Raw genomic sequence first — 142,584 nt, 5'->3', positions numbered from 1 at the left:
GATTGACTAGTGGCTGCTACAATGTCAAGAGGTTGAGAGGAGATGTTTGAGCACTATACATAACTAAATTGAAAAGATATAGAAGCTGAAGGGACAATTTCACACATCTGCTCAATTTTGTAACATTTGACAAAGAAGAATGAGAGTTGAAGGGGCAGACTTGAATTTGATGCTTCTTTTTGTTTGGATAGATAAAATGACAATCCCATAGTGCAGCTCCACCGATGCTCACCGGCTGAAGACTGTCATACTAGCTCTTGTTCAGTGGAAAAGCAAAAGGATTGGTCGTTCACAATTAACGATGTAAAAGACACCAGATTATTTCATAAGTCGGAGCTTAACTTGAGTCTTTTCTCTCATCATAGTTAATATCAAGTTATTGTAGTTCCACATTAGAACATGAAATCCCAAAACCACTTCAATAGATCTTATTTTTATGCATGTCCGCCGCTATAGATACACCCTATGAAATAATCAAAACTACAACAATACAGCTAAGGAGAAGTTAAGTGCTCCCATATCTCTCCTAGAACACCTACAAGGAACTAGCTCGTTTTACTTTCCTCCCTCCCTATATTAATAAGTATTGATGCATCTCAATTCCCTAATATCTGAAATAGTGATGTTCAGCGCATTATACACCTTTTTTGTAGTAAAAATAATATTTACATCAACAAATAGATATTACATTTATCCAGGAGAATTGTTTAGATTTTGGATCTTATATGTTGACTAAACATTTCCCCATGTAGAGGATCCCACATTAGAAAAATCAAAGGACCTCACATTGTTTATAAGATAGAAATGTTACTTCTCTTATTATCAATTAATTTTGAGATATGAACCCACGTTGTCATATATGATATCAGAACTCATGGAACTCAAATGAGCATTTGGTCCAAAAAGGGACCAAGAATGGTGAATCTAAAGAGTCATTTTCATGAGATAGTATGTTGAGGATCCAATATTGAAAAAATCAGGGTGAGTTACCCTTCTTATTGTGAATTGGTTTTAAGATAAGTTACTCTTCTCATTGTGAATTGGTTTTAAGATAGAAAATCATATTATCTAAAAACCCAAATCTAGATGATAGTTGGAACCCATCTAATAACCCAATCCACAAATGATAGTTTGTCAACAAAGAGAAAAGGCATGTGGGAAAATGCATAATAAGAAGTAATTACTAATTACAAACCAAAATTAACAGCAGCTTTTTACCCATACAATTCCCTCAGTCTAATAATTGCTGGTTGAAAACATGAACTCAGAGGAACAATTTGGACAACTCTTGAGTGTTGTGCATTGCCATTCTTTGGTTTAGATATTGTGATTCTAAGCATCTCTCCCTCCAGAATTTCACTTACAGTTTCAGCTGCAGTACGCAACAAAATTTCAACTAGCAATCAAAAGGAAACGAAACAGCTTATGTGAAGGAAGATTGAGCTACATTTCATAAAAGGCACTAAAAAATTTCCCCACAAATTCTATTAGTAACATATTCTCCGAGCATCTTCTCTTAGGCAAAAGGACTCTGCCTTTTAGTTTAGGTTGTTTTCTATATGTTGTTTAATGAAAGTTTTTTAAAATGCGTCTCCTTCTAAATCCTTCACGTCCATTGAAGGAGAATCTCATGCAAACCAATTAGAAGTAACTCACAAATACAAAGAGGATTTACCAGCAAAAGGATGTAGCTTAGCAAAGTCAAAAAACTCATCAGCAGAGCAACCAAACAGAACCCTAGCAACCCTATCAAAGCATATTACAGTTTGTACTTTCTTATCCGTTGCAATTGACATCTGCCCAAAAAACAATGGAAATATAGGACCCAAAATCAGAATCTCAATGTAAAGAACACAATGCAATGCACAAGCCCAAACCCATTTTACAGAACAAAAACATTTCCTCCAAAAAAAAAAAAAACATATAATCGAGTCCCCACAATGAATTAACACTCAAAAACAAACAAAACCCGAAAATTTCCCCATGCAAATTCAAGCGGAATTCCAACTACAGAACATCATAAGAGATTTTCACACATACTGAAATCAAATTCCCAAGTAAGAAAAAAACGGAAATACTCACAAGAAGACGGAAGACGCGTTTAGAGGAGGAAGAACCGGGATTAAAGGCGTTGAAGTTGCAGAATTTGCAAAGAGAAGATGGGTTAACAGGAAGTGTTCTCTCACAGATAGAACAAACTCTGTAACAGAAATTGGTGTAATCCATAGCCATCACTGCGCACATGGTTGTTATTGGCTTCCCATTTTCCATTACTCCTCTAAAGGAAACTGCTTTGTTCCTGAAAACTAAAAATACAACACTGTTCTTCACACTGTTTGGGGAAATGGTCGAGAGGACGAAATTTTCGATACTGCTAGGGGTGCTTTTGTTAATTAAACATAGTACAAGGACACGGACGAAAATCTTCCATCATCTTTTAAAGCATCTGAGCCGGCCCAGTTTGGGATGGGCCTGACGTCAAAAAACGGCCCACTTATTCTACCGTGGTTTCTTCCGCCGGGAACGGAGGGGATGGAAAACCCAACGAATACAGGAGAACTGAAATGCACGGAACTGGAATCGAAGAATTAAGAGCCTCCATCAATTTGGTACGTTCCTTCTCTTTGTTCAGATAAAACCTCAATTTTATATGCATTAATCTTTCACATTTTTCGTTCTCCAGAATTTGAGTTAAGTGTTTGATCTTGTCTCTTCCCTCTTGGAAAGAAGGAATTAGTTTAAAGATGATTGCTGGTGCTGGTAATCTGGTTTCTAACGGAATGGAAAAAGGATTTAGACTATATGTGCATTTACTAACTTATTAGAAGTAGTTCATCATTTTGGTTCATGTGTTACCTACTCTTTGTTTCTCTAGCTTCTTAGGTTTTTTTCAATCTCCCCAAATCAAAAGGAAAATTGAATTCCTTCTGATCAAAGGTCCAGTACCCTTTTGACTGCGAAGTTGGGATTTGAGGTTCTTGCTATGGAGGCTGACAGGTAACGTTTAGCTTTCCTGTTTTTTTTTTACTATTTTGTATTAGTGGTCAATCTTTTAAAGTCATTCATGGTATCTGTACATATATTGAAAATAGAACAAGATGTGCATGCCATAATATGTTATTGAATTTGGTATTTTCAGGTTAAATTCCCCCAGTACATTTACCATGACCATGGAAGTATTGGGTCATGAATTGCGATTCTATCAGGTATTGGAAGTTATCATTTGCCAGTCTTGTCCATCGCATCCTTGCTATTTCAAGAGCATATCTATAATAGTTCATTGTTGTTAACTAAGCTTGCAAAGGGCAATTGAGCAAAAAAACTCATTCACAGTCGAATCCTCTACCTTTTGAGATTTGAGAGACATTTTTGTACTCAAATGCTAATTTCTATTCACAGTCATTTCTGTAATAACCTTATTTATGTCTATCTGACCATGGAAGTATGTTACATTGCGATGTTATAGGATCCCAATTCAAAACATTTAGGAACAACAGTGTGGGATGCATCACTGGTATTTGTCAAGTTTCTGGTAATCATTGCTCTACCTTTGCATTCTCATTTGTTATTGAAGTTTCTATTTTTCTTACAGTGTGTGGATTTATATGTATTATCTTTGCTTACAAGGGAAAATTTGTTAGTTTTGTTATTCTCTGTTAACAGCATATGACACCCTAGGCAAATTGAACATATTTTGAAGATGCTTTCTATTTGTGAAAGTGAAAGCATTGCATGTCATTTACCTTGATTATCGGCAGTGTTGTTATGAAACGTGAGTTTCAGTTCTCTTTGATCACAAGAAGCAAATACTAAGAGCTGAAAGCTTTCCTGTATTAGATTTTTATAAAGCCCCTATGGGCATAGAATGTGAAATGTCATTCAATATAACTAAGTTTATCTATAGTTTACTGTAACCCCTTCATGTGCAACCCTTATTAGATTTGATGTATTTTTTTCATGGGTAGCGTGACTTGTACTGTAATTGGAATCTGGAAGATTATCATTCTTTTTTTTTTATAAGAGACAAGTATATTCATATAACAAAACAGAACATCCTAAGGGCGAGGGACAAGAGGGCCCTCCCCGAAAGAAGCTAAGGAGCTAAGACATAATGGCCTTCCAATTGTTGAAAATCATAGAAAGGCTGTAATTACAAAAGTGTTTGGTGTAATTCGTACTCCACCAAGAGGCTGTGTGTTGAAACACAGTCCAAAAAGAATCAAAAGAATTAAATCTATCTTCAAAAATTCTGCTATTCCTTTCTTTCCAAATGCTCCACAAAAGGGAACGCGACGCACATTTCCATAAGATGTTTCCTTTAGGGCTGTAACCTCTAATGTTAAGACCTTCAATCTTTAATAACTATTGATCTCTTTTTTCACTATTTCAGGAGAGAAACTGCCGAAAAGGAAAATTTAGCCCTTCTAAACTTAAAGGAAAGCGTGTCATCGAACTTGGAGCTGGTTGTGGGCTTGCCGGCTTTGGTGTGTCTTTTTTTATTTTTGTTTGTCTTTTTTTAATGTAAAGTTTAATCTGAAACCAGTCCTTTTGGTTGCTAATCCTTGTGCTTTAACGGCTGTACACTCCTGCAGCTGTAGTTTACAATCTTGATTTGAACTGCTCTTTTTAGGCATGGCATTGCTTGGATGTGATGTAGTTGCTACGGACCAAAGGGAGGTTTTGCCTATACTATCGAGAAATATAGAACGTAATACACCAAGCTTAGCCCAGATGAACCCTTCAGGTAGCTTTTCAAAATTATAAATTACAAACTTCCTTCTAACAGTCATTAGCATTTTAATTCTGGCAATTCAATTATTATCTTCAGTTTGTTTTAGGATTTGAATTCCACCACCCCATGTGAAACTTTGTCAAGAGAAAATTTTGGTTTAATTTGATTGTAGAAGAGTGATAGTGTTTGTAATTAGGGAGAGCCTTTGATTTTCTTTAGTGATTCTAATTAGGGGAAGTTGTTCTTTGTAGATTCATTTGGTTCAATTAGGGCAGCAGAGTTAGACTGGGGGAATGAAGATCATATCAAGGCTGTAGGTCCACCATTTGACTTTATTATCGGCACTGATGTGGTAAGTTTATATGATTATTTCTGATTGAGGCCCACGATGATACCCTATTCAGTAGCATTTTTTTCTTATGTGATTTCCTAAGTGGATAATTGACCACAAAAGCTTTAATTTTTGTTTTTCAACATGAAGGTTTATGCAGAACATCTATTGGAACCACTTTTAATGACAATACATGCATTATCAGGTCCCAAAACTACAATTATGGTATGAATTGTATGTTTTTTTTCCATATTTTCACATTGGATACTATGGTTCCCTTATTATTCCTACTTGTTATGTGAAGTTGGGGTACGAGATTCGTTCGACAAATGTTCATGAGCAAATGCTTGAGATGTGGAAAAAGAACTTTGAGGTGAAAACTGTATCCCAATCAAAGGTACACTATACTTCAAACGTTAATCCTTGCTTAGTTTGGGAGTAACTTAAGATCTTAATTCAGATGTTAACTTTGAGCCTCTGAAATGGCTGTAAATTAAGATGTTAATCCTTTCTTTAGTTTGAAGAATGTCGACACAAGAATGCTCAAAAGCAAATGTAATATGTGTTACATTTTTTATTGCGGTATTTGTTGCAGATGGACTCCCAGTACCAGCATCCCAGCATTCAGCTCTACATTATGGGGCTAAAGTCTCGAGCTGGGAACGCAAAGAACACTCCAGGCAATGTAGAACAAGAAATTGACACAGTTTGTTCGAGACAGGAGAATGACGAAAAGGATGTAAGTTTCAATGACGAAAAGGATATAAGTTGTGATGAAACGGGAGTCCAGAAGACAGACGAGCCAGTTACAGAACACAAGGATAAGAAACTGGGGGACTGGGAAGCTAGAAGAATGGGTTCGATGGCTGCTCGGCTTCTGCAAGATGTAAAAATTGTTTGACCCCTCTTGCTTTTCATATCTTTTGCTGTATTTATACGAACAATTAGGTTAAATTCATATTAGTATTATATATTGCGCTTTGATCATGTTCGATTATGAAACAGTTGATGGTTTTCCTTAAATTTTAGGTGGAATGCCACAAATATGTATACATTCTCTGCTCAGTTTCTAATGCTTAATAGCATCAACAAGCCTGCCATAGTTGCAGCTTTTGTGTTGATTTCAATGGAATGAAAACAATGTTCGATACAAATTTGATAAGAAATCGTTACAAGTATTATACAGCAGAAATCTCAGAATTGTTTAGGGTAATCTGTCGACGGATTTCACTGCCGTTGATGCTCGTCTTGTCCAAATGACTATCCAAGTGAGAGAAGTTGTCCAAATGAATCCCCAAATAAGAAACGAGGGGATCAGCCCTTGACTTCTCAATAACAAGTCTCAAAAACTGAGATTCTACAGCTGGAAATCTTAGAATTCTTCGGTATCCCACTGTGGTGCCTGTCACCACTGTACTCCAAACTCCCTCATCATTCAGAATATCAAAATGAAATTCAATAATCCTTTGTCCCATGTGAATTGGTTCTTGAATAAGCAGCACATTGAAAGATATAAAATCTTGAAGGTTTAAATACAATGCCCAGGTGGGTTGGTTCTCAGCAGGAGCCCAGTAAGTGTAAATACCTTCCTTGAGGACATTGGCGGGGGTGAAGCGGACATCTTCGTCATCTCCTCGCGTACTGCTACCATCGACAAGAGCATTTTCAGCCAAATTGTAGGAGAAAATGGAGTCTCGAATCATGGTGAATTCTTGAAGTACTTGTACATCTTCATCTGATATTAAACCAGAGGAATTTGGTGGTACATTTAGCAACAAGAGACAGTTTCTTCCAGCGGATTTGTAATATATATCAAGAAGAGTTCTTGCAGATTTTGGAACTTCTGATGGATGCCAAAACCAACCAGGCCTTATTGAGACATCACACTCAGCTGGAATCCAGTCATGGCCGTATGGGTCACCTTCCCCAGAGTATCTGAATACCATTGACACGGAGAGAGAAAGATCGGAAAAATAGAAACAGCAAGCACAACTGTAGTTAAAAAGATACCATAAAAATTGAGAAGTGAACTCACCGAGAATCAGTGCCACCAATCTTCGCAGAACTGGAGTTAAAAAGAGACCAACAAGTAGGCTTTGCAACACCAGCTTCGTCACCGATCCACCGACAATCGGGACCAGCGTCGGAGAAAATGACAGCCCCTGGTTGAAGCTGATGAATTAAACTAAACCAAGAATCAAAGAAATACTCCATGTCCTTCTCACCCTCCCCTTTTGCACCATCCAACCACACTTCCTTGATCTCTCCATACCTAAGCTCAACTCAACATACATTTTCGGATAAAAATTTACCCATCTACGTCAAATAACCAAAGAAGCAATTCGTTGAACAATTGAAGAGGAAAAACAAAAGGCAAAGAACCAAGAACCACTACCTTGTAAGCAATTCAGTCATTTGCCCAAGATAGAATTCATTATATTCCAGAGTTTTACCATAACATGACTCGTGACGATCCCATGGAGACAGATAGAGGCCCAATCCAAGTCCCGCTTCTTTAGCAGCCTTGGCGAGTTCCCCAACCACATCTCCTTTGCCATTTCTCCAAGGACTCGAGCTCACTGAATAATTTGTATACTCCGACGGCCACAAGCAGAACCCATCGTGATGCTTCGCAGTGAGAATGATACGAGAAAACCCGGCGTCCTTGGCGACTCGGACCCATTGAGCAGCATCGAGATTGATGGGGTTGAAAACAGATGGATGAACGTGGCCAGTTCCCCATTCGGAATCAGTGAAGGTGTTGGGGCCAAAATGAAGGAATAGAGCCATGTTTCCGAGTTGCCATTGGATCTGACTAGCGGAGGGGATGGGAAGAATGGGAAGCGGAGGAGGATTGTTAATCAAAGAAGAAGAAGAAGAAGAAGAAACGGGTTGGAGAAACAGAGAGAGGAGGAAGAACAGCGAAAATGATGAAATTAAATTGAGAAGCGAAAAGGGTTTAGGGAAATTGCAGTTGGTGAAGAATATGATATTGTGATTCTTCATTGGAAGAGAAGGGTTTTTGGAATTTGATTGAGTGGGAGTTTTTATGGATCACCATACGCCATTAAACTTCACTGTTCAAGCACTTGCGTTGACCGTCGTTCCTTAACAAAGGAGTTGTTAAATATCAGCATTCATTCCTTCCTCGTAATTCTTAAAGCTCAAACATCTAATAATACGCTCATTTTTTAATTTTAACCAAAATATTTACTAATAATATCATTTTCTCTTTTAATATGATGCAATGTTATATTCTAGGAAATTAAAAATTATTCTATCGACCAAATTAACTTTTTTGTATACTTGATTTCGTATATTTGCAGTATTTAAAGCTTTCTTTGACCATTTCTTTCGGTCATTTTTCAAGTTTTAAAAAGCCCATTGAAGTCCGTGGAGCCCAATGGGCCTTTTTGACTTGAAGGTTCTTTCTTTCTTCGTGTTGCCTTATTGTCAACCAACATTTTTTCTCACAAAATTACAATTTTAAAGCTTCTATTTACTTTTTAACTTTTCTTTTCCACTTAGTGAAACTTTACCAACTTGGTTACTCAATTCATAATGCAAGCATTCGATTTATCCTTTTGGGTTCGTAACTACTCAAATATCGAAATATATTATAAATAATTGACGATTAAATCAGGAATAATTTAGTTTCAGATTTCAATTTTTATCCATTTACACCTTTTAACTATGTACACATATTCCATCTTCAACCATTCAAGGTTATAAGGTTATCACTTATCATATCATGGTAAAAAAAAAAAAATTACAAAAGTTGTCTTTAATTTTTTTTCTTAAAACTTACCCATTTGCCTTTTAGTATAATTTTTTGAAATAAATCATCAAATACAACACAAAGCTAGTCAAATTGAGCGTAATTTAATTGACATAAAAGGTCTTAATAACTCATAATTGTACTAAAACGATACTTAGAGTTGTGAACCAAGAGAGAAATTGACATAAATAACATTTGCTCACTTGATAAAGTACAAAGTTCTTCACATGTTTGTCTATGTCTTTTACCCTTTTACATGAATTGACATTTTATATTTCATCAACTATTTATTAAATTTGTGATTGCACCATGAATTAACCAAAATTTCTCCACACCTAAAATTTGAACTCTACAAAGTTGTAATTAAGCAAACAAGAACATGTATGGTTTTGGCAAAATGTACTGAGTCGATGGATGAGAGGAAGAGGGTTTTGGTTAAAATAAGGAATTGACTAAGTTGTGACTTCAGAAATTCGGAGGGCAACAACGTCATTTCATTATATTTTAGAGGGTAGAGTTGTATTTTCATATTCTTTGAAAACTTTTTAGGGTCAAAAAAATAATCACAAATGATTCAATGAGTAGTCCAAAACTCCAAAATAAACATTGAAAAAAAGATTAACTTATAATGAATATTAATTAATTGATTGATATTTAATTTACATATAATTAATTACCTACTCACCCCACCTCTAAACTAAAATAATTTAATGTAAATATTTCTTTCATAAAGTAAAGATTTGATATAAACTTATATACTGTTTTGTAAATAAGTTACTTTTAAAATCTTAAATGGTATATACAAATTGATGATGAATAGTTTATAAACATACATCTCCTCCAAAAATTAGAGTCGTACACATAGATACTATACAAGCTAATTAGGTTTGTTTTCTTTTAAAATCTTTTGATAGTGTTTTTCATGTAAAGGTTACATGCTAAATAATAAAAAAAATGAGGGTTTAGAGCAAATCAAGAAAGACAAAAAGAGAAGAAAGATAATAAGAAATATTGTGAACGTAATCGGTGACATCGTCACCTTTGACTTTTCTTTTTTCTATTTTTCCATTAGACTTTTTTTATAAAACGAAATATACCAACAAATGATATTAATATATCATTAGTTCTTATTAAAAGTTCGACCTACTCGAAACTAAACTAAATTCGGATATATATAGTGTGTGGGTTTATAAGGATTCTCTTTTTCTTCCTTCTATTTATGTTATTAAATTTTATAAAACATATTATAATCATTTTAAACGGTTTAGTTTTTTACCCGCGATATATTAATCTATTAGAATAGTATATCATAATTAAATAATTTTTTATACTAATTTGTTTTGGAGAATAAGAAAAAAAAAAGTATCATTTTGGTTAATTATAGTTGACTTGATATAATATAATACATGGTTGTTATTGAAATCAATTATGTAAATTTGAATACAGTATAGATATATATATATTATACGTGACAAATAAAATAAAGTCAACAATTTAAGTTGCGATCTCTTGGCTAACATATTAAACAAAATTATCTGTGTCTCTTTAGCCCTAACACTACAACTCTTATACAGTTATACCCAACAAAAAAAATCTCTGTCTATCATTTCTCATTTCAAACTATTAATTGTTTTCTTCCCTCCTTTTGCTTCTGAGATGCACCTTTTTTTTAATAATATAATTTATTATTCTTTCTTTATTAATATTAAGGCGTAATAAAATGATTTTCTTTATGATTAATGTCATGGTTTATATTTAATTGGATGTGTATAATCGATATAAAACAGGAACTTAAAGAGTATGGTAAAAAGATAATAAAATGATTCAAACCAAAAGTAGCACTTTAAGATCAGAACATGCTCCTTCAAAAAAAAAATGTTGTTGGACTTAGCTTCGAAAATCTACAAAATATTCAACGTGACATGCAACTCAAGAACATTATCCTACAGAGATGAAGGTTGTCATGATGTAGCTCGTGATGTAGCTCAAAAGGTTTAAAAGAGAATAACCTAGATCATCTATTTCCATAATATAAATAAACATCATAGTAGCTCCGTCAACTAATTCTACCATCACATTCTAAAGCTTCCACAATCCTTCATAAAGTATGTGTGGCAATTACTATGTGAGTGTGCATTTTCTACCTAAATTCATTGTTTGTGTTGAGTGAAAGTCATAGTTTGAATTTTCACATCAACAACCATTTTTTATTTCTTTTTCTAAGGAGTTGTGTTGTTGTTTTGGAATCCTATGGAGTAAAACCAACAATTATAATTGTTACATTGTACACAGAAACCATGCACGAAGACATAAATCTGTCTGGCAAAGGACTGTTTTAAATTTTGCTATGTGTTATCTTTCACTACACTATTTACTATCTACATTATTAAAACTCTACACCTACACCCTGTAGCCTTCTTCACCTACACAGCTCTTTCATCAGACCACTCAATTTCAAAATACCTAACATATAATAATAATAATTTCCACTTCAACATGATAGTCATTCCAATTTCCCATTTCATAAACCCCCCCCCCCCCAAAAAAAAAAAAAATATATATATATATATATATATATATATATATAACCTATGACTGTTACTTAGATAGTGATACATAATATGATGTCATCCAAACAGTAGACAAAAGGTTCTAGCTAATAGAAGAAATGTTGGAATGTAAGAAAGACATATCTGAAATTTTGTTTTTACCCATTTCACAAAATTAAATGCATGCCTCTCTCTGGGTCAATGGTTATGATCCATCTTTCATAGGGATAGTTATGTCCATTGGCTTTTTGAAGGGTAAATCATCAAAAATCACAAACATTTCATCACATGAATTGGTGGTGTAAAGATTCTTACAAATAAATAGCCTCATTTTGTGTATATATATCTTCTCTATGACCATTCTCATCACTTTCTTTCTTTATCCACTTCTTCATGCATGCAGCTTTCTAACCCTTCCTTTTCATTTACCTCTTTTTAATATCCCCAATTAACCCTTGTCTTTACCATATATATAATAATCTTTGTAACCCTAAAGATCTCATTACTTTGTATTTTATATAATATTACTTTTAATTAAAAAAAATTCTCTTGATAGCAAACTTACATTGTTAGTGAACCACATAAACATAATATTTATGTCGATCTTCAATGTTTCACATTTTTATGCCTCTTTTTGTATGTTGGTTTTGTAGTAATAATAATCATGACCAAAATATCAATAAATACACCACAATATAAAAGAGTCTACAACGGTATAGCAAAATTTAGAATTAGTTATCTAAGCAATCACTAAAGTTTGAAATTTTATGTTTTTTTTCAAAAAAAAAAACACATAATCTTCACATCTCTCAAACTCAATTTGGATAAATCATTTTGTCATCATTTTTATAGTAGTGTGATAGATTATATCGTCAATGAGAGTATATTATTAATAGTATTGTTCTATACAATTTAATACATCAACTCTTTCTACCAGTGTTATTCATTATAAATTATGTAATCGCATATATTTTAAAATAATTACCATAATGAATAATGAGTAAGGCAGGGATAGCCCCTACATTTAATTTAGTGATGTGTAGGTCAGAGTTGATATATTAAATTTGAAAGTTAAAGTGAAAGGACGATTCATATTTTTGGTTGAGTAGAGAAAACAGTCAAATACTATAGTCGAGGGTTTGGAGAATGTCATTATCTTGAGGACCATATACCTCTCTCTATAAACTATTGTTTGATTACTTGTTGAGTTTTCCAATTAAAAATAATAACAAATTATATATAAAATTTATGAAACTTTGGATATAGAAAATCAATAAATAAATAAAGAGAAAGAGAGTGGTTAGAATTGTGAGACGTGCTATAATCTAAGTAACAATGTCAATGAGCCACAAGGAAACTTCTTTTCTTTTCTTTTCTTTTTTAACATCCACATGTTATGACTTTGAAACCACTTTTTGAAAAGCATTATTATTTTAGAGTTAAGATATTGATTTGGTTTGGATACTTTGAAATATTAAATCTTTAATTCCTTTAACTAGTACTTTTGTATTATCCATGGGAATTTTGATTGAAACTTTGGCATTGAATTCAAATATTGTATAAATAACATTAATATTATTCAACCAATTTTGATAAAAGAAAAAAATTAACTTTGAATGACTACATAATATGAAGTGTGTGTTTGTAAGTTATAATGGTATTATGTAGTGTGTGTTTGTAAGTTATAATGGTATGTGATTATGATAGATGTAGATCATTTTAGTTTAGATTAAAATAATTTGTATGTGTTATAAATGTGCAAAAATGATGGCAACGAAATAGTGAATATAGAGGCGTTTCAAACAGTTCTACTACATAACCGTGGTATAATAATCAAGATCATCTTCAAATAGTAGTCCACTTCAAGGTACGTAATTTGAAAACCGAAACGCTTTTGTAAAGATTGAAATTGAATGAAGTTAAAAGTAGTAGTGACTAAAATGGGTTTTTAACCTTATTTTAACAGATTGGGTGTGTGACATTAGGTGGAGCCCAAAGATATGGTTTTTTAAATTTTCTTTAAGAGAGAGTGGGGGAGGTTGGAACTTCAGCATATAATTGTAGGTCTCAAGGAAAGACCTGCGTTGGTTTCCATTTGTTAAGGGAAAAAGAGATATCAAGAAGAAAAGAGATGGGAAGAGCTCCTTGTTGTGACAAAGCAAATGTGAAAAAAGGGCCATGGTCACCTGAAGAGGATTCTAAGCTCAAACATCACATTGAAACTTATGGAACAGGTGGCAATTGGATTTCCCTTCCTCAAAAAGCTGGTAGGCTCCCCGTCTGATCTTCTTTTCCTCTTTTCTTTTAAGTACTTGATCAAGATTCAAATATTTGACCTTCTAATCACTCTCTTAACCTGTTGATCAGCACTGATGCTTAAATCAATTTGTCAGGTCTTAGAAGATGTGGGAAGAGTTGTAGATTGAGATGGCTTAATTATCTTAGACCCAACATCAAGCATGGTGAATTTTCAGCTGAGGAAGATAGAATCATTTGTACTCTATTTGCCACTATTGGCAGCCGGTAATGAAATATTACAAGTACATATCAGTTAGACACATTTATTTTTCCATGAAAACCTAATTCTGACTATGTACATCATTTAGATGGTCAATTATTGCTGCTCAATTGCCGGGAAGGACCGACAACGATATAAAGAACTATTGGAATACGAAGTTGAAGAAGAAACTTATGATGGGGATGGTATCATCTTCTTCTACTGCTAATACAACTCATTGTGCTCCACAAGCAGAGGTCATTAGAAAGATTGAAACTTTATCACCAAAACCCCATCAAAATCACTCCTTCGAATATCAACCATTCTCCAATGTTAGTTATGAACCATTATTATCCACTAGTTATTCAATCCCATTATTCAACTATTGTAATAACCCAATTAGTAGCTGTTTGGTAACCAACCCTTTTGACCAAAACAATAACTTCTATGAAACCCTAAAACCAAACCAAATGGGGTTTGAGTTTGATGAATTAGAATATGGTGGGTTAAACTCAAATAGTTTCAACAATGGGTTATTGTTTGATGAGAAGATGAAGATGATGCAGCAAAACAACAATGGCAATGAAGGGTATAACAGTAATTATGTTGAGGGAAATACAATGATGATGAAGGAAGAGGAAGAGATGATGGAGCAAAAAAGAGAAGAAGAAGAAGAAGAAGAAGAACAGAGAAGTACAAAGTGATGGAGGGAGTTTTGAGATTCTGACAACTGACTGTTAAGCGTAAAATCAAGAAAGATTTGATGGGGTATGGGAGGAACTGCCACAAATATATCACACCAAATTACTTTCAATATTTATTGGGTTTTGTGTGTTTTTATGTTTCTTCCTTTTTTTCTTTTTCTTTCTTTTTTTGTTTGGTTTAGGTAAATTGGTAAATTGGATGTGAAATGAAATGGTCTGTTTAATTTATTTTCTTTTGCTCTATATTTCTATATTTGAAATCACTTCCGATCTTAAAATTATATTTTTTACATGTGATAATGATTGATTTCAAATAGATGGCAAGAGTTTAGGTTTAAAAAAAAATTTGCAATATTTATACCAACTGTGTGTTTGTAGTATTGTGATATATCTCTAAATAACTCTACTGCTTCAAGTTGAAGTAAATTATTTTTAAAAGTAATTAATTTGAAGATGAGGTTAACTTAATTAATTAATTAACTAAACCTTCTTTAAAAAATGAAATTTGTGGATTTGTTATTAAGGTATTCATGAAATTGATGTTATGTTGGTTTGCAGTGTGAGAGAGGACTCGAATGATGAAATCAGTGTGAGATTGAAAATTTATGAAAACTATGAATCACACAGCCAAAGATACAAAATCCTCAACCGACTATTTCCATTTCCAATGCTTCCCTTTTTAATATATTATAATTGTTGTTTTTTCATTTCTTTCAAATTATTTCCAATCTTTTCTTTTCCCTTTTCTTTTGGTGTTGATTATATTTTATCAATGTTAAGTTTATTAGTATTTTGATTTCTTAAGATGGGTAAAATGTTACATTTTTAGTTGAATTTTTCCTTTGATTTCTATATTTAAAAGTGCATGTTATATAGTTTTACATTATAAGATGAATGTTTCAAAATCTGTACTTTTAAATATTCACTTTCAATATTTATTTAATTAATAAAGTTTCTCTATTTTTTTTTATCATTATTCAAATTAAATTTAAAATTTCACTTACTAATTATATAGAATTAAGGTTAAAATCTTATTTTGATCCTCAACACTGTGTATCATGCTCTATTTTGGTTTTGAACTTTTATACATGTCTATTTTGAATCTTATACTTAAAAAAAAAAAAAAAAAACTTACTTTGGTCCATATCTTTAGAATTTCATTAACTTCGTGATGAAATGATGACCTGACTTTTTATATTTAAACGACTAAGCTTTAGATTCATTATGATAATTAAATTGATAAATAACGAATAAATATTGCTAGTTTATTCTATAAATCTTTTATGTCAATATAGAAATATAATTAACACACTTAACCTAATAAAACCCAAATTAAAAACTTACTTTATAAATTCAAAAACTAAAACACACCTTTAAAAGTTTAGGGATCAAATATAGAATTTAATCGATTTACATAAATATAAAAAAGTAAAAGTGAGCATTTAATAAAAAAGATTGAAATTAAACGAATAAATGTTAAAATGTATGATCTAAATTCAAACAAAATTTTAGATTTAAGTTATAATATTGTGAAATTTATAGACAAAATTGAAACTAAACTCAAAACATAAGGATTAAAAGTTTGACGTTTTAAAAAACTTTGAATAGAATGAAAAAAAAAATCTAAAACTAAAATGATACACAAATGCATACACATACGTAATAATATATATAATATTACGTATACATAGAATAAATAACATAATTTTGGCCCACCTTATAAAATCTTTGATGCCATAACGTTAGTATTTGGCTACAATTTTCTTCTTTTTTTCCCATTTAGTCAAAGTCAGAATTGCATATGTAAGTGATATTAAATTGAAGTTTTTCAAAAATAGAAAAAAAAATCATAAAAAAGAATCACTACAAAAAAAAAAAAAAAATCTACCCTTGATGTAAATAGTTTATCCAATTTTTTTATTTAAAAAAATGTCACAATTAAAAACATTGATAATAGATATTTAAAACGAATGTGAAATTTTAAAAGAAAAAATAATAATAACATTATGGTACAGTTTGGAGTTCAAAACAATCAATACATGATTTTAAACTAGAATTGAATACTATTTTTCTTACGAAACTTTTAACATTAACGCATAGTTTCAAAATGTTCCTCCTAGATTTAAAGTTTTCAATTTTAGTTTACCATAAAATTTGTGATGTGATGGATGTTTTTTTTTTTTTCAGTTTTAATTTGGTTTTTGGTCTTTGAAAGTAAGAAATCCAAATTCAAGATAAGAAAAGTATAGATATATTGGTACAGGGAAAATGGTAGAAAAATAATATTGTAGAATGGAAGAAGGATGTGTGTGTTGGATTTTTGTGGTGTTGATATCTAAATATATTTACCTTCACGTTTCTCTTTTTCGGTTTAGGTGTAATTAGGTGTGGGTGTCAGAAGCCGCGTCTCTTTTGAAAATGATTTTCATTGGGCTTGGGCCCACTTTTCTCCCCTCCGATCCAACAATTTCAAACCCTCTCTTTTATTTTCCTCGTCAATCTAAAATCTTCTCTTCTCACCATTTTATGTTTCCATATTTTCATTACTCATCCAATGCATCAAAACTAAGTAATACACATTCTTTTATTAATTGGACACCTTGCATGTGGATGCACTCACCTTTCATATCAAACACTCTTTTCATTTTACTCGAGGAGAAGATTGTGAGAACTTATCAAACACCCTTTTTCTCATACCTGTGACATCATTATTAGTGGAAGCATTGTATAGTTGCAACGAGTTTCGTACTGTTTCAGTTGACAATATATTACATTCGACACTGTATCATGCCACGTTTTAAATATTTTAATTTAGTCAAAAAATCAAATTCGATAAAACGTTGAATAATATATAAATAATGAGAAGCGTCTTAAGATTTAAAAAAATATATTTAATATAAACACTATGCATCACTCGTTTGAAATGCCAACGATGAGTAAAAACATCAATCAATTGGCATTTATCTATGTTGGTTGAAATAAGAAATAAAATTAAAATGTTTTCTTTCAACAGATTACTTATTCCAATTTGATTATAGCTAAAGATTGATGTTGGGCTCTTTACCTCTATTATGTTGATTGTACTCCATAATTAGTTGAGTAAATGTTTTCTATTGATTATCTAAATGGATTAATACAAATGAAGTGTTTTGCCTATGCATATGAACAAAATTTCTATTACCTATCCAAATATTATATGCTTTTTTTGTTCCATATTCACAAACGTTTGATATTCTTTTAACGTTTAAGACTGATTAAATTCCAAGTCCAGTACAATTTTACAATTTCAAACAAAATAACTAATTCAATTTCAACATAGACTTACCTTTTAAAAACTATTGAATGGAGCTAGAAATAAACTAAGTGTTCACTGTTTTTAACATGAATAAAGTTAGTCAATTATTGAATGAATAAAGTTAATCTTATCAATATGTATTTCAAAGGTTAAATTTATTGATATAGTTTCAATAATAATTAATTGACTTTATTTAATTCTAACGTGACTAAATGATAAATACGTTTGAAAAGTTAACAAAAATCCAGAAAAAAACTAATTACTTTCCCATCAATATTTATAAAAATCCATTTTTTAGTTTTTGCTAATAATTTTTTTTTCTTTCTAAAAACTGTTGTTTTGTTGTCCACTCTCTATCAATATTTATATATATAAAAAAAAACTAAAAAATGGTTTCGATTTTATATTTAGAATTTAGTGGAAATTAAACTGTTGTTTTTCTATATATATATATATAAATAATCTGAAAACAGATAGGAAAAAGCATTATAAATAAAAAGCTAAGACAATTATATTACAAACCCAAATTCGTCAAAGTGGTTTGGGTTACTTATATTTGGCACAAAGGTTTCTCCCAACAGATTGAAGGTTTAATCTCATAGAATGTAATGTTAAAGTGATATAATACTAAATCCACGTTTATTCTTTTTATTTTAATGCTTTGTTTCGAACTCAGATTCTAAATTAATTCCCTTGTTTTGTTTGCTAGGCTGCAAAGAGAATTATTTTAAAATTCAAAGTAAATTACATAGTTGATTTTATCAGTCAATTCTTAACATTCAATTACCATTCGAAATAAATAATCTAAAATAATTTCTTCATCTTTTGGGCAGTTTTTATTCAATTTATGATTTAAGAGAACTCATCTTTTGGGCAGTTTTTATTTAATTTGTGATTTAAGAGACAAACGTTCTGTTACAAACCTAAATTCATTTTCGTTTTTTCATATTATACTCTTAAGAAGAACAAGTGTTTTGACATTGCAACAAAACGTATCAATTCTAAAAGGTAAGGTTTTAATCTCAATAAACTTTTTGGATACATAAGAGATAAATTGAGAGGTATATCTTACCTAAAAAAACAACTATATACTAGAGAAATAGTCAATCTAGAATGATCAACCAAGAAATCCAACAAATTAAACAAACAAATTACACCACACATGAATTATGATGGTGAAGTGAAGTAGTAGAATTTGCTTCCTTCCCTACACAAACAAAATCAATTGTCACTCAAATTAGTTTTCAACGGAAAAAGCAAACCTTGATATCTACCCTTCACTGTCAGCCAATGCAAAAAAAAAAAAAAAAAAAAAAAAAAAAAAAAAAAAGAATAATCGTAAGCAATTCACAAAACCTTGCTGGGCAACTGGTGAATATCTGAATCAATTTATGAAAAATTGATCAGCTTGTAAAACCAACATAACTCAATTTACAAATTTTTATACTTGTACAGTAATAATAATTATTGTGACCAAATACATACATTCTGATCTATTAGTTAGTGTAGAAAATAAAACTGAATTAATTGTTCCAAATATACAAAATTATATGGGGACAAAACAGTAATAGGTGCCTTGATTTATATTCTAATAAACTTAGGATCAAAGCACAAGGAATTTGTCCAAATACCAAATTACATCAATGGCCCTTTTTCTTACACCTCTGCAATTCATCAGACAGTGAAGAACACAGGAGAGACTCTGATTTACAAATAAAAATATGCAATAACGAAACAATCAAGTTTATTTATTTACCATTAATTTGTTAATTTATGTAAATTCTATATATGTTCTTTCAGATCCTACACTTCTATGTCATATGCTAAATTTTTGTTGATGTTAATTTGTATTTTCCTTTCAAAAATTAAAAGCCCATAAATATGGTTTAGTTTTATCAATGAATTTTGCCTCAAATTTACCTGAAATTTAACATTTTAAAATGCTTTTTTCTCCCACCAAAATAATCTACTTAAATTATATGTTATGATTGCATGGGCTATACCTTTCTCAATTATTTAAGTAATTATGTGGGGGTTACATTTTTTGTTTTTAATTTTCCTAATCAGCCATCTTTAATATATATATATATGTTGTGGGAAATAAAGGGAGGAAAAATTTAGGGCTGACACTGTTCAAAGAAGAAATTTAAACTTCACATTATTCATTATTCCCAGTTTATTATCTTATGATCTTTTTTCTAAAATTCCAAAAGAAAATTATAAAAAAAAAAAAAGAGAGAGAGAGAAAAAGAAAAACCCTCAAATAAATTGTAACTAAAAATCTCGTGACCAAGAAATATAATTAAATGATTTATGTGCATGTAAATATATATCTAAGATAATGAAATGTCAAGATCTCTGGATCTGCATGTAAATAGAAAAAGGAAGAAAATCCAGAATAAGTGTGAGGAATAAAAGAAGAAGAACAAATGGGTTTACCTTTAAAAGGAGGAGGAGGAAAAAAGCGGAGACGATGGCGGTGGCAGTGGAGGAGGAGGGAAAGCCAAGATGGCATTCACTTGCAGAAGCACCTGCACCTCAATGGCCTTGTTAGAGAAAAATCAAAGATGAAGGTGTAGGTGCAAATGCAGGTGAAGGCTAACAATTTGGCCATATTTTCCTTCTTTATTTCTTCGATTTGATCTTCAAAGCTAATATATATATATATATATATATACATATTAAATATATAAGCATTGGTATGTGATTGAGTATGTAATAAAGTTATTGAATTTTAGAGAATGGAAATATAATATATGGTTATGTGGGGAAAGGGAGAAGAAAAGAAAATGTGGAATTAGGGCTTAGAAGAGATAAGGATGTGAAGAGGGAAGCTAGATTTATTTATTTAATTATGGTACAGTTTTAGGACAGAAGTGGTTCTCTTTGCCCACGTGATCCAAACCCTCCTCCCCACGTGGCTTTTCTTCCTTTCTTCAATCAACTTTTGACACCTGTACTTTACCACCTGATCTCTGCCCCTCGGACCACATCCTCCACTCTCTCCTCTCTCCTTTTCTTTTTTATTTATTTAATTCATTCATCACACACCTAAGTGGGGATCTTTTTTTCCCCTAAATTTTCAAAAAATTTCTCTCTCTTTTTTTTTTTTTTTTATATATATATCTATGAATATTCGAGTTCTCGAAACCAGTAAGAAAATCATTTCGACCTTTTATTTTATCTTTTACATTTAAGTAAAATCTAGGGTTGACAGGAATTGAAGCCACGAGTTTTTAGAATTTGTTGGGTAAATTTGAAAATTGAAAGTTAAGATGGAGTATAATTGTAGTAATAATAGGAAATAGGAAATAGGAAATAGGAAAGGAGCATTAGAGAGAGAGAGAGCTGAGAGTCGTAGTTGGGGCCTGGGGGGTAAAAAGTGAAATAAAAAGAAATAATGATATTGTAAGGAAGTGGCTGGAATAATTGTGTGGGGATGGCTAGAAAGGACAAATGGATTTTATTCTATCGAGAAAAAAAGTGATATATTTATATATATTTTTACGGCCATTCTTTGAAAAGACAAATATACCCTCCAACGCGTGAACCACAACAACTCACGTCAGATTCTCTCTTCTTCTAATTTGGAATTTGGATGGATGCCAATTTTCTCTTTATATTTTCAAATTCATTCACCTCTCCCTTTTCGTTTTTATTGTTTTTTCAATCTCTCTTTCCTACCTTTTCTTTTTCGCCTTAATTCCTCTACTTTTCCATCCACATTAATGTTGATGCCAAAACTCAACCAAAAAACCTCTATTCCCTTCGGCTCAAACTTTTCAATTCATCCATAATTTTATATATAAATAAATAGTTTAAAACGGATTTGAAAGTCAAAATCATCCCTTAAGGACAAAAAATGTTAATCTACTAAAACTCCAAATTTGATGTTCATGTGTTCTATCTTCTATGTGGAGTGTATGCATTTGAAAGATTGAGTGACAAATATGAATCCAAATGTAGGTAAACAAACCAAAGACAGAGATGATCACAATCAGAACGATGTTATTTCTTACTTTTATAAAGAAAAGAAGAGAAAGAAAGAAATAAAGAATATTAGGACAAAGTTTTAAAACGGAGGTAGGGACATAAAATTGAGAATGGTTGGAAACTGAAAGCCAAAATTGTACAACGTGAGTTTGAAACAAAAAAATTTGAAAGCAATTTTGGTCGTAAGCTATATAATATAGAAACGTGGCTAAACATGGACAACTGGAACCATCTCTAAAATAGTTCTATTCTACTACTGACTACCGTACAGTGGCAACAAGACAAATATACCCTTCCTGACTTCATAGTCATACCATAAATTATTTCATCATTCATTGTTTCTCCCCAGATATTTCTTCCATTGCTACTGGCCTCATAAATCATAACTTTATTATGTTTCTATATATTTATATATTCTTCTTTTACATGGTGTCCCACTCTCCATTGTCTTTTTTCTGGGTATAACCGTAAAACAAAACAAAACAAAAAAATCCATTTTATTGGCTTTAGTTTTCTAAATTCAAATCAAAGTTTGCATTCGTTTTCTGCAATTTTAGAAAAAGTCTGTGTTTGGTGTTTATAGCCAATATCAAGAACAAACCCCATCTCAATTTGCTCAACACCATTATTCACATCACTTTCTTACCTAAACAAAATTGGTTTCAGTAACCAACAAACAAAATTAAGCAAATTTGTTTTTCTCGAATTAGAGGCAAACAACAAAACCTTGTATGTATATTAGGTTTAGCTACAATTTTCGTCCAGCTGGTATCCAATCCATCATTAATGGGCTGGGCGCCCACTGGAGAGTAAGTTTCGTTTGAGTATCGTCTTTCTAACGGGCCAGCCCAAGGTTCGACTCATTTATTTGTAGGCCCATTTAAAATATGCCTTATATCCACTTTGACACTTCTAAGAGTAGAGAAATATTTGTTATTAGAGATGTTGTTGACGGAACGTGGTTAGGGATGGCTTCTTCCTCTCCATCTCATCTCTCCCCTCCTACAATTTTTTTCCTTATAATTTTGTATTTTTTTAATTCAAAAAACCAATTAACTTAAACAATTAAATTGAGCAGTTTTAATTAAATAGATCATCACAAATTAAATGTATGCAACAATCATTAAGCAATTAAATTTGAAATTTAAACATAATACTTATACAATAACAAAAAGTATATGGATGATTTGTTAGAGGAAATAATGTTTGTCCACTCCCTCCTCTTTTGCCCGACTAAACTAGCGATGGAAAAGTGAACATCAGCCACCAAATTTCTCAACTTGTAAGCAAAAAGCCAAAACCAACACAATAATATTAAAATAAAATTTAAAACTAAAATTAAACATCTCATTTCATAACCATTTTCTTATTCATATTTCTATTTATTTTCCCACCCATCTTTTCTTACTTCTAATAATTCCTAAATAAAAATTTAAATTTCCAATAAATTTTTGTTTAACGGATATTTTTAAATATAACAAAATGAACTAACTTATTTACAAATATGAAAGATTTTTACATACATGCATCTATTATTTTAACGACAGACACTAATGAATGACTTCATAGGTCTATAACAACCTGACATCTTTTCTCTAATACTTTTTTTTATAAGTGTATTTGTAAATATTTCAAATAATTTTACCATTTGAAACAAATTTTCAAAGTTTAAAGACTTATTTAACATCTTATGACATAGATACCATGAGCATATAAGCTTGTAACTAAACATAAGAAAATGATGCAACCCCTCGTCATTGATGGATAAAAACCTATGAGAAAAGAAAAGTTTTCTTACTAGTTCTAAAAGTGATGGTAAAAGTTTATGTGCTTGTCTGATTTCTCATAATCAAATGAAGATCTCTCATGAACATATGAACGTGTTAACAAACACAAGATCTACGATTCAAATATATTGTCTTCATTCTAAAGTAATAAATAAATAACTAGAAAGTGTTAGCAACCTAAACGTGTGTGTATATATTATCTTGATTTTAGACATTGAGAATGACGAATGGCCAACCGGCTATAGACCAAACATGGAAGCTTCTAAGCATGCTCTCCATAAGGAGTCGTAAATAGATTGAACAACACACATGACCCACTACCCAAAGTAAACCCTTGACTTCATATTATACTTCTTTTGACTAGTAGAACCCTCCTTTTTTTAATAACAATGTTATTTATTTACTCACAAACATGATGGTGATGTCTCCATCTTCTTTCATTTTTCATGCAAATACTTTATTAATTATACAACTTCATTCTTATTCCTATCAACTTTCACACCTCAATGCCTTCTTAGGTATATATTGATATAATCTTTGTATCTACATGTTAGAGGTTCAATCTTCTTTTCTTTCTTATAATTGATGTACTAAAAAAGAAAAAAAATTGCACATTCATTGTTCTATAACAAAATATTAGTTGATGCATGAACTTGTTAAGCTTACGTTGTATCCATTTAAGTTATAAATTAATAAAATATATCTTTTCAAACCTTAGTTAATTTACACATCTTTTTGGCAATGGTGGGATTAACATCATGTGAGAGATTTATAATTAAATTAAACTTAACATCATTCTTTTAGTCGATTATTCTTAAATTATATAATGTGTGAATAAATCACTTCTTTACAAATTTAAAACAATGAATCATATTCGTTTAATTGCTAACATGATGTGGCCATCATCTTTATGAATAATTAGAATTTAAATTAAAAAATGCATAAATCGAGTCATGAGAAATTTCATCGTAATCTTTATGCACAACGATATGTCAATTGGCTTCATTAATGAGTCAATTCAATTGTGAAAAAAAAAGAAAGAAAGAAAGAAAGAAAGTAAAGAAGACTTCACTTTTCAAGTCTTCGTAAAGAAAGAGAAAGTTCCCTGATTTTTGTAGTGAAGAAAAAGAAAATCATTACATGGGAAGAAAAACTTCACTACTAAAAGATTAGTTTTTTGTAATTATTATTATTACCATCTATCAATAAATAAAAAAAATTAAACCTCTACATCATATGTAAGGAATTTTAATTTAAAATCTGTCGTCCTGAAGTACACACACTAAATTTAATTTAAGAAAAAAGAACATAAATATAAACCTAATTATCGTTCTAATAAATATCTTATTTTATTTTCATTAAAAAATAAAAGAAAAATATCTAATAATGGATTACCAAAAACTTAGAATAATTGATTTAAACAACAAAACTTAGCAAACTATCTATTAAAAATATACCTAAATCTTATTTGTTTAGTTTTTATTTTCTTAAAAATTATGAACATATAGTTTTAATTAAAAAAAAGTAGGTGAAAAGCCGTGGAAGCATCCACTTCATCTTCCCCGTCTTCACCGCGTCTTCGCCTTTATAAATTACTCCCCACTTCACTCCCACTTCTTCCACAAACCCAAATTCATCTCTTCAACTTCAACTCACAAACCCCAACAGATCTCCATTCCCAATCCTTACAATGGGCGAGGTCACATTCTCATTCTTCTTCTTCCTTTCATCTAATCCTCACTACTTCTTTCATCAATTTCTCACACTCATTTCCCCTGTTTTCTCTCTCTTTTCAGAAAAAGAATGATGACACCACCACCGCCGTCTTCAAGATCGATATCCACTGCGAGGGCTGCGCCAACAAGCTCAGAAGGTCCGTCCGACAAATCCCAGGTACATCGATATTCCATTCCCAATTCCATATCACATTACCATTCCAAACCCCACAATAACACTCCCATGTTCTTCAATTCAGGTGTTTCCAGAGTCAGAGCAGACTGGGAGGCCAATAAGCTTACGGTGATCGGGAAATTCGACCCGGCTAAGCTCCGAGATTATCTCGCTGATAAAGAAACCAAGAAAATCGACATTGTGTCATCGGAAAGCAAGAAAGAAAAGGAGTCGACGAAGAAACAGGACGATGAAAAACCGGATAAGAAAACAGAGGACAAGAAGCAGCCGAAAGACAAAGAGGTGGGTGTGGGTGGGTGAAGAAATAGCTAATGTGCGCGTTCATCAATGGCGCATGTTAGAGAAATACAACTGTCAATATTTAAGTTAATTGCTGTCCGTCAAGTCAACTTTGGACTTTTCTTTTTTTCAATACCATTTTAACTGATTAAAAATTCAAAAATTTCCGACCAGATTCCGGTGACGACGGCGACGTTGAAGGTGGAACTTCACTGCCAGGGTTGCATCGAGAAGATTTACAAAGTTGTATCCAGAACAAAGGGTAAGTTTTACTTTTTCAGTTTAAAGTAATGTCCGAATGGGAAAAGATAATTAATGGGCTTTGTTTTTTGTCGGTTGCAGGAGTGGAAGACATGGCGATTGAGAGACAAAAGGATTTAGTAATGGTGAAAGGGAAAATGGACGTGAAAGCTTTGATTGAGAACTTGGAAGAGAAACTGAAGCGGAAAGTCGCAGTGGTGGTACCCAAAAAGGATAAAGACGAGGGAGCAAAGGGAGGAGACGGCGGCGATAAGAACAAGACCGGAGGAGAGGTAGCTCAAGGGGGAGGAGCAATGGAAGGAAACCGGCTTGATTACGTGGCAGTTCCGGTTCCGGGTTATGGATACGGGTACGGATACGGATACGGGTATGGAAATGGTGGATTTGTTGGACAACATATGCCTCCTGCTCAACCCTTGATTTCCCCTCAAATGTTTAGCGATGAGAACCCGAATGCTTGCTCCGTTATGTAACAAATAATATTAGTTTTTTTTATTTATTTTTTAAAAAATGTAATTTGTCATTGAATTTTGTAAGACTTTATTCCAATTTTTCTTTAGAGTCTTGTTAGAAGTTTTATAAATAATAGTGTAATTTTGTTTATTTGTGTTTGTTGTATTTATTATCGTTTTGACTATTTAAGGTAAGAAAGGGAAATGCTTCATATGCAAATAAGGTTAAAAAATATTTGGTGATGCTATTCATAAATTCCATTGGAGTGCTTCTATCCTTGGTTTTTTATAAGCAAATTCAACCGTTCATGTTTTAGTTTCTCATAGTCGTATGCATGCATATTCAAATCAAAAGTGCGAATAAGAATTGAATTATTATTTTTATTTTTATTATTATTATTTTTGTAGTTTTTGAATTAAAAAAAGTTTGTTATAATTAAACGGTGGGTAGTGTTTTGTCATGGGAATAAAAAGGGAGATAAAAGTTGGAATTAAAAGTGTAAAACATTGAGCCAAAATGCATACTACCAAAGAGGTGGCAATTCATGGTGACGTCCAGCCACCAAAGACTTCTACCCAATCTTTTATCAAATCAAGCCGTGGGTTGGATTTTGGCTGCATATATTTTTTTTTATTGCATCTGTTTTGCTTTTAAAAAGTGAAGGTTATGAAGATATGAAATTAAGGTAAAAGTGGATATATATCAAAGTTGATCTACAAAGGACTAAATATATATGAGGAGAAGAAAAAATCCATGTTAAATGCTACAAAGAAAGACTTTGATGATTTACAAGTGGACGGCAGTCATATAACATCAACATTTAAGGGTTGATTGAAAACGAGAGCCTATTTTAAATAATTCCTACTTTTGTCCCCACTATGCCAATTTTTTGAAAAAGGTAATTGTATTATTCAAGTGGATGTGGCAAAAAAGACTATCAACAATGAAATGTGTTATGATACTTTTTGTGTTATTAGAAGAAATTCGTTCAAAATGAGAAAACCAAAGCTACTAGACAAAAGTGTTATTGCTACCACTAGTTAGGCAAAGGTCTTTAGGGTGAAAGCTCAACTAAGAGCCTGTAGCTTTAACTATACTTGAAGTAGTTACATAGGTAAAGTTAAATATTGCTAGTGTAAGGAAAAAAAAAAACACGAATGCGTAAGGTAATGTGACAAGCTCGTGCACTCTCTTTAATGCAGTCCTTGGCTTTCTATCAATAATTGAATATCTTGCTTGTAAATGGAATCTTGCCTTTTTAGTCAGAAAAAAGGGTTTTGCTCTTTCTTCCCATTTTGTTTGGATTGGGAAAATAGCTTTTCTTCTTTCTCCCTGTTTGAACATACTTATCTCTAAGTGAAAATCTCCCATGTGATACTCTGGTCAAATCATTGTTTAAAGCCTAATCATTTTATAGAAGATAAGATTTAACATTCATAACGAAGTTCTTATGAAATGGAATCATCCTTCAGAAAACTGAAAGACTTGATTATTATCTTTTATTCTACAATTCTTCCACGCAACAGTTGCATATCAGACAGCACGGGCAAGAAAGAGACAGCCTCTTAAACCAGAAAACCAAAGCTAATCTAATGGAGAAAAAGGAAACTAAGTAATACATGGAAGAAAAAGGAGAAAGTAAGGTAGAGTTGTGATGATCATAAAAGGTCATTTCACTGTGATATAACATCATCATTACCCCAAGTGGGTTGTGGTATCACTATCACTATGCCACCATTTAAGAAGTGGAGATAAAAAGTTGTCTCTATTTCATAAACTTCCAAATATCATTAGTGAGTGATGTTTAATCTGATTGTAACTAATAAAGATAGTTCCTTCCATTTTAGCATTCCATTTTAGCAGTATCTAGTTTTTTCTCATGACTGGTTGAGCTCTAGTCATCTAGGGAAGGACGATAAGATTGCCTTAGGAGCTTATTGAGAGCTCAACCGAGATGGCTCGTCAACATTGTTGTCGAGTATACGTTTAACTCTGTTATTCTTGAGCGAATTCACTATAGCCCAGATTTTTGTGCCGTTTTTAAATCCTTTCTTCTCGATTTCCTTGTTTATGTCTGCATGAATGCCTCTTCCTTGCCCCTGTCTGAGACCATCGACTTTGAGTCACGTAGCCAACACCTCTCCAACAATGGCTGCTGCCTTAGCATTGCAAGACCGGCCACATTCAAGTGAGCCTTGGATGGAGTGTTCGACTGTGGATGCAGTTGCGACAATCCGTCCATTATTTCTATCTACCACATTAGCTGTCATGCACTTCAAAGATATGAATAACCGTAGCACATAGGACTTTCTTACTGTCATTCACAGCAGCGAATTTCTCAAAAGCCCTGTTCGAATCACCTATCCAAAATGTTAAAATGTCCCATGAGTTTTCAAACTAGCAAAAATGGTATGCTAAACAGAAAATATATGTATTGCTCGAAATGCTTGATGATAAGCATAAACACATGTTTATTTATTTATTTTTTAAATTTATAATTTTCCATTCAAAGCTAATAATATTATAACACTTAAGAACAAAAACATTGTACCAAAATAAGGCATTTGGATCCATGTCCTTCACATAACATAAAATTTTCTTACCTTGTGCCTCCTCAAACCAGTAACCATGTTTCACATAACCTAAAATCTTCCATCCCTCCCACCAAAAAGTAAAGAAATATTCCTACAGTCTCAATCTCCATTGACCATATCCTTCTCTGATGCCATGAATAAACTTTGTAGAGTATAATCGATAGGTTTTGGGTGGCATTGGGATGGAATCTAACTAATATCAGCATTGCCTGTTTTTCAATTATTTATTTTCAGAACCAAAAAGGTGATAAGCACCTATTTAGTAGCCAACGCTAGAAGATACACTAGGAAAAAGAAGAAGATATGGTCGGAGCAATATTTAGCAATATTTTAGGGATTTTTCAAATTGTGGAACAATGTTAGTTTTGGTGCCTCCATGGAGGTCTTTAGACAATTATTCCTCCTTCTATGTTTTTTCTATTTTTTGTATCTACGAGTGTCTAAGCCAACTTACATACACCTAAACTAACATTATGAAGTAATATGCTTTACCCTACAAGATTTTGGTGTCAATGATATTAAATCTTAGGTAGGTAGTTACTATGGATGAATGAACCTATAACCTTTTAGCCTTTTATCAAGGTCATATCCCTCTATTTACCACTTGATCGACCTATGATGGTTGTTCCTCCTCTTGAGTCACCTCCAATTAGTTGAGTGCCTTATTTATTTATTGTACAGCAACTACTCAAGGTAGGTTAGATTCCCAGTATTCAGTGAAATATTCATTTCTTATACAAAAATGTTCTTATTAGAATATATCAATGGTTCTGGGCTTTCTAATTTTCATCATCCATAACTTCATGGGCCAAAAATTTTGGGGTAAATTTTTCTGAACACAACCACGGAACAAACTACCAAAGCACTAACAATTTGATTGCAAATTCACGTAGATATAAAGAAACAATGCTGTTGTGCACTAGCCAGAGAAAAACACTAATACAATATAAACAACAATGGAAAACCAAGTTGTCAAATACTAACTCATAACCAACAACATTAAGATAGTGCCCCTTCCAAGTTACAAACCAAAAGAATGGAAGTAGTCAATGGAGGTGCAACAGATGATTAAATACTAACAAGTTGATGAAACTTGAAAGTTCTTCACGAGTGCTAAGTTACAAAAAAAAAAAAAACCATCAGCAAAATTTGCAATAAGTCAAAGGTTATCCATCCTCAAAATTGAATTAATGAAGTTTTATCTCAAAAGCTAGGAGAAGAGTAGCCTCTTCTATTCCCATAGGTTTTTCAACGTGGGATTCTCAACATCTCAACATTGTCAACCATTACTTAAATTTACATAAAAACAGAGTGTAGTTTACAGAACCATGTGATATCACAAAACCAGCAAATGAGATAAAAGTTCGTTCGTTTATATATATGCATAATAATCCAGCTCTAACTCGGAAGAAATAAGGATGCAGATTGCGTATGAGATGAAGCCATTAACTAAGACAACGAACAAATTACAAGTGTATGCATAAAATCTGATGTGGTAAATTTAGGCTTCGTTGTAACCATTTCCAATCAAAATGCAGAATAAAATCACACCATAAGAGTCGAGAAACCAAAAAGGCGAAGAAAATTATATGAACTTTGTTGCAATATTCTAGAACATTACCAAGAACCTACAATGATCATGTAACAACAGCCAAATTCTCAATAAACTAAGCTTATCAGCTGAATAATAAGTATTGCATCAGACAATTCATTCAAATACAGTCATTCGACAAAGTATAACTGTGCTAAATTTAAAGAAAAAATCTAGAATTCTGAGGAATCTTAATTCTAAGAAGTCCTAAAATAAGGCAGCCTCCCTCTTCTCTTCTTTTTCTTTCTTTCTTTCCCCTCCCTCTTCCCATCATAAATCGAAAAGAACCCATCTTTCAACTTCGTGTTAAAGTCTTTCTGTTTCATTGATCTTAAGTTTTGGGTTTGGTCTGTTGTTTCTTTTCAGTCCACCCATGGCGGTCGAACAGAGAAACCATGAAAAAAGATGCAGAATCCTCATTAGTGGCTCATTTAAGCTCACTAACAATGAACTAGAACCCATTCAAATAAACCTATCGCTCCCATTTCATCAACATCCATAAGAATAAACGCAGTGCAGACTGCAGGGTGATTGGTTTACCTTGAAAAGGAAGCGGAAGGGATGGTCAGAAGATGAGAAACAATGAACACAGAACGATGATCGGCTTCTTGATGAAGAAAAAGTACACAGGCCCATGGGCTTCATAATGGGTATAATTGGGCCGAGACTAAAAGGTCAAGTGCTCCGTACCCAGCCCAATATAAATATGTAAATATGTAAATTGTGAGGGCATTAGAATTAAGAGAGTCAGTCGGCTACGCAACCAGAAGAAGGGCTATAAAAGGACACGTGGAAAGATGGAGGAGGGTTATAAAAAGCAAGCCCCAGCCTCCTGAATCACAGAACCTTGAACCCTTGATCCGCATCGCATTACCATTTACGCGTCGCAGGTCTAAAGAGCACAACAAAAGCGCCGTGAGAGACGAAGAGCGATTTCTTCAAGCCCTAGATCTGCTTCCTCTTCTCACTCGCTCTGTCGGTCTCGCTTCTCCTTCCATCTTCTTTCGCCATCTAAGGTATGTTTATGTGTTAACGATTTTTCTTCGTGTCTTTTGATTTTATTTCGATTGTGTTTTTAGGGTTTCTTTTTTTCTAATCTATTAGGTTAAGTATGGTTTCCGACGCGAGTAAGAAGAAAGCGGCTCAGAAGAAGGCGGCTGCGGCAGCCAAGCGAGGAGGAAAGGCAGCGGCGGCGGCTGCTTCTTCCAAGGCGGCAGCGGCAGCGGCTGAATCACAAAATGGAGTTGATAAGTTGGCCAATGGAGTTGACGCTCTTCAGTTATCCGATCGGACTTGTACTGGTGTGCTTTGTTCACATCCTCTATCCAGGGATATCCGAGTAAGCCCTAATTTTATTCTAGAATCTGATTCATGTGTATCTGTTGATTGTTTTTTTTAAAAGAACAGAAAAGACCATGGACTATGTTACTTGAATAATACCTGGAGAATATTTTATTTTACTTTTTTATAACATGTTTATTCTTCACATGATACTTTTCTTGCGTCTTGGGCATTAGATTTTTCTTCGTTGTATTGTTTTTTCCTCCATTGGATTTAATTGAAATAGTTTCTTATAAATGAAGCATCTGTCGGATGATGCACAATGTTTCTCAAGTTCGAAAGAAAAGTTGTTGGATTGTATGTGTATAACCTACGACTCATTAGCATTTGAAAATTGATTTTTGTTCATTTAATCGATTTTTCTTTGTTACATTTGGAAATAATGTTGTGCCATTAGGGAAGTGTGAGCAATGAAGCTGGTAATTATTTCCTTACAATGTGTGCTTTTTGCAGATAGAATCTTTATCAGTTACCTTTCATGGGCATGATCTTATTGTTGATTCTGAGCTGGAGCTCAATTATGGCAGGTTTGCTTATGATTATTATCGGCATGGATAATTCTATTTTCATATGTATTCTCATGGTTAAGTTTAATATTTACAATTTATTTTTCAGACGTTATGGTTTGCTTGGATTGAATGGATGTGGTAAATCTACACTTCTTGCGGCAATAGGTTGTCGTGAGCTTCCTATTCCAGAACACATGGATATATATCACCTTTCTCGAGAGATTGAAGCTTCTGACATGTCTTCACTTGAGGCTGTTATAAGTTGTGATGAGGAGAGGTTGAAGTTGGAGCAGGAGGCAGAATCCTTGGCTGCACAAGTATGTAAATTAAATTAAGTTTCTAGGATCTAAAAATTTACTTGTACTCATTATCTGTTTTTCTATTTCAATTTAGGATGATGGAGGTGGGGAGCAACTTGATCGTATCTATGAACGTTTAGAGGCATTGGATGCAGCCACTGCAGAAAAACGGGCTGCTGAAATCCTGTATGGTCTTGGGTTTAACAAGCAGATGCAAGCGAAGAAAACTCGAGACTTTTCTGGTGGTTGGAGGATGAGGATTGCCTTAGCTCGTGCCTTATTCATGAATCCTACTGTCCTCCTACTGGATGAACCAACTAATCATTTAGGTATATTTTATTTGTTCAGTGGTATTTTTTGTGTAAATATCTGGATGGTATTCTGGTTGGCTAATCATTTTGGTTCATGCTTTCTGCTATCTTTAACTTCCTTTTGGTGTGAACGTGCTCTGGCTATAGAGGGTGTTAGAAGTATAGTTTAGTAAATTAAGGTTGGATCTTTGCAAGTACTACTGCCAAAACATATTATTAAACCCATGTACATGTTATTTGAGTCCATTAGCGTATCTCATCTAGCTAATTATTTTTTCTGTTTTCGACTGTCTGATGTGTATCTTATTAATTTTCTCAATTACAGATCTAGAGGCTTGTGTCTGGCTGGAAGAAAATTTAAAGAAATTTGACCGGATCCTGGTTGTGGTTTCGCATTCCCAGGACTTTCTTAACGGTGTCTGCACAAACATTATTCACATGCAGAACAGAAAGTTAAAGATCTATACAGGTAACTATGATCAGTATGTTCAGACCCGTTCTGAACTGGAAGAGAATCAGATGAAAATGTATAAGTGGGAACAGGACCAGATTGCTTCCATGAAAGAGTATATTGCTAGATTTGGTCACGGGTCAGCGAAATTAGCTCGGCAGGCGCAAAGTAAGGAGAAAACACTGGCAAAAATGGAGAGGGGTGGCCTTACTGAAAAGGTGGTGAGAGACAAGGTTCTTGTCTTCCGCTTTGTTGATGTTGGGAAGCTTCCCCCACCGGTTCTCCAGTTTGTGGAAGTAACGTTTGGCTATACCCCTGACAATCTAATCTACAGGAATCTTGACTTTGGAGTTGATTTGGACTCTCGGGTAGCTTTGGTTGGACCCAATGGTGCTGGAAAGAGTACCCTGTTGAAGCTGATGACAGGGGACCTGGTTCCTCTAGATGGCATGGTCCGAAGACACAACCACCTCAGGATTGCCCAGTTTCATCAACATTTAGCCGAGAAACTAGACTTGGAAGTGTCTGCTCTCCAGTTTATGATACGAGAGTACCCAGGAAATGAAGAAGAGAAGATGAGAGGAGCAATTGGGAAGTTTGGGCTCTCCGGCAAAGCTCAAGTGATGCCAATGAAGAATTTGTCTGATGGGCAGAGGAGCCGTGTTATATTCGCCTGGTTGGCATGGAGACAACCCCACCTGTTATTGCTTGATGAACCCACAAATCATTTGGATATTGAGACTATTGATTCACTGGCAGAGGCACTGAATGAATGGGATGGAGGTTTGGTTCTTGTAAGTCACGATTTTAGGCTTATAAACCAAGTGGCCGAGGAGATATGGGTGTGCGAGAATCAAGCTGTAACCAAATGGGAGGGTGACATTATGGACTTCAAGGCACACTTGAAGATGAAGGCTGGATTAGCTGATTAAAGCTGTAAAATCGTGGAGTTTACCTTATTAAAATCTCTATACCATAGACCGTGGCTTATGGGCCAGCATGTGTGCTTGATGTGCCTGACACAACAAGCCAAAGGTCTTTTGAACACATGATGGGGCTTGGTTATTGTTTCGAGCCAGGAATTTTAACGGGCGTAGTAGGTAATTAAATGTTTTTGTTTAATCATTCAAATGTTACCCCTATATCTTTTAGTTGGTTTTTGAACCAACTAGATAGAGCCAATATGATGTCTAATTATTTATGTTTAGACAGACAGCGTGCGAGACTACAAACAGACAGACTCTTTTATTTTTGGTTTTGTTTTCTTATTTGATTCCACCCGAGCTTACCTAAGTAATGTAGCAAAGCGAGCTTGTAATCAATAATATTTTGAGATTTTTGCCGTATGTGGTGGTGGTGCCATGATAAGCTATTTTGTTTTTACTATTATCTCTTGGATGGAAACAAATGAAAAAAGGAACTCCAATGTCTGTCCTTTTCTTCTATATAAACACGTTATGTTGAAATGAACATTTTTTACATCTTCAAATAAATAATCATATCCCAGATGAAATCACATTTTTCCATCAAATCAACGACTACATCATCACACCTGTCCTGTGTTAGGTCGTTGGCAATGGAGTAGCACTTAGTTGGGTTAGCCATCTTTTTGAGGCCTTGCCGTGTGGGCTCTTTGGCTTGATGTCGAGTCCCGAGTTCTCTCCTTCTTTCTAAAGTTTATTTTATTAAGGTGGATAGGTTGATACTAGTGAGTGGTGCTAAAGAATAAAAGTATTAGTATCGTGAATGTATCAACGTCAATTGATGGAGAGTTGTTCATTTTAACTTGGTCACAGTGAAAACAACAAATTAATTTCCTGGTGTTTGGATCCTGTTGTTCTTATTCTTCCACGTCTTTCATAGTTTATCTCACATCTCTTGCTTTTCATGTAGTAGGGTAGGTGTAGTGTTGAGATTCGAAATACACAAGAAATATGGCTTTGGAGATTATTCACTTTTTGGTGATGTGAAATGAGGATGTTTATACTGGAATTTTGCTGAAAGACTTTTACGTTGGACGAGTGGTATGACAACTCTAGGAGTGATTATGATTTAATTAATTTTTTTAACAAAAGTTTAAATTAAATTAAATAAGAAAAGGTTTTATGAAATATAGTATCCAATCAAACACAACCAACAAAAATATCAAACTAAAATTAAATGCAAAAGTAATTAAAACACAACCAACAAAAATATCAAACTAAAATTAAATGCAAAAGTAATTAGAAAAGAGTTAAAAAGAAGATACTAATTTTATACTTGTTTGATTAAACTTATATATATTTCTTTGGATTTTGATTGAATTTTTTTTTTTGATTATTTCCACAAATTAGAGTCGAACCAATCCTTTCCATGGGCTAGGATCCAACCGTTATAACTTACAATATGCTGAAGTTTTAAAAAACTATCTAAAAAAGTGAGTATACAATTTTGAGCTTTCACAACAATTAATCCTCACAATAAATTCTCTCAAAGACAAAATTAAAAGAATGAAAATTAAAAGTTTCAGAGAGAATAACAACGGTGACTTTAAAATGAATAAAGTTGTTAAAAATTTTGGAAAAAAATGAAGTATTTAAAAAGAAAGAAAAAATATTGATATTCAAAATCATTTTAGGTCAAACGTACGTAAAAGAAAATTGAATGGTTGTGATTTAAACTAAATTAGCTGACACAAACACAAATAATAATATAATAATATCTTTTTAAAAATAATTTGCGCTCAAATAAAACAAACTTACCATTTTAAAAGGAAAACTAGCACAAAGATAAATAATAATATAATAATATGTTAGTCTTTAAAATAATTTGTTTAAAACCCGATAAAATAACTTTACATTTTCTTTAAACTAGCCGTTAGACACAAAGATAAATAATAATATTAAATTTATTTTCTTTAAAAGTCGTATGTGTTACTCCTCCTTTGCTCCAGGTAGCTTTGTCTAGCTAATTGGTTCAAATTGATTATTTATTTGGCTGCCATGTCACAATCTCATGTATTTTTCTGTTAGGCTTCTTTTAGTAATATTTTCTTTGTTTGAATTTCGATTTGGGTGATTCAAGAGACGTCAAAATCACTGCTCCAAGCTCTACGTTATGAACTATTCAAAATAATAAAATTGTTAATACAAAACTCAGATTTGTTATCAACAAAACATTAACTAATTAATTTGAGATTAAGAGCCAAAAAATCAATAGTTTACACTCTAATGATTTTAGGGTTATTTATTTTTAACGTTCAACGTTGTTGGACTTTAGACCAAGTATAGCTATATGTATGTTTATGAGTTTGGCTTAAACTTGGAAGTACTGACATTTCATTTTTGGGGCGTTTAATGTTCGTGGACAATCTTATTGATGGACTTTGGATCTTGCCAATAATCATCAGCATAACTAGCATAGATAAATTGAGATGTGTGATATGAATAAAGTTACTAACCACAGCCTACTAAAACTTGTTTATGTGAATCATGAGATTGTAGCGGACGTGAGAGTTTATATATATGAATGCGAAACTATGACATTGGTATATAGGTATATGATTGTGTTATGATAATATCAAATTAAAAGTAAAGAAGGTAGTTATTTTTAAAGTATAAAAGATCACAAAACCACAACTTATTTATTTGATCTAAACATTTTTCCACACAATTTAAAGAGAGTTGAAAGAAGAGTAACCCACAGAAAATAGAAAACAAGATACACCATTTTTTAAACACATAAGAATACCAAATTGAGAGACCAAATTATTAAACACAACACAACTGAGAATAATGAACATGTTATCAAATGGCCATAAAACTTTGATTAGCCATTCTCAAAATACCAAATTTTCGATTTGGTAAAAAGTTTTACAAAGGCCACGACGAGTTGAAGCCACAAAAAAAAACAACCTCTCTTGATATCTTCTTGGGTCATTTCAATAGCTTCAAAACCCCCCATGGTTATACTGTTTCTCCAATCTCACCATCACCAAATGCACCCATTCTCCTCCTCCTCTTCCACCCATTCCTCCGCCAAGATTCGCTCGAGCTCACTTGGTCGACACGGTACAGTCAGCGCCCCTTCATGATCAAATCCATACTCCTCCGCTGCAGCCTCTAGAAGCCTTAAAAATGTTGGATTTGTCAAGCAACTCAACGGAACGACAAACCGTTTTGGCTCCTCGGCATCAACTGCCACTACCGCAAAATGCCCTTCTTTGACATCTTCCGGTACCGGAGTACTGGATTCATCATCCCCAACTGCATAATCACACTCATCTTGACCAGAATCAGACCTTCGACCTAAAGAGAGGCTTCTTTGAAGCTTCCCAACGGCGGTCTTGAGCTTTACAATGCCATTTTTCTTCTTGGCTATGGTCACATGCTTAGCCATATTGGAAGTTAATGGCAATGTGTGGAATAATTCTACAAAAAGTTTGGTCCTTGTTATGTGGGTGTTCAATGAATTTATATTATGGTGTTTGTGGGTTGGTCAAATAATTTAAAAAGATCGATCAAAATAGTGAAATTGAATGGAAGTTGATAGGATATTTAATTTTTATATTTCTCAAAGGAAAAAAAGAGCAAAAAAGGAAAATTGTGATTGGACAGAGATACAAGTTTGGGAGTTGAGTTCGAAGACCATAGCATGTGAGTACGTCACTTTCAGCATTCCATGAAATGTCTCAATTGTTAGTCATGTCTGTCTCTAAATAATTCAAGATCCATTTTTCCTCTCACAATTTACTTTTATTTTATCTATTTTTGTATTAATAATCTATCTCCATTTGAATGTATAAATGGTCTTTCTCCTCAACCGTAGATTAGATTGAGAATAATCAATGAACATTGTTTCAAGAGTTCACTAGGGATACATGTAAGGTTTGAAACATCGATGTCAAAAAATATATCTATATATATGCAAGGATCCAAAATATATAACAACATCATGAAGAAAAGCTTAAAAGAAATGAAAGCAATTGTCTATGTATTGACAAGATCTTTGTTGATTTATGCTTGTTGAGATATAATATATTTCACTCTTAACAAGCAGTTTATTTAAGATAAGTAAAGATAATGTAACAATACTCTTGTAAGAGATGCAAGAAAATACCTAATCTGAATTTTGAATTTTGAATCTTGAGTTTTCATCTCTCCTTGTCAAAAATTATGGTTGAAAAGAAGGTACATAATGTTTAGTAATGTTTTGTACTAGTACTAGGCATTACTAGGCATTTGTTATATAAAATAATTAAAGAGATGACCCATTTGATCACTAATGTTGATTATATGCTTGTGCTTGTGTTGTGGTATGTTTTTTAATTGTCTCCCTGTCCAATAAGGGTCAATTATTATCTGATTTGGTCTTTAACTAATTTAACAGTTTTTTTCTTGTTTAATTATTGATTAGAAACATGAACACACACACACACATTCAAAGTACAAGGGGAAAACTATATATATATATATATGGTGATGATCAGCCATTCCCTAGCCTCTAATTTCTATCATTATCTCATCCTGTCTCATATAAACATCCAACTTATAAGTAATCAATTAAGGTGGATATAAACAAGAAAGGGATTAAATTATATATCCAATTATATTATTCAAAAATAAAATTACAAGATGTAGTACTGAAATATGGAGTACAATATAGAAAAAAACAATTCCTTTTGCTAAAATGAAAACAGTACATTATGAAAATATCATCTATATATAGTTGTTGTACCCTAAAAAAAGATCTTAAAATAAATCCACTTCACCATTATGATAAATTTAATGTCTATTTTGTCCTTTGTATTTTGTAATATTATGAATAAATAAATATAGAAGAGTAATATTTAAGTACAAGGCTGCAGTACTTAACACAACATACTGTCCTAATTTTACATGAGCAAATGACACTTTTAATTTGACAGCTGCCTCGACTATATATATTTATATATAGATAGATAGGTGCAACTAGATGTGTTCTCCAAATATAGAATTAATGAGTAAATTTCAATATAATATAGTAAAAAATAGTGAACTGTGTATATATAATTTAAAAATATTTAGGTAGTATCAAAATCTTTTTAATTTCTTTTTTTGGGGTGTGAGACATGCATATGTAGAAATATATATGTGGGGAATTTAAGGGGCCCTAGCTTGTTAAATTTTAAACTTTTTCAAATGTTTCTTTCATCAGTGAAAGTATTCCAACAAAAAGGCAGAAAAGCCAACAAAAATAAACTCTCTAACCCTTTTGCACATGCATGCAGTTGCATGGGGGGATCTAACATAGCTGTCACATTATTATATTTTTCTTCATATATTAAAACCCTATAGATAACTCCATTTTTTTCTTTTGGAAATAAATTGTAAATTTAATTGTTATATAAAGTGAAACAAAAATCAAACATATATGATAGTAAGAATGAGAATCAAGCCAATTGTCTTGACATTTTGTTCCTTTACTCATTCCGCATGCCTATGTTATATAAAGAATGGGAATGTACACATCTTTCTAATTTTTATTATTATTTTCATAAATGTTTCTAATTGTAGGTTTATTTAGACCAAAACATCCAAATCTAACATTAAACCACAACTTGATTGATGAAGATCAAAACAATAATAAGATAAAAAAAGAAATATATACGAGATCCAAATGGGTTCAACAAAAGAAGCTAATTTGGACCAACACATCCTGTGAAGCACATGTAAATCACTCGTTTGGTCTCGATCTTAAAAAAGTAATTCGGAGGGGGTCTAGGTTAATAGCTTTTAAGAAAAAGCAAGTAGCTACTAGTTTATGGAGTGTGTGTGACAAACATTATTTAGAAGTGACAAACATTGTTTAGAACTTCATTTTTAATTTTGTTAGAATAATGTTCTTTCATAAACTACAAATTTACAAAGGCCTTACTTAGATAATTTATAGTTTTTTATGTCAATAGTTTCAAATTTATTTCACCCCGTGAGATATTGAACGGTTTTCATTCAAACGATCACTTCAACAAAAAGGGTTTGTGACGACAGTTATTTTCTATCGCAAATAAAATATGTGACAGTTATTTACAGTTTTAGTATCACTTGTTATGGAAAGTCTTTCCATGACAATTTTAAAACTGTCACAATAAATATTTTCATGACAGAAAATAAATGTCATTATTTATTATTTTATGACAACATATAACTGTCATCATTTGCATATTAAAGACAGTTACAAAAATGTCACGAATTCGTTTATTATGACATTTTTTCCTGTCAAAGATATGCCAATCGTGTCAGTTTTTATGAAAGCAAATATCATTGTTTTGATATTGACGATAGTTACAAAATATCATGAATTCGTATATTATGACATTTTTTTTCCGTCAAGGATAGATCAATTGTGATAGTTTTTTATAAAATTAAATTATCGTTGTTTCGATATTGACGACAGTTAGAAAATGTCACAAATTCGTGAATTATGACATTTTTTCTGTCGTATATTCTTCAATTACTACATTTTTTTACAATAAAATACATGTCTTGTTCTTTTTACCATTACACTAACCAGTTCAATAACAATAATGTTCTAATACATCACACCCATATGAAAATAAAGAATAAACACTTTAATATATATACGTAATAATACACCTCGTAATATTTGTACATTCATTCATTGATAACCTTTCTTTTTTGTTAAAAGGTTCCGGCCCTTAATTCGAAATGAACAAACAAAAATGAAGATGCAATCCTGAAACAATGATGGTTCATGGATTATAGTTCAGTGTATACTTCATAAATATGGAATTCAGTGTATAATTTGTAGCACAAAATAAAACAATGCAAGTCTCGTACGTCACTGCAACTTTGCTTCCTATTAAAATAATTGTTATTATCATAATAATAAGATTATGGTATTGAAAATTAAGCATCTAAGAAGCATCCTATATAGTATATATCTATTGACCACTAACTCAACTTGACAACAACAAACCAACTGCTTTAGTAACAATACTTGAGCACAATTAAACAAAGCATGTTATTGTACATTATTCTATTAGAACAAAATCTAACTTTGACTAAAGTGAATATAAAGGATATATTCTATATTAATATTAATGGCAGTTTTCAGACCACAACTCTCGTAATCATATATTATTCTAAGAATCATATTAACAACTTACAGTCCCTTAATATTAGAAATATCAAATAACAAATTAGCTAACTTCAAGAGGTATATTTAAAAAAAAAATCACGGTTAAACATGACTTTAGACTAAAAACATTTTTTTATCTTATTTGAAAGATCCAAAGGATTTGAGGATTATTCAACATTATTAACAAGAACATGAATAAAAGAGAATGAGTGACTTGAAAAGATGGAGATTTACAAGCAAGAGAACAATCGGACATCGCCAATATTGAATAAAGATGGAAGACAATGTGACATCCAAACAGGCATGGATTGTTGAGATGATTCGGCTACTGCAGAACTCAAAAGATGGATTTGGAAATACTACTTTTCTTAACAAAATGAAACCCAATGTCCATGAACTTGATTATTTACTAGCATGATTTAAAAGAAACAATTAATAATACGACCATGTTTGTTTTATAACTAAAAACAAGAAACATAAAAATGGAATAACAAAAAAAATGGAAAATGTAGATTGACATGAGGAAGATGATTGTAAACAAAAATAGAATCTTTTTAAGTATAGCAAAAAGGTTTCTTCTTAGCAAAGCCAAAAATGATTTGTGAGTTTTCTTTTGAAAAATTGAAGAAAATGAGAAGGAGAGAAACACCACATATGGAAATTTTCTCTTTCTATACTAAATCAATGGAAAACTCATCCTTCATCTATACTAAATCTTTTTTGCAATTTTAGAACTAAATACTTTTGAAAAAATCAAGGTGATAGATGATGGTTAAAGGTAAAATCAAAACGTTGCAAACATGAAGTATTTCATCAAATTAAGGAAGGTGTAGTATATTATTATCCACCTATACATGTTGATAATATATAATAAGAAGATTTTTGTGTTGAATTGAAATCACCTGAGAGCTGGCCCTGATTTGAGTTGGAAATCATACATACATATATGTATACATATATATTTATATAAATTCAATTGGTTTTTCTTGGCAGGTTCCTATAACTGTTGAACAACAAAGAAAATAAGCTTTTTGGAGTTTGTTGGAATTTCATTTCTGAATAATATATATTATGGTACCATCTCTTTTTAACCTAAATATTTTGTTTTCAAGTTAGGAGACAATATGGGGAAGGACCTGTCAACTTTTTATTTATTAATGTACTTTAATTTCTAACATAATCAAACTGTTTTTTTTTTTCTTTTTTCCTCTTTCAATTTCTTTAAAATGGAAAATTATGATCAAGAAGATCTTAACAGAAGTTTGATTGGATTGCTTTGATTTTTGTAATTCCAAGTCATTAAATACATTTGCTAATGTTTAGTTTCTCGCTTTACATACATATATACATATATAATGTTATTAATTATAAGATTTCAATCGACCACAAAAATTTTACTTCACTCTATTCTTTAAGTATGTCTTGAGAAGTATTAAATTTTAGTTTAGGTAGGACATGTCGTCAAGGGTATCTTTAGTCAAAGTTCCAATCCAAAGCTAATAAGTGATCTTGGTGTCAAGTCCAAGAGAATTGAGAAATAGACACACATCACAAAAGGAAAAAGTCATAATATTTCAAATTTCAAGCCAACTAATTAAGGTGAATTAATTATACTAAACGAAAAGAATTAAGTTGTGCGTGATAACTCGGATGTCGTTCTTCAACCTCAAGGTCGTAACTCTCTAATGTGAAAAGTGTAATATTATAGAAAAAAACGTTTATAAAAGGAGCCAAATCCCACTATTCAAGAGATAAAAAGAAGTAAGTAATAAGTAGATGATGAGTACTCTGATGATCTCACTCACTCATTTTCATTTATTTCATTATTTATTCTATGTTTTTACTTACTTGAAAAAATAAATTATTCCTTTTGCTTAGAAATGAAAAAAAAAAAAAGAAAAGAATAATAGGAAAGGGAAAGGGGTGGTTGATGAAAGGTAAGAGGAAGAGATCCTGAGCATTGGTAGAGATATGGATGGAGGGCGTGTGAAGAGGCACGTATTAAATACACGAGGAAGAGTACAGACAAGGCGTTGTACAAATCCAAATGCTAGGTTGTACAACCGATCCATCTCTTTAACCTCAACCAGGCCGGCCCACCGGCCCAATTAATTCCTTTTCAGATTATTGTCCCACACCACACATGTCCCTCCCAACACTAAATTATTCATTTAATTTCATAGTTCCAACTCCATCTAAAAAAGAAAAGAAAATAAAAACATTAATTATTAATTCCTTCGATTCCAAAGAAAAAAAAAAAAAGAAAAGAGAAAACCACAATTAATTCCCACCATCCTCCTTTATTTGTGTGGAAGCAAACTTTCTAAAAAGATACAGCTATTTCATTAGTTTAGTTGCTTCTTCCTATCTTCGCATTTTTTTATTTTATTTTTTAAATACATCGTATTTACTATTTACTATTCTTGCAAAATAAATGGTTGATTTTTTAAATAAAAAGAATAAAAATAAAATCTTGAATCAAATTTAACTATAATTTTAGTCAAACTAGAAAAATCATCTCATTACTGATCTAAATAGGGGTAATTTTCTCTATTTGTGTGACACGATAATAAGAGTGGGTAGTGAATAATTTATAGGTGTTTTAAACTCAAACTAAATGAATTTTTAGGGATTAAATATGAGTTATTTTAGCTCAGTCTTCTTAGCCTTATTTTTACAAAATGAAAAAATAGTTATTTGAATTATTAAAAGGGGCAGACATGTTTGAGTTTGTGGGGCAAGGGGCAGGAGATATGGGCAGGGTCTGGGATTCAATTCCACGTGTGAGGAAGGCTGTGACTTGGACCAATCAAATTTAGTTCTCACGTTCAACCATTTGTAAAACGACACTTGTCACCATCAATCTTAGTGTTTGAACTGGTCAACAAATTCCTCTACGCGAAGGCAATGCCTTTTCTTTTTCTAACTATCGCTTTTTCTTTCTCTCTTTCCTTATTTTTTTTCTCTCCTTTAATTTAATAGTGACTATTTTTGCAATTCATTCGAGTATTTTTGTTTTGATACTAAATAACTGCCTCTTTCTTTAATTAAGATCTTCTTCCAATAATTAATTATTTATTTTTAACAAGATTTTGTATTAAATCATTTAAAGTATATTATGTTTTCTCTGTTGCCAAAATAAGCTTTGTTAAATCATGAAGTTTTAACAGCTATCACCCGTTGATTGGATATATATATATATTTCATAATATGATAAAATGTTTGTAATGTTATTTATTATTTAAAACACTTTCTATTGATAAAGTTTAAATATAAATGATTTTTTTTTCTAATAAAACATTGTTTAGAATATGTTTGTAGATTAAAAAGAAATATTAGTGTTGTATTTGGTTCGTGATCCAAAACTATTTTGAAAAACAAATAATTTAGTAGAAAATAGAAACAAATTCTTATTTTCTTTATTGTATTTAAAATTTTGAAATTTAGATTTAAAATTTATTTTTGATGGTAAATTTGATAATACAATAATGTATATAATGTTTACAATTTTTGAAAACAAGATCTAAAAAGAAAGAAAACCATAATTTCTTGTTTTAAAAATTTGGTTCAACTATTACTGTAAATATTAATTTATATATATATGGAAAGAAGATGCATTAAACTTGGAAGAAAAAGAGGGAGAACACAGCATTGCTCCTACACAAGTTGGCCGGGAAGATCAAACAACCAGAAAAAAGAAAAAAAGAAAAAGTTTCTACTAATTTGTATTAATCTTAAGTGTAGAAGAGCTACATTTTAATTAAATTCCAAAAATTGGTTAGTTCGAGTGTTGTTTTTTTATTGATGAAATTGAAGGATATTATTGTTGTTGTTGTTGTTTTTGAACTATTACAAACAAGTGATATTTTGATTCTAACAAAAGGGATGCTAAGGAATACTAATTTTAATTTTCTTGAGAAAAGATATAAAAGAAAAGTAAATGGTTTGAAAAGATGATATTAAAAAGAGTAGATGGAGAAATGAAAAAACAGTAAAAGAAAGGACAATTATGTCTAAGAAGAGAAGGTGACAAAAAAAGGTTGGTGGAGAGAGAAGGCAAAGTGACAATGTCATGTGCAGAGAAGAGCAATTGATCCAAATACTTAACATAATTTTAGTTTTAATATTGAATGTTTATTAATGGTTTTTGTAAGCCATAATATGAACTGAATATGATTGATAGAACTCAACTAGTGTTTTTGTTCCAATCCTTTCCTTCCATACCCAAATAGTCGAATATGTCTCTAACCTAAACTCTCAACACATATAATTAATATTTATATTATGTGTACTTTCCTACTTTTATTCTCAATTATTCCATGTCCCTTCCCCTATATTAATTCACAATTTAATTAATTAATACTTTGATCCACACTTTGCACTTTCATTTTCTGTATCATAATTATTCTATAATATTTGTAATATTAGGTCCCCCAAGATTTTCTCTCCTTTTTTCCCATTCATTTTTCTTTATTTCAAGTCGGCTAATAGGCTACTTTATAAATTATAATACAATATATCCTCTTTTTCACTGTAACAAATATATATGCCATTTTATGACTTTCTGGCGCAACCTTTTGGAAAAAAAATAGACTGTGAAATAATAAAAAGTAGAAAAAAAGTTACAATTTTGTTCTAGGACTAGGAGTTGGATTAGGTTATATTTGTGGTATATATGAATTGTCCAATCTATCAAATAATTATCATAGTTTATAGTTTGATGTAATTTTATAATTTTATGTAAAATTTTGTCATATTATTGTAGATTGTGACGTGGCTATGCATCCACAGTCTTGTAGGGCTTTCTAAAATCATATTATTTGAGTGTATAAAGGTTGTTTTTGAATTTTGAATTTAAAGAATGTGATTTTCTCTCTATGTTGATGATAGAAATTATCCATTGCCATCTTTTCCATTTTTTTATCAAGGTTACATTTTCCAGCGTTCAAATAAAATTCACATACTTTACTTGTGTATGCTCAAAGCTTGAGTAAGGGAATTGTTCTATGTATTTGTTTGTTTTTTCTGTCCAAAGGTAATCCAAATTTAATCTCTTTGTTCGAATTCATCAATTTAATGAATTTTATGAGTTTAGTTTATGAATTTATGTTATGTTTAAAAGATTCTTAATTTTTAAATTGTTCAGACTTTTGTATGGATACGAGTCTCTAAGTTTTTAAACTCAATAATTTGACTCATGAGCTTTGAGTTCCATACCATCTTGTTATGTCTATTAATTTCTTAGGTTTAGAGTGCAATTGGATTATTCAACAAAAGAAAAATGTTTTTTAAAAATACATTTCTTTTAAACATTTTCTAAATTTAAATTTTAATTACTTACATGTTTGATTAGATCTTTTTATAAGTGTTTATGTACATAATTTTGTTTGGTTTGTTATATACAAAAATATTTATACCTAATCTAAATTACATTAAAGAATTATTAAACACAATTAATTAATTTCGTAAAGAAACACATGTATTTCGATTCTTTTAGAAAAAATATATATAGAAAGTAAGTACACTATTTCAAAATTATCAATTAATTAATTTCGTAAAGAAACACATGTATTTCGATTCTTTTAGAAAAAATATATATAGAAAGTAAGTACACTATTTCAAAATTATTGATTTTTTTAGAAGTTTGAAATTAGTAGACATTATATTGTGCATGTATTAAATTTTTTTTAGACAATTTTATTTGAGAAGTAAAAATATTTTATACGTAAATTCATAATCATTCAAGCTATAACCATAACTTATCTCCAAGAATAAAAAAGATAATAATAATAATAAATTTTTAATGATATTGTTCATATTTGTTTGACTAAGTAAAAAATGTGAGAGAGAAAGGTGAATTTTCTTGAAAAATTGGGAATGTGATTCATTACTTTTTAACCAAGAATATTATAAAAAGATACTTTAGATTTGAAATTAGTTTCATATTTTATTCTCATGTTAATACACACTATTAAAATAAATAAAAACAGATAATATTTGGATGTATTTTGGTTCCATTTCTCCCTTTTTACATAGTAAAATATTTAATAAATTTGATCACACGATAGAATTATGAGTACAGTATCCAATTGTTTGGAGATGCACTAAATATTTTTACTTACTTAGTGGAAACTCTATCCCTCGATATCAATTTTATTAATTTTCCAACTCTTTTAGTCAACCCACTTGCACAAGATTCTTTTTGTTTTTCTGCACGAATATATACTTCCTATTATTCTTCTTACCCACAATACTCCAACTCCTATTTGTTGACACTCCTTACTACCTATAACAAGAAAGAGAAAATGCAAATGCAAAAATTTGCCTCAAAATTTTCAACAAACATGCATAAGCTTACACCCCTAAACAATTTATAAGTAAAATATCGTTACAATCACATAAAATAGTTCCCTTCTCCATTCTAAGTTAACACACAAAAGTCTGAAATATTTATGAATAGAATAGGCTGGAACTATGTGATATGCTACTTTTATTTATTATGGTCAAGTCTCATCATTCTCCTCAATTTTTAGATGTGAGGTAAGTATTGTTAAATCTATTTGCAAAAATCAACGTTAAAAGTTTGGTTTGATGTTAAACTTTTCTTTTTGTAAATGGAGCTTGTTGTCATCGTTGGGAAGAGTTTGCTGCTCGTCTTGACTGCTGCAACTTTATACAATATTTCCATATTTTGAATTGTCATGATCAATGGCTTTAGTAAATGCATTTTCAACCTCAACAAACATTTTCTCTATCTATATTAGTGGAGCCTATTTTAACTTAACAATTATTTTAACAGTTTGTATTTGAAGTTGAGTTCATACAAAGTTATTGAATTTCAAGCTTCTTTAATTAAGTTTTTGTTTCTTTGAACTAGAATTGTAGTCTTGTGATTTTTGAAATAACATAGTTGGATTGGATTGTAGTCTTGTTTGATTGGTATACTTTGAGATTATAATTATTATAGCTAGATAATTTTTGGATATATAAGTTAGTTAATTAGGAGGTTGATAAGTTGGTGGCAATCTGATGGAATTATTTTTATTGTTTTTGTAAATGTCCTGAAAATAATATTATTTATATATACGTAAAGTTTTGAAAATGATTATAGATATATAATGAAAGGTTTTATTTATATATGTTCGAGTTTTTAAACTATATTTGATAAATGTCGTTATTCATATATATTTATTAAATTGTTGCTAGACAACAATAAATGACTACGTACAGCTCTGACGGTTTTTAAATGTTATAAACACTCGTATTTTTGACGATTTTTAACTGTCATGAAAATTTGTATACTTAAAGTTTATAAAACGTTAACGTTCACTATTTTTGACATTTTTATCAACCGTTGAGACTTTAACGATAATTGTATAACTGTAAATAATAGTGATTGTTGATAGTTGATAGCAGCAGTAGTTTGCATTTCCTATATTATGGTAAAATCAAACATAACTTTGAGTTGTTAAAACAATAACCGACTTTAAAATTTAAATCGTAGGTAAAGGTGTCAGTTAATTCCGCTGCCACGCGTAAATTAGTAAATTAAAATTGGGAAGAGTGGAACCATATGAATTATTTAATCTATCCGTAAATGAGGGAAATCCAATCATCTCTTCAGCACGTCAAACCTGGGTCAATTTTCATGCATTAAAAAAAGAAGAAGAAGAAAGTTTTACCTATAAATATACCTCATTTTCCGTATACTCCTTAAACCTAAAAATGGACGTACAATTAGAGAACCAAAAGCCCCACGCAATTTTCATTGCCTACCCTCTCCAAGGCCACGTTATCCCCTCCGTCCACCTGGCCATCCACCTCGCCGCACGGGGCTTCATCGTCACCTTCATCAACACCCACGCCATCCACCAACAAACTTGCAATGGCCATTCCTCCGCCGGAGATGATTTGTTTTCCGCCGTACGGAAGTCAGGATTGGACATTCGTTACAAAACCGTATCGGACGGTTTGCCGGTTGGGTTCGACCGGTCCTTGAACCACGACCAGTTTATGGGGTCGCTTTTGCATGTGTTTTCGGCTCACGTGGAGGAGGCGGTGGAGAGAATTGTGAAAACGGAGGCGGTGAGTTGTTTGATAGCGGATACGTTCTTTGTGTGGCCCTCCAAAGTGGCCAAGAAATTTGATCTGCTTTATGTTTCCTTCTGGACCGAACCGGCTTTGGTTTTTACGCTTTATTATCACTTGAATCTTCTACGTATAAACCGCCATTTTGATTGTCAAGGTTATTTCTTTTCCATTTTCCATTTCCCCTCACTAAATCTTGCCAAGAACTTGAATCTTCATTAATTCTGTAATCAAACAATTTCTTTTAGAAAAGTATCATTTTCTAATCTTTTATTTGAATTTAAATATATTTCTAATTTTCTATTATTCCAATCAATTATAAAGATTATGAATTAATAATAAAAAAAAAAAGTAATAGAGTAATTATTCTTAGCCTCTTTTTTTTTTCTTAGGAAGAAATTGAATTGTCTTTTCTTTTCTTTTCTTGAAAAGAAAATTGGACTTGGCAGGTTTAAACCAAGACTATATGTATCCACTTCTCTAAAATTAGAATCACTGCATTTTTTTTTGTTTTAAAATCAATTTCATATTTATTTCAACTTTGTTCATAGAAAATTTATATATAGTTGACTTTAATCCTTTTAATATGTTTATTTCAGTATTTATATTTTTATACTTCTATTTGATATTCTTTCTCTTACTAAAAAAAGGTTTCTTGTACGAAAATAATAAATAAAATAAAGCAAATTTAACAAATATTTTATTAATATATTTTAAAGGAAAACACTTTTAAATATGAGGGTTTGAAAAGATGTCATATTTTATCCTTATATGTGGAGTGAATGAGTGAAGCTTGTTTAATTTTGAAACAGATATCCGAGACGACGCCATAGATTACATACCAGGGGTACCCACAATCAATCCACAAGATATGACGTCGTATTTACAAGAAAGCGATACGACATCGGTTTGTCACCAAATCATATCCGCAGCATTTCAAGACGTTAGAAAGGCAGATTTTGTGCTATGTAACACCATACAAGACCTTGAAAACGACACCATTTCCGCTCTCCAAGCCCAAACCCAATTCTACGCCATTGGACCTGTTTTCCCACCTGGGTTCACCAAAAGCTCCGTCCCCACCAGCCTATGGCCCGAGTCCGACTGCACCAACTGGCTCAACTCCAAACCTCACACCTCAGTCCTCTACGTCTCATTCGGAAGCTACGCACACGTCACCAAATCCGAACTCACTGAAATAGCCCATGGGCTGTCATTAAGTGGAGTCCATTTCATCTGGGTGCTCCGACCCGATATTGTAAGCTCAAACGAAACCGAACCATTGCCCGTTGGATTCAGAGCGGAGGTTGCTGACCGTTCGATGATCGTGCCATGGTGTCATCAAAAGCAAGTGCTAGCCCACCCAGCAATCGGAGGGTTCTTAACACACTGTGGATGGAATTCGGTTTTGGAAAGTACTTGGTGTGGTGTACCGTTGTTGTGTTTTCCTTTGCTTACGGATCAGTTCACGAATCGGAAATTAGTAGTGGAGGATTGGAAGGTTGGGATTAATTTGAAAGATGGACGGCAGATGATTACGAAGGAAAAAGTCTCGGAGAGGATTAAGCATCTGATGGATGCCAAATCGGGGAGTCGACAATATAAAGATGCTGTTAGAGAAGTGAGGAAGAAATTGGAAGATGCTGTGAAACCCAATGGATCTTCGGACAAAGCTACCAACCAATTTATTAAGGATCTTAATGTTGCTATCTCAAGTAAATTGAAGGGACGAACACAATAAGCAATGGGTTCTAGCTACACAAAAATTGTAATTTTGTTCAATAAATGTTTCCATTTTTTCTTTTGTTTGAGTAGAAAATGAAAATTGCAACTTCAAACAAGGGTAGAAATTTTCAATTTTCAACTCTAGCTTGTTATATATCTCAATTTTAGTTTGACATTCGACCATTTCTAATTCAAATGATTGTTTTGCTATATATATAATATGATGTAATACTATAATTTTGGAAAAAACAGGGAATATTTTTCACTATATATAAGAGAAATAAAACCGAACTTTTAAAGATTAAATTGTAATTTCAATCCTTCGCATCTATGCAGTTTATAAATTTTTATTTTTTTAATAATTTTAAATGTATATATAAACCTTGTGAGAATCTAATTATACACTTAATTAATTCACAAATCAAAATACATTGAAATTTCAAATTTATTTCACATACTTTTTTTTGTTTTAAGCCTGAGTGTTTTAGTAATGTACAAACATTATATTAGGTTAGGTGAGTTAATGTCGATTTTAGTCAAATTTTTATGAACTCATGATATTTTATAAGTTTGTTGTTGACCACCTTTTAACACCTAGCAAGTAGATGGGAACCACTAAATCAAATCTTATTGAACAATAAAGACTATATTGAAAAAAAGTATTTAACTTGTGGAAACTATACCGTATATTTAACCAAAATTTTATTAAGATATAATATATGATGTATCCTTCATTTTAAGTCTAAACACATAAATTTAAGAGTTTATTTGTATCAATTTGACGTTCTATTCATTGTCTTGCAACAAAGTTAGACATTGTTGCATTCCCATTAAAATTCATATCAATTCTAAGTTGGCCAAGGAAAAAAAATAGAGAGAGAGAGAGAGAGAAGAACTTTAGAGCAAATAATTAACCATATATATATATATATATATATATATATATATATATATATCAAGGTTCATGAGTTGGGGTTCCACAATTTTTGAAGAACAATTTATAATAGGAAAAATTGAATAAACAAAAGTTATGATATATATATATATGAAGAACATATATAAAAATAAATTAGATGAAGAAAGGAAAAGCATATACAACAAAAATTGGACAAACAAAACATATATTCTCTGTTTTTTTTTTTTTTTTTTTGACAATATCAAAACATATATTTTTTTTTTTTTTTTTTTTTAGAATGATCAGTGGTCGGAGAACAACCACCAGAAGTATGGTAATTAACAAATCGACTAGGGGCAGAGGATCGTCGAAAGCCTTTAGGGAGGCAGCTCTTGACTTCATTGCCACCAAAAACCAGCCTCTTTCGGTTAATAAGTTGAGGCTTCACAGTCTCGTAGGCTTCAGCATTGTCGGGCGTGGCAAGCGGTCTAACGATGGTGCTAGGGGCGCTTGGAGGGACACAACGAGCACACATAGATTGAGTAGGAGAAGATAGAAGAAGAAGGAAGAGGAGATAAATGAAGAAATATGGGAAAAGAGAAGCCATGATCATAAGGTAACGGTTATTGTTTGTATGTGTGTGTGTGTGTGTGTGTGTTTGAAGTGTTTAAAAAGGAAGGGGTTGAGAGTTGAAAGAAAGAAAGAGCTTTAAATGAGCTCGTGAGCAGGCAGATAGATAGCTATATGGCAATATGATAGTGTTTCAAGAGAGAGGTGGTCTTGCCCGTGAATTTTTTTATAAAATCCAATACCTTTTTTAGTTACACCCATTTTCTATATTTATTTATTTCTTTGTTATGATTTCCAGATCACTTCCCCCCACTATCATGTTTTCGTAATTAAACCTCAATAAATACTAAGATTATTAATAGAAGTTAATACCAAATTTATTTTTGGAGTTCTATTTTTATGGATCACTTTAATTTTGCAGTTGTAGCACACCATTTGTCCCCAATTTATTAAATAAGAAAGGATAATCATAACAACAGGCTGTTATAGTATATTAGTTACAATAATATTTGTTATTTAGTTTCAATAAAAAACGAAAAAGTAAATTGTGAATAGAAAAACATAACACTAACTCAATTATAGGTAATAATAGTTGAAAACATGAACTATTATAATTAGATCTTCAAACATTGAATGAACTATAATAGTTTATTTCACTTATTCACTTAGAAGCGAAACATTCCACGAGGACTAAAAGTTTGATACACGTCAACTTTAAGAGTTTATAGATCAATCTGTTCAAAAGGATAATTGATTATTCAAATTTTAGGTTATTAAAAAGGTAATTGATGGTAAGGAGGAAATAGAAAAAAAGAAAAGAGAAGAAAAAGTATGGAATATGGAAGGAGATGTCGAAATCAAGAATGGTGCGGTCCATAATGGTAAGGCGGCAGGAAAATTGAAAACGAGGCGAAGGTTGATATTAAATTTTGGGTTCTAAGTCACGGGGTTGGCCTCCAAAAGTAAAATCTTATGAAATAACATTTAGTTTCAAAGGCTTCAACATTTAGTTACAAACGACTAATTCAATTTGAGGAACACATTAATGTGAGACTCCAATTTCACGTCAATATGAGCTTTCAATTTCTTCAATTTTGGAACATATAAATAAACAATAATAATGGTGATTGAAAATGAAGTAAGCTAAAGAAGAGAACAAGACTTTAATGTGGGCGTCCAATTCACGGGCATCTCCCCTCCTAAGGAGACACAATTTTTAAGGTTTTTGTTTGTAATCATATCAATATACTATCTACTCTTTTAAATTTCTTTTTAAGTTGATATGTTAATTGACAAAATTATTGAAAATATTCAATCAAATTTTGCTACTTTTTTATTTTAAAGTTTGATTAAATAACAGAATGGTAGTCTTTAGGGGCATCTGCTTCTTTCTTCCAATTCCAGACTTTATTCCTTCTTTTACACACAACATTTACGGCTTCTACTTCTACTACTGTTTCTTTTTTCATTGTGTATTTATTTATCTGTCAGGGACTTAATATTTTAAGGAAAAAATAGTTTTTTTTTAATATAAATTTAAGAAAAATGGTGAAATGTTTTCAACTTTCCTATGTTAGATGAAATAATATGGTTTATATATATATATATATATAATGAGGTAATTATGGTTGAATTGGGTTTAAGTCTTTTAAGGCTAAATTTAGACTTCACTGATGCAACCAACATGGACCTTAGGATTATTCTATTTCTACCGAATACCAAAACTTTATTTATTTTTTGTTTAAAGTATATTATATTTTAATAGATATTTTTGTTTGTGATTAAAGAGTGTTCAAGGAAGATAAACTACATTGGGCCGCTTGACCCACCAAGAGAAAGTTAATTACATTTTCTACATATCTAACTGGCCGACCTGCTGATACTTTCGACAAGATTTGGCCAATGGTTCATTCAATGATGCGTTGGTTTGGTATCTTCCCATCACTAAAACCCCAAATCTTTAAACATTGTCTTTATTGTTTTCAAATTAGATACACATCTAAACTTCTAGTACAAAAAAGAAAGTCGACTGAGAGTCCATGTCAACAGCCAGAACTAGAAGGATGCATATATGCTTGAATGTTTTCAATTAATGCACTAAACAGTTTAAAAATTACAGGTACAATATCTACTTTGTCAATCTTCATTTACTTGGTGAAGTTAAATGCTTCCACCCCTAACTTCAATGACATATCGAAATGTCATAAACATTTTCTATAGCTAAAATCCATGTAGCAATGTCCCACGGACTAATTCTAGTGAAAGTTTTCTCTTACGTATATGCATAACTACTAAGCCCTGCTACTTCCTCTTCTATGAACCGGTTTGTAAAGCACAACCGTGACGTATTTTGAATGAAAACGATGTGTGAATCCAAGAGCCACGACGGAACGTGGAGTCTCCCGGTTTTCAATAAAAAGATGGTTGAGAATCACATTCTGTGGCAATGGAAGAGTTTCACCAGCATCTCTACTGGCTGGCTGGCTGAGTAAGGTGTGCTGCAAATGAGGAGGGACGAGCGGTGGATCACGTGCCTCGTCTTCGCTCCCAACGTATATGTTGTTATAGGTTGAATCAGGGGACTTTGGGACTTCAAAACCCACTACAGTGGTCTGATCCTGTAGAAAGGTTACATATTTAAATCCCCATTTCACATAATTAGTTTATGAAAACACCTAGACCTAGATTTAGTACTTTAGCCGCTTACACTATCTTCAGAGTAAAGGTTGTTCATGTTGAAATGAAAGGTTCCAAGCTAACAGCAAAAACTCATCAATTGTAGAAAATTATAAAACTGGAAACCTGAAACGAACACAGGTTCTCTTTAGTAAGCATTCACACAAAAAAATTGTACAATAATTAGTATATACGATCTTGGAGTTGGTGTTTTAGACTAACTACTTTTATATCAATCGGGTATGCATACACTTTGATGGATATAAACTTAAAATGAACGTGAAAAAACATGACATTTCATTCTCCTAATACAAGTACTCAGAAACCAGACGAAGATGAGTTCTAGTTACTGTAGCACGTTCAACAGCATTTCTCTTCCATGCTATGTTTCCATTTGTATACTAACCAGAGTCTTGGGAAATTATTGAGAGACCAAGGAGACTATTGAGCAAGAATGAGTTTTCGGATCCAAGAATGTGCAATGGAAAAAACCCTTTAAATATTCTGAGTTTTCAGACTATCAAAGTTTCAAAAGTTGTAGAGTCAAACCACATTCTCCAATTTCAAGCTTAATAAAATTCAATGGAATGGAAATTTTTGGAAAACAATGCCTTATGTTAGTCTTTGAAGCATAGATTGGTGTAAATAAATGGAACAATACATGTATAGCCAACAGAATCTGATCGAAATATTTGTGAGGATATTTGGGAATAATGGGACAATGTTAAACTATAGCTTTTCTTCCATTGTTTTTTAATTACTCTCCTCTGATCACCTTGTTGCACCTGTGATCATTCTTTCCATGACTGAAAGTAGGGATGTTCAATGTTTACCCTCTAATCTTCATCAGGAGAGGTTACCTTAAGTAATTTATTCTCTTTTTCACAACTTCACCATTCACTCCCTTTTCGTTCTCACTCTAGAGGGTGGAATGTGGAAGAGGAATGTAAAAAATTTCCCCCAGCAAGACTCTGGCTCATACATGTGGATTGACTCTATTAACCTCATGCCGAGATTGCCTTTTCTTCTTTTGGAATCCTAGAACTGCAATGTTTTGTGAAAGTTCTTTGATGCATGTTCTTTGGGATGGCAATTTTATTGTAAGTGCAATTGAAAACAATTTATTAGGCTTTTGGAGTTGTTGTTTCACCTTTCACCGTAATCTTTAGGATGGGAAAGGCCCCATGGTAAGCTACTCACTTTCCATCTAAGGAACATTTGGCTTGAAAGAATAGAGATGTAGAGAGTTCTTGGGAGAAGGTTTAGGCATTGGCTGCTCCTTTAAGATTTCTCTAACAAAGGAGTCTAGAGCTTGTTTTGCAGTTAGTCAGCCATGAAAGCAATCACAAGAAGACCATAAATTTACAGACATTCAGAACAATGTGGCTGTGTGTATAGTTATGAATAGAGCAATCATACAAACAAAATAAACATTAAAGAACCAAGTTGTCTAATAAGTTATCCATAACATCCAATAATAGAGTTAGATAGGCAGACATTAAAAGAAGCATAGCTAGTCAGATATTAAAAGAAGCATACCAAACAATTTAATGATAAAAGACAGGAAATAAATCAAAAGACTATAACAAGTAAACAATGGAGAAATAAATGATTACACATATCAAGGTAAAGTCTTTCCATTTCTAGCAGTAAAGATAAAGTCATTCCTCAAATTCACAAGGAAATAGTATGGCTTAAAAACAATTTCATTGTCTACAAACAATCAAGACAGTACCAAACATTGGAATAGAACAAAGTTGCATTAATTCATCGATGATAGGTGTGATATTGGATCAACCTCTTACTAGATTATTGATGTGAGAATTGGAAGAAGCCACACCAAAGTTCTATTAAAAAAAGAAAAAAAGAAAGAATACATCGAGGAACAAAAAAAAAACATGCCGCAAAAAATAGGATGAGCAAGTACCACTTTGCTCTTTCCAACCATTCTGAAAACAACCTTCTATGAGCAAGTATTCCCAATAATTTCTCTCTCTATCCCCCCTCCCTACCACACACACAAACGCCTCAAGATCAGAAATCTATTTTGCTCATCAATGTATAACTCCCTCAATGCTGCAATTGGCTGTATCATGCTCTCAATTCAACATGCACATAGTGCAGATTAACAAAAAAAAAAAACGAAAGAGAAACAAATTGAAACCCTTAAGAGAAAAAATAAACTATAAATAACACGATGGGATCAAATATTAAAGGGAAAACAAAAACATCATAAGGGTAATAACATACATAAAATCTAATTGAGTATCTTTAAGCTATGCTGCAGGCACTCTCAAGCCCCAAAAGCGAAGAAGAAACGAAAATGATAAGCAAGAAAAACAAGCATTATGTAAAATGGAAAAGAAAAAATATATATATATCAAAGATTGTAGCTGAAGAGTAGATTGACCTGGATGATTAAAGAATTTGACCCTTCAACAAAGGTGGAGAGAAAGAGCAGAGCAACACCCAGAAACGAAAATGGAACAAAAATTGAATTCCCAAAGATAATCTGCAAGAAATTACAAGAAACCCATAAAAAAAATAGAGTCGGATAAGAAGAATAAGCAATGTAAACTGAAAAAAAAAAGCAAAAAATTGGAGGTACGTGAAATAGAAGAAGCAGAAAAAAGGGAGTAAAAGGGAAGAAAATAGAAGTTGAAATAGGAAAAACCCTGAAGAGTAAAGGATTTGGAAAGAAAAAAAGGGGGAAAAAGGTAAATGGATAGTTACAGAGAAAGGAGAGGGAGAGGTAATGAAGAAAGGAAGAAGAAAAAGATGAATTTGAAAGCTGAAAAACTCAAAAAAAGGCAAAGGGGACCAACACAGGGACTGCCTCCTCAAACGAATCCGCGAAAGGGAATCCTTCCCCCAACTGCTTATTTTAGAGGACGCACATGCTTCCTCTTCTTCTCTTCTTTTCTTTCTTTCTTTCTTTTTTCCCAAAATATTTATAAAAGATAAAAAAAAAAATTCGAATTTTATCGACTATAAACACGTCCATAATTGATAAAATCTAAAATTTTGTTATGTTTTATATATAAGATTGACGACTACCAACTCCGACCAAACATGGATGGAAGTTTACAACTTCTACTTCCACAACCATCAGGTTTAAAATGTATACTCTAAAATATATAGATGTAATACAGATAAATTGAAAATGAAATATTTTGAAGGAAAAAGAGCAGAGAAAAATAAATTTGAAGTGGTATAAAAAACATTAAACTAATAAATATATTTAATTCAAATTATGCAAATGAACTAACACTCTCTTTTACATTATATTGTTTTGATAAAAGATCATAATATTAACGTCATTTCAGAAAATCTACACACATGTATATACAGTTATCAAATGTAATATAAAAGTATTTAAATTAATTAAGGTATAACAATTTAAAAGTTCAATGAAAACAATTCAAACCAAATTCCTATCCCAAAATAAGGAATGCATTCTCCTAACTATGGATATTTGGCGTTTAGAAAAATGAACAAAATAAAATTTAAACAGAGTTGTATTTGAAAGAATGTTCAAACAAAAAAAATTTAATAAGATTTATAGCGAAGAGCCTACGTTGAATGTGATCTACTATTTTTTGTTTAATTTGATAATAGGTTGTAGGAATAGGATTTTCTCTTAGAAAATTGCATACATTCACACAAGATTTCGAAAGAAATGTAATTCGTGAAATTAAACTTTGATATATTGATGAATATTGTGAATACAATCTCTAGTATTTATTGTTTTGATGTTTTTTCTCTAATACAAGTTAAAACTTAGAGTTTTGTGTCTAATACAAGTTAAAACTTAGAGTAACTTGGAACTTTTTGATCTAATACAAATTAAAACTTAAAACTTTTTAATCTTCCAATATTGAGAGCTTCAATTATTACTTCAACAAAAGACCCTTTAAATGAGTGAGAAATGTGTCTTCATTTATAGAGAAACTTCATGGGCTTTAGGTGAGTTTAGGCCCATTTGCCCGTTGGACTTGAGCTTGGGCTCATTTGTATGTTGAGTTTGAGCTTAGACTTGGACACATTTCTTGGCGGGCTCGAACCCCCTAGTTTGGCCCGATTTTTCATCACGGGCTTGCATTGGGTTAGATATGAGAAAACTTGACTATTCAAAATCCAATCAAATTATAATCATCACAATTTTATTGTGATGACGTGGTAGAATTTAATTGGCTGAATTTTTTTGTTTAATAGTATGACTAAACATTTAGAAAAAAAAAAAAAACAGTCTATAATACATATTTTTTTCTATATTGAGAATACGACAAGTAATTAATGATATTATACTGTGTTATCAGAAAGTTATCAGCTTTTAAATTTGTTACTTGCAATTTAGAAAATGTAGTGACATGAACTCTATTATCATAATATTTTTTCGCTAATTTTGCAAACGCCTCTTTTTTTTTTTGTAATAGTTAATTATTTAAAAATTGGAGAGAATTAACTTATTGTCCATTTACCCCTAACTAAATCTCTATACATTTTATTAGATTTAAAATTTAAACCATTTCATTATAAATTTAAGACTTGAATTCGAGATGAATAAAGATTTTTATGGTAAGGTTAAATTGTGTTTGCAAAGGATGGTAATGAGGTAATTAGGATAAGACATTGCGACTAGTGTCAATGATTGAATTGGAATATGAGGTTGTGACTATAGTCTCAATGATTGAAGGTGACTTCTGACTACCAATAGATGAAATGAGGGTTTAGGCATGGGCATAAGTGTGAATTTGCAAATTTATTTTATAAAAGTTGAAAAGCTTGGGTTGAGGTAAAATATGAGTTCATCTTCATACAAGGAGAAGTGTGTTATATTCTACTTTTTAAATTTTACTCTCAATAATGGTTTTGTAACAAAATAGAAAATTTATAGAAAATATTAATTTAAATCGTTGAAAAAAAGACAGGTGCAAAAAAATATTTTTCTATTTATCTTGTTAGATGAGAAAGAAAAACCAACCCCAAATGGGATATTTCTGATGGGCCCATAATTCAGGGACGGGAAGCATAGTCCATGGGCTCATGGGCTCATGTGTCGGTGGGCTATGGAATTTGGCCCATGATTCACTCACCCCATGATCCTACGTTTATAAATATTTTTCCTTCCACTTTTTTAAAAGACTCCTTTTAGTAATCTTTTGGTCATACCAAAGTTATTTCAACCTAATAAATGAGTAGCCCACATTTAATATGATTGCTTTCTTTCCTTTTAAAACTCAGTTTTACATTATCTAAAGAAAAAAAGTCTCAGTTTTTGCATAACTGTTCCCATTTTGGGTGCCTATTAAAATCACACAATGCCTATTTTTTTCACATTTAAAAACAAATATCTCATCTTATTTTTAATTCAAAATGCTATATGATTATTTAAAAAAAGATTTATCTATCAAATGTATTTTTAAAAACCCCATGAATTTAGAAGGTATATATTTTGAAACGTAGTAGGACAAGAGATGAGCTATTAGGTTTAAATTAGTTTGCAAACTCGTAGGCACTCCACCCCAAACCTAACTTCTATGTTCTTCTTTCCTAACATGGGTAAATGAACTATTTACCTTGAAAATCGTAATTAGGTTTAACTTTTTTTTTTTCACTACACACAACAATTTCAAGGCCATGATATGGAACTTCCAATCTTCAAACAAGATGGTGTTGGGAATCATACCTAAACAAAAGATACACACGCTTTTATTATTACCACTTAGAAATTCATTCTACAAGTTTGTTCATTATTGATGATCAATTCTAAATTGATTTCAATTAATTCTAAAACCGCTTTTGTTTTTTTGAAACCGATCTTACTTTTGCTTTAAGAGCTCTAACTGTTTTTAGGAAAAAATTATGGAAAAGTTCATCCATTTTTTTTTATTTCATTTCTCTTCGTGTGAATGCATGCTTGGATTGGACGTCGTATTAATCTTGAAAAAAAAAAACCGTTATATATATGATTTAGTACTGAAGTTACGTTGAATTTTGTTTTCAAGATAGTGGGGATAATCATCTCTAACACAACGATCAACATTTGGTTTTTCATAGAATATCATATCAACTATCATAGAGCTAAATTTGAATCTTTCTTTTTTTTCTTTTTTAATACGATACGATGAATCCAAACCTTTGATCCTCGAAAAACATGAATATTTAACCTTATAAGTTCTAACCAAAGCTAATTCAACAATGTGCTGGTAGAAAGAAGTGCAAGTAGAGAATTAAGTTTTCAAAATTTTGTGAATCAACCATTGATCTATTATTTTTTTTAAAAAAAATGTAATAATTAACATAAATTATAATAGTAAATTTGTAATCAGCCAAGAGTTTGGTTAACTATAATTAATTTCTTTACATACATTAATTGATCACTATTCATCGTTAACCTTGTATTATAAATAATTTGAATATAAAGCAAACTTTAAAATAAATATCTTATCAATTAATTAAATAGTTAGCGATTACACATATATATGATCAAATATGAAAAAAAAAAAAAAAAACTTCACAAAATCTTGCTTCAAATTATGATAAAGAGAGAGTACAATATTTATTCATTTACGAGCAATAACTTACATAGAATAAAAAGTTGAGTTCGATATGCTTCCTCTCTCTCATAAAAGCAACGGTCACATTCACTAATTTGTATCATAGCCTAAACTTTAAAACAATAATATCAATGTTTCTTAACTTATAAATAATTTAAAAGCATGCATGAAAAATGAAAAGTGGGTAAGTAATTCCACATTTTATTTTATTTGTGTGGGTCGACCAATATATTAACATGTAGTACTAGGTAGCAAAATTAAAGGAGCACATGGGATTGTTAGACCCATGTGACAAGAATTTACTATTCTCCATATTATAAGTTAATGTTGTGTATAATTTCATAGTCATACATTATGGTAGCTTCATATTATTAATTTTAATAATATCGTAACTTTAGGCTTTATTTTTCTTTACCTTTCTTCAAAACTAACCCCATCTTGCTTTTTTGTTACTTCAACCACTCACATATGTGTGTGCTATTGATATACTTCATTCAACTTTATGGAAAATTATTTTTGTTTACATTGGACTAAAGTAAAAAGAACTATGTATCACATATTTAAATAATATTGATGAAACGTAATTAGGTAGAAAATAACTTCGACCTTAGTTTGGGGATTATCGTGCCCAAAAATTTCACCTACCCTATGCTCCATCATTACAAAAATGTCGATCTCCAACGGGTTTTAATAAATAGTTTCAATGACATACATATAATTCAACAATATTTTAGTTCCAGTCCAAATTCCTTTTCAACACTTCATTTTAATATCCAAAAGATAATCAATTTATCTTTTCTTTTTCTTTTACGCAATTACTCTTTAAATTTTCAGTTTGAGTTTCAATCTCTATCTATTTCAAAAGTTTCAACTTTTTTCTTGAGATTTGAGTATATTGTTTCAATTTTGTCTTTAGGTTTTGATATCTACCCTTTTAATTTTGATTTTTATTTATAATTAAATTTATGTACTATTCAGTGTAAATGGCAAATAATTAATTAACTTAAAATAACAAAAGTTAGAGTTAAAATATAAATTTCAATGAGAATTCTAAATAAATGAATAGACATTAATACTGAATAATGAAAGTGAATGAAGAAAAATTTATAACTCAAAACAAAAATTCAAATCAAGCATATTGACTTCAAAACTAAACTCAAAATTTAATAAAATTGTAACATTTTTAATTCTGAAAATTTAAATCTAATGATTAAAATTTATTTATTTTTGGTTCTTTTATAAACTTTATTTGTCGGATCTTATTTAGGTGCTAGTTATTTAAAAGGGTTTAAATAAGAAAAATAATTGTAAGGGAAAGAAATATTTATAAAATATAACAAAATTTTAAATTCTATCAATAACAAAGATCGATATATACTTCTATCAATATCTCTATAAACATCACTAATAGATGCTAATAGAAGTTTATTTGTTTCTATCAAAATTTGCTATATTTTTTAATATTTTAGTTCATTTTACTATATTTAAAAATATTCTGAAATAATCGAACACTGTGGCTTCTGTGAAAGTAATAAAATATGAAACAAGAAAGTGGGGAGAAAATATTTTTAACATATGCTTGAACCTAGGATGTATGAATGGGCACTCTTCAATAATCCAAATTTTGATATGCTGATTCCCTTAGAGCTAGCATGTGCACCTAACCATGTCCAAACCAAACCAAAGTTAATGATGATGAAATTAGTATTTAAAATTATCCTAATTTTTAGGAATCAGAGAATAATCCCATTCTTATTCATCACTATATTATTAATCCCCCAACTTGAAATTATTTATAATATGTTGGTCCTAAGTATTTTTCCCTTTTCTTTTTTGTTCTTGGTGGGGTGTGTGTTAATTAGTTGTGATATAAAAGAAAATTAATTTTGGCAATCACTTTCTGCGCTTATGATATATAAAATAGGATTAATGACTATATAAAAACTTAATGTTGTTGCATTCTTTTAATAATAATAATCCTTACACTAAACTAGTAAGAAAGTATTTTTTTTTTTAGAAAAAGAAATAAAATAATAGAACAACATAATTAAGTTCCCATGAAATCCAAAACAAGAGACGACCAACCATATATATATATATATACACCAACCAACACGTTACATTTTGTTTCCATGTACTAAATTACCACTTCAAGACAAAAAACCAATCAATTATTCATTTTTCTCCCACCCTTAATATTGGTATAATATTCTTTCTTTTTTTCTTTAAAGAATTTTGCAAATATATCAATTTATATCTTTAATCAATTACATTATATGAGACATATAATTTTATGAACTATAATCTATAAATTATACATGTTCATCCATTAACCCTAACCATTCATTTTATGAATTTCACATTTATATATAGAATTCTAGGCATGTTAAAAGGTGTGGAGGTGCATGGACGAATTTCAAATGTAATTTTAATTAAGGATCTAAATTGCTTAACTTAATCTCGTGATGATTTATAATTTTAATTTAAACAATTATACATTTTGCATGGTATATTTTAACTAGGTTTTTTATTGAAAAAATTAATCGACACAGTTACACGTTTTAATTGATGTACTTATTGTCTCCAAGGTAATATTTAAAAGTTTAAATTAAAATTTTCACAAATATCTCATGTAAGAAATACAAAATATGAATAGGTCTACAATTTGTTGAGAATGTGATGAGTCATACATTGAAGATAAAAAAAAGACACTTCTTTATGACAAAACAACTAGACAACAATATTATATTTTTATTCAGAAATTGTGGAATAATTTGTAGTTTTGATATGACGGTTGAAGTTTAGTATCCAAATAGAAAGTTTAGTATGCGTAAAAGTGGCACATAATTCTGTATTGGTCCCAATTATATTAAAATCAGCTTAATATTAATCAAAATGGTTTTTATTTTTTTGTTTTAAATATAATGATGATGTTGAGAGAAAAAAAAAGGCATATTAAATGTTACATTTAATTAAAATAAAATGTTTAATAAACGTTCAAATAGTGTGAGCGGTGACAAATTTAAAGATATAAAACTTAGTAAAACTATTTGTCAAAAATATTTTTACGTTGAATTTTCACAATTTTACCTGTATGAGTGGTGATGGGTGGTTTGGATGTATGGTGGATTTGGTGAGTCTTTTCTGATAATAAAATGTTAGAGAGCATTAGGATGGTGCATAGTGCATAGTGTAGTGGTGATAATTGAAACAGAAAAGAAAGAGAAAGAAGAATCTAAGAAATCAGGTGGGAATTGGGATGGGATTGGAAAGGAGCGTTGAAGTGGGCATCTCCACATGTACGGACATGGACCCGCCGGTTCGGGTGGATAGGAATCTGTCAGTCCCCTCTCTCACTTTCTTTCTTCTTCTTCTCTTTCTTTCTATTTATTTATTTATTTATTTAAATACAAATCCTAAAGAACCAATTTTATTTTTACTTTTATTCAAAGCTTTGTGAGGGTCCCACCCTCACACATACGACGACCCATTGCCATTACGCATTAACCGATTTAACTGGCTATCTCAAAATGAGTTGTAAATAAAGTTTCAATCAAAGTCTAATCTTTATTTTTCTATTATATATCTACTCATCACTCCTTAATTATTACTAATTTTGATTTCTTACACCTTCTCTATACCTTTTTAACCACTCAAATTACCCTAAACCTTACGAATAAAAAACATTTAATCATAACACATCATTCAAACTTTATTTTCACTAAAACTTATTAAACAATTGGAATCATTTTCATGTAAAGAAGAATTATATATAAATACATATTTTTTATTTTTATAATATAAATGTTAATCAAATGTAAAAAATGTAACTACCACGAACCAATACTAATAAGCTCAAAATATAGGAACCAAAATGATATTTTAATTAACAAAAAATACATATAGTTTTGGGTATATAACGTATTAGTTTCAAAAACTTTATTTAAAATTACTACTAAACTAAAGGTAATTAAATTCGTGAAATATAACGCATTCAACCTTTTTATCCGATCGATTCTTAAAAATAAAGATTAGAATTTTAGAATTTATACCTTGTAATTTTTTCAACTTCCATAATTATTTTTACTCATTATTTGTTTGAACTTTTTAAAAGAATATTATATTATTTGTGTGAGCAAAGCATAGAGATATGAACTTATTTTTTAATTTGGAAAAAAAATATCAATATTTCATTATATACGCATTATTAGCTTTACATTTAATGCATATTTATTAACTTATTTATGAAGGCAAAAAGGTAATTTACATACAAATTATTTTAAACATTAAAAGAAATAAGTTTTATATTGTTGACAATTTACTCGTTTAAATTAAAATTTCTTTTTCTATAAGAGATTCATGAATTTGAATACAAATAAGGTATGAATTATTAAAATTTCTTTTTTATATATAAGAGATTCATAAATTTGAATACACATAAGATATGAATTATTAAAATTTTATTTTCTATGTAAGAGATTCATAAATTTGAATAGACATAAGATTCAATTATTAAAAATTTGAGATGCATGTGTATCGTAAGTGGTAATATGACAAAACCAAATAGAAATAGTATTTTTGTATATATACCAATTTCTCCCTTATATTTGTTATAATTAAATCAACCCTCTTCTCCCTCATTATTATACTCAAACTTTTCTAGATTCACTACATCTTTACATTCTTAATTTCAATTTTGAAACTTGAGGAAAACCAACCAAAACATAATGTAGTAAACATATTTTCACATGATTTAACTCTAACTTGTTTAGGCCTCTACTCACCCTGAAAATAAATAAATTATAAATTAATAATTATATCAATTTTGTCAACTCAAGTTCAAAAACAATCATTTAAATTGATATACCTTTAACTAGATTTTATAATTCTATTGATTTAAATCCTCCATTGTCCTCAGGAGAATTAAGGTATAATTTGATATAACTATTAGTTTTGAGTTTAAATCGATACTCATTCTCAATTGTGGGCTTGAAGTATATATGAAAAAAATTTCAACAAATAGAAATCGATACTAAATAGGGAGGAAACAACGAGGGATGAATTTGTGAACTCAACTTAAAAGTTTTAGTGAGTTGATTAAGGCGAACTTAATATCATATCTAACATTAAATATTGGGTTCAAGGTTAGAAGTTTCGATCCACAGTAAAAAAAAAAACATACCCTCAACGTTATTTGTGGTTTAATATTGTTTGAATCATTTTTATTTCAGTGATTATCTTCGTTATGAATGGAAGAAAATATAGTAACTATTTGATTTTTGAGTTTGAAATTTAAATTACAAAAGTCTTGTTTTATCTACATTTCTTTTCTCCACTTTCTACCAATTTTATCAAAACCAAATAAAAATTTGAAACCTAAATGAAAAAAAAACAATTTCAAAAAGTATTTTTTAAAAAGAATTTGATCTAAAATAATGTTTTTCTCAAAAAACATATGAAAATTATAGTATGAATTTTCGGAGAAAATAAAACATAAAGTAAAATCAACTTAGTTCTCTGTTTAGTTTAAAAGAAACGAAATTTATGAACACTTCATCCATCCCTTTAATTGGTTACTATTATTATTATTTTGGAAATTGACAAAAGAAAAAACCTAATGTATTGACTTTAATTTAAAAAGTTTCAAATTGATGATAGAAAGTGAGGGGAAATGTAGTTAATTAAAAAAAGAAAATAATAATTAATAAAGGGAAGATTAATTATATGAAAGGCAGAGACTAAATGATTTTTAAAAGAAAACCTTAAAAGTTGGAATATATCTTGTGAGGAGTAAATTGAGTTTTGAAGTATAGGTGGTGGAATGGCAATTAAGGACACAATCGAATATAATCCAAACATCTTCACATGCTAACCATGTGGTTTGCTTTTCTTAATTAATCTTAATCACCACACACCCTTAAACCCATTTCCCATTTCATACCTCCATCTCTTCCTTTCATCTCCAAAAAAAATATATCAATCTAAACTCTAAATTTTAAAATTTAGGGTTTAAATTCATATTTCTCTTTATGTTTTTGCAAATCATGAAAGCAAATGGTAATTCAACTTTCGTAGAACTAGCTTCCCAAACCATCTACATTATATGAAAGTGAGTTCTCATAACTCATGTTATTTAGGATTTTGACTCTAAGATTAGAGAAGTTTGTTATGGATCTCAAATCTTAGTGATGTGCCTTTAATATGTAATATGATAACTAGCACATTGTTAGTGAATCATGCAGTTTTTCTTTTTGTTATCTTTGGTTGTGAAATATTTTTTTAGTATAGCAATTGAGGGAAGAAAAATTCAAACCACGAACATTGAAGTTACTAGAATACTCGAATGTTAATTGAACTAAGTTTTTGTTTGGAAATAGCAAATATCTATACATTTAATCTCTTGGTCAAAAGTCTATGTCAATTGAATTATAATCATGTTGACAACTAACCCATACATTGAGAAGAGAGGGTAAAACAAATACTTTTATTTATTTTGAAATGTGTTACAAAGTTTAAACTTTAAAAATCCCCATCTTAACATGTGCTTTTTAATCAAATCCACATGCTCAAATATATTTGAGGAAATGAAAATTTAAAAGTAATTAATGGCCATTGATTTTTTTAATGTTAATTATTATTTGCTTAATATTATTAATTTTTGAATTGTAATGCTCCACCCCAAATAAATTTAAAAAGAAGAAAAAAAAAAAAGAAAAACTCACCTCAACAATAATTCACATCTCACCTGGCCAGTTAAACCAAAAATAAAACAAGTCATTATTATTCTTTGATTTTTCAAAATTGCGTCTCATCATTTATATATCCAGAGAGAAAAATGAAAAGAAGAGGAAATTTGTGGCCATTGATTTTTCCCCTTTCTTTTGGGATATGTCATTGATTCAATCTAAGCAACATTTTTTAATAGATGTTATACTTCATCAAATTTTATAAAAGTATATACTTTTCATAAGTAAGACTTTTAACCCTCACAATTAATTAGTTTCAACCTTTGAACACTTATATATCATAAAACAAACACATTTAGCTAGTTAGCGAGTGAACTTAAAAAATATTTGGTTGAAAGTTTTTTTTTTTTTTTTTTATCGAAATAAACATAGCTCAACTAACATAATTATTTGACCTAATATCTTTTTCATGACATCTACAAAGTACGATAATATAAGAAGAAAATCATCACAAATTCAAAAAACACACCATCACACACATTTACAAAAATTAAGCCCCATCTAGTGATTTTTTTATATTTCCTTTCATTTTTTGAAAATTTGTAAAAAAAGCAAAATATATCAAAGGTAATGAATTTTTATTTTTATTAGTTTTTTCTATGAAATAAAAATGGATTGTTTTCCTAAAAAAATATTTTTTTCAAAAAAGAAACCATTTTTTCATCTTCTAAAAACAAGATTTGAATACTTAGATTAACTTTTTTTAAAAAAATAAAAAACAAGTTTTTAGTTTTAAAAAAGTTAACTTTGTTTTTTAAAAACAATTATAAAAAGAGTAGATAAAGAAAGTAAACAATTTCTATGTGGATGAGTGTTTTAAAATTAAAATTAAATAAAAAGAAATGAATGGGCCATAAAAATTCCGATCTTTACTTCCCGAACTTTTTTTTATAATATAACTATATATCACATAATAAAAGAAGCATTAAGAAAACACAAAATGGTTCTATTAGACCCTCAAAAAACGTAAAAGGAAAAAAAGGGAAAAAAGAAGTCCAAAAATGAAGAGATAAGCTTTGGAGCATTGTGCTTAATTAATTATAATTTGGATCCTAAAAAGAATTACTCTAAGCCAACCCCACGTTAAAATAAACAATAAATTTAAAAAGAACAAATTTATTATATATAAAGGGAAAAATAATGATCCAAAAACTATGGTTTTTTTTTCTTTTTCTTTTTTTTTCTATTTTATTAGTTAAGGGATCTGCGATATGATGATACGAGGAAAACTTGGAAAATTATATTTTATATTATAAATTCTAATACATATATTTTTCTTTTTCTTTTTATAAAAAAGAAGGAAAAGAAAAGAAAAAAAGAATTAGGGTTTGTGGGGAAGAGGGTGATGTGCTATAGTGACAGTACTATACAGCGAAGCAACACAACAACCAATAGAAATCCTCCAATAGTGTGAAAACTTTGACAACTTATTAATAAATCAAATTCCCATTCTAATTTTCTTTTCTTTCTTTCTTTCTTTCTTTATATATATATATATATATATATGTATACACACACCCAAATATCTTTTCTTCTCACCAATTTCCATCTCAAACTGTTCCCTTCTCTTTTTTCTCCCCAATCTTCTTCCTTTCTTCTGATCTCTTTCTCTAATTTCCTCTGCTAATTTCACTTCCCATCTTCTGCTTCTTCTGCTTCTTCTTCTTTTCCTCTTTTAAAGTTTTTAAAAATTTCACCTCTGTACTTCCTTTTTCTTATTTATTTCTTTTGATTTCAATCATCTCTGATCTCTCTGATTTCTATTTTAATTTCCCTTTTTGAATTAACCCTTTGAAGTAAAAATCTAGGGTTCCAAAAATTTAAAAAAAAAAAATAATTACAATTTGTCCTCCTCGTTAATTTTTGTTAAAGGGAGAGATTTTAGGGTTTTGTTAAGAGAGAAGTAGTAAAGTTGTTGGTTGCTGGTGTAGCATTATCAAGATTCACATTCAAATGTGTTGGGGCTACATTATTCCTGCACATTTCTTTGCAACTGAGAATCTTGATGATGCTGCATCGGCAATCAATGACTATATATATTGCATATTTATAAATAGATTCTGCCATTTTCCCACGACCAAATTAACAGGTGATTAAGATTATTATTATTAATTCTTCTAGTTTTATTTGAGTATTATACTTGCTTTAGTATTAATGGGGTTTGTCATTTTTGTTGTTTTTACTATTAAATGCTATACCCTCAAACAGACTTCAGATTCCAGATCTGACTGCTCTCAGTAAATATATACTTAATTTAATCATATATATGTGTGTATATATATTTTTTCTTTTTTTCTTTTTGAGTAATTCGATTATGGTGGTGGTGATGGTGGGAGAGACGAGACTTTTGTACCTTTGTAACAGGCAAAAGATAGAGAATCTCGAGAGATGAAAATTAAAGCTCCAATACCTCTCTACAAAAAAGGTAAAATTCTTTTCACTTCATTTATTTCCATTAATGTTCATCTACAATAAATTTTTCATTCTTAATTCACATGATCAAGTTTTTGATATTTATTTAGATGTTATAAGAATTGGGAGCTTATTCTCCATACACATCGTATCATATTATTCCATTGTCACAATGTAATTTATTTTCCAGTCTTTACTATACATAAAATATATTTTCATTTTTAGCTGATATAAGGTTATGAAGTTTGTGATATTTATTTAGATGTTATAGAATTTATGAGTTTATTCCTGATAACATCATCTTATCACCGTTTGAGAGAAATATATCGAATTTATATCTACTGATTTTTAAGAAATGATCTTTAAATTTGTAGGTTAGAAATAGAAACGAAAAAAGAGTTGAAATTTGTGGAATTGATAATATTTGTGTGTGTGTTTGGTGGACCAATATGGCACGAGACATTGCTGTAAATAGGACCCTTTTTTTCTTATGTACCTTCTTTTTCCCTCTCTTTTTTCGGTTGCTTATTTATTATACATTATATATTTATATAAATATAAATGTGATGGTGATGATTCAAGAATATGGAGATTGTGAAGATCTTCCACTCGTCTAACTCTGTCACCCTCTGATTACCACATTTGCATCTTCTTTTCTGAGAGTTCATCTTTAGTAGTTCTGATCTTTTTCTCAGTGTGTGTGTGTGTGTATATAGATTATTAGATTTTATTTCTCACTTTATAAATCAATCAACTTTTATGCTTTAAGTTTAGCTTACTCTTGACGATCTCAAGGATTATTCTTTCTCATGAGTTTGTGTTGTTGCATCTTCGTTGGTTGTGAAGTTTTAGAAAACTTAATTAGTCCTGTTTTGTATCTCAATTTGAACTATAGTATAACATATGGCCTTTTGTATTTTTTTCATTGTCTTTGCATGGCATCTCCATTATAAATGGATGCATGCTCTCTCATCTTCGTCGTCCCTGTGAAGAATTTTCATACTCATTTCGGTGGTTTTCGGTTTCATGAACGTTTTTACGTTCGTGTTAGTATGAAGTTTTTTTTTATATTTTTATTGGTAAGATAGAGAAAGGAAATAGAGGAATTAAATCCTTCCTGTATATTAAGTTACTGAAATGATACCCAACTATATATAACATATATGTTCGGAGAATTAAATTCTTCCTTGAGCAAGACAAAAAGTAATTCTACTTTCTATACCATTCAAAGAAATTAATTTAAACAATAACAATAATTTTATAATTAAGGGTAGAGATTAAAAAGAGAACCGAAAATCCTTTGTGAATGAATTTTTTTTAGATTTTCAATAATCACGAATATTTGGTAATATAATTTTGACACATTAGTTGATCAATAGAATCATATGCATGACTCATCTAGAGTCTATTCTCACATGTATTGAGGATTTTTCTACGTTGATTTGTAAGATTTATGACATATTATTGCTTGGTTTAGTTTTTGTAAATTTAAAATCTATGATACTTTATAAAACAAGCAAACACACAAGCACATAAACACAAGAGTGGGTTGGTTCTAAACATAAGGAGAACATCAAGTTTTTGGAACCCTAAGTTTTAGTAGAAGTAAAGATTATACAATGGCCCCTCTCATGTGCTGCAAACTCTTTCCTCTCTAATGGCAGACATCTTATATATATATATATGGAAATTAATTTGAGGTTTTTGTTAGTTGTGAATAATGTATAAAATTTGAAGCACTGAATAACAATAGATATTGAAGTTGACAAACTCAGAGAATATTCGAAAGGAGAAGATCAAAAATGGATGAGGCTGTGGACTTTTCTGTTCACCCAAATGGTCGAACTATCATTTCCTTTGTGGTACCTCAATTTTTCTTTTTAAAAACAAAATATATTTACATCATCCAAAACAAAAACAAAAACTATATATTGTATATAATATATGTAAATATATAATGGTGTAGTGTAGGGTTAAGATGTCAGTTGGTGTTGTGGATATAAATATGATAATGAAAAAGAAAAAAAAAATGTGAAAATGTGACAGAGGAAGAGTGGATGGTGATTGGTGGGGTCTATGGCTAAAAAATAGTACAAAATGGACCCATGTGAATGATGGTTATACATGTGGCTTACACGCAATGGTAGCCCAAAGGTCCCACGTCCATCTCATCGGCTCCTCCACTCTCTCACTTGGTTAAATTTTGAATCGAGTCACTAAATGTCAAATATAAAATAAATGAAAATCTAATCGAGACCAAACTGATAAGATTGATTGAGCTAAGAGGAGAGGTTTGAGTTTTTCAATCAATTCATCGAACAAGGTGAATCGAGACAAGGGAGGAGATATGGGCTTTTTGATGACCTCATTCTTCGGCCTCCAAAGCTAACCTCTTTTGAAGTCGAATAGTCTAACTTGCATACAACCATGTCCAACGTGCCCTCAATTCAACAAGCACAACAAATATGCAAATGAGTTATTTGATAACTAGATTTCTAAAATTGTAGACACTAGGTTTGGTGTCATTTTTTTGTTTGAATTTTGACATCAACAAATGCTATATGTCACTCAATATTATTGTCAATTTTATGTGTGGTTTTGTTATTGTTTAACTATGAGCAAGCAAAAGACTTCTTTAAGAAAAAAAAAACTGTGTTGGAACGTTGTTCATTTCTTATAATGATCCGTATACTAATCTCGATTAAGTTAGTTTAGGGTTTTTTTCTTCTTTGTAACTTAGACCCAAGTCTGTGGGATGAGTGCAAAAAAAAGCTTAATCAAAGTTGGGCAAATCATTACTCAAAGCTTGTTTTAGGTATGGATCATGTATTTATACGTTAATCCAAGTTGAGAGCTCTAATAAGAAATGGGGCCTCAAAGGTCTTTTTTCTTTCTTACAATTTTTGAATCTTTTTATTGAGTTAGACCTATACCCAACATTAGATAAATGCAAAAAATTTAATTACATCAAGTATTTTAGCATCACATTTTTCTATCGTCCTATGACATACCTTATGCACGGTGTTATATCTTATAATGTACACAAGAATATTAATTCACCAGTAACATCTTTACAGTTAAATCAATGTATGATTGACAAATTGCACTATAGCAAGAAAATAACACAATTGGCTAGTATGACCCAATTAGCAATCATAGAAGCAGCCCTAAAACAACATAAACAGATGAAAATTAAAAAGTATATATATATTTAGCACATTAAAGAACAATATAAACTCGAAAGAATATCATGTCCATTACTTTTAGCTCCGTTTGCTCACTAATTCTAGTAGTTGATAATTAAGGGGTTTGTTACATTTTCCTCTTAGTGTTGTTCCACGTTACCACATCTTGGAGATGGACACTATGTTCCTTCCCTTGATAGAATAATGTTGTTGATATGCCTACTTGTTAGACTCTTTTTTATGGAAAGATTACCTATTAGATGTACTACATGTGGTCTAGTGCATTCTACTATTTTGTAAATTTTCCATTGAAAAAACTAGGAAGATTCAAATTCTGATCAGAAAGAATTTAAGTTGAGTTTCTTCTCCATTGATAGTTGAACGAAGAACCTAAACTTTCATTAATGTCAATTCAAAACCTCCTCAAAACACCCAATCGTCGATCCAATTCCTTACCCAGACCACTCACGTAAATCATTTCCACAGTCTTAACTCCGGTACCCTTCGATTCCAATCCTTCGTCTTTCATTTCCATACTCGACCCCATATTCTCACTTCCATTCTCGAACCCAAATCTTAAATCATCGGAATGCCTCTGTTTCTTAGATTTTTGCCTAAAAACTCGCATTCTTCTGATCTTCAAACCCATTTGATCGTCATCTATAGACTCCTCAAGACAAGAATGTTTTCCAACGCAGAGAACCTTCTCAAAACTGTGGCCATCGAGGAAAATCACCACTACCCATTTGCTGTTATTGCTTCCACTGTTGAAATTTTTTTGTCAAGAGATGAAGGTTAAGATAAAAAATTTCAATTTCATTCTTGGGCTGTTCTTGGAAAATCGGTTCCTCGACTCTATTATGAAACTTTTAGCTATATGATGAATGATGAATGAGGCAATGTTGAACACATTGCTTGGTGGATTTTGCAAAACTGGAATGGTTAATGAAGCTATTGGGCTACAAGTAGGAATGAAGAAGAATGGATATGAAGTTAATGTATTGCTTTGTGAAAAGATCGTATTGGAATTATACAAGTTGAACCGGATTGAGGAAGCAAGAATTTTGTTAAACGTCTTGGTTAAACGTGGGGGTGACCGTAGCAGAATTAATTCCAACGAAATTTGTTGATTGTTTAGTACACAATAGAAATAATAATGAAAACATTTGAATTATATCTCTAATTGAGAGTTCAAACAAATTGAAAGATTTGTTTGTAGCCAAGATTTGGATGAAAATAGTGAAGAATGACTATTTATCATTGGTCGAAATATACTATCTCTTGCTCTTCCTCTGTCCCTTGTGTTTCACTCCTCCCTATTTTGCACTCAGCGTTCTAGTAGAATAGTGCTTTTATTCCTTCCTTGCTCTTACTCGTCCTTCACTCACTCACACTCGGAGCTTTAAACTAGGCCGAAGCACATCCTTCGTTATTTTCAAAACCAAAAGCTTGAAAACAACAATAACCATAACACATCCATGCTTTAATGACAATTTATTTTCAGGCCGATGGGTATCTGTTTCTTTTTCTATCCTCTGTTTTGATGGACTGTCTTAAAAGTAAGAATTGTCCATGTATATATTATTATTATTTAAGCAAGAAAAAACTGAATTGGCTATTGAACTAGGCGTCACGAACAAAGCAATAACGACTAAATCTTCCGGAAACAAATTCTCCAAAACTAATAATCCTGTTAGGCTCCACGTAGTAGATAAGATGGGCCACCCCTGGCTGACTGTCTTGTTGTGACGTGCGAGAAAAAAGAAGTGTTGGAACTACAAGACCCGATTACTTTATATTACCAATCGGTAAGAACAAAGAATCATCGTGTAAAGCAACAGATACTCGATATGTGATGTTAATATGAAGGAATCAGAATCAAGAGATGCTGTAGAAACGAACGTAAAAAAAATTCTTGTAATAAAACTGTGGCTGCTCCCAATTCCTCTAACCTCCCAGTCCCAGCCCTTTCGAGCTCATCTGGGTTTCTAACACATCAAAGTCCATTAAGCATTAAGTCCTAGAGTTTGAACATATGGCAATAGAAACAAATTCGGAAGGTTTATTAAGCATCAATTTAGTGGTTATGAGAAGCACTTACCTTCCTGAAGACGACCATAGTCTGTTGAAGCAAAGCGCCAAGCTACAAGTACTGAGAAGGTCGATGGCTGTCCAGGTAACTTCGTTACAAATTATCATTTAAGTTAAGCAGTGTACTGTTTAAAAGACGAGAACAATCATCATTGCTCTCTACATTGATTCGTAATCTACAAATTAGTGGGGTATTTGTATTTATATAATACAGACCGCTGCAAACCCAAGACAATCACACAACCGAACACCACTCTGTACATACAATTTTTTTAACCGGGAGGGGGGAGGGGGGAGGGGGGAGGGGTGTAGTTTGAAGCTAATTCCAGTGAAAGAGACCCATCAAGAGATCAAGAAAGAAATTTTTCTAAAACTAAGCAAAATTCTTGAGCTAACCCTGGGAAGCTCCAGATAGAAGAGGACCGTCAACACCTGAACTATGCTTTCTCATGGCTGGAATACTTAGGGAACGTTTCTTCATTTTCATAGAACCAGAAGTTCGTATATTTCTTTCTTTCTCCTTCAGAAGAGATGTATAAGAGCAGAGAGACTTGGATGACTCACTTTTAGAGCGTAGGAAGAGGTCTACGTTATGGCGATACCTATCGATCGCTCTAGCACTCGTTTGCCCCTTGTAAATTGAACCGGTCTTATACATGTACTCTAGGTCATCTTCAGACCAGTAACCATGATGCACGTCCAGCATTGCTAGATCATCATATTCTTCATCTGATTTTGTCGACTCTTCATCAACTGAGCCTACCTGTTGACCAAAAAAATAAAGCACCATCTTATAAAATTTTCGAATTTAAATTTCATAAGGAAATTCTTCTAAAGCTTCACTACCATATCAATCATGAGGTAGATTTTTTTTTTTACATCCGTGAGTGTTCGAGCCAGCTTACATGCAACTACTCTAACTAATTGCACCTCAACTAATCTCACGGGACAACCCGTCTGACCCTACAACATTTGGGTATCAAGGAAACCCATAGGAAATTAATTCTTAGGTAGGTGGCCACCACGGATTGGACCCACGACCTCTTAGTTAGTTATTGACCTTTTTACCACTAAACCAATCCATGATGGTTCAAGCATGAGGTAGATTACTAAACAACATCAATATGCGTGCATACTTGTGCAAAACAAGGCAAGTGCATGATGTTGTGAATAAGTTATATTGGGTACTCGTATGGCAAGAGTCCATATTTAAGGAACAAATAAATGTGAACACCATGCTTTGAAATATATTTAAGGAACAATTCTTGTACGTAGAAGGTAGAATCACACAATACCTCTTCATGAATCTGTTTGTCACCATCTTCACTAAAGTCTTCGTCGCTTCCAAGCTCTTGAGGATCATCAACCTCTTCATCACTACCATGGACTGAGATATCTTCCTTGAGCTGAAAGGGAATAACAGACCATCAGACTCTAAATATAAATTGTCATCTGAAACCCAAGAGCCATGATAATTTGCAGAAAATATATTTAATGAAATAAACAGATGTACATGCTCTACATATGCACGAATAAGAGACTATACTTCTAACAGAAAAAATGGACAAGATGTTCTTTACAAAATTAAAACTATTCTTCAACCTACCTCCTTGGAAGGTCCATCGGAAAACCTTGGAGAGCTGCAGCAAGAAGAAAGGTATTTGCTAGTATCAGTCCCATCTGCCTTGGATTCATCAACACTCCCTGCACGGCTAGTCCCACCATCAGTAGGCCAAGCACTGATGCCGTAGAATCCAAATTGCAGATTAACAGGTTCAGCTTTATCAATCTGCAATGGCCCATACATTGGGATCCCCAGTCCATTCTCATCCCTCGGGCCTAATAAAGGCCTCCCACTTGCATAATCAATTGGATCGAAAGGCCATGCTTTCGCCACAGATCCATCAGTATTAATCAAAGCCATCAGATTCCTAGAGGAACCTTTCCTCTGGATGAGTTGAAACATGCACTTAGAGCTCAAAGAGTTAGCCGCACACTGATTCCTGTATTCCTCATCAATAACAGGAACAGTATTTCGTACGGGATCATATAGTTGTTCACCTACTTCACGCCTGCGAAGGCAGCTAAATACTGTCGCATGGATGGCAGCTACACTCTTATCAACATTGGTATTGTTAATTTTAGGGATAAGATGCTTATCAGCCCTCTTGCATAAATATTCTTGTATTGTTCTAATATTTCGTATATACTTCACATATTTGTTCTTAGCTGGGTCAAGTGTCATGTATTTTGCTCTCACTGCAAATCTTTCCAAGTGCTTGTCTTCATTGGTGATGTAAATCATGAATGGTACAATTGATGGATGTTTCTTCATAAGCCCCATCTGCAAAAGCAATGTTAGAATAAATGTCAAGAGTATAAAATTTAAATGGATAGGGAAAAAAAAGTGAACTCAGGATTGCACACCACAAAATTGAGACTTAAGTGAACACCCTCAACAACCACTGATTCTTTCCGCTCTTCCCATGCGGTAATCAGCCTATCGAGACTGTCAATCACCATCTCACTCTGCGCCTTGTATCCTTCAACAGCCATCTGCTTTTGACTGAGGAGCTCAGTGGAACGATCTGATGGTTGGCCATCAAATTTTCCTATGGACGAACTCTCCAGTACTTCATCCTTCAGATGTGAATGAGGATTGCCTGCCAACTTTTTTGCTTTTCTTTTCACCTTAGCTTCAGCAACAGCTACTGGATCCAAACACTCCCCAGCATGATATGTTGAAGCCCAGAGCAGAGGATTTTGTTTCTCATCTGCAAAACTCCTCATCATATGCCGAATTGAGTCGGTTGATATTACTGTCGTAATTCCTAACCTGCTACCCTGTCAGAAGAAAAAGGGCAGGTGTGCTTGAGTTAAAACATTCTAAAACAAATTATACTTTCAAGTACATGTCAACTGTAAAAGCATGAATATGCAACAAAAAGTCCCTAAAGATCAAAGTCTCTGCAAGGATATACCAGCAGTGCAGACAAAGTAGATTTGCCACAGCCACTAGTACCACATAATAGTACAGTCACAGATTCCTTCCTTTCTCGGATTCTGAGCAAAGAAAATATCGTTACAAGAAATACAAACCAGCTTGACAAGCATCACAGGAAAAAATATAATAGACCTTATCAAACTTGCAAGCAGCCACAAATCTTCTTAAAATATCCATAGAAAACAGAGTAATAAAATAATAAACCTTAAGAAAACATGATGAATTAGCAGATTACCCACCTCCCAAACAATAAAAAAGACAAGAAATTTAATCCACGAAAGCAAGGAATATTTTGATCCAATTAATAAAAATGCAGGACTTTTTTTAGTAAACCCAAAGAGAGACCGATAAGTTTATGTGATTGCAAACAGCACTAGCATTCTCTCTTTCCAACAGTTGGAAAATTCTCCTTTTCCTCTACCCAAATCTCCCGCTATGACCAGCAGTACTGTTTGGTACTACGGTTTATTTAGAAATAAATGCCAGCCAAGTGGAGAACAAAACATACAGGACAGGATAAGTAACCTTTTGATACAAAAAGGAGATTGCCAACACGATATTCTTAGAAGCACACATTTCTAACAATCATTTGAAGTGTGCATTCTTGATAAAAACTCGGAAAATATCGCCTAAGATAAAATATTTTAAATGTTGAAGTGTCAGAAACACCAACAACGTCTAGATAGACCAGGTGTAAAACTAAAATACCAATATCTACACTTTATGGCATGAATACGATTCATCCCTAAACTACACATGACTAAACCACAGAATTGCCGATCTCTGGAAAATAATAGATTTAATACACGTGCGAAAAACAGATAAACATAATGGGAGCTCTTTTCAAAGGGTCCTATCATTTAAAGATTACCTGCACGCTAAAAGCAAGTCAGCCCTCTGGTTGGGACTCACGTACTTGTACTCTGTCAGGGCTTTGCATACAACATCTAAGAAGGTTTCTCTTTTTACAAAGAGAGTCGTGCGCCTTTTGTAAATTTCAAACGGAATGTTTTTATTATCACCGTCTTTGGAGGAATTTAAATGATTCCAAACCTCCGTTTCAGCAAAGCGTACATCCCAACTCTTGACGCATTCTTTTTCAGATGATCTTGTTCCCAACCCTTCAGGAAGCAAGCCATGACGTTTCCGCAGCAATGCAAAAGCCCTTTGGCTTATCTAATCAAAACAGGAAAAGATTATATCTATCATAAGTTCTCAATGCTTTCAACGTTGCTTGGAAATAAGTTTTAAGTAATAAATCAGCACTACCAAAGAAAATACTCTTAACTTTCAACTATGATTTTTCTCGGGGGAATTTCTTGAAGAAGAAAGTCACAGCCAACTCCCCCATTGTAAAAAAAAAAAAAAACAGATTATGAATGCGTCCTACAAGAGTCCAGCTTGTAAGAAGATCAAAAGCAAAACAAATATAGATAACTTGTGGCTCAGAACTCTTCAGTAGTGAAGGTGCTAAATGTATCCATCACCTCCACCGAGAATAAAATAAAATACAGAAAGCATGAAATAACATGATACGAGAGGATGGATAAGTCTAAAAACAACTTACAGCACCACATAATTACAAAGAGTTAAAAGCATAAACTTGGCATTATTTGTCAATTGTCACTGCCGTTTTAGAATTAACAGAGAATAAAAGTGTACATTTAATTACAGACCGTCCTGCCAATAGAAGACATGACAATGATATGTATTATATACACGCAAAGATTATTAGAAAAGGGGGTGGAAAATCGCCCATTCTTGAAAGCAGCCAAGATATTAAAAGAGTTCAGTACGTGAAATTCACGAAATATAAAAGGACATCCACAAATCAAAGCATACAAAAGTAAGAGTGAAGGAACAATATTTTCACCAAAGACAAATAAATTAGCGGACAAGGGAAAGGCAAGATAAGAAGTTGAAAACCAAAATCATTATGATGACAAGGACAAGGACAACAACAACAGAAAATTAAACACAATGAAGAAGAAGAGAGAGAAAATGTTCAGTTCATAATTACAATTTCACAAATATAACGCAGATTTGTATAATTGAGACAAATAATTGACCAAACAAAATCGAAACAGTTTGCTCCTGCAGACTACGAGAAATAACTATTTATGATCCAATAACAAAAACAAACAAAACTCATAAGCAAGAAACGACAAAGCAGATACAGATCCGAAAAAGAAAAGGAAACACAAGTGAGAATACAAATAAATCAGGCAGCAAAAGAACACAAATAAAAATAAATAAATAAATAAATAAATAAAAGAATTGAGAAGAAAGCATGGAGGATGATGAATGATCTCACCTTGAAAGCGTGTCGTGCCTTACATCCCATAAGCTGGAGAGTGCTTTGCAAAACAGGACGAGTATAGCGAAAAGACTCCTTCTCCTTCTTTAATTGTTCTTCATAATCAAGAATCACAACATACAAGACCTTAGCAACGTCGGCCATGAATAGAAAATGGAAGGAAAACCTGTAGGCATATGAAAAAAGAAGTAAAAATGGAGAAGAGAAAGAGCAACATTGGAGATTGTGAGATAAATAAAGAGGGGAAATAGAGGGGAAGAGGAAAATGTGGGAATGCGGATGGTGTAAGAGAGAGAGAGAGAGGGAACCTGTGAATAGAGGAGGGAAGGAGGGAGGTGATGGAAATGAATCAAGAGGAGGAGGAAGAAGTAAGAAGAAGAGGGGATTGATGAAGATAAAGAAGAAGAAGAAGAAGAAGAAGATCCTCCATGAAAGAGAAGGTGGTATCGTTATTGTTGCGGTGAAAGGCAGTGCATATCGGACATTGGCGTGTCATCTTTGTTCCACGCAGCGTATAGACTCAGCTTCCACGACTCCTTGTTTCGTTTTTCATCTCCCTTCGAGGCTGCCCCCTGATGAATTTGAAAGGAAATTACTCAATTCGCCTTACCTCATATTAATTAATTAATTAATTATTCTTTCTCAGTAAATCCCAGAAGATATTTTAGAAAATTTATGGGACGGAAAATCAGGGGGTCAGGGGTGGGCATAACGCGTTATTTTGACTTACAATTGGGGGTATTATTGGAATGGAGAAAAAACCATGGATCTCGCCCTCTGACTGACTCCTAGTCTCCTATAATTATTTCATAATCTCATACCCATATGCTAATTTGAAGAATATCTTTCTCATTCTCATTTAATTTTGATAATTATATCATCGATTTATTATTTGATTAAATTCATATAGATATATTATTGATATGTTATTTCTGTTGGTTAAGAATAATTTCTACCCTTTCAATCCAAGTTGTAAAACTAGCTTATATGGGTAAAACTTATGCTATTTGATCTTTTCTTCAGCTACTATGCATCCATCGCCTTCAACTATCTCTTCTTTCCTTCAACGTTTTTCACGTTTGCTTTGAGTATTACTTTTTTCTAAAAAATAAATAAATAAATTACTCTTTTATGTATGTTAGGTAATTTCACATTATTTACCTGTTATTTAGGCCACATAAAATTAAATAAATAATAGATTTTGACATATCCAACCAATTTTCTTAATAAATAAATCAAAGATTTCGAATGGAAAAACAAATAATAATATAATCACTTTTGTATTTTACGATCAAATATCTTTCAGCTTTTTAGTTTTCAACTGATTTTAAAATAAATATTACCATTTTTACTCTCTCACATTTTAGCTTTCATTCGATTTGATACATACATTTCAATATTTATATTTTTAACCTCAGTCTTTCATCTTCAATGTTAATGTATGTTAATAATTTAAAATAATTAAGTAAATTATTGTGAATTAAATTTCACTCTTCTTCATCACTTTCAAAATTAAATTTAAAGTTTACTTTACAATTACTTTAAATTAATTTTATAGATTTACACCAATATTTGAAAATTAATATTTAATGAAAATTTGAAATTAATGTGTAAAAATCTTAAAATATATCTATAAACTAAATTCAACTAAAACTCAAATTTTTTAAACTTAAAAACTAAGTTGAAACATCGTTAAAAGATAAATGTATAGCATTTTCAAACTTTCTCCAAAAATATAAAAATTTACTTTCAAAATTTATTAAACAAAAAAGTATTTGTTTTTCCATGCTTTTAACTTTTAAAATTTGTTTCCAACAACATTTTTTTTCTTTTATCTAAAATAGTATATAAACGAAGAGAACTACAAATAAAAAATGATCACTTTGTCAATAAAAACTTAGCTCAATTGATACATATATGTACTAAAAACAATAACTAGACATAAAATAAATAATAATTTTAGAGAGTGTTGAAGGCATTGAGTTAATTATTATAATCTTTAGTTATTATGGTTTGTATATTAGTTTGAGTTATAATAGTTTATGTTTGAGATTGAACTATTTTAGTTATGGTGTAAAATATCAAATAACAAATATCAATTTATACCTTTGAACCTTTTGAATTGTCTCAATTTAAATCCTAAACTTTAAAAAATTAATCAATTATATAAACTTTAAACTAATAGTTAAATATCAACTTAAACCTTAAACTTTCAAGGTTAAAACAATTTAAACCTTAAACTATTAGTAGAATCAATTTAAACCCTAAACTTTAAGGGTTGAATCTTAAACCTTATTAACTTAAACCTTAAACTTTTCATAAATGTATCATTTAAAAACATACATGCATTAATTTAAATCCTAACTTTCATAAACCCTAAATCCTAAATTCTAGTAGTGCAACACTTTCATTAGTACGTTAAAACACGATTAAGAATTTAAATTAAAACACTTACATAAATTTAAGGTCTAAATCGATACACTCGTAGAAGTTTAGATTAAAGTTAAGCTGGAAAAGTTTACATTCTCCAACATTAAATGTTTTAACAAATAGAGAAAATCATAAACAATATAATAAAAAAGGATTTGAAAGAGTAATTATAATTGAAACACAAACCCTCCACCCTCCCCCTCAAAATTGAAATCTATGTTCTAAATACATTTCAAAAAGAGAGGTAATTAATCGAAAAAAACTTCCAAGTTGTTGCTCTAATTTAATTGTTAAATGAAAAATGGTGTTTCTAAAAAATCAATAATCATTGAAAAGTCAACAATTAGTATTTATATAAATGGTTGCTGTATATAATAAGTTAAAATTTAATTGATTATTCTGTGTCTTGGGGAAAGAGGAATAATCTTGACATCTCAATCTTCCACTACTAATACTTTGGCTTTACAGACTATGCCTTCTTTCATCCACAGCCGTTCTCATTGTTTACATTTTAGGTTAATTTTTCGAATAAATTCTACATTTATATTATATTAGATGTGACATTCATATTTTATATTTTACTTTTTAGAAAACTTCAAAGATTTCGGATATTCCACCTACCTATATCTTGGATCGTTGATCAACAATTTTGACGAGCTCAGTCTATAATTTTAATTATGATGTGAACAAACATAGATAGATATTACAAATCTAACCCTTAAAATTTTAACTAAGGACAGAAAATCCAATACTTCATTAAATCTAGAGTCTAATTTAATGAGTAGTAATTTTGAAATGGTTAGGAAAAATTGGTTAGGTTGATAATTATATCTTAAAACTAATTTAATGTATAATAATAATGTTTTAGTTTATAGTATTAGTTTGAATGAAACGTGGGAAAGAAATTAGAATGAGGTGCCTAAAATAAAAAGGTGGTTGTTGTGATTAGCTACCTGCCTTTCACGACTTTTTTTACTTCTATTTCCTCTTTTTTTTTTTTCTATTAAACAAATAATGCCTTTTTATATTCCATAATTTATTTATTGATTATTATTTTAAAATTAATCGTATTTGGAATTTTAAAGTTAATAATTAATAATAATTAAAAAAGGGTTTAGGAACAAATTGGGATTTGAAACTTTCCGCCAAAAGTGGGAGAGAGGGGAAGAGAAACACAGTGAAACGGAAACGCGTATTCTCACGATTCCTTCAATGGAAAATATTTGTTCATTCATCCATAACTCCTCATTAAATATTGTAAGAAATAGTTTTTGCAGTTTTGTAGATATTTTATCATTACTATTAATATTGTGAATATAGTAGAGGGTGCAGAGACATGCAAGATGAAAGAAGGGAGTAAAATAGACCAAAAGTAATTCCTCTCTTTGCGGGAGAATCGGATTTGAGAATACCATGATTGCGGAATTCACCACCGAAAAATTCTAATATTTCTTATAAAGAAAGCTATTTAATGGAACTACACAACGCATTAACTTTTTATTTGAAAACCAACCGTTCAATCTGATGTGATCGCTACCTTACAATGCTCTTCAAAATTAAAAAAAAAAAAAAAAAAGGAACCTAGCCCATTCTATACAAATATACAGCCTTTACCTTTACTTCAAACTTTGTCTATTTTTGACATTCAGCCATCTATTTTAGTCAAACCTTCTCCATAAGGGTAATCAGACCACCCTTGATTGATATCTATTTGTTTATACCAAAAAGCAAAAAAACAAGTAACAACAACCTTGAAGTAGAGGGAAACTCATCAAAATTATTTCTTTTCAATGAAAACTCGTAAAAGTTTAATCCAATTGATTCGGTAATCTTACAATATCTAACGAAAGTTTAGAAAGCCTTACAAAAAAGCACATTCACATAAACAGAGTGATGTCATCATCTTTCTTATTGTCTCGCTGTTTCCGATTGAATGTGCACCTTGCCGCCAAAAGCTAGTGTTGATGATTATCTTACGTCCTACCAAAAGAAAAATGAGAATTCTCAGAAATTAAACGGTAAGGCCTTGTGGAGCAGCGACGGGTGCCTTGGGTTTGGGCTTTTCAACTACAATGGCCTGTGTGGTTAAGACCATTCCAGCAACCGAAGCAGCATTCTGTAAGGCACATCTGGTGACCTTGGCTGGGTCAATAACACCGGCCTCCACTAGATTCTCGTACTTGTCTGTCATTGCATTGTAACCGATTTCCCAGTCACTCGACTTGATCTTCTCCACTACTACTTCCCCTTCAATTCCAGCATTCTGGGCAATTAAGGATGCTGGTGCTACCAATGCCTGCATACAAAAGGATATAACTTAACAATAAACTCTAGTGCCTTCGTTAAATCACAAAAGATGAAGACAACTTTAATATCAGATTCCCCACTTACTGAAATATGTAGAAGAAGACCCCCAACAACAATTGGTAATCAAATCAAATATAAATTGAGCAGAAAATAACATTGCAGAGAATTTGACTATGACTTTGATACCATTTTCCCAAGGACAATGCAACACGACCAGTAATCTCCATTAAGAGACCGAAGAAACAGCTCAATAGGATTGAGTTGGTTACCTTTTGGATAATATCGGCACCTAGCTTCTCTTCTGCATCTTCAAGCTTATCCTTGATTGCAGGAACTAGAGTTGAGAGATGGACCAGAGCAGCACCACCACCAGGGACTATCCCTTCCTCTATGGCAGCGAAAGTTGCATTCTTTGCATCTTCAATACGGAGCTTCCTGTCCTCAAGTTCGGTCTCCGTGGCAGCTCCTACCTTAATGACGGCAACACCACCAGATAATTTGGCAATTCTTTCAGCCAGTTTCTCGGTGTCATAAACAGAATCTGTCTCGGCCAATTCCTTTTTTAGCTGTCCAATCCTTGCTTGTAGCTCGTCTTTTGAAGCAGCATCGGCAATGATGGTGGTAGTGTCCTTGGAGATGGTCACTTTACGGGCCAAACCCAGCTGTTCAATTGTGGTGTTTTCTACAAGCAATCCAAGGTCATTGGCTTGGAACTCAGCACCTAAACAATAGCATAACAAAGCAAATGTTAGCCGTCCTCCTCACATCCACATATAAACAGATAGGATTAATAAAAACGACTGCCCCTCGTGAACCACTCATTAAATAATAGACTAAACATAGTTGGATGAGACAGAGAATCCATGTATACAAAGTCGAATAAAAAGGTCCAATTCTGCACTAAACGAGTATTTAAAAAACCTAAGCATGTAAATACCCAAAATAACTTGAGTACCTGTCAAAATGGCAATGTCTTGTAGCATGGCCTTCCTCCTTTCCCCAAAGCTTGGAGCTTTAATGGCAGCAACATTTAGAATACCCCGCAACTTGTTTACGACAAGAGTAGCCAAAGCCTCACCAGTAACATCCTCTGCAATGATAAGCAAAGGAGCTCTCAATTGTGTGGTTTTTTCCAATATAGGGATTATATCCTTTATAGCTGAAATTTTCTGATCTGTAATCAACACGCGTGCATTCTCCAATTCAGCAATTAACTTTTCAGGGTTTGTGACAAACTGAGGAGAAATATAGCCTCTGTCAATCTGCAATATAGAAAAAAATTGAAGATAATAATGTCTAGTCAAAGCACGTTGAAATGACTTGGATTTAGACTAAGAAAGATATTATAGTAAAGAGACAACAGTACACACCGCCATCCCTTCTTCAACGTCGACAGTGGTCTCAAAGGAAGAGGATGACTCAATGGATAAGACACCATCAGGTCCCACTTTCCCAATGGCATCGGCAATCATCAACCCTATAAGCTCGTCATTTCCAGCTGAAATAGAAGCAACAGCTGCACAAAATAAAAACAAAACATGAATCAACAATGGTCGAAAAAACATATCGGTGAGCAAAAATGTTCCAAATTAAAGCAACTCGGGATATGGAAAGCAATCAGTACCTTTGATATCATCCTCTCCTTCTATAGCCCTGGCCTTCTTCTCAAGCTCTTCAATCAATCCTTGAACGGTCTTGTCAATTCCTCTCTTCAATGATACTGGATTTGCTCCAGATGTAACATTGAGAAGGCCTAGTTTGATAATTTCCCTAGCGAGGACCGAGGCAGTTGTCGTCCCATCACCAGCAGAATCATTAGTTTTACTTGCGACCTTCATGACATATAGAATACTTGTCAACGCAATGTCAGAGCTAATAAGACTTCAATAACCGATAGATGCAAAAGTTATGTTTCATATCAAAGTATAAAAAACCAACCTCTCTAATTAGAGCTGCACCAGCATTTTCCATGGGATCAGGTAACTCAATTGCCCGAGCAATTGTCACACCATCGTTAACCACTTTGGGACTACCAAACTCATCCAACACCACATTCCTCCCTTCAAATACAAATATCACAACAAGGTTGAGAATTATGTGAAGAACCCAAATTTCTCAACATAACCCATAACATGAGTCTATAAAACAACATCCAATACTAACCAATTCATCAATAAATAAATATGAACAGAAAGTTACCCCTAGGTCCAAGAGTCAAACCAACTGCATTAGCAAGCTTATCAATCCCAGACTGAAGCGCAGTTCTAGAACTCTGGTCGAATGCTATCTCCTTTGCAGAGGCTCTCACAACAAATCTACTACCAGCCTGTCTGTAATTTACTCTATTGTTCTGCGTTTGATTTACCTTTCTCAAGCTCTGCAACGTTAGAAAAACGCAACGTAAACTACTGGAAATGATACATTGGTATTCTCAGCCGCTCTCAGCGCAACTATGATAAGAAACTCGAGAAAACCTCTACCTAATATACAGTCCCACCTACTAGAATCTAGAAGTCATCATTTCGAAAGATGAATTAGGAAAAATACAAGGAAGAAATGAAGGGGTTATGAGCGAAGTACCTTGTGAGAAGAACATAGAATAGAAGCGGAAGAAAGAGCATTAGCAGAAGCCATGTTGAGGCAAGAGAGGTCGGAAGTGGGAGGTCAGAGGGGTTTAAGCTCCGGTAGAGCGTTGGTGGGTTTGTTGGGATAAGGTAAGCAAAGAGCTGAATGTAAGAGTTTAGGGTTTGATTTTTATTGTGGGATTGGAGGTTCCAGAAGATTCTTCTTCTTCCAGAACCGTTGAGGCTATTCCAGGGATTTGTTTGTTTTGTGTTTTATTGGTTCATCATTCTTACGGCCCAAATGCCGATTTCAACAAAACTAAATGTTTCGCGATGGCGCTCTTTAACCTTTCAGTTCTTTCTTCATGCTAACGTGCGCTTTCTAGTCCCATTTTGGCCCTAATGGGCTTTCGATTTCTTTCCTTCAAATTCATTTCGGCTCAACATAATATAGGCCCTATTGGGCTTTCGGTTCGATTTCCCAAAAATTCTATTTCAGCCCAATATATTTGCCTGACCCATTAGGTCTTTCAATTTTATTTGTCTGTAACTACACTATTCAACTTCTCGATTGAAGTGAATAGTGTTTTGGAAGTATATCGGTTATAAATTTTACTATATTTACAATTTTTAAAAAATGTTGTTATATATTTAACTTTAATTTCTAAAATTTCTATCAACTTAATTATTTTTATTTTATTTAAAGAGAATTTTAAAAATGGTAGATTTTACAAAATATTTATAACTCATTCATATGCCGTGATAGAATTCAAAAATTTGCTATAACTTGTAAATATTTTAATTTATTTTATTTTTAAAAATGTCTCTTAATTTAAAGCCTCCATTTATTACTATGTTTTTTTATCTACTACCGTTTTTATTGTTTTACATTTATTATTTCTTATTATTAGTTATGATGTTTACTATTTTTTTTCAATTAACACAAACAAAAATTATTATAATCCAAAGACTAAAATAATCAACTCAGTGTTCCAAACGTTCATTTACAATTTGTTAAATGTTATCAACGTTTAAAATAATAAATAATAAATTACTCAACAATCTTGTAAATTTGTTTTCAAAATTTGAAGATTAGAATGGTAGATTTTAAAACTTAAAAATAATTAAATTAAAAACTGAAAAGTAATTTTCTCATTATTTGTTTTTAATCAAATAAATGAATGGAAGATGATGGAATGAAATAAATAAATAAAAAAAAATTAAGTTTGAACAGTGATATCTTATCATTTCAACCAGTGGATTGACTAACAAACAGGATCACACCAGTGCTTGCAATATTGATGTTTCATGAAAGGAGCTAAGCATAATTTTTTCAAATTCAAATATGGAATGAAATCAATTCCTTTTTAGGTCTCAAGATTGAAATAGTTTTTTGACAAATTCATTCATCTTTTTGTTCATATATCTTACTAGAAATATGAATTTCTTGAGCCACCTCGACCATCAAATTCTCGTTTTTGGAACTTATCACACTTTTGGTTTTATTTCTTTTCTTTTTGCTTATTTTTATGTTAGCTCTAATTTAAAAGAAATGCATGAATGGACCGATATCGTATTTACCTTAAAGAGATCTAAAAAATATGAAAACATGCTTAAATGAACATTAAAATTGTTATCGAACAAGTTGCACATTCTTTTTTGATAGCTTAATAATAGCAATTGTAAAGTTAAACATATTTGTGCTAAAGGAACTAATTTTATATTAGATGCAACCTTCTAAAATTCTTTTGGAAGCATGTGCTTGAGGACAAAATATGTTTAAAGATCGAAGAATATCGAAGTTATCCGCGTTGATTCCATATTTTGAATTATGAGCTGATGTTACATTTAGTCTTTGTTTACCAAATGAGATTTGTAAGGTTTTTTAATAACCATTTTGTATAAAATTTAAACTTACTTTTTGAACTTTTTTTTTTTATTGTTTATCCTTTTTTCTTTAAAAAATATTTGAAAATTAGTATCCAAAATTAAACGATGTCTTTACTATAACAAATATGAGGCGGTGAAGATTTGAATTTTGAAACATAAATGAATAGCAATCTTAAACGTTACCTTCTATTAAGTTAGTATTATGAGTTTGTAACTTGGCGCTCAAAATATTTTAAACCAATTAGAAAAATCCAAACTAATGTTGCCATATAAAGAAACAAATACCAAATTAAAATAGTTTGTTTTGAAGTGGAAGCAACCCTAATTGACACTTCATGTAAGTGATTTCATATTTGGAGAGTAAATTGCAGCCAAGTAAGATCCTTCAAAGAACAACTCATACATTCCATTTCTTCCACTCCCTTTTTTGGTAACAAAATTACTATCACCAACCTGCCTAACAAAGGACTCTCAACCAAATCAATTCCCTTAATTCCATTTTCTATCGTTTCAATTTGTATTATCATCAATTACACTTTCAATCCATCACTATATATCCTAGGAAAAAAATTGTGCTTTATTATACATATATGAATTGCATTAACATTAGCTTTACCCAAACCAAGAAGCATTTAAGTTTTTCATACTACATTACTCCAAAATCAAAATTCTAGAAAATGTATGGCCAAGAATTTGTACAAAAAAACTCGGATTTTTTAAGAAATGCATTAACATAAAACAATTATAAATCTTTTGATTATCGCTAGCACGTGCGCTCACACACACGCATATGCCGATTTATATATAAACCCTAAAAGGACAGTTGATTTGATCATAATGTATTTGGAATACTTCTCTAAAAGGAATCATGGGTTCAAAACACATGAGAGTAAAAAGGCCTACATCTAACTCTCCAAGGAATGCACCAAAACCCAATTCACCAATTGCCTCAGAGTCTAAGCTCATCCCTTCCAAAGCTCCAAAAGATCGCCATGCCAAGGTTCATGGGCGGGATCGACGTATCCGCCTTCCACCATTGTGTGCTGCTCGTGTGTTTCAGCTAACTCGTGAGCTCGGAAACAAAACAGATGGTCAGACGGTAGAGTGGCTGTTGAAGAAGGCTGAACCATCCATTATTGCCTTAACTGGTAAAAATATTGCTTCTGCTACTCTAGATTTGCCTGGCTGCAGCAAGCCTTGTGATCCATCTTCATCAAACACTAATTCTACTACTACAAGTTATTTTGAAGAAGAAACCCTTGGTGGAAACAACTATGCATTCCCAATGGTTAATGAATGCATACCTTTGCCAAACTATGAATTCGATTTGGTCTCGGATTTTGATATGGAACTTTTTGCTCATCACATTGCTACACTTCAAGAAGTGGCAGAAAACTCTGAGCAAGAAACCGAGGATGACGATGACTGAAGATTTAGATTAATGGCAGTTTATGACATGTAATCGAAATAAATAATGGTATCTCTCTCTATATGGCCAAGATGATAGATATGGAGAAGTATGAACGTTATATTTGCAAGTGAAAAAGGAAAGTAACTAATAATCAAAGAATGAAAGAAAACTTGTTATGTTCTTTGTTAAAAAAGGAAGAGAATTCAATTTATAGGCAGCGGAGCCATTTTGGTCGATGCCTAACCGTCCAAAATCATATAATTGCTTGCCTGTCCTTATATGGCCTTACAACACTTGCAAATTTACCAAGAACTTGTTCCATAACTTCTTCCATCTTCGTCTACGACTGTATGTTGAAGCCACATTCGTCTTGAATGCTAACTAGTACATTAGAGTCTCAAGGTGCAAGCAAAAACTGCTAGTTATGGTATTATCCTTATTCTTTTCGATATACCATGTTCTTTATGATTTTTTTCAATGATATCATCCTTATAACACTCTTATGGATCCAATTAGGAGAGAAATGTCCATACAACTTAGTGAAGACTGTTATTAGTAATATCTGAAAAATTGCTGTGTGCCGTCATTCCAGATGCTCGTTTTGAAGCATCCACCATCTATTGTTCCTCGTCTCAAACATGGGTACATCTGGAGAAAACCACATAATGCACAAAGTTCTATTGGCTTTACAAACAGTGTCGTACACGAGAAAGAGTCAAATTTCCATACAGATATAATCTTAAGAGTTAACAAATACCTGCAAGAATTACAAAACTTGTAAGATTGGCCTTATCCGAATACTAGGGAGAGAAAAAAGAAGAGAAGAGGAGAAAGCTAACAATTAATGAAGACTATTTTTCATGCTAAATTAATTCATTTAGTTTCCGATAAAAGTTTGTCAACCACCATTAGTCATAAGAACAACATTTTAATTATTGGGAAAATTTTATTGGATAAATATGTAAGATGTGATGGAAAAGGTTAAGCACTACATCATGCCGGCTACATCACAAGCCGACGGATTCCTTGTTGAATTGGGATAAGTGTTTGTTTATTAACACAAGAAAGCTTTCCAAAATATTGGTTTAACTATATTTTTGCCCTTGTACTTTGGGCTAAATAGCCCAATAACTTCAGGAGAAGAAGGGCTGCCTCCTCATAAATAGGGGTATTGAACATCGTTCATTTTGGTTCATGTAGTTTCAACTATTGTTCATTGTGGTCATGTACTTTTAATAAGTGGCCATTTTGGTTCTTCGTTTTTCATTTTTACTTCTTTTTTTTATTGAAATTTTAGCTGACACTCAATTTACAAAATTATGTAAAACATAGCTAGGCTTCTATCGTGTATAAAATAAAAGGTTAAAATATTGCAAATAGAGATTAAAATGACCATTTTTAAAAGTACGTACAATACCAAAACGGACATGTTGAAATTACGAGGACTAAGATGAATAAATGTGGAGTCTAATTACGAGGACTAAGATGAATAAAATGTGGAATCATGATAGACTAAAATGAACCGAAGTGGCCAAAGTAATATTGAAACCTACTTTAAAATGTAATTGGCAAAATAGTACTGAAACCTATTTTAAGATGCTATCAGAGCAAAAAACAAAATCTAGCTGAACAAATAACATACAATTAGGGAAGACAAATTCGTTGGGATAGAAACGGCATTAAGACCTCATCAAGCCCACCAGTTTTGATGAAGACCATCTAATATTTGAAAGATTAATTATCATATGCTTAAGAAGAGGTGACGGATCCGATAATTTAAGCATTCCATTGCTATTGACAAAGAAGTAAATGAAACAGTCAATTATTAAACTAATGAATAATGGGAACTCACCTCCTTCGGGATATATTGAGTTATAGTGCACTTCAGCCCAAAAGCTCAAGCAAATAACTGCAAGTTATATCTCTAATTAGAAAATACTTTCAGTAATACTATCAAAACCTTAAGTATCAACAATATAAGCCTTACTGCTGGCATCTACAAAATCCTTGCTAAAATTTTGTCTAACATATTGAAGATTTACTTCCCAAAATCGTTTTGGTGTGCTTATACTTTATAGAAACTGACAGATTATTGATCTTATCAGGAAGCACATGAATCTCTTATTACGTCAACATACATGAGAAAGACATTATCTGGACTGGGAAATACCCTATTCATATTAGGAATCATGGCTCATAATAATTGGAAGAGAAAATTGACATCTGAGAAAGAAGTTGACGAAAAATGCAAATTGAGTTGGATTATGGAATTTGGAGAAAACTTTGCAGCATAGTGCTCCAAAATGCTGCAAGGATGTAGGTTGTCGGAAGATACACAAAAGGCTATCTTTGTTGGTCAATCAATCTACGGGAAACAGCCATATTACATAGGAGAGGACCCAAATTTGTGGTTGTTTTAAGCAAAGAGGTGTTTTAAGGTTCACGGATTATTGGAGGCTGAAAAATCTATTGGAGGCAGAGCAGTGGTTAGCTTCACTGCCACTAGGAAAGGCCATGTTAGCCAGCTGAAACCTCGCAAAACATTTCATTTAAGACCATTAAGGATGGGGTGTACGTGAGAATATTTTAGACAATTACATAAGGAATGTGATCATCACAAACTATTTGAGGTATCACTGTGTCAGTAGCATCAGTGTCGGGATTACCAAAGGAGGTATAAAAGAGAACCTTCTAAATAGGTTAAAACTCACCATTTAAGTCAAGGTCCACATGATCCCCCATCCCAACTTGCAGTCTTGAGTCTTTTGACAATTATTACGCATGTTGGGAGAATTTAAAGATGACTAATCCTAAATTTCCTTTGGATGCAATGCCCATCCACCCGTTCAAGATTCTTTTGTTGGGTTTCAACCAAAATTCAAACAGGCTTTTGGACTGTGTTCCTATTTGATTATTAGATGTGATAATCTTCTAAAATCAGATGACCAAGTGAATAATAAACCTCAGCAAAAATCAAGGTGGACTTGGTAACTAATCTTGAATAAGATGGCAGAATATTGTAATGTTGAAAATTTTGAAGAACTACAAGATATTCATTCGAGCTATCTGCCTAGGTGGAATCCATTCTACTGGTACGTTTCTGTTGAGAAAGCAATTGAGAGTAATTTCTCCAATTGGCACCTTTTTTCGAAAAAGTGGGATTGATGAGGACCGTATTCTTCCTTTGAGGCCCTTTCACTAGCTATTTTTTTTCAATATAAGAATCTCACAATTTCATTTTTTCAGATTGTTATCCTAAATTTCCACTATAAAATCTTGAACACAAGATTCCCCACTCTCATACTATTAAATCACCATTGAATCCAAAAATTTAAACTAAAGAGTTAGAGTAAGTTTACTCTTACATCAAATCAAGACTTCAACATTATATATTCTCACTACAAAAGACGCAAGGTCAACTAGCAATTTTGTATTTCATATAATTCACAATTGTACCGGTTGAGACTTGAGAGTTCAATAGACGATGGAAAATCTTGCTTGGAAAATCTCATTTATTAAATATTCAATGATATATTATTAAATATCAGAAAAACAAAACAATGTAAAGTAGAATGTACCTCTTTTGGACCTTTCAATATTAGGAAGGATCTCAATGTAGCAGGTATCTTTGAATGATGTAATCATGAAAATTTTAACACCATACTGCACCAGCGTAAAACCATATGTTAGAACATGACGAACTAATTATTTACTTTGCTCTCTTGCCAGAAATGGTTGCAAGTACAAGGAATAGAAGCTAAAGCAGTTCTTAGTTATACGTTTGATTAGTTGCAGCGTTGTTTGTATACAACATAGGCTGAATAATGCTTTATAAAGTAGCCAAGTAGCATTAACACAATAGCTTGTCGACCATACATACCGTATCGGCGGCAGCCTGCAATGTGACATGATCACCCCATTCCCCACTCCTGTGATCAACCAAAAGAAATTCCACGACCAAAGAGTACAGTTAGATGTCTTACCAATCAAACAATCAAGGGAAACAAATCGTGAAATATTCATATAAGTACTTGGATATTTTCTCCAGATAGTCAGTATAGGCCATGGGAACATATCCTTCATATATCTCTGGATATGACTTTAGCTGAGAGTTACAAAAGAAAAGGCCATAAAAGTATAGCACAAAAAAAAAAAAATGAAGGGTCAAAAGCAACATTTAGATTCAAATATGTCAAACCTGATTAACAACTTGCTCCCTCACAAATTTATGGTGCTCAGATGTTCGATAAATTTGATCCGACAGAGCACGAAACTGGAACCAAAATGAAAGTAAGAATGCATGTCTAAGAAAGCTCCCTTAGAGCCTTCAAATGTAATAAAACAGGTATTAAAGTAACCGAAGGTAATTCAAATAGCGAAGGTAACAGCTTGAGCTGAAATTAAAGATATCTAAAATATTGACATAGCTACAATCCTTAATACTATAAATAAAACAAACACTTCCACTTGTGACATCATAGCAGATAGAGCTTAAGATGATAAAGTAGAACAAGCTAACCTGGCAGTTACCATCTCCTTGCACTTTTAACTCGATCAAATAATATAGCTGCAGTCTAAGGAGGGAAAGGAGCAGATTAGCTCCGCACAATAGCACCAAATTGTAGCATGATATATTCTTGCTAAGCTACGACAAATAACTCTAGCTATCCAAAACTATAGGTGAGTGTGTGTGAGAGTGAGCCGGGGACAGGCAAGAAAAGGGGTGTCAGACAAACAGAGAAACACCACCTGTCCAATAGCCTTTGATGATCTAAAGCTTCTTCATCAACAGAAGGAATTTCTCCATTAATTCTTGGAATGTGCTACAAAAACTCAAAATAAGTGCTAAAAATATTGATTATATTCATTGGACAATTTTAAGTAGTCTGAAAAGCAGAAGTCATAGTATGCACCATCCCGATCACCATATAAATACATGCATCATCTTAAATTTCCCCTTTCAATTTATCAATCACAGTATGACCATAGTTTAAGAGCCTCGGCCAAAGAGCTATTGACAAGAATATAACCCCTAAAAGAAAAAAATCGAAAAGAAAGAGAGAAGGAAGTGCAAACTTCAACTTGCAGCATCAGTCATTTAAACCACTAACTGCAGTCTAGCCTTAACAATGAAAAGAAGAATGCTAAACAGAGGTAAAAATATTTGAACACATGCAAATAACTTGAGAAAAGAAATCAGATTTTAACAGAAGGGCTCAAGTTCGACAGATAAACATGAGAAACAGAAGAGATTTCCAGTAATTGATCAACAAAAGGAAGGATCCTACCAGAAATACAAATAACGGGAAAGTTACGACCCTCGGCAGAAGACACAAGCACAGTTTATATAGCACTCACGTAAATACGAGCTTTTATTCAACGCATAACTTACAGGAATTGAGATCATCTGATTCAATCTTTTTCCCATTTCTCCATCAAGGGTATACTCATCAGTCAGCTCTAAAGAGTATGACCAGTCATCCCCACTGTAGGATGTCCCGTCAGGCATAGTACATGAACTATAATCTTCCTCTTCCAGATCATTATTGTGCTCTGATAAAAAAACACAACTAATTTTAAACATAGAAAACAGAAGCTAAGCGTTGAACCTTGAATGTGTTCTACATTAAAATCATAAATATTGTGTCACATACCGGAACCACAGGCATTAATGGACAGACTAAACCACTCTTGTGGATAGGTGGAAAGTTGTAAGTTTTCTGTTCCTTGATCAAAAGATACTGGCTCCGCGACTGCAAGCTGTGAGAGTTCTTGGAGAGTTTGAGCAATAAGCTCATTATTTTCTATGGTGCATGCCTTGTCATAATTATCTACATCAAGGCATTGTCCTTGATAGTATTGTATCTCATCATGAATGTTCCCACAATACCCGTAATCAGAAAATGGATTTCCGTCAAAGAGTTCAAGGCCCCATCGAACAACATCGGGATCTTGCTCGTGCGTAATCATCTCCAAATAAAAATTCCTATTTCAGGATATACTAGTCGAATTACACAATCAAAACAAAATCAAATGAGAAATGCTTCCCTCACACTAATTCCCTCCATCCAATAAATCAATGAACGAAATTTTGCAGCATCCAACACTTAGGATATACCTATAATGAGCACTCGAAAGTGCATAAGGAGATTTCCCTACTGGAAGGCAGAGAAATACAAAGCCATCCTTCGGTTTGTTGTAGCAGAAATTTTAAGGTAGCCTTTAACCTGCAGGAAGTCATCGTTAATATTCCATGCCAAAAGCAAATGAAATAACTCAAAATTCAATCTACTAACATAGATGAAACCCGTTTATCCAACTCCAACTAACAGGCAATTCGATTAATGATTTGAAGATGGCAAATAATGCGTAAGTGAACAGTAACATTATCTCCATCAATCTTAACAATCTATACGCTTCGAATATTCATTGAAAAAATAAATTAAATAAAGAACCATTATAGGATTACGTCTATAACAGCTAGAAATAAACAAATACCCCAACACCTTCATACATTTTGAAATGACAAACAGAATCGAAATAGTAAGCCAAAGCTCACAGAAATTCATCAGTAAGAATTAGAAGAGTATAAATTAACCAAATAACGATAAATAAACTGAATTAAACTAATCAACAACCGATAAGAACAACGAAAACGAATGCAAAATTTTAAGAAGAAGAAAAAAAGCGATAAAAGATAATAGAAGTAACACACAGTCAGTGTATCGTGTTCCGAACCAAATTATGGCATGAATGGCCTTCAGTTGCTTTGATTTGAAGGTCAGAGTGAGTTGTAGTGGATTGCAGAAGGAAAGGCATTAGTGATAGCTCCACATTTTGTTAGGAAGCAAAGATTGTTGTATATGCATTCGATGGAAACCGCAAAAAAAAAAAAAAAAGAGAGAGAGAAGCTTACAGGTGGGAGGACTGGGGTATTGGAATAAAGAGTATGAGATAGAGAGATGGAAGTAGAGAGAAATGGAGAGCATAGCACATTCACCTTCGATTGGATCGAGATACAACAAAGATGCTCCAAGTTCCATCGCTGCACGGAGAGTATGCTTCGCGGAGTGGAATCCAAAAAAATAAAATATACTATATAATATTTACAAATACATATACACACACAACGTTGAACGCGGGTTCGAAATGCCACGTAGATAAGACCAGCGGTCAAAAGAAAAAAAATATGTAGTTTAGTATATGCTTCAATTTTTTCCCCTTTTAGTCTTTATTCTAAAGGTTTCCCTTCATAATTATTTATCAAGCTTTTCTTCCTTTGCAAATAAATTCATAATTAGTAATTAAAATTTGAATTCTATCCACCATACATTTTTATTATTATCTATTAATCTCATTAATAAGTGTCTAACAATATCTATTATTAATATAGTTTAAAATTTATAATGTATGTTATAAATATTTTATAAAATTTATTATTTTGAATAATTTTCCTACTTAAAACTATTTTTATAAAAATAACATTTTCTTTCTATGCATTGAATTCAAGGAATTTATTTGTAGTCAACGTACTCGAGTGGTTTATGGTATGTACCAACTTTGTGATTTTGATTGATAACTATTTTTCTTTTAATGTTAAAAATAAATATTGTTCATACAACACTGATTTCATGGGCCATAAAAGGCCCGCTTCTTCAATCGAAGCCCAATGTATTTCAACTATTGAAAACGCTAAGCCCACACATGTGCCCACAACCATCTATTATTTATTATATTTATTACATCTAAATAGAAGCAAAATTTTATATCTATCCCCAATGGACTTTTATAAATGATATACACTATTATTAAATTTATTGATAGATACTAATAGAAGTCATTTATTGATAGAAATTTTTTTATATTTATCTTTTCAAAATATGAAATTTGGTTATATTTTATAAATATTTTCAAAAAATTTGTTATTAAGAATAATCTCTCTACCAAATAATAAAATAAAATTGGTAAAACCTTGAATAACATATAAACTAAGTGGAAACTCCAATCAATATTTAAAATTAAAAAATGTAGCATTTATGATTTAAGGGCTAAATGAAGAATAGATCCCAAGACATGGAGACAATATATATTGTATACATTATTTCGAAGAGAGTATCCATTATTAGTTGACTTTTAAATTCTCAACAGGTTTTATATATACACACACCTTTAATTCCATTTACTTCACAATTATGGACATAATTGTTGTATTCATTGTATTTTATAATAAATTCTCTGTACAAGGGAAACATATATCTTTTGAGAAAATATAATACTAAAATAACAAAATATCAAATATGAAAAAAATTTAAACTTTTTAATTATCTCCGGTTTGCTTTTTCTTTTGAATGGTCGTATTCACCAAATGTCTTTATTTATAAATAAAAAGATAAATATGAGACAAGTACTTTACATGAACATCCATAATATAAAAGTATGAAACACATATGTAATATACAAAGTAACATGTGGGGTAATAGAGGTTTGACAATTGTTTTGTCTTTAAAACATTGAACTTGAACGTCTCTACCGTAATTGGGAATATTTATAATAAATTTGAGTTTAGTTTTTTTAGTCTAAGTTTTTCTTATTCAACTATGTGTGCGTGTGGAGATTGTAAGTGTCACAAACATCACTAAAACCAATCAAATTTGACTGAAAAAAGTAATGTTTTAATAGTGTGATATTTATATTGACTAACGTATCAATCTTTAAACTTTTTGACTTTAGTAAATGATAATGTTGTATTGTAATGTTGAACAAAAGTTAAACTAATTAATTATCCTAAGCAACAATATAGAATTGAATGACTTAAACAATGTTCGTTTTTTTTCTTATCGCATACTTTTACGAGACTAAATAATGTAAACCAATAATAACAATGGTCATACAATTATTATAATTGAGTTAAGTTTGCTTTTATATTAATTATTATTTTTTATACCACTGTTATTCATTTATTTTGTACACAAATACAATCTATTTTTTAATCCCAAAAGCACTTTTTCATTAAAAAAAAAAAAAAACAGAAAACAAAGAGTGGCATGTATTTATAACCATATTTGAAAATAGGAAATTCAAACCATTCCAAAACCCTAAATAATTTTAAAAACATCAAACACATGTTTTTAATATCATATCATATAAGTTATACTTCTCCATGTTATGAAAACTTAGACTAAATATATCTTATATGAAAATTATTAAAAGAAATAAATTGTTAAAAATATTTTAAAATACGACAATGATTGTTGTATATTTTGTTATGGTTATAAATATCTTAATTTATGTTATTATATTTAAAAATAGAAAATCATTTAAAACAAAAGGAAATTAATAATATGAAAACAAGCACGTATGTATAGTTGACTTAGGTCATTTACTAATAATTTGGATCTTACAAAATCATAAATATAGGTGTGGATATCCTCCCTGATACTTTTCATATAGGAGGTAGAAGTCTAGTGTGGGTGTCTCTATTTTAATTTATTTTTTACAGAGTCAACTTTGATGATGAATGTAATGACGTGATTATGTAACATTTAATAATCAAGATATATATGGAGTTTGTGCAATTAAGAGCAGAGATGTTCACGGAAACAATAATTATCTCTTAAATTATGTGTATTTGTATAATCTAAATCTAAATATCCAATTCAAACATGCTCATTGTTTTGATTATTAAACATTAAGACTTGGAATTTGAATATAATACTTACATAGTTACATTCGACAATAATAACATAATACTAGTCACAATAATATACAGACTACATATTTGGTAATCTTGCACAAACAGGATTATTTACATCTTAATCTTATCCATATATATTGTCACATTTGTTTGGGTTAAAATGATTGATATGATATTAATGATATTATTTTATATATGTATAGATTTGAATTTGTACCATAAATATAAAAGAGTACATATGTTTGAACAAACAATCATATTTATTTTCTCATTATACTTTAGGGTGAAATGAAGTGATGTTTCTTTTTTTTGAGTATGATCTAAAATATGAAAATCACAAATGGAAGATGTGCTACATTACCAGTATAGTTTATAGGTTGAGTAAGTGTGATTTCCATCTTAGGTCAATGAAGTAAAAGGATGCAAACAATGCAGGATAATGGGATGTATATGATCTCCATTTAAGGTACAAATTTTCCACATTTTCGACTTAAATGGAGAATGGGGGAAGAAAGAGGAACATCTCTTATCGGGGAGCAAGTGACATTGACAAGTTGGCAGGGTTTACCAAATGATCGGACCAAATTTTTGACTCTATATACAACTTGGAAATCTTGCTTGCCACGTAGGCCATATTAGGCCGCTTAGCTGGGTCCACGTCGACACATCGAATAGCCAAACGAGTTATCTTTTCTGCCACCAGTAGCGGAAATGAGTCCTTAAGCCTACGGTCTACCCACTTTCTCAACCTCCCTTCCACGTCATCACCACCACCTTCTTCGATTACCGCCAATGCACTCTCAATCAAAGAAACCCTAACGAAACTCCCTTTCTTTCTATCAAATTCGAACTTCACTGGCTCTTCACCAGTCAACAGTTCTAAGATCACGACGCCAAATGCATACACGTCCGTCATCGGTGTTGCTACGCCGCTGGATTTGTACTCCGGCGCCATGTATCCTCTAACTCCTTTTATCTGTACTTTCTTCGATTTCAGCCGCAGTTGCTTATCTTTCAACTCCAGTTTTTTCTTTGAATTTTCAACAATTTCGCCATTATCACACCTTGAATTCGAAGGTTTTTCAATTCCTATATTCCAATCATCCTCATTACAGAGTTGCGCTACACCAAAATGACAAATTCTCGCATTAAACGAAGGCTCTGTTACTATAATACTGCTACTCTTTATGTGATTATGCGTTAAACTGATGTTAATTCCTGATTTGTTGTGGATGTAATCGAGTCCGTGTGCCAAATCTGTAGCCACTTGCATTCTGGAAATCCAAGTGGATAAAACAGTGAAATTAGGGGTTTTGGAGTTTCTCAAACAATCGGAGAGATTAGCTCCATTTACGAAATTGTAAACCAAATAGAGATAGTCGGCAGAGATAGAAATGCCGAGGAGTTGAATCATACTGGTATGGTGACACAGACAAATCTTGTAGAAGCGATCTTTGAAATGTTGAAGGCCGATTTGAGGCTGGAACTTGCGTTGGAAGATGATAACATCCTTGCCGTGAAGTGTGCAGCGCCAGGAGGGAGTGGAAGAAGTGGTGGAGATTCGGTTAGTGAGGAAATTGTTGGTGGCAGCGATGATTTCAGAGAAATCGAAGACGTGAGGAGATTCGGGGAGAGATTGATGGAGGGTGGAGAAGGAGGTTGAAGAAGAAATGGAAGGGAAGTTGTTAGTGTTGAATAATAATGAGGAATTCTTGGAAGGGGAAGAGGATTTTCCATTGAAGAGTTTAGAAGGAGAGAAGGGAGGGGTTGGGTCAATGTCTGCAACATCAAGCGCCATTATTATTATTGTTGATTATACACATAAGAGGAATGAGGAAGAAGACGATGGGTGAAGGCTTTTCTTGTAGGAACGAATTAGAGGTATGTATCTACACTTTAGTAGCTTTATTTTTATATGAAACTTACATGCATCAACTTCAAACCATTATGAATAATAAAATAACTGAAGTCGTTTATATGTGTACATCCCATCAAAATATTTTATTTTATTTTTTAGTATTTTTGGGTGATGCATCAAGATTTTGTGATCAAATTCTTTTGCATTGCAACTTCAAATTTATTTTAACGAAATTATTGTTACGGTCAAATTCTTTTCTATTGCAATTTGAAATTTATTTTAAGAAAACACCCTAAATGATCAATCTTATGAAAAAAGAAAGAGATTTTAGGATAATCATGGACAACTTAACATTAAACCTCAAGCCAACGGGTTTGATTTATGCTATATTTTAGGAGGGGACTCGACCCACATCACTTGACTCAAGCTTATGAGTAGGCTTGTCCATCTAACTCATGATTTGATATATAAACATTGTGTCATTATTTATTATTGATATATAAATTATTATTATTTTTTATCTTAATAATATTATTGTGCTTTATAAATCTTCCTAATTTCATTTGGATAATTGTAATTGATTATCATTTTAACAATATTAATTAAGAATATAGCAACATTTAATTTTTTTTTACAAATATAGCAAAACTATCGCTGATAGACCAATATTTACAACATGATCTATCGGTGATAGACTTCTATCATTGATAGAATTTGACAAATTTTGCTATATTTGCAATTTATTTTAAAATATTATTATATACTTAATTACTTTGAATCTAATTGCTAAATTTGCAACTATCAATTTTAGAATCAACCTACTTTCTAATTTATAAGTTTAAATTTCTGAAGATTTTTTTTTAGAAAAAAAACTTAGAGTATACTAAATATAAAAGTGAAAATTTAAGTTTCCATTTGACAAAAAATTTAAAATTTTTAATTTGTAAACATATTAAACTATCTTAAAAAGTTTGAAAATCAAAATAGATACAAATTTTTAAAATTTAAAAGAGTTGAACTTGTAAATTAACAAAGTTCTATAATTGAAGTGCATCAATCAGGAATGATTAGAAGCTGGAAGGAGATTTTGTCTACAATAAAATAAATAAAACCATCACTTTAGAAAATAAACAAATCAATGAAATAACTTCTACGGCTGTTTTTTGACTGTAATGTATCCATTTTTGACCAGAAAACAAAATTTATAGAATAAGAAAGAAAAAATAAAAGTGCAACTGAAAGCTACAAATATGAAAATCTAATTTACATAATTAAACTTAACAATGTTGAAAGTCCTAAACTAACAAAAGTTAAGTATTAAAGTGATTCTCCTGAGAGCAAACAAAACTTTCTTGATCATTGTCGAGTTCGGGCTAAAGCTTCAAAATATATGGGCCGAGCCCGGGGCTTGGACAAACGGCCCATATAATTGGGATAAGGTGCACGGTAACAAAACTTCTTTTCTCAAAGTTAAAAGAAAAATGTGTCAAATTAATAATTTAGTGAACAAACTTTATTGGACGACCTACTTTATTAATTTCTTTTTCACTTTTAGTTTTTAAAAATTAAGTTTGTTCTCTCTCTTAAGTTTTTACTTCTCAAGCACAAGAATTGATGGGTTGGTTTTAGAAATAATAATAGTAAGAAATAGGTTATAATAATAGTTATCAAACATACTGTTTTTTGCGAGAAAATGTAAAGGAAGAAACATGGAACGAGAAATAGAAAATAGAAAACAAAAACGTTTTCAAACGAGTCCTTATTTGTTGAAAATTAATTCCCGTGGTTTATCAATCTCAATAAAAAAAAAGGTTTACAACGTGAAATTTATATAAATAAACAAGTTTCAATAAACTTCTCATTCTTATTTTAATCACAAACAATATAAGGAGGTTTACCTGATTTAAAGGAAAAGAGAAAGAAATATTGGGTTAGTGTTATTTAGAATTTAGGGTGAAGGGTGATGTATGAATGAAGAGTAAGGAGGAAGACAAATGCCCCCAACTTGTGTTTGATAATAAAAACACACCTAAAAAGTTTTAATAAAAACTTGTCTTTGGTTAACTTTTTTTCTTAGTTTAATATAGCTTTTGGTTAATTAATCTATCTCTCTAATAAGTAACCATACATAAAATTAACAAAATACACTTAACTAGTCTTTTACTATATAAAAAAAAAGTTTTGAAGAAATTTAATGAAAGATACAAGTATTTTTGGTTTGAAAGATATTTATATATATGAAAATAAGAGTTTGAAATGAAAATGATTTTTGTAAAAGCACTTTTTCCCTCCAATCCAAACTCAATTTTTTTTGTTCCAAACATTTTCAATATAAAAGTTAACAAATTAAAAAGGTGGAATATACCCATAAAATAAATGGATAATTTGATATCTGGACGAAACCAAAGATAAAATTAGGAGTTTAAAGAAAGTTTTGCAATCACTTCCCTTCCCCTTCCCATTCCCATTACGTTGATTGTATTGTGAAGTCAAATAAGGGTTGCTTGAGGATCAGTAGAGTTAGCAACAGAAATGGGTATCCCCAAAAATATAGTTCACAATTATTTATCCATTTTCCCATCAAACCCATAATATAGTTTAAATATTATTATTATACTTTTGATAAATATATTCTAAAATACTCCACCAAATCAATATCAAAACTTCTACTTAGTTTAGATATGATTTAGGTTACCTTTTAGTTTTAGTTTCCAAGTATATAGTTTATGATATTTAAAAAATAGATTTTGAAAATAACTCAAATAACTTTATAATAATAAAATTATATGATGTTTTAAATTAGAAGAATAAATTTTAGACATTATATCCCATCTAAAACTATTTTTTAATTTAAATATTATATATTTATTTTTTTAGAAAAATCAAACAATAAGTACTTCAACCACTTTTAAAACTTATTTTTCAAAACTCGACATAATACATTTTAAAACCTCACAAAATTCAAATAGACTTGTTTTATAAACAACTAAAAATGTAACTTTTCTTTTTTGGATAGTTTGATTAGAGATTCATTTATTTTGCAAACATATTTTTTTAAAAAAATAGACCACTCTTTATTTATCTTCACAATGTTACGTGTTAGTTCAAAGTTGAGTACATGACGTTGATTACACATTCTCTCATACTCCTCGTGAATGTGGCCGCCAAAACCAAAGAGTTTCACATTCAACAAAAGCAATTCTAAGTTGATGAATATAAGAATTTAAATTCATAAAATAATTTTCTTTTTATTTTTCAATTTTTTTGTCCTAAACGTAATTAACTAGGGCAAGTTTGAAACGATGAAATCATCCAAGATTCGATTCATACTAATCACGTTAAGATCAAAACTTAAGTACTTAGGTCGAGAGTCTAATTTTTAAACGTTTAATTAAACAATTGTTTAAGTTAATTCAAAGTTGATTAAGACAATACTAGGTCTAAATAAATTTGTTAACTAACTCATTGTTTCTTGTAATTTGTGTACAACCCTACAAAGCTAATTGCACATTAATTGAAAGTATTATCATATAGTCCACACAGGTTGACAATATGAATATATCATTAAAAAGCATAATCAAACTAACAATACAAGAATACAATTCAAAATCTCACCAAAATAATAAAATGAAAGTCTCTAAAAACCCCAAACTAAAACAAGAGTAACTTAGTCCATTCTCACAAAAGTAATAAAATGAAAATCTCTAAAAACCCCAAACTAAAACAAGAGTACCTTAGTCCATTCTCGACATATCGAGTGATGAAAAAGATATAAGAAACACAAATAAACTAAAAGAATACAGAAAATAAAAAGGAAAACGTTTAAAAGTAATTAAAAAACGTGGTGGTGTTGCAATATCGACGAACATATACACAAATTTCACCTTTGCATTCAGTGAGAGTTAGGCACTCTTTAACTTCAGTTGATCCATGGACATCATTCTCACTTAATTAAGCTTCATTTTGTTACCAACCCATGATTCTACCTTTTGATTGGCTCATATAACTTACAAAATAGTCAAATAAGTTTTTTTTAATTTTTTTTTTATCGAAATTAGATAACACATTTTTCGATTATACCATTTATATAAAATTAAGAAGCAAAATTGTGAGAAACAACTCCAATTTTAAAATACTAAAAAGAAAAAAAAATGTAAGATTATAAACACCACCTCTAGGCTTTAACTCTCTGTTGAATTTTTAAAAAGTTAGAATTAAAAGTAAAATTTTTATTTTCATTAAAAAGGTGGAACCATTTTGTTGTTCAAACAAATTGTTTGATTCTTAATATATTTACGATCAAGATCTCCATTATGGGCTTTATAGCTAACGTCAGATCATATTTTTGTTTGTTCATATTTTTGTTCTTTTTTATTTGCAGCCGTATGTTTAAAGAGACGTGGCCATATTTTCTACCATATCATTTCTTTTTCTAAATACTATAGTAATAAATATGAACCCATATTTGGTTTTAGGTTTATATCATTCTCCCTTTGTATGGACGACTTTTCTATCTGTAAAATTGCTACTGCACTGTTCACCATTTTGGATTCCATTCTTAGACGTTTTTCCTTTTCTTGAAAACACAAGATAAAAGGAACTCAAAATCAACTTCTCTACTTGACTATGATGCTTAAAATCCAACCCTCAGTGACAGTGTAAGATTGTGAGAGAGAGTTTTTATTTGGAGAAGTTGGTTTAAGACGAGTAAAAATGATATTTATCAAGTTTGAACGATTACATTAAAAGATATCAAAGTCAACATATGCTAACTTCAAATTAATGTTAATCATAAGTGTAGCAGTAAAAGGTTTTTATAGGATACGAGTCCTCACTATGTGAAACTCAAACAAGGTCAATAATTGTGCTAAAAGGTCTTGTGTGAAAATTTTCGAAAGATACATATAGTTGTTGATAAAGAAATTTTTTATGATTTTTTTTTTGAAAAAAGCATTTGATAATAAATAACTATATATCAATAAATAATTTAAAAATAATTGAAGGTATGTGACCTTTGAAAATTAATAATTTTTGAAGTTTAGTAAACCTTTCGAAAAAAACTTTTCAACATGATCTATTTCGACGTTTCTCAAAGGTTTGAGATAATTTTTTGAAAAAGAAACATATCAAAAGTCTATTAAATGTTTTTTCTAAGGATCTAACATTTGAAAATGATCAAATTTCTTGTATCGCAGCCAACCCAACCAAAAATCAGTATGTTATCTAACCAGTATCAAATATTCTATTTCTTTTTTCAACCTTCTAACTTAAGCATAGAGTGTCTGTGACTTATATCATATAGATGTTTGGAAAATATTATACTTGCTAATTTTGCAAGTATTCCTAATTTTTAACCTATAGTTATCGGACACAAATTATTTTAAAATGTATATATCTTAACAATTATTATGAGCGCTGAAGAAAGCAAAAATAATAAATTTTATATATTCCAAAGTGGAATTGGTAGTGTGTTTTTTTTTCTTTCCATTGATGTCATTACATGTTTTGAGTCATAAAAGATGTAATTAATAACAAATAAAGACAAGAGAGAGGCGACCATATGAGAGTTAGATAATTATTGACAAATTCCACTTGAGGACCTCATAGCAACAAAATGTTGACGAAGGACCAAATAAATATTTGGTGCCATTATAAAAGGCCCAACATTAACCTCTTTGATTCATATCACTAGAACAAACAAAAAGAGGAGATTTTTCATTGTTCACTTCATCGTTCTAGTTATTGAACATAATGGCTAAGTTGGGATGGTTGATTGTTTCTTTTTCTGTTTTTGTACTTGTTACCAATCTTGGTGAAGCAATCTCTTCTTGTAATGGCCCGTGTAAGACCCTAAATGACTGCGATGGACAATTGATTTGTATCAAAGGTAAATGTAACGATGATCCTGATGTGGGTAGTCATGTGTGTTCGAACGGAGGCGGTGGAGGGGGGTCTTCCCCACCATCAGACAGTAGTTGTCAACCTTTTGGTCATAAAATTTGTAACGGAAGATCACATCCACAATATAAGTGCTCGCCTCGAGTGACTTCCTCAACTAGAGCTACCCTTACAAACAACGACTTCAGCGAAGGTGGTGACGGCGGAGCCCCGTCAGAGTGTGACAATAAATTCCATAGTAACTCTGAATTAATAGTGGCATTATCTACAGGTTGGTATAACGGGGGTTCGAGGTGTGGAAAGAAGATAAAAATTACTACAAGCAATGGAAAGTCTGTGTTGGCTAAGGTGGTAGATGAGTGTGATTCGATAAACGGATGTGATGCAGAACATGCTGGTCAACCACCTTGCCGTAATAATATCGTGGATGCCTCAAATGCAGTATGGAAAGCTTTGGGGCTTAATACTGATATAGGTACAGTGCCTGTTACTTGGTCTGATGCTTAACAACAGCAACAACAGTAGTACTACTACTAATAATAATATGGAAGGATACAAATAAAAACAACTTTGTCTCATCCTCTCATGCAGTCGTAATTGTAACATCGACTTGCATCTTTTCTCAATAAAGTTGTCTTTTCATTTTTCCTCTAGCTTTTTTTGGTTTTTACCCTTTCATTATTTTTGCTTTGATTTATATTCTATAGCACAAGTAATCAATATCAAATTCTTATTCTTAAGGAGTAAAAAGTAACTTAATAGGATAAATTATTTTAGATGGTTTTACCTCTTGTCAAATTCTAAATTTACAATATTAGTTTACGAATGTTAATCTACGTTATTATTTTTAATTTATAAAAAAGTCACCCTAACTTGAACAATTGTAAAGGTCAATTTAATTTACTTTTTTAGAAAATAATGAAATCCCAACCTTTTTCTTTACTTTGTTTGTAATAAATAATAATCATTTTAATTTCATATTTGGATTTTGTAATAAATAATCATTTAATTTATCTTTTCAATAGTTGTTTGATTATAGTATAATAATAAACAAATATAAATTTTACAATGAATAGAGAGGGTGAAAGTTGTTCAAATACAGCCCAGTAAATTAATAATATTACGTGGGTGAATAATGTCAATTTTTAGAAATCATTTAAAACATTTGACCAATACGTATGATTATTATAATAAAAAAAATTGCATTTTAAAATTCTATAACAAAAACTCGTGAATGGTCCAATTTTAGTATAAATAAATGCATATGCATCATTTGTAGGTTAAATTTGCTATTCAAATGTTTGGTTACTTTCAAGTTTTATTTACTCATTCTTTCTACCAACTCAAACAAAAAATCAACTTAAGGTAATGCTAACAATTTTTATTGCATTATATTGTTTTGTAAGATTTTATTTTCACTTTAAAACTACAGACTTAATAATAGAGCACATGTTGAAACGAAGTTTGGAACCTTTCTAAAATAATTGGAGTTTCAAAAGAAATGTTATTCGTAAAACTTCTGTTGAGAAATATAAAACTAAAAAGGAAGAAGTGTTGGACGTATTACTAAACCTTATTGTCATAGATGAAGAGGTAGTCATACATATCTATTAAATTTAATTGTTTATCACTTCCTTCTTAATTCTAATCTAATGGTTAATTATATTATTTATTAAGATTAAATATAGTTTATTAATTTTTAAGCTCATTTCACATTTACTATTTAAAATTATATTTATATAACAATTTACTTAATATATGAAATGTAATATGTTTCTTTTTCAGACAACAAAAATTTAAATTAGTCAAATGACTTGATAAAAAAGTTCAATGATGTTATAGAGAAAGAAAAATATATATCATTCGTAATTAAAAAAATAGTACTGTGATGTCCATGATGAGATTGAAATTCAGGATTGAAATTGAAGAGATCAAAGAATATGTATGTTTGAGGTAAGTTCTCTGTGTTATAAATATAAATAATTTAGTTTCATTAGAATATTGCATTTGTCGTCTAACTTCTTTAGTTAAGTGGAGATATTGTTGGAGTTGTAATAAGTAAAATTCACCCTTCTTATCAGATCTCGAAATTTAAAACAACAGTTTACTAAGAAACGTGATATATTCATTGATCATGATAAAAGGTAAAAATTATTTCTTTAATTTTTTAAACAATAAATTTATTTTTATTATATCTCTAAATAACACTGTAATTGCTAATTTTGCATGTATCTCTCATTTTTAACCTATAGTTATTGGAGACAAACTTTAAAATGTATATCCTAACAATTATTACGAGGGCTGAATATTTAAGAAAGCAAAAACAATAAATTTTATATATTCTAGAATGGTTCTTAGTGTTTTTTTCTTCTTTCCATTGATGTGATTACATGTTTTTGAGTCATAAAAAGAAGTAATTAATAACAAATAAAGACAACAGAGAGGTGACTAGATGAGAGTTGGATAATTATTGACAAATTCCACTCGAGGACCTCGTAGCAACAAAATGTTGACAAAGGACCAAACAAGTATTTCGTGTCATTATAAAAGGCCCAACAATAACTTCTTTAGTTCATATCACTCGAACAAACAAAAAGAAAGAGTCTTTTTTTTTCATTGAACACTTCATCAATCTATCTCTTGAAAAACTTAATGGCCAAGTTGGGATGGTTGGTTGTTTCTCTTTCTGTTTCTGTACTTGTTACCAATCTTTGTGAAGCAATCTCTTCTTGTAATGACCCATGTAAAACTCTAAATGATTGCGATGGACAGTTGATTTGTATCAAAGGTAAATGCAACAATGATCCTGATGTACATGTGGGTAGTCATGTGTGTTCAAACGAAGGCAGTGGAGAAGGGTCTTCACCACCATTAGGCGATAGTTGTCAACCTTTTGGCCACAAAGTTTGTAAGGGAATATCACATCCACAGTTCAAGTGCTCGCCTCGAGTGACTTCCTCGACTAGAGCTATCCTTACAAACATCGAATTCAACGGAGATGGTGAGAACGGAGCCCCGTCAGAGTGCGACAATAAATTCCATCTTAACTCTGAATTAGTAGTGGCATTGTCTACAGGTTGGTATAATAGGGGTTCGAGGTGTGGAAAGAAGATCAAAGTTACTGCGAGGAATGGAAAGTCTGTGTTGGCTAAGGTGGTAGATGAGTGTGATTCGATAAGCGGATGTGATGCGCTACATGCTGGTCAACCACCTTGCCGAAATAATATCGTGGATGCTGCAAAAGCAGTATGGGACGCTTTGGGACTTGACACAGATGTAGGTGAAGAGCCTGTTAATTGGTCTGATGTTTAGCAGTAGCACCACAATACTAATAATTAATAATAACAACAATAATAGTATGGAAGGATAAAAAAAAAAAAAAACTGTCTCATTATCTCATGCCGTTGTAATTATAACATCTGCTTGCATTTTTTTTCTTCCTTTGTCTTTACCCTTTCTTTTATGCTTCGATTTATATTATACAGGACAAGTAATTCTAATATTATCTTAAATCACCAAAGTGATTGGTAAGTTATATCTTTTTATCTCCTTTTATCTTCTTATTTATTCTTTTCCAAAATATTTTACTCTTTTTTTAGCTAAATTTTATGTGTTCTAGGTTAGAGATTAAAAGATAAGCGTAGCCTATTAACACTACATAATGTCTATTCAGATCAAGTTCAAATTACTATGTTAAGCTAGATTCATTTAAATAGTATTTATTTAATTGATATGACGATATAGCTAAGTATACATATTGTTCTTATTAATCAATTTAACTAATATGATAAATCAAGAATCTAGCCATCCAAATATATAAGTTATATCGTTATTTCGTTTAAAAGTTAAACAAAATCATAACTATAAGAACCAACCTTTTTAAAAAAGTTTACTAAACTAAAACAACTGTTTTAAAAAGTTTTAAAAAAACCAAAAATAAGGTTTAAACTATAATTTAAATTCACATCAATTAATTTATATATATAAACATTGATAAAATCTACAAATAATTACATCGGGGATTATTGCTAATAAATGATGTTTATAAAATTCGAGGGGAAGCGTCATAATACTTAGAGTCTTTGGAAATGGAGATTTCAAAGTTTTTGTTTTTATCCTCTTTTCTTCATTGAATTGATTATTATAAGACTGTTTATTACTTCTACTATTGTTGAAATATTATTCATGTGATAGGCCACATTGTAAATTTAACTTTTAAACAAAAAAAAAAAAAAAAAACTATAAAATGAGGTAGTTGCATTATGAGGGATGCTAATTGATCTTAATTTAAATAATATGATAAACTTTTGGTTTAATTTCTCTCTTCTTCTTACTCAAATAAATTTATCTATTTACTTATGCTGATTGTAATGATATATGGTGGAAAGAACTCTCAATTTTCTTGACCACACTATCATTTTAGAACCATTTCTAATTTCTATTTTGATTTGGTACATAGTTTTTGCATGGTTAGATGTATGAGAAACAATGGCTAAAAACAACCTAAAAATTAGCATGATTTTCAATAAAACAATATTCCAAATTTAATTATAACTATTTGATCTTTTAGTTTGTAATTTTTACAAATTCAAATTAAGTTATAAACCCTACTTCTGTCTGTGCAAGTCTTTTGAAAGAATTTTATTTTAGTTTTGACTAGGAATTTAAGATTTTTCTTTTGTAAATATGAATTTTATAATTGAAAATTTGTGAGAAAATCGGACATTTTTAAGAATAGCAAAATAAGTGAAAATATTTACAAACTATAGCAAAATTCTAAACTATATCAAATGATAGTTACTGATAGGCTCTTATCATGAGTAACTATCAATCTCTATTATTGATAGAATCTAAAAATTTTGCTATTTGTTAGTGAATATTTTGTCAAATTTACTATTTTTGACAATTACTCTATAAAAAAATAAAATATTATTTTGATGTATAACAAAATGAATCAAAATATTTATAAATATAGCAAAATTTCACCGTTTATCAAGTATATATACCATAATAGATTACTATGCATGTCATTTATAGACATAGGTTTCCTATGGAAATTGCATTAGATGACAAAAAAATTTATAAAAAAACAGCTCATAACATTTTTTTTTTCATATTGTAAATTTGACAAATATAACGGTAATCAAACAGTAATCTACTTTTAAATTTGCTATTTTTGCAATTTTGAAAATGTAAGTAACATGGACTTACTATTATAATAATTATTTTTTTTTTGCTATTTTTACAAACTCTCTGATTTATCGATGATAGGTTGTGACATTTTGTTATACTTGTAAATATTTTTTATAGCTACTTCATTTAAAATAAATTTTTGAAAATGAAATGGTGATTAAAAGAAAGAAGTATAAGAAGATGAAATGATGGTAGAATGTGTGGTTTGACATAGAGTGGTTGATAAATACATTTAACACGGCACAATTGTTATTAACTTACTATTATTTAATGAAGTTTTTAAATTATGATTCCAATGATTCTTCCGAATCATAAATAATAACACAAAAGTAAAGACAAGATGGGCAAACAAGAAAAACCAAACGCATACACAATTTGATGATAGACTACCCCTTGAGGGTCTAAAAGCAAAATTTCATAAGAGTTGGAAGGGCCAAACAAATAATTGGTCCCATTATATAAAGGCCAAATGCACCTTCATTTTTGTTCGCATCACTTCTGGAAAGCTTAGAAAGTATATTTGTGTTCTTCCCCATGGCAAAATTGGCTTGCTTGGTCTCTTTTTTCTTTTTGGTTCTTTCTCTTTTGGGCCTTTCTCAAGCAATCTCTTCTTGCAGGGAGCCATGTCAAACCTTGAAAAATTGTAAAGGTCAATTGATTTGTATAAATGGCCAATGTAATGATGATCCCGATGTTGGAACTCGCATTTGTTCAACCGACAGTGATAACGGAGCAGATGGAGAAAAATTTCGTTGTGAGGCATTTGGAAGATTACATTGCAAAGGCAAATCGTTCCCCCAATTCAAATGCTCGCCTCGAGTGACTTCCTCAACTCGAGCTATCCTAACAAATAATGACTTTAGTAAAGGTGGGGATGGAGGAGACCCGTCTGAGTGTGATGGAAAGTTCCATCATAACTCTCAACCAATAGTGGCATTGTCCACGGGTTGGTACAACGGGGGATCTAGATGTGGAAAGAAAATTAGAATTACAGCGAGAAATGGACGGTCGGTTTTGGCTAAGGTGGTGGACGAGTGTGATACAATTAATGGATGCGATAAGGCACATGCTCACCAACCACCGTGTCGAAACAATATCGTGGATGGTTCTAATGGAGTGTGGCATGCTTTAGGGCTTGATATAAATGTTGGTGAAGAACCTGTCGTCTGGTCAGATGCTTGATTAAAAAATGATGTAGTATTTCAATTTTCGTAAGTAATTTGAAATAATCCTGTAAGAATCCTTTGTATAAAGACAGCTAGTCTTTCATTATCATTGATCTCTTGCAAGGAAGAACTAATATTGTTGGTCTCCATATCCAACTTAATCAATATACTTAACACGTTTTTCTAAAGCCTAAAATTATATTAAATAATTCATGATGTGTTTCATTAAAATTATGTATTAGTAGATCCATACTAAAAGTTTTATTTTCACAACAAAAAAGAGAAAAAAATTATGATCTGATAAGTAGTTGAAACACAACTTGGTGGATTATAAAATGGTGAAACCAAGGCCACAACAAAGAATATTTTTCTTCTTTAGTAATCTTTTTATATGTTGCGAACTTCAAATAATACTGACCCATAATGACGATAAGCCTTCGCCTTTGGAATGGATATTGGGATCAGATCTCCTAAAAATTCAATTTCAAAGTTCTGAATGCTATGATTCCTCTTGTAAACTTGAATATAAATATATAATGTTGGTGTGTTTGAGAAAGATATATATATCACTTCAAATATTCTACCGTTTATGATAAGAGTTCAGGTAAATTAATTAACATTCAACTAAGCTTGTTTTGATATATATGTACACGAATTTGATTGAAATAACATTTTTGGTCTATGAATTTTAGTTTGTAATATTTTAGTTCTACTGATCTTTAAGATTATTATACGTTATTGGGTTAACTTTAAATCTCTTTTTAGAAATATTACTTGAGTTTGATTGATGGACTCGAAATTTTATTTTAGAATTTGGTTTTAGAAATAAAATAATTTGTGTATCTTTTAAAGATGGAGAAGTTTTCCATCTTCTCAAGGTGGAACAATAAATTTTTCTTTGTAAAAATAAAATTTATGCAAATATATATACAACACAAATGTCACAAACATACATGTAGTGGTCACTGAACCAAAGAGGAGATCAAATATGTTGATAAAATAAACGATTAATATCACTCTCTAATACAGATGGAAACCTAATGAAATTTTTTTGGAAGTACGATACGATTAAATTATAGAAACTAAATTGTTACACTCAATTATACATGCACCATGGTCCAATGATAGATAATTAAATTCTAGAAATTATGTAATTACTTCTATGAAAAAAGAACTTAAAAGGTGTTTTTTCCTGAATTTTTCGATATAAAACAAAGTTCTGGTGTCTTAAGTTGTTATATATAGAATATTTTGTACGCATGCATGTCAATTATTGTCAAAATTTATATCTATAAAGAAAAGCATAGACTTAGTCGATATATTAAAAATAAAAATGACATTTTAAGAATTTATGAGATAATTTCAATGTTTACCTTGTAACTTAATCTAAAATTAATTGATTTTTTTTAAATTTAATCAAAACAGTGGATATTGTTAGAGAATAACATATCTTCACATGCATATACCTTTATGATCGAATGATATAATTATCTACTTTTAGCATAAACCATTTTAAACTTAAATTTTAGTTTCCCACCACATGTTTTATACCATTTAAGATAATTATCTTTTGTTTTGAACTCCCATAATTTCATCATTCACTTGTTACATTGATATATATAATAACAAAAAAAAATGTTTAGATATTATTATAACCACACTCATCTTTCCATGGCCCACTCTTATCATTAATAATAGATTGAAATTGACAATAGAATATGACTCATTAAAGTAATCCTATATATATATAACAAGAGACGAAATCTAAAGAAAGTTATCCTCAAGAAGGAAAAAAAAAAGACTATCTTATAGTGTTGAGATTCAAATTTAGATTCCCTAGAAGAAAAAGGGAATCCGACGCTATAATTATTTCCAAATTCCTCTTAAAAAATGAAAGTAAGACAAACAAAACACCAAATCATTGGTAAGCGTTGCCATGCATGATGTGTAATAGGTGCACATTGTATGGGCACTTCTTAATATGATTATTTATCGATCTCGGTATATTCCTAGGCCAATAATCGGCATAATATCAAATCATAAACAAGGAAAATCAAACACCATTGGCACCATATACCATTAAATAGAATCCACAGGCGGCTGAATTTTGGGTCCTCCTACCTATATAAGAAGGTAAACCAATGTGTTATATTTGGACTCAAATCACTTCAAAACATCGAATAAATTTTTTTCCCATCAATCATCATGGAAAATTTAGGATTGCAACTATTTTCTGTTATTCTATCAACTATTATGTTTTTTCATCTTTGTGAAGCACTCTCTTCTTGCAACGGACCATGTCAAACCCTAAATGACTGTCAAGGACAATTGATTTGCATAAATGGTAAATGTCTAGATGATCCTAACCTTGGCACACATATATGTTCTGGCAGCGGCGGCGGCGGCGGTGGAGGAGGAGGAGGACATGGTTGTCATTCAATTGGAAACTTGAATTGTAAGGGAAAGACTTTTCCCCAATTCAAGTGCTCGCCCCCAGTGACTTCCTCTACTCGAGCAGTGCTTACAAATAATGACTTTAGCAAAGGTGGGAGTGGAGGAGACCCGTCAGAGTGTGATGGGAAGTTCCATGATAACTCTGATCCAATAGTGGCATTGTCCACAGGTTGGTATAATGGAGGTTCGAGATGTGGACAGATGATCCAGATTACTGCTTCAAACGGCAGATCAGTGCTGGCTAAGGTGGTGGATGAGTGTGATTCTATAAATGGATGTGACAAAGCGCATGCTGGTCTACCTCCTTGTCATAACAATATTGTGGATGGATCAGATGCAGTATGGCATGCTTTGGGACTTGATATAGATGTGGGTGAAATACCTGTTACATGGTCTGATGCTTAGAATTATATACGTCGCTCTATACTATATGTGTGTGTCTATATTGATATCCAATATAGAGATATATGTGTGCTGTTTATGGTAATAATGCAATAATCTAAGTATAATCAAAATAATGAACTATGAATTTACTATAAAATAGGTGAGAAGGTGTTGGATCCGTTGTAAATAGATGAATAAGTTAAAGGATGGTGAGACTTATCATCATTATCTCTCGTGTAATGTTTTTCAATAAAAGTTTTTTTCTTCAATTTTATTTTATGGGCAAGCTTTTTAGAGCTTCTTTATGAGTTATCTTTCAATATAATAAAAGTTGCATTAGAAGATCTACATGATCAAGTCCCTTTTGAGACTACTTTTGACAAATTCCTATAAATAAAGTTGATAAACCCTTATTAGAAAGTTTGTCAAACTATTCATTAGTCTAATTTTCACTAGTGAAAATATATGTCTGTGATTGGTTTGTAATGATTAAAATCAAACTTGTCAAATTGAAACTCTTGTTTAAACATATATTTTAATCACTCAATACTTTTACATTTATTGTAATTTTTAATACTATTAAAATTTATTTGAAATGATTTAAATCATATTTAGAGTAATTTTGAAAATGAAAAAATAATTTTAATTCTCTCCAAATCATCTCCACTTGATACAAAATTCTGTGGTTTGAATCCTTTGTACCCATCAAATTATTGATTAATCTTTTTTTGATAATTAATTTATTAATGATTTAAAAGTTTCATAATATGATCTTTCCTCAAATAAATTCAAACTTTCTTCATCCCAGTAAGAAAGGTAGTGTTAGGTCTTTGTGATTATTGATTACTCTCGTAAAATATGATTAATAATTTTGTATGGCTATACTTACAATTTGAGTCTTTCATTCTTTATTATTTTTTTCTAATTATGATCCCTAAATTGCATGATGTGATGATATACTTAGCTTACCTTAATTTTCTTCATGGGTCTCTAAGAACTTTTCCAACATTTTTTATTCTGTATATATTATTTGTAATAAAATCTTTCATTTCACCTTACATTAACTTAGATGAGTTATTATAAGTATAGCCATTACTTTTTCTTTTACCACATATACAAATCTTGATTCAACCTTATTCCTATCATTTTGATTAAGGGTATATGGACTAATTTGTTCACAACTACACTACTTAACCATTTCTCTGTTTGTATGTGTATTTATATAAATGTATGTATGTATTTGTGTAATATATGCATGCATGATTCACCAAATCATATAGATGTTATCAGGATTCAATATGTAATAAAATATAGTTTAATAATTAACTTTATATGTTTCTAACATTGTCATATATGTATGTATGTATTATACATATTATATTAAACTTATATAGTCAAGATCATGAGTGCAATTAAATTAATCTTTCATCTACCTACATAATTGTGTCTCCTCCCAAACAAGAAAGTCATTTTCGAACAGCCTAATTTTAACTTTTAAGCACCTCCATATTAATTCATATAAAAATACTATATTAAAAGAGATTGAGAACATCATATTGTAAGGATTAATATTGGATGGTTTCGACCGATGCCATCTCACAATAAATAGACCATTCATAATTATATGATCACCGTTGAACTTGTCATTTTTAATTCAGAATAAATTTTGTTCGCGCTTGGATCTTATCTATGTTGGATGATGTCACGGATTTCTAATAAACTTGACCTTCACAATCTACCTTTTTATGATCTAGTCTCAAGTTATTTCAAACTCACATACGTAAAAGGTCTGATTGAATGGTGTGATGCAGAGTCTATCATACTATCATGTCTAAGAGAGTACATAAAGTGCATAACTTAGCACTAAAACACATAAAGAAATAGGGTTGGAGCTCTAATTTGGAGATTGCATCTTCTCCCTAATCTTTGTCATCAAACGAGTTGTGTATCTTATTGATGGCGGTGTTAAGGGTTATTCTCGACACTTGAAGTTGCAAGGTGTGCTAGATCAAACACATCATGATTATTTTTCGATTGTCATATATATTTATCGGATTAGTTGTTGGCCGCTGATCTGAATTTCTAAGTATTAATATTTTTGTTTTGATACACGTTTTTTGTGCCCCTTCCAATACTTTATAAGCTTGGCCTTGCATTGAACAACCCTCGTGGATGTCATTTTTCAACCCTCCATCTATATAACCTATCCTTGAATTTGCTGATCCATTAATCATATTATTTTTAATTTTATCTGTATTTACTATGTTTGTTTTTACTATGAAAATCTTAACTAAAATAATCTTTTCCTTCAACTATATTTCATTATTGTGTCCAACAGATTTACTCTCCCTTAAGTTATATCGACCATGCCAAAGGACCTTATTAAATAAGAAAAGCTACCTTTTTCTTTTTTAATCTCTCAATTTGAAGTAATCATTCTGTTTAGTTTGAAGTTTTATAGTTTATACTTTTAGTCTTTTAATCTTTTAGAAACAAGTTTTAAATGGAAAAAGTTGATTTATGTGATATTTTTCTATCATTATAAATATTTAGGTTTATTAAATTATATTTTAAAACATCCCTTTTAAAATATTGAGTATTATTTTTAATATTTATGTAAAATAAAAATGTAAAATATATCATTTTTTCCTTTTTATACCGTTTTTGTACTCAATTATCTAAGATCGGTCCTTATATTTTCTATTTATCTTAATTCAAATAAAATGATTGTCACACTCCCAACCGGAATGTACCACTCCCTCGCATTTCGAGCACGAATGCAACTTGTGTTGCTCCAACGCCTCTAACAAGGCGCTAGAACACGTATGATCTTAAACTTATACTTAACATTTTTAAAAGAGCGCACTCTATCGAACGTCTATCCTTATCCTGTAAGACTTAAGCTTCATCTTAAGAATTACCTGTCATATAATATAAGATCGCAACACTTAAAGAACTTGAGGGAACTTGTCAATTTTATTCATTATTTAACAAACTCAATACATTTACAAAGCAATGTTTATCAACTTAAAGTTTCTAAAACTTTTAAGTCCAACGCCTTATACAACTCTCATCGCCTGGTCTGAACGCACCGTCTCACCTTCACTTTACAAGGCCTCCTTACTTCACTTACTTTGGGAAGCTAAACGTAAGCCTAATGCTTAGTGGGTGACATTTTAGAAAAACCTTTGGAGAATACAAGTACATGTATGAATTCATTTTGCAATATCAATTTCACAACGCCTCATCATGTGCATTAAAAATATAAACAACATCATTAGCCTCTACTTCTTCCTTTAGTCAGAACATGAAACAGTTTCTACACATAGACTACTGTGACGACGTGTATCATCATCAGCATCTGTTGGAGACTTATAGGTTAAATTCTAGTTGCTTAGGCGATCGGCTTGAATGCAAGCATCGTCTCAACGCATATATCACCGTCTTCTCATCGTCATGCGGACCTCTCAACACATGGTTGCCTTTTGACTTTTATATATGTGCACATTAGCATTGGCTCATGATAGGAATCAAGCTAATGATTTACTTTTACACAAACCTTTCTTTCAAAGAGCCATGCTTTTCTTATAAACAGAAACAAGTTTATACATGTATTTAACTGACATAACATAACAAATATGACTTGAAAGAAAAGCTTCTTCTTCTCCTCGTCTAGTGTCCACGTTCATAGACAATTGAAGCCAATAACCACTAGGCCAATGGTTGAGGGGGGCACGTATTCCCTTGCCCCACGTGGTTCCTCTATGGAAAATATCAATGGAGGTATATATCTTACCAATTCCTTAGCTTACAGCGTTGGGGCTCTAAGAGTACATAGTTTTTTAAACTTCATAACTCTTTAGAACTTACTATTGCACTCGTTGTCTTAAGCATCATGCATTCAACTATCGTTCAAAAACCACTTTTAACCCCCCTCCCAGGTTTTATCCTTAAAAGATTTAAACAATCAAACCTACAAAGCTATATCATAAATAACCTAACTTAAATGATATTTCATAGCTAGATTTAGGGGTGAAATCGGGTTGGGTTAGGAGACATTCTCAACCCAACCCATATTTTCGGGTTATTTGAGTTGACATATTTTAGCATACCCAACTCAATCTTTATAATATGGGTTGGGTAGTCCGGGTTATTCGATTTCAACCCATATTCTTACCTCTTGCTAAATTTATATAAAAAAAAAAATTGAACAAATTTAACCTTGCATTACATTCTCTTTCTTATTTATTTTTCGTAGTATTCTATAATTAAAAATATCAAAATAAATGTAATATTAATAATTTGTAGAGTTTTTAATTTTATTAATCATTAGTTATAAAATATATCATATTAATGAATTTTTTCCATTTAATCATTTCTTATTTTATATTCATTAGCAAATATGTTATATATCTCTAAATATTAGGAATATGAATTTTCCAAAATTTTCCATGGTATTATTATTATAGAAAAAGAGACGCACTATATATTGAACAAAATATACATGAATAAATGTGACAAAGTAAGTGAAATATATAACTTAACATAGACAAGACCAAAATTATAATATAGAATATATATTATATATTATATATTATATAAGAACCTTAAATATGTAATTGTTTGAAACATATTTCAAATAAACATTGTATGCAACTAAAATAATATTGTATACATTTGAAATAAATCTCATTCATACAAAAAAAATAGATGAAAATCAATATCTGGTAGGTGTGTGAGTTTAGGATTCAGGTTTATTGATTCAATGTTAAGATTGTAAATTTCAAGTCAAACTTCAAAATTTGTTAAAAGAAAATTTTACCAAAGAATTTAGGTAAGAAATAAAATCTTCTAAATTTAATGGAAGTTTAAATTTTCTCTAAATAAGTTTTGAAACTTTTAGAAAATTAGTACTTTTAACGACCTGGTTTCTATTTTTTTCTCATTTGTGTATTTTTAAATTTTATAACAAAATATTAGAAATTAACGATCTATATTAAACTATACTATTCATAAATGAATTCTACTTTTACACCGCCTCTTTTTTTCAAGGTCCCTTTTACTATTAATTTTTAAAATTAAGATTACTAGAGTCTATCATGATGGAACTTAGAGTCCCAATATCTTTCGGCAAGATAAAACCTAGAACTTCAAATACCAAAACGATCGTTAGAGAAAACTTTAATTTAAAAGAAAGTATTTTTATATAAAAAAACTCATTTTCGTTGTACATTTTCATAAAAATGTCTTTGAATTTTATTTTTTTTCAAATAAATCTTTGAAGTGCTTTTGTTTTGGACAATTGTACTCCTTTTATTTTATTTATATCTCATTTGTGTATATATATTTCTATTTACAAAGTTACCTTAGTGATTGAGAGAGAAAATGCATTTATTGTAGTTTTTTACATTTTTCAATTTGGAGAGAGTGTATTTATTGCATTTTTTCCAATTTTGTTTTGAGCATTATATTTCTAATGAAATGTATTTTAATGTTTATTTGATATATATACTAAGTATTTTGAATGTTTTTTTTTTTTTTTATCTAGAAAGATGTATTTTAATGTGTAGACTTAGGTATGACTTGTGATGATAATATATTTATATGATGTTCTAATATGAATGTCTACCTTCAAACAATTTCAATATACCTTGGAATATATATAAAATAAAAAATAAAAAAATTGAGAGTATATATTACACTATACAAAATTAAAATGAACCATTAGTGGACGTGTCATTTGCATATTGCAAAGAAAAGAAAATTTCAAAATTTGTATGAAGAAGAAAGAGAATCACTACTATATATATATATATATATATTTGTATATGGGGCAAGGTTTAAATTGTAAATAGTCATCTACATGAATGGAAAAACAAAGTATTTTTTTTAAACAATGAAATGTTCCAGCAGGTATTTTATGATGAGAATCTTACTTCCTAGTTTTTACTCAGGCCCTTGTGATTTTAACCCATACAAGAATAGATACTTTATGAAGCACTAAATTTAGTAAGTGCAGCAGCAATAACAATAATTGTCCCAACCAAAAATAATATTGCATATGCATACAAACCCAAAACTTCCTTTAACTTTCTTTACAGCAACATACAGTAGAAAAGATAAGACAGCAATTTAGATTTGGTAAAAGTTGATGACTATCAGTTGATTACAAACCCAAACCATAAGAAAAAGAAAAAAAAAATAGAAAAGAAGAAGAGATAATAATAATACTAATAATAATACACAAGAACAGAGGCCACAGGACAGTGATTTTTCCACTGACAAGTCTCAATTTATAGGAAGAGGAGTCCCATTCCAACTTTGAAGGCATTCAAGCAAAGGATCAATGATTTTCCCTTCACAAATTGCACTAAAAACTTTGTCAAATTCTTCACCAGGAGATTTTACCTTTTCACCTGTCAACATATCAGTTCCCAATTCTTCTCTAACAAATCTGTAAATTGGGTATGATCTGCAATCCTTTATCTTGTTGGGAATTGTTGCTTTTCCTTTTGAAATGGCTTGTCTTCCACTTTCTACTTCTTTAGGCAAAAGGGTTTTTAGTTCTTCCTCAAAAGCTCCGATCTTTAGAAAGATTGAGGAGTTTGAATTCTTCAGATCATCATTGTTCTTCAATGCATGTTCAACAAGAACTTGCCTTAGTTTTTGCATTAATGGATATGTCATGCTGCATGGATCATCAATGTAAGCAAAACAATGTTCTCTATCAATGACTTTCAGCAAATCTTTCTCACAGAATCTTGATGGATGAAGCTCTCCATTTACTCCAATGGTTAACACCTTCTTGGCGACTTGACTCACTGTGTTTTTCACTGTGCTTTTCAGATTCTCCTCTACGTGTCTCAAATCTATGGCTTGGCAGAGAGCCACTAGGAATGTTGTGCTCATTAGCTTCAAGATATCTATTGCCTCAGCTGTTTTTCTTGATGAGATTAGACCCAATGAATTCACGTCTTGGTTGTGTTGTTCTGCACTTTGAACATGATTGGTGACTGGATTTGCTAAGTATTGTAATTCTGAGCAATAGGAAGCCATGGCGATTTCGGCGCCTTTAAATCCATAATCCAAGCTTGGATTACTTCCTCCTGAAAGATTTGAAGGCAATCCATTGTTATAGAAATCATTCACCAGTTCGGAGAATTGAGCAAACAAAAGCTTTCCGATAGAAGCCAGAGCCAATCTAGTATTATCCATGGACACTCCAATTGGAGTTCCTTGAAAATTGCCTCCATGTAGAGCTTTATTCCTTGAAACATCAATCAATGGATTGTCATTTACCGAGTTGATCTCTCTCTCAATCGATTTTGTTGAATGTCGAATCACTTCAATTTGAGGGCCTAACCATTGAGGTGAAGTTCGAAGAGCGTAACGATCTTGTTTTGGCTTTTGAAGAGGGTCCAACTCATGTAACCTCTTAGCATCTTTTACGAAAGCACTTCCATCCAAAAGGTGTTCCATAATGGCAGCTGCTTCGATTTGACCAGGATGATGTTTCAATTTGTGAGTTAAATGATCAGTAAACTCAGGCTTCCCTTGCATCACTTCAGCAAAGATGGCTGAAATAACCTCGGACAACAAAGCCAATACATTGGCCTCGAACAACACAATAGACGCCAAACCAGATCCAACACCCGTCCCATTAACAAGCGCAAGACCCTCTTTAGGCTGCAACTCAAAGAATCCACCATCAATGCCAGCGAGTTTAAAAGCTGCTCCAGCATCAAGGAGATCACCGGTTGGGCCAACAGCCTTGGCATTAGGACGACCAGTCAAAAAACCAGCGATGTAAGAAAAAGGAACCAAATCACCGGAAGCCGTGATAGTGCCTCGCAAGGGAAGGCAAGGTGTGACATTGTGGTTAAGGAGCTTTGTAATAGACTCCAAAATTTCAAATCTAATACCAGAATAGCCTTGAAGAAGAGTATTGATTCTGACTAACATAGCAGCTCTTGTAGCAGTGTGAGGCAACGTGTGGTTGGACTCAGTTCCATTCCCAAATATCCCAGCGTTCAGGAATCTGATTCATAAAATCATTGCAATTCAAGGATTTATTCTTCAATCATTCAAACAAAACATATGCAGAAAAGGTAAACTAAATTTGAATAAATCCAAACTAAAAAAAAGACGAAAATGATATTTTTATTTTTAGTAAAATAAATATGAGACGATGGACCTGCCTTACCCTCTAGGTTTTTTTTTGTCTTCTTCTTTATTCACATTTGACTACTTTTTGTTTTTATTTTCCGAGAAACGGTTTATTTCGCTACTTGTTTCTAATAAGCGTTTATTTGACCAAGTACCCATGCATTTACTGTCCTATTTTTAGTCTTTTTCTAAAGCATTATTGGTAGAATTTAATATTGAAAAACAAAAAATCTATACTAATCACCTTCGCTGAATTCATATATTTCTAGACCACTACACAAACTATTAAATTCATTAATTAACCAATCAAAATCAGTTACTGCTTGCTTTTACCAAAATAAATAAATAAATGTATTAATGCTAATTAAATTTGGACCATTATTAAATTAAATATGGACATTATGTGCTAATCCTAACTTATTTAAGAACATTGTAGACTTCATAAATCAATTGGTGCCGTATCATTTCATCAGGATAATCATCAACGTGACATGTAAATAAAAAATAATATATATAGAGAGAGAGAGAGAGAAAGAAAAAAAAAGAATTACCAAATTTGATTTATGGAAACTAAGTATATAATTACCACGATGACTATTTCATTAGTATTAGTAGGTTTACGTTGCTTTCACACTACCAAGAATTGATAATTTTTTTAATTTTATTTTTCATCATATATTGATATTGACAGATAATTAATCACCGTCAACTCTTTCGCCCACGTGACCGTATATGCTTCATGTTTATTTATGACGTAATATTTTCTATTAAACACAAAAATATTAAATTATTTCCGGAAAATTTCCTTAAAAATAAAAAAAGAATTGTATCTCAAATCTTATGTAAAGAGCAAATCTAACTGTTTTCTATACTTGTAAGAGTTTCTTTTTAAAGTCCAACCTCACAATATAAAAAAATAGTAACAAAAAAACTTAATTTTAGTAGCATTAAATAATTACTTTACATAGAGAAGAACAGAAGTATCTGACATTTTTCAAGAAAAAGAAAAAAAAAATACTATAATTGTTATTATTATTTTATTTTCTATGGAGTAGAAGGTATTTAAGACGCTAGCCATCCAAAAATACGAGTGAACTCAGCAATAAATAAATAACTGTAACGTTAAATAGCTAACAATTTAATTATTAATAATATTCACACTACCCCAACCCAACACCTTACACCTTTACCATATATACTTGTTCTTTATATATATATATATATATAAAGAAAAAAAACCGCCAGAAGGAAAATTCATGTTAAATATTGAAGAAAATCAATTAAAAGAATAATTGATTTAAATGATAAAATATGTTAAAAAGATTTGGTAACACTATCAATAATATATGATTATAATTGAGGTATTAGAGGCTATGACAATAACATGATAACATTATATAAAGTTATGATAGACATATGTAAATATATATTATTTGAATTTCCATTCTTAAATGGATAGATAAAAATGTAAATAAGAAGAATATAAAGGATTAAGGGGCAAAAGAAAATATACCGAATAAGCTCCTTCTGCAGAGCAGCTCCTTGATTTGTTCTCCGATGGGAGGTTGCACCAAATCCAGTAGTAACTCCGTAGCTATCCGTACCTTTCTTCATACTCTCCATTACCCAATCACTGCTCGCCTTAACTCCCTCTCTCGCCGCCTCATTCAGTTCCACCTTAACTCCGCCGTCGTTCAAGGCCACAGCCGCCACCTGGCCAATAGTCAAACTCTCTCCGCCAAGCCGCACCACCCCACGCCGGTACTCCTCCACCATTTTCTTCACCTCGTCGAGATGACTCCCTTTAAGCCCATCAGCGGCGGCGGCCCAGTACAAGGGATCTTTCAGGCAGAAGGGATCCGCCATTGAAGCGTGGCCATTAGTGTAGCAGGTGGTGGGTTCCATTATTGCTGAAAAATGGAGGGAGCGGTGGGTATGGGTATTTTTGTTTTATTTAAATTTTATTTTTCCCTGGAAATTGAAAAAGTAAGTGAAATTGTTTAAATAGAGGAAACTAAAATGCGATGGGTTGGAGAATTACAAGAAGGGGTTAGTTGGAGGGGATTTGTGGCCGTTGGATCTTTTGTTATAGCTTTGTGATTTTAACACGTCTCCAGTGTGAGAGGTCACATGATTGAGTTTTGCCAGAGGTGTGGAGGGGGTTGGTGGAGTGTATGGTGTATGGTTGAACACCTCTTGTTCTAAATTACCATTTCCTCCTTTCTCTTTTTCCTAAACTACACCCCCCCCGTACCAACCTAACCCCTTTCTCATTTATTTATCACTATCTATTATCTAATAACCTCACGTTTACCTATTCCTTATTAAACTCCACCTAGTTCTAATCAAATTTCATTCATCATCATCAATGCTTCAATCCTAACTCAATTAACATCAACATTGTTTTATATATTACAACCTTATTCTCTTCTTACCCTTGCTATTTACTATTCTAAGGGTAATTTGACAACAATATCTATAATTCTCTTCATATTATAGTAACATTGAGTTTCACGTAAATCTAATATGCAATTGAATTAATCGTCCTTATCTTTGCAATTTGATTGCATTTGTTGATTATGATTTAAATATGGATCATGCATTATTTCATTATAGTTACAAATCATAGATAGACCATGTCGGAGTAGTTTATGTGTTTTATAAAAGTAAAACATAAAATTTTTCCAATTTTTCGACCTTTAATATATTCAAACAAGTGTGACAATAACAAGTAGATGGTATTTACTATTTAGTTTTTAGTACGAATATGAATGCAAGCCAATGAAGTTAATCATATATAGTCCACGTATCTGTTGGTCCCATGCAAAATGTAAATGAGAGTAGGATAGTTTTCTGGACAACAAAATAAAATGATTATAATTTCCATAGAAAATAAGAATAAGAAGAAGAAATTTTTTTAAAAAAATCTCCAGCATCTTTGGATGTTCATGGAAGTAATTTATGTACTTTTCCAAGCACATATGGTAAGGGTCTTCTTTGGAATTTCCCACCCTATACAATATAGTAATTTATTAATTTTTATAAAATCAAGAGTAGATCGTACCTATTTTTTTAATATCAATTATGCTCAAATCAAATTAATTAAATGACATTTTAAAAAATAGCAAAGTATTAAAAAATATATTATTTAATGTTCAAACTTAATATATATATATATATATATAAATATCGATTTTAAAATATGTGTGTGTTTGTATGTGTGTATTTAATGGAAATGCAACTTTATGGTGTAGAAGTAGGTATGTTGGACGTTCGAGATCTTCTAAACTTCGATTATAAATTATAAATTTATATATATTTGCATTGACAATGTTTCTCCACCTAAGTTCATGAACTCTCTCTCTCTCTCTCTCTCTCTCTCTTTCAACTACAATATGTTTGAAAATTTCCTCACGTAACATTCTAATATTATTTAAAATAATTATATGACTTTTATATATATCTTTTATACAACTATTTATCTATCATTTTAAGCATCTTATAATTATTTTTAAAAAAATTACCTTTAAGGAGCTTTTAATTCTATTTTTTTAAATCAACCATTAAAAAGTATATTACCGACTTAGGTTGGATTAGATAAATCTTTTAGACCAACCCGAATTTTCGGATTAGTCAAATTGAAAACCTCAATAACTCAATCCAACTTAGATTAGGTTGAGTTGTTGTGTTATTTAACTATTTTCTTTCAATATATATTTTTATTAACTTACAATAATTAAATTTTATATTTCTATATTTAACTATTTTCTTTTTTCTTGTTAAGTATATATTTTTATTAACTTATAATACTTAAGTTTGTGTAGTACCGTACATATTAACAACTAAATTTCATAAAACTCAAATATTAAATATTAAATATTAAAATCAAACTTATTCGTTACAAATTTGGATAGATATGACTTATAATATTTTCAAATTATGATATATTTTAATAATATTATAAATTGAGATTGGATTTGGTTGAGTAAACCCACATTTTAACAAATGTAATCTAAATGGAAGTCAATCAAAAAAAACATTACAAAGTTGAAGAAAAATTGGATGAAATGGCGAAATTATTTGATGGGGTTGGAAATTTAGCAAAAAGCATAGGAAAAAGTTTTTTGATTATGTGTTATTTCATGGTTTCTACGTATAATGTATTTTAAATGGATTGGATATTGACAAGTCTGCAAAGTCCTTTATTGAATTTTATCTTAAATGAATATGACATTTATTTACGAGAAAATTGTAACAAATCTTTTCTATATCATTAAAAAAAAATTATCATTGATGTCTCAAATTAGTTATTATATAATATCCTAACTAAAACGGTATCTTTAATAAATATTTATATATTTATTTACTAAAATTTCAAAAGTATACATTTAACTAATCCAATAAGTCTTTAAAATATGTTTGGTTATGTTATTTCTTTTTATTATTTTAAACTTGTACTAACCTAATTATATTTATCTTTAATAAATTTTTATTTAACTGTCATCAAATATTTGGTTGTTTCTTTATTGTTTTCAAACTATTTTATTAAATTTAGTTTAATTTATCTAAAATATAAAAATAAAATTCATGAAACTTTGTTTGTAAAGGTATGGTAATAAATAAATGTCTTCACGTGTGTATATATGTATATTAGTTGAATTAAGCTTATACTGACATAATACGTTTTAACTGAAATTCAAACGGGTAGCAAAATTTTTATTGAGACTAAAATTGTTTCTACTTTTTCAAAATTTTCTTATTTAGTATGGCTCTATAAGTTGATTTTTTTTATGGTATATGGAATGAAATTTCACAATATCATATTATTGTTTTGTTGAGATTTACACTTGACATGAGATTATTGTTTTGGTGAGATTTACCTTTTAAATTCGTTGAATATTGTATTCAAGATAAGCTTTTTCCATCTTCCAATATTCATGTGTCTCATTTGCTGGTCTACTGGTTTGGCTGCAATAGTTATAATCTTATTTGAATTTTTTTGAATATAAGAATGTTTCGTAGTTTATGTTGGTTTTGATCTCATGGCTTACGGTGGTTTTATCAAAATTCCCTCAAAATGATTTGTTGACTCTGTGATGTCCGCATTTTGGGAAATGGAGTGTATTTGAATTCTGATAATTTAGCAAGAACAAAACATTGTGTCCAACAAACTACCGTTGGATTCCAAAATAATTGATTTTGAAGCTTTTAAATCTTGACAATCTGATATCCTCGATAAAGATTAGGGCTTTACAATGAGTAAAATCTATTTTTATGCTAGACGGATTAAAACTTACAAGTATCACGATATTATCGTGTCGTTGAGATGTATGTTTCATTTAAATCTTCGTTTCAACAATTCTTTATGTGTCTTGCTTGACAGTTTATCTGTGGTTGTTGCAATTAATGATTTTACATAGTGAATTAAATAACAATACGGTGTGTATTCACATCCTTCAATGTTAAATTTTTTTAAATTCTTTAAAATTTAAGTATTACCTTTATTAATGCACTAATTTTTTTCTTCTATATTGTATATTGATTTTTTTTTCAATTTCAACAAATACAAAGTATTTATTTATTTAATTAATTAAATTAGAATTGTAAACCAATTTAGAAAATTGTTTACCCATTTTATTGGCATTTTAAAATACAAGATAGTGTTTTTTTGGACAGTTTTATCATTTTATTTATTTATATCTGATTTTTATATACGTTTCTCTATTTACTAAGCTACCTTAAACATGAAAAGAGAAAATGTATTTATTCTGAAAAAAGAAAAACACTTTTAATGTAATTTTTTTCATTTTTTTAATTGGAGAGAGAAAATATATCTTTATTGTAATTTTTGCCACTTTTCAATTTGGAAAGATAATTAAAGTGCATTTATTTATTTATTTATTCCATTTTCCAATAAGGAGAGAGGAAATACATTTAAGGAAAATATTGTTCTTTACTTACATTGGTTTGCATATATATAACTTATTGGTTTTTTTACAACTTTTTGTTATTTTAAATATAACTTAGAACATTCTATTAGGTTTTTTTTATAATGTTCTAACCAATAAATGAAATATATTATCATTTATAAACTAGAGATTAACTCAATGTCTGACATAAATCACATTACAAAATCAATACATGAAATATATATACCATGAGTATTTAAATTTTCGTAAATCTCACTTACAAATCGCAGTATATATTAACATGTTTACTATTTAGGTAGTCATGAATCACAGCAATCAAAATTTGTATATATCATAATACAGGAAGTCTAAATAAAATTATAAAAACACTTGCTTAGAGAAATGAATACAAATATCACAGTGTATATATAAATTTTGCTTAAAAGAAGAGAAAAAGTACATATATATCACAGTATATAACGTCCGCCACTGTAGTCTGTTCGTTTTGAGTCTGCCATCATCGTCCGTTCGTTCGCTCCGAGTCCACCATTCTCGTTTGTTCGCTTCAAGTCGGCCATCGTTGTTCGTTTGCTCTGAATCCGCCCACACCGTCGATTGGCCCCACGTCATTATTCATGTTGTCCCGGGCTCGCCGTATCGCCAAATTGCCCCACATATTTTTTTTGTCTCCCACGAATAACTGACACCGTCGGAAGGAGAAAAGAGAGGGAGGAGGAAGGATGAGGTTGAAGCATAGGGAAATAGATAATTATATGCATGGGGGAGAGAGAATATGCATGGAGGGCTACATTGTAAATCGTAACTAATATTATTGAATGATAAGAGAGAGGCCAATAGGTCTTTATCAAACCATATAAGGATAATTTACCAAATTTTATTAGATTTTTAGTACTAAATTATAACTTTCTCTAACCATACAAAATTATTTATCTTTATCAATACTACAAAGATGATTCTAAACATCTTTCCAGAAAAAAAATAAAATAAAATAGATGTATCATCTTTACATTCATTTTGTGAGTCTTTAAAACTTTTATTTTACACTAGAACACTTTTTAAATGTTTAGATAATGGATCCTATTATGTTTGTTTACATTAACGATAAAAGGAAAGTAATAATAATCAAAATTTTGACGTTACATTTGTTTTTATTGCCTGTTTTTAAGGCAATAAAGTAGTTAGTTGATTTAAAAAAACTGAGAATGGAAAATGTTTAAAATTTGATCCCAACGACAAAAAAGAAAAAAAAACAAAAACAAAAGTTCATTTACTAACTTAAAAGAGTAAAAACTCATTAAAATTTGAAATTTTAGGATTATATACAAATTAAATTCAAATTTAATAGTAAAAGAGTTGTCATTTCAAATTAAATAAAAACTAAACTCAAATTTTATATCCTAAAATGTAAATTAAAAATTTATCATTCTTTAAAGAAAGTTAAGAAATTAAGGATATGTTTAGGAGTGATTATGAAAGTGACAAAATGTCACATTTTGTCATACTCCTACTTATCATTCTAAAATTCATCTTGAGTCACTCTAACATAATCTTATATATATTCTTTTATCTTTCTAAATGCAAATTTAATATCAAAATCAATAACGAGCCTTTCTTATAAAGACTTTCTAACTTAGTCTTCATTCTTAAAAAAGGAAAACAACAAATAAACAATGAATGAATGAATACCAATTTGAATCTCATAGCTAAGCCTACTTGAAGATGAGATGAGAACTTGAGAAGAAAGTTGTTAATGCATTCAATGCTTCCAACCTAATAATGTACCTAATATCTCATCCTAAAATTTTATATTTTAAATATCAATGTCAATTTAATAAATGATAAGGTGTTATATAAATTTGCTCGATAGATATGTTTAATACTTTAGGACTTATTGTGTTAAAAATATTCTACACAGATTTTTATAGTGCCAAAAGTTATATCAATTTGATATATAGACAAAATGGATTTTATAGTATTGGAGATATTTTAATACCATGCTCTCAACTCTCAAGTCAAAAAGATCATCAATATTTTAATCAATATTAGGTATAACCTAATCAAGGAAATTATATAATTATCCCACACATTTTACTTATGTGTTAAGGTGGAGATGAATTTCTAAAAGTTTAATTTATTAGTGTTTTTCAACGTAAACTATGTCTTATATAAACGAATTCAATTTGATTGGTTATATAAAATATAAGTAAAAATTCAAAAGAAAATTATAAAGTCACATATAGTGAATTCGTTAATTTGATTGGTTATATAAAATATAAATAAATATTCAAAAAAAAAATATAAAGTCATGTGAGTTGGTGAGTTAATTAACCATTAAAATTTAAATACATTAATTAGGTATTAATTATACTTTATTTTTTTAATTCAAAATACCTTTTAACGATTTTAATTCCAAGCTATTGGATCATCAAGTCACATACAAGGAAGATTAATGTGTGAATGTAGGATACTTTTCATTGTATTTCATATTTATGAGTTATTGTCGGTAAAAAAAATAGATAATTAATAATTTATGGTTATTAGTATAAAAAATACTATTAGTAATACGTAAAAAACACACAAATACTTCCAACAAAAATTTATTGTTATAATAATTTACTACTTCCCTTTGTATTTGTACTTTGTAGAAAATATTGTATTCGTACTATGTATAAAATATTTTATGAAAAATACAATATACATATTTAAAAATATCATTTAAAATATTTGATTTATTATATATGTTAGAATACTTAATATTAAACAAATAATTCATTCACACAATTTATAGGATTTTTTTTAACTCTAAACAACCCTATAAAAATAAAAATAAGAGTAGGTTACAAATGAAAAAAAGAAAAAAATTGTTTTAAATTTTTAATAAAAGCTTGACATTTCACGTGTAACATTGATGTCGAATATAATTTTGATATTTCTTTAATTTAAGAATAGAATTTGAAACGTGTGACAAATTTAACTCAATATAATAAATTTTTATTTGGACTAAAATCAAACATAACTCATTCAAATGAAATAAACTACAAAATTAACTTTCAGCAAAACACCATGTTAGTTTGTTTGGATGGTTTTCAATTCAATTTAAAGTTTCTAACAAATTAATTTAATTTACATAATTAAATCCATTTTTATGTTACAATATTCAACAAACTTTCACTATACATATATACAACATGTTCAACTTGTCCTTCATATTTTATGAATTGTCAAATTTGAATCAACTTTGTCCTTCAAATTTTATGAATCGTCCAATTTGAATCGTGTAGTAAATTGTTTTACTTTTTCTTATAGAAATTAAATAATATTACACACATTTGATCACTACTAATACATGATTGTGTTATGTACTAATTGGGTATTCTAATTTTAACTTGAGACTGAAAAGTAATTAAAACCCCTACTCAAATTACCTCACGTTTAACACATTTTCTTAAAAAATCTATTGTCCACTTTTTTATCCTAATTTTAATAGGGAACCTAATGAGCTTTAAAGCAATCAGATCTTAGAGCCTAAAACAATACTAATTTAGTGAGAAAAATAAACATTAGAATAATGTATATTTACCAACTCAGTTTAGAAAAATATTTATATTATGTTAAAAGTAGTAATATTATTAAATGCTACAAATATATATATATATATATATATATATATATATATATATATATATATATATATATATATATACTATAATAAAATTTCAATTTCATTGTCCATCTACACATTATCATATTTATATCTTTCTATACGGCGATAAATACCAGTAATAGTTTAAAGTATTAATATATATTTTAGTTAGTAGTAAGTTATATACTATTTTTCAAAGTATTGTTGTTAAGTTCTCCCTATTGTGATCAATGTTTATTTAAATTGATTTTTTGAGCAAAGTCTTAAGTTAGCTCACACGCTTTATTTATTGTAACATTATCAATCTAAATATTTTCTTTTAAAAGATATGTATGAATTTGTTAGGCATGCTTATATATTTATTAGAGACAAGACTAAAAGTTTTAAAGCCAATAAAAAAAATATAAAGGTTCATTTTATTTTTAATTTTTAGTTTTTTAAAATTATACTTACAAACACCTATTTCACCTTGTTATATAATTTTGAATACCTATTTCACCTTGGTTATATAATTTTGAATAATATTTTTGTTAGAGAACGAAACTAAAATTTGAAATTAACAAAAATAAATAAATTTTAAGACCCACTTTTCTTATTAGATTTTGATTAAAAATTTAACTTATTTATTTAAGAAATATAAAAAACCACTAAAATGATATCTTTTTTGAAAACTCATTAAACCTATGTAACTTTTTATCTTTTTTGATTTTAGATTGTATCGCGTATTAAGATATTAGAAGTATTGAAGTATGTAATGTATTAATAAATCAAACGTACTGTTTATGACAATTAATACAAAACTCACTACTTCTTAGAAAATTAGTTTTTGTGTTTGGCATTTTGTTAATAACTCTCAACATTTATGTACAAAAGATGAAAAAAAAATGATGAATAACACAGAAATGATGGGAAAAGAAGCGCAAATTTAAATTTAAAAATGGAAAATCAAATAATTATCTAATAAGAAATTAAGAAGGAGGTGTAAAATTTTATATTATTTTGTGTTTGTGTCCAATTTCCATTTTGACAAAAAAAATACGATTTTACATTACATTTAAAAACAAAAAAAATCTTATCATCTAACAATTAAACCATCTTGTAAGTTGTTTACAATTCTAAAATAATTAAATATGTATATTTGTTAAAATTGAAAAACAAATTTTAATATGCAATATTTCAAAAAACTAGTGTATTAGCAAAAGTGAAAAAAGTTAAACCATTTCAAAAATTGGTTTACATTTTCTAATATAATAAAATAAATACATAAATGCTCTCTGTATTTCTTGAAATTAAAAAAATATATATATCAATATACAAAATATAAGGAAAAAATTACTGTATTAACAAAAGTGAAAATTTAAGCATGCTTAAATTTTAAAGAATTTAAAAAACCTTTATTAATTAATTTATTGCATAAAATCATTAAATGCGTTGAGTATTGAGTACTTCATTATTCAAATATGTTGCACTTCTATAACACTAATCTATACAGAGTCAACAACTACAAATAAACCATCAAACAAGACATAGATAGATTGAAGGATGGGAAAAAGCTTACCTTGATCAATACATTATTCAACAAATTATTGAAACGAATATTCAAATGAAATATACACCTCAACAATGCGATAATCGTGATACTGTGAAGTTTTGATTCATCTAGCATACAAAATAGTTTTCACTTATTGTAAAGCCATAACAAAAATTTATTGAGTGTGCTTTTAAAAAGTGCACATTCTTTAACGAGGATATCAGATTGTGGGGATTCAAAATCTTTAAAATTTATTTTTTTGGAATTTGGAATTCAATTTTGGTTATTAGACATAATGTTTTCTTTTTAGTAAATTATTATAATTTAAATACACTGTATTTTTTGAAGTATTGAACATCACAGAGTCAACAACAACACATAAATCATTTTGAGGAAATTTTGGTAAAACGAGACATACTCATCTTCTACCATTCAAATAAGATTAGAACTATTGCAGCTAAAGAAGTAAGGACAAATAAAGAATGAAAAAGGAAAAAAGATTGCCTTGAATACAATGAATGAGTTGTGTTGGAATGAATAATCAGATGAATTGTAAATCTCAACGAAACGATGATTAAGATATTGTGAACTTTCATTTCATTTACCATAAAAAAAAAAATAGAGTCTATTATTGATATACTTGTATATGTGATAGGAGTGAAGTCTATTAGTGACCGATAAAATTAAAAAGTCTAGGATTTTGTGCCTCAACCATTTTTTTTAATCTTTAATAGGTTTTTCTTTTTTTAACATTTTATATCGGTGGAAGATAAATTTGGCTATATTTTCTTGTGCTATTTTCTCAATATTTTAGCCCGATTTTGAGTTCACATAACATATTATAGGGCCCATTATTGTTGCAGAGACCGTGGGCTAAGCCCAAAGAGGATAGTTTGAGCAAATTTCAATTTCAATTCGTGAGTATTTGTCAAAACCAACGTAATATTGATGTAAATTTATTTATTTAAAACCAACAACACAACTTCTTTCCCAATCTAAGGAACTAATTTATTTAGATTCCTTTATACTACGGATTTACTTTATTTGAAAAGATTTAGTTCATTTGTCAAAACCCAATGAAAAATATCAAAAGATTCTTTTAAATCTTAACACACGAATTATATTTCTCTCGAAATATCGTGCGAACAATTTTAATGGAAAAGAAATAAAACCATCTAATCATCAAATGGAGCATATATATTGCATATATTTTAAAATTTGGTGGGGGTAAAATTTTCTTTGACTAACTAATATCCATCCCAATTTATAAACAAAACCATAAAAATATGTTTACTTTCAATGATAAGTGAATTGATAGATCCTCTATTGTTATTAGTACAAGTTGGATGAAAAGGATTCGGATCTATAATCTCTTAATTTTCTAGGTCTTGTTGGCGATTATTTTCTACTTTTATTCCTTCATTTATTTATTGGTTTCTATAATTTAAAAGAAAACAACCAAGTAAGGAAATATCACATACATGATACATTGTCCAAAGTGAGTAGATTTTAGAGAATAATGCTTTCTAAAAATGTTATAAGAAAGAGGATAAAATAGTTTTTATGTGCAATGATGTATTAGGAAAGTTGAAATTTCTTGAGTTGATGAAACGTTGTCGTTAACTATTTTATGTGGAATAAGACATGTCAATATTCAATAACATACATTAGCGTAAGAATAGAGTCGTCACAATGTAATTATTGAAACTTCAAACAATTCAAAAAAAAAAAACAAAAAGAGTTTGACAAATTAATTTAAATAATTAATATAAGAAACATTATTATAGTTTTTTAATTGTTGGATGTCATGTGAATCAAATATTTGAAAGCGTGTAGTTTATATATTTTAGATGTAATCAACTCTTTGAAACTAACATGATTCATTCATCATTGCCAGGACATTTAAGATATCATATAATAACAACAAAAATAATATAGTTGTTTTGTTTGTTCACATTAGAAAGAAAAAAAGAAGTTGGGAATGAGTGTGTTGTAGAGGTTGGATTAGTAGAATACATTCATTTATTTTATTCAAATGCAAAATCTGAGCTCACTAAATGAAATACTTTATCATACTTATTTATTATTTAAGAAAATACTAAAACATGATCATCTCTAACAAAGGAGTGATATAAATTTGAATGAAAACGTCTAAAACTTTGGAGAAACTATACGGTTTTGGTGATTTTGGTGGATGAAAAGAAAAGCAAAAGAAATATATATACAAGGAATTCATGTTTATTTAATATAGGGAGAGTGGAAATAGTAATGAATAATAAGAATGTGAAAGAAGAAAAGGAGGAATGAATAAAAAAGGGAGAGATGGGGTTAAGGGTCAATAAAAGGTTGCTATGAATCTGTCCATTCCAAAATCAACACTGCCAGCCGAAATCCTTTAACAAAGCAACCTTTTTTTTTTTCTTTCTTTTGAATCACATTTATTATTTATATCTTATTTTATATATGTATTGAAAATTAAGTTAATATTTAAATTATAAAACTTTACTCTAAGAAAAGTATATCTTAGTTAAATATATCTAACAAAGTTATATTTAATACACCTTCAAATCTATATCTATACTTCTACATATATATATATATGTAAAGACTTTGAATGAGAATAAAACTTTTTTGTTTCCATTTTATTCTATTATTTTGAGAGCAATTTTTTCTTTTAAATATAATTTATTTTGTATTTGTTTTCTTGATGTACAAGAATATCAACTACTTCATGTTACTCATCATCATGCAACCAATAAAATTGTATTAGAAAACCAATTATAGTTCATTCACTAGAAGGACGAATTAATTCATTAATCTCCTTAAAATCTTTCGTTTTTTTTAATGGCTTAAACTTCATTCACATTTCATGCTACATAATTAAACTATAAAAAAAACATATCAAATTTTGAAAGCTATAAATCTCTATTATTTTTCTACCATCTCGTGACTCTTATCTACACTACACATCATTATCTCTCAATTTTTTCTTCTTATGAGACAAAGATGATCTTCCTGTAAAAGAGATGTGTCTACCTATTTTTATAGCCAATAATTTACATACATATGTAACTGACTTTTGACTTACCCACAAATCTTCTAATATTTTTGTACTTTTCATAAAGTCATCATGCACTACAACCTTATTTTCTTTATGTATAACTGAGTTGGGTTCATAAAAATTTTGTTATTTCTAAGCGTTTAAATTTCTCTACACTCTTTTCCCCTCCGTATTCCTTGATATACCACCTAATTGTCTTCAACCTTTAAAAAATCGTCTCACACAAAAAAACTAAGTGATTTATCATATTAAAACTAAACAATTTTTTTATTCTTTACAAAAGATGAAAAATGTAAAATGATTAGAATATGTTCGTATTACTTTTTACGGAATATTTTAGATCAGACGAGGGGTCTAGGGTTTTTTTCAAAGATTTTGCATTGAAAAAATCTATTAACAGAGCTGTAAATCAAAATCACCCATTTACCTTTAGAATGATAAAAAAACAATGTTTTTTTTATAAATGAGTAATTTTGTAAGTACTTGAAAAAGTTATTTATTAAAATATGTAACCTATTTTTCTATATTAAAAGTAGAAATATAACATGCTAACACATGTGTTAAAAATTAGTATGTTTCTAACATATATAAATTTATATGTAGGCAATGAATACAGGAGTTTATTTTACAATTGTTCCAATCAATTAATTCTAACTATTAGAATAAAATAAATTTGAAAAAACAAGTCAAGGAAAATGCTTTGTTTTGAATTAACAATATTTCATTACATTTTGGAGAAACTTTTCATTGATGTATTATCTTACGTGGTTTCAAAAATGGAGTGGGTAATTAAATCCAAATAAAGTAAAAAACTATTTATTTTGTTAATTTGATATAATTTTTTAAAACAAAGAAAATTCTGATATAATTTCTCAATAAACCAAAAATTCCCGAAAGATGAAATAAAATTAAAAAAAAACTAAAACCTCTAAAAACAAACAATAATTTAAA

At 30.7% G+C, this 142,584-nt stretch overlaps 19 protein-coding genes and 2 long non-coding RNA genes across 32 annotated transcripts in view; 10 read left to right on the top strand and 11 right to left on the bottom strand.

The window, feature by feature from the left end:
• The window catches only part of LOC101220454, a 3,066-nt gene extending 676 nt beyond the window's left edge, over nucleotides 1–2,390 (bottom strand). The window contains exons 1-3 of the mRNA XM_031886784.1: nucleotides 2,083–2,390; nucleotides 1,676–1,796; nucleotides 1,219–1,396 (exon numbers count right to left, since the gene is read on the bottom strand). Of these exons, the coding sequence (XP_031742644.1) occupies nucleotides 1,219–1,396; nucleotides 1,676–1,796; nucleotides 2,083–2,271 (488 nt within the window). The 5' untranslated portion in view covers nucleotides 2,272–2,390. The remainder of the gene's footprint in view (nucleotides 1–1,218; nucleotides 1,397–1,675; nucleotides 1,797–2,082) is intronic.
• A 67-nt stretch (nucleotides 2,391–2,457) lies between these two features.
• Nucleotides 2,458–6,184, top strand: LOC101219979 (protein N-lysine methyltransferase METTL21A). Of its 2 annotated transcripts, none has more exons than XM_004145712.3 (10): nucleotides 2,458–2,609; nucleotides 2,876–2,997; nucleotides 3,140–3,206; nucleotides 3,467–3,532; nucleotides 4,391–4,484; nucleotides 4,631–4,744; nucleotides 4,984–5,084; nucleotides 5,214–5,288; nucleotides 5,368–5,460; nucleotides 5,659–6,184. In XM_004145712.3, the coding sequence occupies exons 2-10, from the start codon at nucleotides 2,984–2,986 to the stop codon at nucleotides 5,962–5,964; spliced, it is 930 nt and encodes a 309-aa protein (XP_004145760.1). In that variant the 5' UTR covers nucleotides 2,458–2,609; nucleotides 2,876–2,983; the 3' UTR covers nucleotides 5,965–6,184. The 2 variants fall into 2 exon arrangements, with proteins under 2 accessions (XP_004145760.1, XP_031742643.1); XM_031886783.1 differs by having other exon boundaries at nucleotides 2,538–2,609; nucleotides 2,684–2,997.
• On the bottom strand, nucleotides 6,134–8,221 carry LOC101219734 (alpha-L-fucosidase 1). The gene is made up of 3 exons (XM_004145711.3): nucleotides 7,459–8,221; nucleotides 7,099–7,335; nucleotides 6,134–6,998 (listed from the first exon to the last, which is right to left on the bottom strand). The coding sequence occupies exons 1-3, from the start codon at nucleotides 8,067–8,069 to the stop codon at nucleotides 6,242–6,244; spliced, it is 1,605 nt and encodes a 534-aa protein (XP_004145759.1). The 5' UTR covers nucleotides 8,070–8,221; the 3' UTR covers nucleotides 6,134–6,241.
• Nucleotides 8,222–13,360: 5,139 nt separating this feature from the next.
• LOC101213203 (transcription factor RAX1-like) lies at nucleotides 13,361–14,836 on the top strand. Its single transcript, XM_011658717.2, has 3 exons — nucleotides 13,361–13,657; nucleotides 13,784–13,913; nucleotides 13,997–14,836. The coding sequence occupies exons 1-3, from the start codon at nucleotides 13,522–13,524 to the stop codon at nucleotides 14,589–14,591; spliced, it is 861 nt and encodes a 286-aa protein (XP_011657019.1). The 5' UTR covers nucleotides 13,361–13,521; the 3' UTR covers nucleotides 14,592–14,836.
• Nucleotides 14,837–18,737: 3,901 nt separating this feature from the next.
• LOC116404417 lies at nucleotides 18,738–20,698 on the bottom strand. The gene is made up of 2 exons (XR_004217268.1): nucleotides 20,326–20,698; nucleotides 18,738–19,093 (listed from the first exon to the last, which is right to left on the bottom strand). It is a non-coding gene; the product is annotated as an uncharacterized LOC116404417 (long non-coding RNA).
• A 4,511-nt stretch (nucleotides 20,699–25,209) lies between these two features.
• Nucleotides 25,210–26,828, top strand: LOC101219496 (heavy metal-associated isoprenylated plant protein 3). Its single transcript, XM_004145710.3, has 5 exons — nucleotides 25,210–25,365; nucleotides 25,463–25,559; nucleotides 25,642–25,859; nucleotides 26,031–26,118; nucleotides 26,199–26,828. Exons 1-5 carry the CDS (start codon nucleotides 25,357–25,359, stop codon nucleotides 26,588–26,590), a joined length of 804 nt encoding a protein of 267 aa, XP_004145758.1. The 5' UTR covers nucleotides 25,210–25,356; the 3' UTR covers nucleotides 26,591–26,828.
• A 1,335-nt stretch (nucleotides 26,829–28,163) lies between these two features.
• On the bottom strand, nucleotides 28,164–30,479 carry LOC116404467. The gene is made up of 2 exons (XR_004217312.1): nucleotides 29,174–30,479; nucleotides 28,164–28,930 (listed from the first exon to the last, which is right to left on the bottom strand). It is a non-coding gene; the product is annotated as an uncharacterized LOC116404467 (long non-coding RNA).
• Nucleotides 30,480–31,567: 1,088 nt separating this feature from the next.
• On the top strand, nucleotides 31,568–35,012 carry LOC101219258 (ABC transporter F family member 1). Its single transcript, XM_004145709.3, has 6 exons — nucleotides 31,568–31,771; nucleotides 31,860–32,094; nucleotides 32,550–32,623; nucleotides 32,712–32,922; nucleotides 32,999–33,233; nucleotides 33,541–35,012. The coding sequence occupies exons 2-6, from the start codon at nucleotides 31,867–31,869 to the stop codon at nucleotides 34,596–34,598; spliced, it is 1,806 nt and encodes a 601-aa protein (XP_004145757.1). The 5' UTR covers nucleotides 31,568–31,771; nucleotides 31,860–31,866; the 3' UTR covers nucleotides 34,599–35,012.
• Nucleotides 35,013–37,269: 2,257 nt separating this feature from the next.
• LOC101212725 (auxin-responsive protein SAUR50) lies at nucleotides 37,270–38,111 on the bottom strand. The gene has a single exon (XM_004145768.3). It carries the CDS (start codon nucleotides 38,041–38,043, stop codon nucleotides 37,636–37,638), a length of 408 nt encoding a protein of 135 aa, XP_004145816.1. The 5' UTR covers nucleotides 38,044–38,111; the 3' UTR covers nucleotides 37,270–37,635.
• An 11,197-nt stretch (nucleotides 38,112–49,308) lies between these two features.
• LOC101212484 (UDP-glycosyltransferase 86A2) lies at nucleotides 49,309–51,807 on the top strand. Its single transcript, XM_004145767.3, has 2 exons — nucleotides 49,309–50,029; nucleotides 50,685–51,807. Exons 1-2 carry the CDS (start codon nucleotides 49,510–49,512, stop codon nucleotides 51,611–51,613), a joined length of 1,449 nt encoding a protein of 482 aa, XP_004145815.1. The 5' UTR covers nucleotides 49,309–49,509; the 3' UTR covers nucleotides 51,614–51,807.
• Nucleotides 51,808–55,104: 3,297 nt separating this feature from the next.
• Nucleotides 55,105–58,688, bottom strand: LOC101218867 (SNF1-related protein kinase regulatory subunit beta-3). Of its 3 annotated transcripts, none has more exons than XM_004145707.3 (4): nucleotides 58,564–58,688; nucleotides 58,149–58,250; nucleotides 55,770–55,864; nucleotides 55,105–55,680 (listed from the first exon to the last, which is right to left on the bottom strand). In XM_004145707.3, the coding sequence occupies exons 3-4, from the start codon at nucleotides 55,794–55,796 to the stop codon at nucleotides 55,354–55,356; spliced, it is 354 nt and encodes a 117-aa protein (XP_004145755.1). In that variant the 5' UTR covers nucleotides 55,797–55,864; nucleotides 58,149–58,250; nucleotides 58,564–58,688; the 3' UTR covers nucleotides 55,105–55,353. The 3 variants fall into 3 exon arrangements, with proteins under 3 accessions (XP_004145755.1, XP_011657018.1, XP_031742408.1); XM_011658716.2 differs by having other exon boundaries at nucleotides 58,472–58,569; XM_031886548.1 differs by lacking the exon at nucleotides 58,564–58,688 and adding an exon at nucleotides 58,347–58,470.
• An 18,118-nt stretch (nucleotides 58,689–76,806) lies between these two features.
• On the bottom strand, nucleotides 76,807–82,666 carry LOC101212242 (P-loop NTPase domain-containing protein LPA1 homolog 1). The gene is made up of 8 exons (XM_011658715.2): nucleotides 82,362–82,666; nucleotides 82,051–82,219; nucleotides 80,608–80,912; nucleotides 79,714–79,795; nucleotides 79,160–79,576; nucleotides 78,339–79,076; nucleotides 78,028–78,138; nucleotides 76,807–77,495 (listed from the first exon to the last, which is right to left on the bottom strand). Exons 2-8 carry the CDS (start codon nucleotides 82,195–82,197, stop codon nucleotides 77,124–77,126), a joined length of 2,172 nt encoding a protein of 723 aa, XP_011657017.1. The 5' UTR covers nucleotides 82,198–82,219; nucleotides 82,362–82,666; the 3' UTR covers nucleotides 76,807–77,123.
• Nucleotides 82,667–86,240: 3,574 nt separating this feature from the next.
• On the bottom strand, nucleotides 86,241–89,585 carry LOC101218628 (ruBisCO large subunit-binding protein subunit alpha). The gene is made up of 8 exons (XM_004145706.3): nucleotides 89,371–89,585; nucleotides 88,990–89,167; nucleotides 88,729–88,850; nucleotides 88,415–88,622; nucleotides 88,161–88,306; nucleotides 87,746–88,052; nucleotides 87,060–87,511; nucleotides 86,241–86,779 (listed from the first exon to the last, which is right to left on the bottom strand). The coding sequence occupies exons 1-8, from the start codon at nucleotides 89,422–89,424 to the stop codon at nucleotides 86,495–86,497; spliced, it is 1,752 nt and encodes a 583-aa protein (XP_004145754.1). The 5' UTR covers nucleotides 89,425–89,585; the 3' UTR covers nucleotides 86,241–86,494.
• A 2,291-nt stretch (nucleotides 89,586–91,876) lies between these two features.
• LOC101212002 (transcription factor TCP7) lies at nucleotides 91,877–92,848 on the top strand. The gene has a single exon (XM_004145765.3). The coding sequence runs from the start codon at nucleotides 92,113–92,115 to the stop codon at nucleotides 92,671–92,673; it is 561 nt and encodes a 186-aa protein (XP_004145813.1). The 5' UTR covers nucleotides 91,877–92,112; the 3' UTR covers nucleotides 92,674–92,848.
• LOC101218393 (OVARIAN TUMOR DOMAIN-containing deubiquitinating enzyme 12) lies at nucleotides 92,815–99,789 on the bottom strand. 9 transcript variants are annotated; one of them, XM_031887724.1, is made up of 13 exons: nucleotides 99,656–99,789; nucleotides 98,774–98,882; nucleotides 98,310–98,656; nucleotides 98,048–98,208; nucleotides 97,405–97,478; nucleotides 97,175–97,229; nucleotides 96,854–96,928; nucleotides 96,687–96,760; nucleotides 96,536–96,584; nucleotides 96,234–96,318; nucleotides 94,508–94,564; nucleotides 94,298–94,374; nucleotides 92,815–93,412 (listed from the first exon to the last, which is right to left on the bottom strand). In XM_031887724.1, exons 3-12 carry the CDS (start codon nucleotides 98,623–98,625, stop codon nucleotides 94,346–94,348), a joined length of 975 nt encoding a protein of 324 aa, XP_031743584.1. In that variant the 5' UTR covers nucleotides 98,626–98,656; nucleotides 98,774–98,882; nucleotides 99,656–99,789; the 3' UTR covers nucleotides 92,815–93,412; nucleotides 94,298–94,345. The 9 variants fall into 9 exon arrangements, with proteins under 9 accessions (XP_031743584.1, XP_011657016.1, XP_011657011.1 ...); XM_011658714.2 differs by lacking the exon at nucleotides 94,298–94,374; XM_011658709.2 differs by lacking the exon at nucleotides 94,298–94,374 and having other exon boundaries at nucleotides 92,815–93,303.
• Nucleotides 99,790–102,590: 2,801 nt separating this feature from the next.
• On the bottom strand, nucleotides 102,591–104,215 carry LOC101211763 (lysM domain receptor-like kinase 3). Its single transcript, XM_004145764.3, has one exon. The coding sequence runs from the start codon at nucleotides 104,145–104,147 to the stop codon at nucleotides 102,876–102,878; it is 1,272 nt and encodes a 423-aa protein (XP_004145812.1). The 5' UTR covers nucleotides 104,148–104,215; the 3' UTR covers nucleotides 102,591–102,875.
• A 5,682-nt stretch (nucleotides 104,216–109,897) lies between these two features.
• LOC101211521 (kiwellin) lies at nucleotides 109,898–110,758 on the top strand. The gene has a single exon (XM_011658708.2). It carries the CDS (start codon nucleotides 109,959–109,961, stop codon nucleotides 110,610–110,612), a length of 654 nt encoding a protein of 217 aa, XP_011657010.1. The 5' UTR covers nucleotides 109,898–109,958; the 3' UTR covers nucleotides 110,613–110,758.
• A 1,941-nt stretch (nucleotides 110,759–112,699) lies between these two features.
• On the top strand, nucleotides 112,700–113,543 carry LOC105435992 (kiwellin). Its single transcript, XM_011660108.2, has one exon. It carries the CDS (start codon nucleotides 112,758–112,760, stop codon nucleotides 113,415–113,417), a length of 660 nt encoding a protein of 219 aa, XP_011658410.1. The 5' UTR covers nucleotides 112,700–112,757; the 3' UTR covers nucleotides 113,418–113,543.
• A 2,289-nt stretch (nucleotides 113,544–115,832) lies between these two features.
• Nucleotides 115,833–116,480, top strand: LOC101211270 (ripening-related protein grip22). Its single transcript, XM_011658707.1, has one exon. It carries the CDS (start codon nucleotides 115,833–115,835, stop codon nucleotides 116,478–116,480), a length of 648 nt encoding a protein of 215 aa, XP_011657009.1.
• A 1,708-nt stretch (nucleotides 116,481–118,188) lies between these two features.
• Nucleotides 118,189–119,323, top strand: LOC105434430 (kiwellin). The gene has a single exon (XM_011658706.2). It carries the CDS (start codon nucleotides 118,670–118,672, stop codon nucleotides 119,321–119,323), a length of 654 nt encoding a protein of 217 aa, XP_011657008.2. The 5' UTR covers nucleotides 118,189–118,669.
• A 6,004-nt stretch (nucleotides 119,324–125,327) lies between these two features.
• LOC101218156 (phenylalanine ammonia-lyase) lies at nucleotides 125,328–129,461 on the bottom strand. The gene is made up of 2 exons (XM_004145704.3): nucleotides 128,982–129,461; nucleotides 125,328–127,340 (listed from the first exon to the last, which is right to left on the bottom strand). Exons 1-2 carry the CDS (start codon nucleotides 129,371–129,373, stop codon nucleotides 125,591–125,593), a joined length of 2,142 nt encoding a protein of 713 aa, XP_004145752.1. The 5' UTR covers nucleotides 129,374–129,461; the 3' UTR covers nucleotides 125,328–125,590.
• Nucleotides 129,462–142,584: the final 13,123 nt, after the last annotated feature.

Source organism: Cucumis sativus, chromosome 6 (assembly GCF_000004075.3).
Source record: "Cucumis sativus cultivar 9930 chromosome 6, Cucumber_9930_V3, whole genome shotgun sequence".
NCBI classification, from domain to species: Eukaryota; Viridiplantae; Streptophyta; class Magnoliopsida; order Cucurbitales; family Cucurbitaceae; genus Cucumis; species Cucumis sativus.
This window is presented reverse-complemented; position numbering and strand designations above follow the sequence as displayed.

Bases quoted from the DNA above. Each gene is read 5' to 3' on its own strand.
- LOC101212002 (XM_004145765.3), top strand. From the start codon at position 92,113: ATGGGTTCAAAACACATGAGAGTAAAAAGGCCTACATCTAACTCTCCA.
- LOC101212725 (XM_004145768.3), bottom strand. From the start codon at position 38,043: ATGGCTAAGCATGTGACCATAGCCAAGAAGAAAAATGGCATTGTAAAG.
- LOC105435992 (XM_011660108.2), top strand. From the start codon at position 112,758: ATGGCCAAGTTGGGATGGTTGGTTGTTTCTCTTTCTGTTTCTGTACTT.
- LOC101218867 (XM_004145707.3), bottom strand. From the start codon at position 55,796: ATGAACAACCTTTACTCTGAAGATAGT. The intron at 55,681-55,769 runs GTAAGCGGCTAA...ACCTTTCTACAG, and splicing joins ACCTTTACTCTGAAGATAGT to GATCAGACCACTGTAGTGGG.
- LOC101219258 (XM_004145709.3), top strand. From the start codon at position 31,867: ATGGTTTCCGACGCGAGTAAGAAGAAAGCGGCTCAGAAGAAGGCGGCT. The intron at 32,923-32,998 runs GTATGTAAATTA...ATTTCAATTTAG, and splicing joins CAGAATCCTTGGCTGCACAA to GATGATGGAGGTGGGGAGCA. The intron at 33,234-33,540 runs GTATATTTTATT...TCTCAATTACAG, and splicing joins TGAACCAACTAATCATTTAG to ATCTAGAGGCTTGTGTCTGG.
- LOC101218393 (XM_011658709.2), bottom strand. From the start codon at position 98,625: ATGATTACGCACGAGCAAGATCCCGATGTTGTTCGATGGGGCCTTGAA. The intron at 96,761-96,853 runs GTTTGACATATT...TGTAACTCTCAG, and splicing joins GGGAGCAAGTTGTTAATCAG to CTAAAGTCATATCCAGAGAT. The intron at 93,304-94,507 runs GTGAGTTCCCAT...GGTTTTCTCCAG, and splicing joins CTCAATATATCCCGAAGGAG to ATGTACCCATGTTTGAGACG.
- LOC101211763 (XM_004145764.3), bottom strand. From the start codon at position 104,147: ATGGCGCTTGATGTTGCAGACATTGACCCAACCCCTCCCTTCTCTCCT.
- LOC101212484 (XM_004145767.3), top strand. From the start codon at position 49,510: ATGGACGTACAATTAGAGAACCAAAAGCCCCACGCAATTTTCATTGCC. The intron at 50,030-50,684 runs GTTATTTCTTTT...ATTTTGAAACAG, and splicing joins CCGCCATTTTGATTGTCAAG to ATATCCGAGACGACGCCATA.
- LOC101211270 (XM_011658707.1), top strand. From the start codon at position 115,833: ATGGCAAAATTGGCTTGCTTGGTCTCTTTTTTCTTTTTGGTTCTTTCT.
- LOC101212242 (XM_011658715.2), bottom strand. From the start codon at position 82,197: ATGGCCGACGTTGCTAAGGTCTTGTATGTTGTGATTCTTGATTATGAA. The intron at 79,796-80,607 runs GTAATCTTTAAA...TTCTTTGCTCAG, and splicing joins GACTTGCTTTTAGCGTGCAG to AATCCGAGAAAGGAAGGAAT. The intron at 78,139-78,338 runs GTAGGTTGAAGA...ATTCCCTTTCAG, and splicing joins CCGATGGACCTTCCAAGGAG to CTCAAGGAAGATATCTCAGT.
- LOC101219734 (XM_004145711.3), bottom strand. From the start codon at position 8,069: ATGAAGAATCACAATATCATATTCTTCACCAACTGCAATTTCCCTAAA. The intron at 7,336-7,458 runs GTAGTGGTTCTT...AGTTGAGCTTAG, and splicing joins ATGACTGAATTGCTTACAAG to GTATGGAGAGATCAAGGAAG. The intron at 6,999-7,098 runs GTGAGTTCACTT...AATGGTATTCAG, and splicing joins ATTGGTGGCACTGATTCTCG to ATACTCTGGGGAAGGTGACC.
- LOC101218628 (XM_004145706.3), bottom strand. From the start codon at position 89,424: ATGGCTTCTGCTAATGCTCTTTCTTCCGCTTCTATTCTATGTTCTTCT. The intron at 88,851-88,989 runs GTAACTTTCTGT...TTGTATTTGAAG, and splicing joins TTTGACTCTTGGACCTAGGG to GGAGGAATGTGGTGTTGGAT. The intron at 88,053-88,160 runs GTGTGTACTGTT...TCTATATTGCAG, and splicing joins ACGTTGAAGAAGGGATGGCG to ATTGACAGAGGCTATATTTC.
- LOC101211521 (XM_011658708.2), top strand. From the start codon at position 109,959: ATGGCTAAGTTGGGATGGTTGATTGTTTCTTTTTCTGTTTTTGTACTT.
- LOC101219979 (XM_004145712.3), top strand. The intron at 4,745-4,983 runs GTAGCTTTTCAA...TGTTCTTTGTAG, and splicing joins AGCCCAGATGAACCCTTCAG to ATTCATTTGGTTCAATTAGG. The intron at 5,289-5,367 runs GTATGAATTGTA...TGTTATGTGAAG, and splicing joins GTCCCAAAACTACAATTATG to TTGGGGTACGAGATTCGTTC.
- LOC101219496 (XM_004145710.3), top strand. The intron at 25,560-25,641 runs GTACATCGATAT...TCTTCAATTCAG, and splicing joins GTCCGTCCGACAAATCCCAG to GTGTTTCCAGAGTCAGAGCA. The intron at 25,860-26,030 runs GTGGGTGTGGGT...ATTTCCGACCAG, and splicing joins AGCAGCCGAAAGACAAAGAG to ATTCCGGTGACGACGGCGAC.
- LOC105434430 (XM_011658706.2), top strand. From the start codon at position 118,670: ATGGAAAATTTAGGATTGCAACTATTTTCTGTTATTCTATCAACTATT.
- LOC101218156 (XM_004145704.3), bottom strand. From the start codon at position 129,373: ATGGAACCCACCACCTGCTACACTAATGGCCACGCTTCAATGGCGGAT. The intron at 127,341-128,981 runs GTATATTTTCTT...TTTATGAATCAG, and splicing joins CTGCAGAAGGAGCTTATTCG to ATTCCTGAACGCTGGGATAT.
- LOC101213203 (XM_011658717.2), top strand. From the start codon at position 13,522: ATGGGAAGAGCTCCTTGTTGTGACAAAGCAAATGTGAAAAAAGGGCCA. The intron at 13,658-13,783 runs GTAGGCTCCCCG...TCAATTTGTCAG, and splicing joins TTCCCTTCCTCAAAAAGCTG to GTCTTAGAAGATGTGGGAAG. The intron at 13,914-13,996 runs GTAATGAAATAT...TACATCATTTAG, and splicing joins TTTGCCACTATTGGCAGCCG to ATGGTCAATTATTGCTGCTC.